This window comes from Xenopus laevis, chromosome 2S, assembly GCF_017654675.1.
Source record: "Xenopus laevis strain J_2021 chromosome 2S, Xenopus_laevis_v10.1, whole genome shotgun sequence".
NCBI classification, from domain to species: Eukaryota; Metazoa; Chordata; class Amphibia; order Anura; family Pipidae; genus Xenopus; species Xenopus laevis.
In genome coordinates this window covers 69,343,002-69,487,180 of record NC_054374.1, presented here as the reverse complement: position 1 = coordinate 69,487,180, position 144,179 = coordinate 69,343,002, and the positions used below count along the sequence as shown (strand labels likewise).

Here is a 144,179-nt window from a genome sequence, read left to right as displayed (position 1 = left end):
ATTAATTCACCCTTCTCTGTACTCATCTGCAGCCGCAAGACTCAGCACTGGAAGTACTTCACGAGGTCGGTGTTCCCTCTTAAAGACCTACAGGCTCCCATACCTCACCTGCTCTAACCTCCCTCTGTACCTAGTTGAGGGTGTGTTGGAAAAGGGGCTGTAAGGGTTGTCTTCCTCAACGCCAGTGGTTCCCTCCTGCTCGGTGAGTCTGACACCCTAATTTGCATATGCAAATTAGGATTTGGTTCGGCCCGGCACAAAGACTCGGCCGAATCCGAATCCTGCTGAAAAAGGCCGAATCCTGACTGAATCCCGAACCAAATCTTGGATTCGGTGCATCCCTAAGGCACTGTGTGGGGCCTTAGACAAATACAAGAGGTCCTCTGCACTCAGCCCATTATCAATATATTTAAGACAGAGACATTTTGTGCATACTGCTACTAAAAATGCGTTACCATTTAAACAAAACAGGGATTGTTTGTCCATATATTGCAATATATTTAAGCTGGCCAACTACATCAAAGTCATCCCATATCTGGCCAGTCCTACGCTCAATTTTCATCTGATTCATTAAGAATTCTATTGCTTCATTATACATTTTACAAAGGGACTAAGTTTTACCTGCAACTTACTTGCTACTTTCAAAGTAAAACTCCCAAACTTGGTTGCCCTTTTATTAGACACCAGTGGGATCCCACTGGTGTCTAATAAAAGGGCAGCCAAGTTTGCGAGTTTTACTTTGAAAGCAGCTAGTAAGTTGCAGGTAAAACTTAGTCCCTTTGTAAAATGTATAATGAAACATCGAAATAAACCACCAACTTGAAATATATATATATATATATATATATATATATATATATATATATATATATATATATATATATATATATATATATACACACACACACACACACACACACACACATATATATATATATATATATATATATATATATATATATATATATGTGTATATATATATATACATATATATATATATATATATATATATACACATATATATATATATATATATATATATTTATATATATATGATTGAAAACTTTCTGCCTAAAGAAATGCAGACATTTCTACCAGCATGCATATAGGTATTTAAAAATATACAATACATTTCTGCATATTTTTAAAGAATGCATACCATTTATAAACGAATAGTGAATGTTTCTTGCTGCTGCAGTATTTAACTTTGTCATTAGAGGGGACTTGAGCCATGACATTGTTTATATTAGCAAGTCCTGTTCAATAAACAGAAAACAAAAAAATCCTATTTGTGCATTGTTGTGAAACCCTCCATGCCTGAAAAAGCAGTAGAAATAATTAAAGGACAGAAATTGAAGATGCTAGCTTCTTTCTTTCGAAACACTTGTTATTTTCTCACATGATTGTATCAAACAGGATGATGTTTAGATTAGGTTATTGCTAATTTTTATGGCTATTTCTTATACTATATCTTATCAAATTAACGGGCGCAGTACCATGCGACCCATCTTGAGACTTTGAGGAATTGTCACGTCAGAGAGGGAGATGTAGTAGAAACTGTCAATATGGTGGACTCTTGTGTGGAAAGGAGACCAGAAGCATCAGATTAATGTATAAGGATGAGTAAAGTAAATATAATTAGCTATAAAATTATGTCTATGGTATGGTTTATAAACTTTTACTTTAAAGTGCTAACAGATTTCTTGAAAGTCTAAAACATTGCATATTTGCACATTATGATGTGATTGATGCAAAGAGGGTCATACTATTTATAATTAGGAGATATCAATAGCAACCTTTAAACAAGTGACCTACTTTCATCTCCAGCTGATTTACAGGAGAGATTTGCAGGGAGTAGTTGTGAGCTGGGTACCCAGAGATTGCATGTGGCCTACCCTCTGCTAAAATGTATAAAGCTATGAATATATATGGAATATGTGATGTATTTTTCTTTCAACCAGTTGTCTGGTGGGGCCAGGGGTGATTCTGGGGCTGCTGCTGCCCCCCCCCTCCGCCCTTAAAAATCAATGTCAGAGCGGGTCAAAGGGGGGTAGCATCACTTGTGCTCTCTGCACTAACGGTTAAACCCCAGAAATTTGGCTCTTAAAGGAGAACCAAACCCTTGCTAATAAAATCCCCCACCCTACATAGACCCCCTCCCTGCACCCCACCCCCCTCCCCGCCTAGGTGATACCTGGGCCATCTTCTTCTCTTCGGTAATCTTCGGGTCTTCTTCCGACGCTTTGGCAATTTCTGTAGCTTTATGTAAATGCGCAGTTGTCGCTCTCCAACTGCGCATGCGGCGTTACACTGCTCTATTCCCGAAGAGAAGAAGATGGCACCCATGAACTCCGATGCCCTGAATCTGCACGGAGGGGTAAGTTAAGAGTTAGGGACAATTACCAAAGGTACCACCTAGGCTGGGGGGGAGCAGGGAGGGGGGTCTATGTAGGGTAGGAGGGTAGGGGTTTTTATTAGCAAGGGTTTGGTTCTGCTTTAATGTTTAATGTTACAAAAGGTGGTTTTTTGCCATCCCTTATAACTGGCCGCTCACTGCCACCTGAGGCAAGTTTCTCACCTTGCCTCATGGCAGGAGCAACTCTGAGTGGGGCTACGGATGAGTAGCTAGCAGGTAGGAGCCTATGTGCTGTATAACACGGGTAAAGCGATACACGAGGCAAGAAACATGTTGTTGAGAAGAATGATTTATTAATGAAAGCAGTGCAACAGGCCAATACAAAAGTAATATATACTCAAGACCTTTAGCAGGCTAATGGTCAGGGGCATGCAGCAAATAAGAAGAATCTTGTAAACTGGCAGTAGGTCAGGACTGGTGGCAAACAGAGAGTGTCCGATAAACAGGCCATGGCCAGGGGTAGCCTGAAGATAGAGAGTGGTCAGAGAAACAGGCCGAGGTCAATACCAGGAAATCCAACACAAGTAAGGGGAACTGGAGAGAAAGAACAAGGGTACAGAACAGAAAACCGGCAGGAACACAGGCAGGGACATAACAGGACTGCAGAAACACAAGCTAGATCTGGCTGTAAGACTAAGGGGCACATTTACTAAGGGTCGAATTTCAAAGTGCTAAAACTTCGAAATTCGACCATCGAATTGAAAAAATTCGATAGTCAAAGTTTTTTTTTGTTTGAATTTAGCTGTTTTCGATCAAATTAAAATCGGTCAATCGATCGATCGAACAATTTTCAAAAAAAACTTCAACTTCTAGGAGGTCCCCATAGGCTAACATAGCAATTCGGCAGGTTTAAGGTGGCGAAGTGTCAAATTCAAAGTTTTTTAAAGAGACAGTACTTCGATTTTCGAATGTTCGAAGTTTTTTCAATTTGAATCGAATTTTGGCCTATTCCATGGTCAAAGTACCCAAAAATTACTTTGAAATTCAAAGTTTTTGAATTCGAAAATTTCACTTCGAATTCACTTTGACCCTTGCAGGTACAGTCTAATCAGTCCACAGTTTGCTTCCTAACACCAGTAGAGAGAATCTAAAAACATAATCTGTGTGAGATGCAATAGGCAGGGTTTTGTTAGCATAGTGCCTTTTATATCTTTGTAATATATAGTTAACCAGGGCCCTCGTAAATGTGTGGTTAAATGATTAATACTGGGGTTGATTTACTTCCATAGCTGCTCTGTTGCATGAGTGCAGTTAAGTACAGCAAACAATCACATCTTTGCTTTTATTTATTAACTTACATGGGCAGATTTATTATGTGGTATAAGAAATGGTGGAATCATTTGCCACACATCATCAGTGTGTAAAAATTGCATAATTTTTTTTACACAATGTTTCTTTGAGCAACTTCCGCCGAAACTTACTTACAAAGATCTGAAGCAGTGTAAAATAATGGCAGCAAATCTGGTATTCGCATGGGGTAAAATAACACACACCCTGTTAACTTTGTCATTTATTTGACACCGCTTTTTACACTGTTTTTCGAGTGAATTTTTTTTTTTTACACAGCATAATAAATAGGCCCCGTAGTATACCTATCAAAGCATATTGCTGATTGTTGCTTTTCAGCAGCTGCACTGGTGCAATTTTGTAGTAATCAGCCCCACTAACGCTAGTGGCATACATATAAAAGAAATAATAATAATAACATTCATTCTGCAGCTCTCTTCTCAATCATATATTTCTCGTTGTGGCAAAATCACCCTATGATACATATTCCATGGAGAATACTGTTTGTAACCTCTGTATAATTTCCATTTGAATATACCAGCAAACTATTTGGATGGAGTTTATATGTTATGCCAAGGCTATGTAGGTTTCCTGTGTTCTGGTAAACTGTTACAGTCTAAAAACACTTCCTTTAGGTTAATGGACCACCTGGGAACTGAAAGGTAAACTAGAGGGAATAATGGGATAGGGCCTCTAATTCGAATGAATGATGGTTTATTTCTACTTTTAGGCAATGGTTTGGGGAAGTGTTGCAGCTCAATAATGCCCCCCATGCACTAAACAAGGTTTGTACAGAATGGTTTTTCTAAGATTGTAGTGGTTGGGACTCCAACTGTAAGCCAGGCCTTATTTCCCAACATCAGCATCCAACCTAACTTAATGCTCTTGTGGCTGAATATCAATAATGGTAATGTTTCAAAATCTAGTGGAAAGCCATTCTAGAAGACTTAATGTGATAGAGCAGCAAAGGGAAGCCAGCTTCACATCAATACCCTTGGTTTGAGAATGAGATGTTGGACAAGCAGAGAAGCAGTAGAAGCACTAGTCCTGCTTAGTATGAAAATGTTAATTATCAACCCCATCCAAGGTGTAATGTGGCAAAAAATTTGTAGATTTCAGTATCGTGCATAACATGCAATTTATCCTCAAAATTACTGATTGTCTTTACCTTTCTCCTCCCACTTTACAAGATGCAAACTAGAGTAGTAAATCACTTGTAATATGAGAACCAGAAGCCCTAATATAACAAATAAGTTTAAATTTTTTTTGGGGAGGATGCTTGTCCTCTTATACATGTTAAATAGACTTCATACTTTTAAACATGGTATTCATTGAGAAATTATGTTTGTTGTATAGATTGATAAAATGTACATTCCTGTTTCAATCGTTCATGTTAAACTGCACATGTGGTACTAAAGTGAAATAGTTAAAAAAAAAAATTTGCATATAAATACTGTGGCCATAGGAGGGTTTGGATGACAACATTTGACTTGCAGTAAATAGTCCTATCATGTTACTTTAAATTTTCAGTGCTTAGTAGTAGCAATTAACATTTTATGCCATACTTCAAAATGTACACATTCCAATGAAAAGATAGTGGACACATTAGTATATGTATAAAATCATAGACTTTTCTTCAGCATTCTAGTTTACCTAGTTTCAGGGCTTTATTTACTAAAGTCCAATTTATTATTGTAAATTGCAAAAGTGCTCAGAATACCACTCTGAGTAAGTTTACATCAAACTTTTTTGAGCTTTGGTTCTGTGTATTGCAGTAGGGTCCCAGAGACCCTGGTGAATTAAATCTCCAAGCAACAGACAAAAGCTGGGGAATCATCATGAGAATATTAGTCCTAAATAGCTAGAAGCACGTGAGTTTAACATCCCTGCCTTGTAACATGATGAACTATATCATAACAATATAATACAACATAGGAGACTAGGCATTAAACCATTTAAAAGTTATACATTTGCATACATTTTTATTTTTGCAAAGTCAGCCATTCGTTTGAGAATTACATGTGACAAGTGAGCCAATCAGTGGCTCCATATTGTAATAAAATGTTATTTAATACTTCAGTGTTTCAGTATTTAAATTCTGCAGTATAGGTAGCTCAACCAATTAATTTATAACTCTGTATTTTAATCATGTATGTAGATTGGTGGATCAATTAATGGCCCAATGTTTGATTAATATGTAGATAATTGAACCATTGACTTGTATATGGAGAAATGAACCAACCAGTAGCTCTTGTTTGTGGACAGGTGAACCAATCAATGGCACAGTATTTTTACTGACTCACCTATCCTTAGGGAAAGATATCCTTGCAAATATATTAATTTTAAAAAGTGCATATAGTCTAGTGAATTAGACTTGTCATCTAATTTCAGGACTTTCTGATTCCAGGATTCAAGTTGCCAAATTCAGTAGTTGAGGATCTTGGTTCACAGGTGGAATGGCTGCTCCTGAGAAGGACACAGAGAGATTTATGGAATGTTTCAAGAATAATATCAAGCTGGTTTGGTGAAGAAAGAGATGACACTACCATTCTAAAAGAATATTCACATATTTAATTGAGTTTTTTGTTACACTAACACCCAGGCTTTAATATGGCCTCTAGCTTTATTAATTAATCAGAGTTTCCAAGGGTTCAAAGTAAAACAAAAGCAAATATTAACAAAGCTTAATATAATGCCTTTACATTTTTATCTTTAGACTGTTTAATTGCACCTATTTACTTTGTCAAAAGCCTTATATAATCTAAAGGCAAGTTCAAACCAAGACTTCCAGTCACTTATAATGTGTGTTCTCACAGCAAGGCTATATATGTTTCCTCTATTACTTCCTTTACTGTGATAACATCAGCAAAGTATATTACACGTTTTATACACTAGTAATGTTGTCTAGCTTTTCTTTGAATGGCAATGTGGCCTCTAAGTTGGTGTCAGTGGTATTTCTGGATAACTTACGGCTGCTTTTAATGTTCTGGATTCGCTCACTGAGATGTTTCCTGAACTTCTTTGTGAGGAAACAGTAGATGATAGGGTCCAGCATGCAGTTGGTGCTCATAAGGCACAGTGTTATTTGGTGCACATTGTTCATTGTTTTTCTGAACTCGCAATCTCTTTCATGCCACATTCTCAATACTGTTAGAGTCCAGGGTCCATCTACAATATGGTGAGGTACGAAACATATGACAAAGACAGCAAGTACAGTGACCACCATCCACAATGCTCTATGCTTCATGTCTGAACTTTTCCTCGACTTCACTGGCTGTGTAAGTAATGTTCTGGCAATCACCAGATTGCAGGTTAATATGATGAGAAACATAACAAAAAATGCCCCAACCAGAATAAAGTGGATAACAGCTACTGGTTCTCTGTTGTCAATACTGTATCCTTCAAAGCATCGGGTGAAATTTTGACCATTAATGTTCACTTCATTAGTGCCAGGAAAAATAAGAAAATATAATGAGCTGGCAAACAAAAGGATCCATACAGCAGCTGAGATACAAAGGCCTCTTATTCTTGCTGTGGACTGAGCAGTTTCTACTGGACGCGTTACAGCCTGGAATCGGTTATAGCTTATGACTCCAAGAAATGCCATGGAACAATATGTGTTGAGGAAAAAAAAACAGCCGGCCACATTGCAAAGGAAGGAAGGCATAAACCAGTCCCCTTCATAATGGTAATAGACAATCCATAGCGGAAGCGTTACTAAAAACAGCAAGTCTGCAATTGTCAAATTGATCATAAATATTTTAATTTCACTGAGATTCTTGGCAGCGTAAACTCTGACAAATATCCACAAGACATAACAGTTCGCAATGAAGCCGAAGATAAAAATGATGCTATAGGTCACCGTGAAGAGGGAGTATCTGAAAGGGGAATCCACCACATTGCAAGGATCTGTTTCACTTAGGAAAAGTGGAGGTGCCTGTGAAGACATTTCCACAAATACCAGCACATAAAATACTGCAATGTACAGTATTATGTTCTCCTTTGCACTAGAATGAAAAATAAGAAGAGTTTAGTTAAAGATGGTGTTGCAACCACATCTTGCTGCAAGTATTAGTTATCTTATCAACATATATTAATAAAAATAATTATTTACCTATTTAGCACCGAAGGTTATTAAATTGATGATATGTCAGGAACAACCTTTAACAATTATGTGTGGACTAAATATATCCCAAAAAGGGTGTGAGATTACAGATAAAAGGACCATCCACTCCATGAACACACCAGTTACAAAACTTGTAAATCATTACATAATGAAAGTCAGTGGTATTGCTGCACAGGCATAATAACCATTTATGCATATTTCAATATAAAACAGTGTAGCGCTATAGTAAATTGTGTGTATTGTACACCACTATTGAGCTCCACTCCCAATAAATGTGCCCCGGATGAGACCTATAATCTTAGGGAGTAAGCCCTCGCAACTGTGTGGAGGCAAGGGTGTAGTGTAACTGTAACCTGGTGCGATAGCACAATGATGGGCGCCAGTAGTTCTTTAACAGTTGAACAAAGAACAGTATTTATTGAACAATAGCACATAGATCATTTAGCACATTGATCCACAATGGAGTATAGAACATACACAGCCAGGGTCGGACTGGCGCAGTCGGGGCCCACCGGGTTGTGAACATCGGGGGCCCCGTGCGCATGCGCAAAAACTAGTGCGCATGCGTGAACGTCAGGCCCAATGCGCGCATGCCTGAACGTCAGGCCCAACGCGCGCATGCGCAACAGCGCCGATCAACTTTAATTGCCGTTCGTGGGCCAATCTAGGACCGGGACTGGGCCGGCGGGGGCCCACCGGGTTTTTTCCCGGTTTCCCGCCGGCCCAGTCCGACACTGTACACAGCAGCATAAAGGAAGCATATACTCACAGCACGTATAGGCTGAATTCCCACAGGCTAGGGAATATACAGCAGAGAGTAGGTTGACAGCATGTGATGGGTATTGCCCAGTTTTCAGGATATCTTCCAGTGGCAGACTAGGGGAACTCCTGACATCCCTATCTCAACACTTGGGGGCAAATTCACTAAGGCGCGAAGTGCCGAACGCTAGCGTTAATTCGCTAGCATTTGGCATTTTCGCTACTGCGCAAATTCACTAACGAACGCTGGCATAGTTTCGCTAGAGTTACTTCGCAACCTTACGCCAGGCGAATCTTCGCTAGCGACGAAACTACGCAAATTCACTAACTTGCGCAGTGTACTGAACGCTACCTTTTACGCTAGACTTCCTTCGCCACCTCAGACCTGGCAAAGCGCAATAGAGTAGATAGGGATTGTTTAAAAAAAAGTCAATTTTTTTTCTAAGTCCCAAAAAACGCTGGCGTGTTTTCTACATGATGGCTGATAGGCTGAAAAAGATCGAAAAAATTTTGGGGCTCCCCTTCCTCCCCCCTACATTTCCTGACTCATGGCAACTTACCTAGACAGTGGGCACATGTGTAGGGCAAAATAAAATTTTTATTTGCTGATTTGAAGGTTTTCTAGGGATTTGTAGTGCAGATACACGTTCCTCCATTGAAATTTGAATTTTGCGCCGTATGCAAATTAGCCTTCGCTTTATATAGCGAATCATCGCTAGCGCAACTTCGCAACCTTACGCTACCCCTGTGCGCAACTTCGGATTTTAGTGAATTTGCGGAGCCCTGGTGAAACTACGCCTGGCGAAGTGTGGCGAAGTGCGGCGAAGTTGCACTTAGTGAATTTGCCCCTTGGTTCCTTACTCTGGGTCAGTAATACCCTGGGATCTTAATCCCTCTAATCTCCTCGGCGGAGCCTTGAGCTGCTCAACTAAATAACCTCTCTATCACTCCTAGAGCGATCTATAAAACGAGTATAGCTGTCTAATTACTAGGGCCAAGGCACCTAGGGTCAGCACTACCCATTCCCTTCCAGCCTGCTTGGTTGGGCTAAAGCAATGGACCCAGAGCACATGGTTCCTAAACCTTTTATACTCTGGCACAGTGCCATCTGGTGTACACTGTGTGAACTACAGGGGTTACATAAGCACAAGGTCCCCATAAGGACCCACTGAGGTGTCCATATTACTAGGGATGTGCCTGTCTGTAAAGTGTAAGGGTGTCTAAGATTTTCACATCCCTACAACAGCAATACAGATTTTTATACAGCTTTGTTACTAGTTAGATTGCTTCAACTAAACCAGTGAAAAAAGACCAGCCATTAAATACCTTTTGTGCTCATAAGCCACATTAAATCAAAGAAGTCTTGGAAAGCCACACCTGAGAGGCTATATAGTGGGTATGATTGGCCCCATGTGAACTGCCAGCCTACAGCAGTCACTGTATGACTGCAAACTTGTGTCTTTGACTTACCACCAAGAATTTAGAGAACCTATTTTGAGGTTATTGGAAGTAATATGTAAGGGGGTGAGGAGTAATATGCTGTTCTTAAGCCACTGGTTGGGGATCACTGCCTAAGACAAAGATGCTGTATACTGGTAGTTTAGCCTTAGAATACATGGAGGGTGCCAAACTGTTTGTGCCTCTTTGTGGAGGCATATTGCCAAGAAACATTTCTGGTTAATTCTTTTAGAGAAGTATATTTCTTAGTAGGAAAATGATTCTATCTAATTCCTTCCTGTCAACAACAATTAGCGCTTTATATACTGTGTATATATATTTATAACTATTTATAAGCCTAATGTTAGTCATGACACAGACCTATATGTAAAGATATATATATATATATGTCTTCTTCTTTGTAATTGGTGATCAACAATGTAATTATACAATAATAGATACAGCTGCTGCTACTACAGAAGTGCCTCACTAATACGGCACGTAACATGGCAGCTCCCAGCTAAGTGAAGCAGTGGGATTCTGCTAAAGTGTTACTATGACAGCATAAACTCAAATGCCACCAGAGTATCCCAGTGACTGAGAGAGTTGTGGCCTAACAGACTATGGGGCAGATTTACTAAAGGGCAAAGTGGCTAATGCTAGTGACTTTTCGACAGCGTTGCCACCCACAGGGACATTCGCCGGCGAATGGGACCATCACTAGAATTCATTCGCACTCTATCGCCAGACGACATTTTGCTCTGGTGAATGATCGTTACTCTGCAAATTCACTAAAGTGCAGATTTTACTGAACGTAACGTTACCTCTTTCGCCAGAGTTGACTTCGCTACCTCAGACCAGGCGAAGTGCTAAAAAGAAGCTACATCTTCCTCAATCTTCTGTCACTTACATCATATCCTGTGTGCCGAAAATGCATTAAAGTTCAAAAAACGCTGGCGACTTTTCCCTTTTTTAAGCGTGATTGCAAAAGTCCTAACAAACTTTTTTTGGGTAACCGTATTTTTCCAGACATTTCATAATATATGGAACATTAATTTTACAGTGGGCTCATGTGTAGGGCATTATATTAATTCTCTTGTCTTTATTAAGGTTCCCTGGACAGTTGAAATAAAAAGTGGTAACTTCAAGCATTTGCACCAACATTTAAAATAAAGACCTCCATACAACTTTAAATTACCCGCCGTATGCAAATTAACCTTCACACAAGATCACTAGTGAATTTTCGCTAGTCACAAATGAACGATAACGCATCTTCGCTATGAAATGCTCGCACTGCCGAAGTAATGCTAGCAAAAAGTAGCCCGAGTTCAGAGCCCAGGGCACAACTTCACATATTAGTGAATTAGCGTAGTGGTAGCGAATTTGCACCTGGAAAAGTGGTGCGATGTGTGCGTAGAGGTCGCTGGCGACAATCGCCCTTTAGTAAATCTGCCCCTATGCTGGTCACAGATCACTCTAGATACAGAATAGGAAGACAGTTGGGTGAGCGCTAAACAATAAAACATTGCTCTGTATATGACAAAGTTGTTTGCAGGTAACCATTGACATTCAGCAACTTAAGTCACTCCAGACCAAGTCAGCAGTCTGTTGGCCCTGTGTAGACCAAATAAAATTGTCTTTGAACTGGGCTTGTTTGAGCACCATGCAGGTTCATTGCTGAGAACCCTTTTTGACCATGTATGCAACTAGCAGGCTTTGGTTGCCATGTGCATCCTTTATGGTGTGATCTTGTATAATCACAATGGAATTGGTACATGTGCCACAAATATTAGGCTGCTTTTTGGCATTTAACTTTGTAATCACAGCATTAATTTAATGCTACTCTCTAGGGGCTAGTATAGTATCAAAGTGAGGTACACACAGGTATTTTACAACTAAAGCTGGCCATACATGTCCCAATACAATCTTCATGACTTTTCTATCCTCATCAATATCCACAATTCTCTACACATCTCTTTGTACAATGGATATGAGTTGGTTCCTTAATCAGGGAGGTTTGAAAATGTCATTTACCAGTGAGCCAGGTCTGCAAACCTTAGCTAGAGAGTGATATTTACTTGTCTATAATCTTGCTGTTCAATAGAAAGATAGCCAAAACATGTTTGGCCACTGTATGGCCCTTGGCCCTCTGCCTATTATACCTATGGGTCGGACATATGGGTAGGCAGATGTCTGGGGCCCCATCCAGAGGAGGAAGCCATTTCCACTAATGTAGAACCAGGGATGGGGCGTAGCAATGAGCAGGGGGCTGGTGGCAAATGAGGGCGCAGCAACAAATAAGCAGGCAAGGTGTTGGCAGCGAACAAATAGTGGCAAGAAAAGAGCAGGCAGGGTGTTCATTGGTGGCAAGGGAAGAGGATGAGCCTTGGATGTACGTACCAAGCTGTTCAATGCATGGCTGCTCTAAGTAAATGTTATTCTTTGGCAGAGGTTTAAGTTAGGATAAAATTTGTGGCAATTTAGACATGCTTTAAAATAATTTTAAATATTTGTGCTAACACATATATATATACACTTGTTAAGAGCTGTAAAATATAGGAGATAATGAGAAATATAAATGTTATTATATATAAAGTATAATGCCAAAAAATAGCAAAATGTGTAATACAAGTCTGAAGCAAGACATGTTTAAAGCAAGGTTTTGGCCAATAAATTGCTGTCAGCTATCTCTGTCGGAGGAAAATTGTAGAGCTTTCATATGCATTAGCATTAATAGCATTAAGTCATCACAACTCCACTTTAGGATTATGAATTACATTACTCTGTAGTAGCTAATCAAATGTTACCTGTTGAAAGTAACAAAATACACTAGCTCTCATTTGATAATTACCCATTTTGTGCAACCATCTACTGGGACTTATTTATTAAAGTTGACAAATTTGCACCAGGCTAATAATCCCTAGCAACTAGTCAGTGATTAGCTTTGTTCAGTCAGTTGCGGAAAGAATAATAAAGATTAATGTAAATGTTATCAGTTACTGGCGTCTGTTAACAAATGAGCCCTGTTATACAATATACAATATTATTTTTTGTGATATCGCCCATGCTTTTCTGTGTTCCAGTCTCTGCCTAGTTTTTTTTCATCCCTCATTAAATATCCCCTTTTATAGAATATGACCAAATTCACAGGTTTGACTGAGATAATGAAAAAGAACTTGCTGAGTCCCGGATCCATACTAGGAGATGGATGCAGGCTTACCTTGTGTTTGCTTATCAATCTGTTTTCCAAGTTCAGGGATTCCTAGAAGCAGACAGTGTTTGTACCAGATCTATTCTCTGCTGCTATTTGCATGCTCTTGATCTCTCAGACAAAAACCAAAAGGGTGTGTGATGGGCAAGGGGCAGTGTACAGGAAACCTGCAACTTCCTAGGGGAAAGGTTGCAAACCGAGAAGTGAATAAAGAGAAGAGATGTTTCGCAAGCTCGTACTTTCATCACATCGAGAGCTTTAAAAATCAGCATTCTTAACACGATCGCGCATATATTCACCAGTAGCTATTCCTATTGCAGACAGTGATTTACTGTAAATTATCTGTTGTGTCTGTAACTAATAAGAATCATGTCTTCTTTTATAATGTTTTGTCCATTACTTGAACCTCTATCCACAAAAGACCTGAATTAAATATGAACGGTATGTTACTATTTTTCAAAACATATTAAGAAAGATTTCTACACTTCAAGTCACTTAGGAGGGAGAAAGCAAAGAGACTTGCTTATCTTAAATAGTTACAATTGTATCTTTGCTTATTTTAAATTATTACAAATGTATCTAAGCGTAGGGGCTGATTATTATGGGCTCTCTGCCAAAATGCCCCTTATTCAATTAAGTTTCAAGTTTTCAATTAAGTTTTGTCCATTACATGAACCTCTATCCACAAAAGACCTGAATTAAATTTGAACGCTATGTTACTAATTTTCAAAACATATTAAGAAAGATTTCTACACTTCAAGTCACTTAGGAGGGAGAAAGCAAAGAGTTAATATTGCAGTGGCCTTAAAGTGAAAAGGGGTGTAAACAGAGCTTAGGAGGACAGGTAGAACAAGAACATAAAATTGGTAGAATAAATATGGAACAGCCTTTCAGTAATGTGAAGGTGACTAACATGAGTTAAAAAAAAGTTTGCAGAGGCACCAGCCCAGATTTTCTGATCCAGGTCTGTCTTTAGTGTATTTAAATTGCGGGGGTTGAAAATTGAGAAATTACAGACAATGGCATACCTCCCAATGGAACAGTCCTGAGTTTCTGGATTTTTATTAATTAGTCCAGTTTATCTTTAATCTCCTGCACTGACACCAGAAAAAGATACAACATTTCTGAAACTTAATTAAATAAGGGGCATTTTGGCAGAGAGCCCATAATAATCAGCCCCTACGCTTAGATACATTTGTAATCATTTAAAATAAGCAAAGATACAATTGTAACTATTTAAGATAAGCAAGTCTCTTTGGAGAACTGAGACTCACAGCTTAAGTCCCCACTGGCTCCCCTCCATTGGACCCCCTCCCTGCCTCCCCTCTGCACAGTCTTACCCCAGAATTCTGTCCCCACTTGAAATAGTGACCACACATGCAGAGTGAGCGCAGCGCAGCTCACAAGTGGCATCTTCTTCTCCTTGGTAATATTTGTGAATTGATCGGCGTAATGGCACATGCACATTTGGAGCAAGCTTCCGGTTTGCGACAACTGCACATTCGTTGAAAGAGACAGAAATTGCCGAAGGGGAGAAAGAACGAAGTGGGGACTTAACATCGCAGGGGGTTTAGTTCTCCTTTAAGGGTGGTGGTACAGGGCTATTCAGGGAGATTAGTCGTCCAGCGACAAATCTCCTCTTCTTCGTCAACGAATCTCCCTGAAATGCCTTCCCGCTGGCTAGAATGTGAATCACCAGCGGGATGGTGCTCGGATTGGAAGTTTCAACTTTGGGCGACTTCGGGAAAACAAAGCGATCCGAGCACCATCCTGACGTGATTCACATTCTAGCCAGCAGGAAGGCATTTCAGGGAGATTAGTCGACGAAGAAGAGGAGATTTGTCGCTGGTTGACTAATCTCCCCGAATAGCCACATGTGCCACCACACTTAAGGGCAATTTCACCTTCATTAGCAAAACTGTTATAACACATAAAAAGTGTTCAACCTTTCATAACCTGCCAAATTTTGTAATAAAAAAAAGAAAAAAAGGCAATTCTCTGTGCAGATCTTTTTGTCAATCTTTTAATTTTTCAAATGTTGAGAGGTATGCAATGGGTGAATGGGCTTGAGTTGATATGTCTGTATATAAATGTATGATATAAAAAAAAAACCTTTTAAGAGCAAAAAAAGACATTGGAATACATCATTTCTGCTAAGTCAATGTTTTTTAGCTTTACCTTTTTAGTGTAAAGTAGACAGTGATATTCTGAAAAAATTAGCAATTAGTCCTCATTTTTTGTGTGTGTTTTTAATTATTTTGCCTTTCATTCAGCAATTCGCCTGCTTGTAAATTTCAGCAGCTATCTGGTTACTAGGGCCCTCTCTACCCTACCAGTCATTGTTTTGAATGACAAAAAGAAGATAAATAGGTGTGTGTTTCTATAAAATGCTAAGTAATAAAAAGTAACAATAACAATAAAGTTGTAGCCCCATAGAGCAATAGTTTGTTGGCTGCTGGGTTTAGCCACCTCTATTTGAAAGCTGGAAAGAGATAGAAAAAGTTAAATTATTTGAAAAACTATTAAAAAAATAAAAGGCAATAAGCATTTGAAAAGTTGCTATATAAGGACATTTTATAGCATACTAAAAGATAATAAAGTTGAACTACACCTTTCAATATCAATTTATGATTTCTTTCTTACACAAATTGGTGCATAATAATAATAACAACATTAAGGGGGTTATTTACTAGATATCTAAATGTTCTTGTTATTTTAGTAAAACAAACTTCGACCAAACTCCCATCCACAATTTTACCTTATTTATCATTAAAATAATTCGAAAAATTTGGTGCGAGGGTAGACTCTATAAACCCAAAAGCTCCGACTTTTTTGGATTATCACCTGAAAACCATGAATTATTCGGATTATCATACGAAACCCAGTGCAGATAATGATATCTTCCAATTGTGAAAGGGTCACCTGCCATTGACTTCTATATGACCTCGCAGATTTAAGAAGGAGTATTTTTTTATTTGGACTTTTAGCAGCCTTGGGGTATAACAAATCTTGAAAAAGGCAGGCAAGTATAAAAAGTGGAAAGAATCTCCTGCAATAACATTATGTTTGTATGTTTTGCTCTGGGTTTAAGGTTTACCGGGTATATACTGTATACAAAGTATATCCATAGTAACATTGTTTAACTTGCTTATTGAGATCAATAGGAGGGAAATGTCAATTTCATAATTTCAACCTTTCTGAATAATAGATTCCATACCTAGATAGTGGTTTTTGCTCAACTTTTTTATGATTTTTGTTTTAGTGTTTTGAATAATGATTAGCTGCCTTCCATATTTTTTTTTTAAATAAATGTTTATGTGGCTACTGTAAGGCAACTCCATCCTCCTGTAGGTTTCCTTTCTTTTCTTACAAAATGCATTATGTACTGTATATGACTGTATTGTGGCAATCCAACTCCGTTGTCTTCCAGAGTAAGCACCAGAATAGCCCAAGCTGTATTTTTGTGCCTCGGAATAAAATATTAATATATATATATATATATATTTTTTTTTTTTTTTGTTGAAATGTATTTATATAATTCTACTTGCGTATGCAGCACTGTACAGCAGAACAATAAACAGGGGTCATTACAACAATAAATATAAATAATTACAAAGTACAGTTGCATTAAAGATTAGAAGATAAGTTTTAAAGATACAATAGGAGGGAGGTCCCTGCCCTTTAGAGCTTCTAATCCAAATAGGAGGGTAACTTAAAGACCACACAGGAGGATATTAAGTGCTGCAGGTTACAGTGGTTGACACTGCATTATAAGTGCCAGAACTGGGTCAAGTATTAGGAGAGTGCTTCAAGAATTAGCCTGCCTTTGAGTTTAGGTCTGAAGAGACTGAAGGAGGACTTCAGCAATATCGGGAGGAATTCAGCGGTGGCATTCCAAATGTATGGAGCAGTACGGCAGAAAGGTTTAAGGTGGGAAACAGCAGTGGTTGTGGGAGTTACAAAAAAGCAGTTGCTCTGTGAGGAGCAGAGGAGTAGACCAGGAATATATGGGGCAAATTGACTAACCTCCGTAATTTGCCAGCGACGGCTTCGCTCACATAGCAACACTTCGCCAGGCATAGATTCGCCAGGACTACGCTAATTCACTAAAATCCGAAGTTGCGCTAGCGTTACTACGCCAAGCGAAGCAAAGTTGCGTTAACGTTGGCTAATTTGCATACGGCGGGACATACACAAGCCCAGGGAACCTTAATAAATTAAAATAGAGGTGCTATATTGCCCTAAACATGAGCCCACTGTATAGTTTATGTGCCACATGGTAAGAAATGTAGGTGGGAGCCCGGGTACCCAAAAAATATTTTACAGACTTTTGCAGCCTATCACCCTGAAAAAACAAAAAGATAACAGCGTTTTTTGGGACTTAGAAAATGTTTCAGCTAAAAATTTAAGAAGCACTATACATTCCATTGCACTTCGCCTGGTCTGAGATGGCGGAACAGGTAAGTTTCAGTAAAATGCTCATCTAAGTGAATTTGCAAAGTAACGCTCTTTCGCCTGGCGTAAGAGTGCGAAGTAGCGATAGAGTCTATCTCCTTCACTAGCGAAGTTACACCAGCTTCGGTGAAGTAACTAAATGATGTCACGCTGTCGAATTTTTGCTAACTAGTCGCCCTTTAGTAAATTTGCCCCATAGAGACACAAGAGATGTAGTGAGATGCAGAGGAATGGAGGGGCTTGAAGGTCATCTCATGGGAAGAAGCAGGGCTGGAACTAGGGGTAGGCAGGGTAGGCACAAGCCTAGGGCGCAAAGCAGGAGGGTGCTCCTGGCACGCACTTTCTTAGCCTCTGGCCGGCGCTCGCTTCCTTGTTGTGCATGCACACACTCCTTATTCTTGTGCATGTCCTTTTCACGCATGCATGGTTTTCCATGCGTGTGTTTTTGCGCATGCGCGTCTCTTTGCCCCCGTGTTTTCATGTGGCCTAGGACTGGCACCCGCGCTGGTAATAAATAACACACGAAATAAAATCAATGACCAATTTCAGAAGGAATCTAATGCAAGTCTCTTGTGTGTGGCTGCATTCTTCTGATGAATCATAGTAGTAATGATGTTGCTTCCAGAGACAATTTGAGTGTACAAACTAACAAGACAATTTTTTAGACATCCTCTTTATGGAGGTTATAATTATAATAAATTAACATAGATAGATAGCAGAGCAAGGGGAAGTAAGTAGGGAACAAATAATAACTCAAAATAAATGAAAATAGGCAGAAGAATAAGCAGTGTGTGGGGAGGGGACAAGACCATTTTAGGTTGCTAATCCAGATACTTTGGCCATATACTCTATTGGCCCACAATGACCCTTGTGTTTGGTTGCACTGATCATAAACTGAGATATTTATTGCATGATTATAACACCCAAGCGATAAACAAAGATTGTGTCACACTTTTTCTCCTAAAGGAAACAATTTTCTCAAAACAGCCGTTATCTCCTATCATGGTTGTAAATGCAACATTATGCCCAAGAACCAGTTTCACTTTTATTTTTATATGCTAGTATATTGTTGAATCTTGGAGGCACAGTTACAGAAAAAACCAGAAAATCCAGTATGTTACACGTTGGATTGCCTCTTACGTCAGTAGCTGGTTGCATGTGGCATGAGAACTGCAGTAACAAATAGCTCAGTACGGCACTGGATCTGGGATTTTCCACTGGTTGTTCCTCTTTGTCATTAAAACACAAGCTGGCAAAAAGGCTTTCATGTATATGCAGTACTGTATAGTCAGTATTGTTTAATTCATAAAAAATGTGAAGTACTTACAGACATATCCCACTCTGTCCTTCTGCTGCTACAAACAAACTGTAGATGACAAGAGCTCAAGGTCTGACATTTGTAGTCTAGTCTATGGCTGGTCATAAATCCGAATTCAGGCCAATAACTTTTGTGCTATCATGACTCATATAACAGCATACAAATGGACTGACACCCAAATTAAAGAGTCTCCAAGGCCAAATACAGCTATAAAAATGCATTTTCTAACATCTGCAAACGATTGCCTTATTTCATGATTTGAAGTTCGTTGCATCTTACTGACTGGTTTATCATCTCTCTTTATTGCTAGGTAAAATATTTCCCAAGGTTTTAGATTTTTTGACAACAGAAATTAAACCCTTTTTTTTTTCATACGTCACAATATTGTCTTTTTTGCAATTTTGCAATAAAAGTATTTACCAAATTCTTTTACATTACCCATTTGATCCTCCATGTTCCTCTGCGAGGGGGTGGCCATACTTGTTCAGTAGTATTCCGTCAGTATGAGCATGATGAAGGCTTCTGGAGCATGCTAAGGGCCTATGCGCAGACACAATGTAAGTCTCAATTATGTGCCGGGCCCCTCTAGCAATTTTTTTGCAGGGGGGCCTTGTGTCATGAGGGTGTGCCACTGAACAGTCAGGTTTATGAACTACAAGTTACAATTACTTACAAAAGCAGCAAAAAAACATCAACATGACCATATAGTATAATAATAATTTGAGGAGTAGGATTTTTTTTACTCAGTATCACTTTAAGGTGCCAGTGGACCCAGGGCAAAGATCTTACTGGGGGATCTTCTGAGGCTGCCCAACAACTTTGTGGCAATACTAGTCTTAAAGGGAAAGTCAACCTCCAAATAAAAATGTGCCTAATAAAAGATAACATGATTTAAACTGATTTCCAGTTTACATTTATTATACCTTAAAGTTATTTGTAAAAACAGTTGCTATTGAAAGCAGCATTTGCTTAACTCCTGGTTGATACTTTTTAAACAACATTGCAAAAGTCTAAGTTCCCCAGCAAAGACAGGAGGACTGTTAATAAGCTGCCTGGTCTTACATTGTTTCAAAAGTCTGAGCTACTGGGGCAGAGACTAGAAAGGAACAAACACCGCTTTAAATAGGAATACATATACAAATAACTTAAATACCATAGAAAATGTGTAATGTATATTGCAAAGTTGCTTAGAATTACGTTTTATTTTACTAGGCAAATGGGTTGATATTGTCTTTAACTGCCAAGAATGTAGGTGCTACCTACGTCAGGAGTGCCCATAATGCAAGGTCTACTTTTAGTGATGTGGTCCTGTTATGATCTACATCCGCATTGTTAGCATTCTGTTCCATGGAAAGTATTACTTAAATATTGATTTATGAGAAACTTTATACTGTTATAGTTAAACTTCTATCTCTTATGTAGGGTTGGCACCTGCCCGGTATTTTACTGGCCTGGCTGGTAAAAATTATGGCTGATCCCAATGTTATTAATAGGGAAAAAAGATATATAAATATAAATAGATATATACAAAAAATATATAAAAAAAATATATACTGTAGGTATATATACTGTAGGAAGGCCGGTATTCTTTTCCAGAAAAGGTGGCTACCCTAAATGTAAAATATCTGGAATAAAAAGCACGAAACAGGAGGGTGATTTAGACAAGCTGTTTGTTGAAAGAGTCTTAGGATCTACTGATCACCAACTAAAGGTCTACTGATAGATCCCCATCTACCTTTTGGGCACCCCTGACTTACGTGTTTTGCATTAAAGGGCTTCCTCACTGCTCTAGCAGCTTTTGCTATCTTTTAGGTAAACTAAAAGACCCCCAGGAAAGGCCTTAAAGGAGAAGGAAAGCTCCATCACAGTTTATTGGCAACAGATTAGCCACAATAGTGCAAGCTAGAATGCTATATTTATTCTGCAGAATGCTTTACCATACCTGAGTAAACAGCTGTAGACACTGTCTCGGTTTGTTTAGGATAGGAGCTGCCATATAAACTTGATGTGACATCACTTCCTGCTTGAGTCTCTCCCTGCTTACTTACAGCTCTGAGCTCAGATTACAGCAGGGATGGGAGTAGGGAGGGGGAGAGGAGCAAACTGAGCATGCTCAAGCCCTGCCCTGGAGGTTTATGCTGAAAACAGGAAGTCTGATACAGAAGCCCATGTGTACACAATAGATGGAAATAAATGCTGTGTTTCTTTTGTCAGAGGACTCAGAGCAGCATTACTTTGAGGGTTTACTGGTGTATTTATATAGACCTTTCTGATAAAGCTAACTTAGTTTTAGCCTTTCCTTCTCCTTTAAAGCGAAAAATATGGTCTGACAATAAAAGTATCAAATTGGCCGAATCAGCTGGCAGTGAAAGGGTTAAGTAGATGAACATAAAGCAGGCAATAGAGAAATGACAAGTGAGGTGCACAAAGTCCAATTTAGGATGCAATTTTGCAAGTTTCTCCCCCAATAATTTCAGTGTAATTGTGGCTGCCATGCAGATTGGCAGCCAGAATTGCACCAGATGAGTTAAACAAATTGTGTGATTTATATGGTGGAGGCAAACTGCAACCAGCATTATCAAAGTGAGGTAAATTTCTGGCAAATGGCCTTAAATTCACATTTCCCATGATTGAAATGGCAGCACCAGATGCAAAAAGTGAACTAACATTTTATGAATGACACAGTGGCCCCTGCTATTACATGACATAGTGTAAACCAAAGCATTCCACAGCAAGTTGGGGCTCATTTATAAACTTCTACATTAAATCATAAATTTGCAACTGGGCAGAAACCAATGACAACCAATCAGATCTTTGGTTTCATGTTCACACTGCAGTTGTCTGAAAAAAAGCCAGTCACTGGTTGGTTACTTTGCACTTTTACACTAGGGCCAGATGACTGTGGATCTCAGCCTGTGTTTCTCTGCGTATCCGCTCCCCTGCTGCGTCTCTGCTGGAAGCATTGTTTCTGCTCAGCTGCAGGCAGATACTGTGGATTTCGGCGGCAAAAAAAGACCCTTTGCATTTTACTCCAAAATCTGCCTGCAGTTCAGAAGACAAGGGAAGTTGCCCAGCACTCCATGTTGCACAAGCATTGCCCAGGCAATGACCTTGGGTGGGTGTCTTTTAAAGAAGGTGATTTATATCATTTAAAGCTCAGCACATCTCCAGTATAATAGTCATGGAGGATTTTGTGAAACAAAATAGTAATCCCAGGAGAGGCAGCACAGAGTCATGATGTCTTTGTTGAAATGTATTGCACTTGGTGTCACCAATAAAAGAATCCTATGCTTGTAAAATGTCAGGAGGATTTGGAAAAAAATAAAGCTTGTATTTGAATATGAACAGTGCAAAAAGGACATTTAGCCAGAGAGCCCCTTGGCCCAGTTTCATTATATCTTCTATAAAGTTGTGGAATCTGCTGTGATGCTTGTCACAATGTTACTTGTACCATAGCCTTCAACTGCCCCTTGACTTCTGCACTGGCACAGCCAGGCACCCTGCTGCAGCACATCTTCTCCAGGGCCCATATGGTCTGTGCTGTTCTCCTCAACTTCTGCAGCAGCAAGAAGCTATTGTGAAGACACAATCTCATCTAGAAAGACTTTGACTAAGTCAAATATTCGGAAAGCAACAGAGAGGCAATTCAATTAAATGTGGGACATTTAAGCAACAACCTTGGACCGCGAAAAAGCGGGACAGTGGAGAAGTATGTTATAGATGAAGACCATTATTCAAATTACCCAGGGCTGCCATCACTGACCACCTGGGCCTCTGGATGGAGGGCACGGCTAAGCTATCAAGATGTAGCTACATTACTTAGAGCCAATGTGATTTAATCAGCTTTATTGCCTGGCCTTAGAGGGGAAATATACCTCCTATTTTGTCATGAGCTTATTCAGCTGGCTTTGTGTAGAAAAAGCACATAAATACCGTCTGAATGTCCAAAAACACAGACATACCAAATTCCACATCATATTATGTCTGTGTGTTTGCCAGTTCCCCACCCCTCTAGACTATTACTATAATGCAACTCCACCCATATCGTATCCCATTTAAAATGATGAATTTTGGGGCTTGAAGCCCCCCTCATTTCTAGAGAATCTGCGCACCAGTCATTATGGAAAGCAGAGAGATGTCAAATTCAAGAATTCATGACATTACAAGGGAACAAGTTGAGGTAGGTGTTATATACACTCAGCATAAGGGAGCTTGGTAGTTATCATGGGTCCTTTTCAATATGTGGAATCAGGTATGTTTTTGTAATAAAATAAATGCATTCCTATTCATATCTGGAAGTTCAGATCCTGTTTATGCACTTTTTTTTGTCCAACTGAATAAGCTCCTGTTAAAAAGGGGGTTATATTTTCTCTTTTAAGCAGCATTTTAAATAAAAAGCAAGGGCACTTCCAAAGATCTCTAAATCAAAAGATGTTTAAGAGCAAACTGGCAATACATTTCCCAACAAGTATTAATCTTGCTATAATTATTAAGCTATACATCTCTTAAGTATTGAGATTGGCTTGGGATAGGATCATAAAAAGCTACAGTGATGTAATAAGTTTTTTTAGAGGAATGAGTATCTCCCTCTAGACTACGTGACCAATTAATCAAATGTTTCCACTGGAGCTCGAATATTGGTTTAAACGTTGCTAAAATATACTATATTTTTTTGGTTTTCTAAGTCTGAATTGAGTGTCGTCATGCTAAACGTTGCCACATACAGATAAAATATCCACCAACAAATAAGGGAAGTTGGATGGAAACCTTGTGCAATGTTACTATATTGCTAGGCATAAAAACAACTGTAGCAATGTATGCATTCTGTTTCTCACACTTTCAGCTATGACATTCACAGAATCCATTTCTGTTTATTAGTGGACCTGCTTGGGACCGTTATTTACCCATGGCAACACAAATTAGCATCCACACTAGTAAATTGTGAGCAAGTTGCTTTCTTTTCTGGCATCAGTGTGATTTTTCTCATTCCCATCTGCTTTCAGCACTGATAATGCAAGTCAGATGAACGTGTAGACATAACACAGGAACAGCCCTGGTAGTAACATTTCAAGGCAGGTGTTAATTCACATGTTCCCTGTACTATGTACCTTATGCAGCACCACCTGCTGATTTCCAACTAGTGTTGCCACCTGGCCGATATTTTACCGTCCTGACCGGTAAAAATGATGGCTGATCCCTGAGAAGGTTTGTTAGTGGACTTGTAGGACCACTGAAAGCACTGCTTGGAGTTGTAGCTATGGCAGGAAGACGCGGAAGCATTTTCCGTCTTATGTTTTGTTCGTCAAAAAGGACGAAATAAAGGGTGTCGCTTTTGGTTCAGCCTCTTGGGTCTGTTCTGGGGTAGCAGAGTGCTCCTGCCCCCTGTAGATTTTTTCCGATTCAGCTCCAAAGAGTTGCTTGCCAACAAATGGTAAGCTGACCAGGGATCTTTTGGATGTGAGATCAACCAGGTCTTGAGCAAAAGGAAGAAGAGTGCCGCTATGGATTGGGCAGAAACCCTGGCTACTAGTTTAGCTGCATGTAGGGCTGTGCCGCAAAGATGGTCTACCCTTATAATTTAAATCTTCCATCCAAACCAGTTTAGTTGCATTTCTCTTAATGCGACACTAGAAAACTTGGTGGCATTACAACAAACCCAAAAAAATTCCAGATACCAGTTAATTTGTCATATGTATTTGTCAACAACTTTGCAATTAGCCAAGACATTTCTCCTTAGTGGCACTGGTAAATTCCCCTTTTGTGAATGTTACCAGCCTCATTTATAAACAGTGGGCAAATTTGCAGCTGGCTGGCATAAGCACATATTGGCTGGTTGCTATAAGATACTGCTCATGTGCATATCTGGCCAGAATTTATAAACAAGATTTAGGATTTTTGGCGCCATGTGCCAGATCTTTACTTGGAATCACAGCTAAGACACCACTATCTGAAAATGTACACAAGGGCATCAAAATGGCTGACAATAAAGGACCATAACATGTATCTAAAGAGTACTCTTTGCAAGGGACAAAGCTTTTCAATCTAAAATCTTTTTCCTGATCATTACTTGGTTTTTGGCTGAACAATCCATTTGAACAGGCTTCTACATAGACCAGATTTTGGACTTCTAAATATTTCCTTTAATGTCACACTTCTAATATACAATGGCTAGTTGACATCGAATGATAGTGGTACAAAACATTAAATTACAAGCATTTCCCCGCCAAAAAAAAAGCATTAAAAGGAACAGCTCAACTGTACAAAAGGGGAGTAGGTTTAAGTGTCCCTGCCACCAGCAGATATCATGAAATACTGGCATCAGATAGGGTACTTAAATAAAAGGTTATATAAGCAATTCATAGAAACAAAAGGAGGGATTATTCTGTGTGTGCGGGGTGGGACAGGGAGAGTCACTCTCTTTGCTCCATCTTCACTTTTGGTGGTTTTAAAAAGGTCCTTGCCTTCTTTTCTTTTTTTCCTTTTTTGTGCGATTGGAAGCTTCGCCAGCTATCCACTCGCCCATCTCGACTTTCCTAAGAGAGGAAATACAAAATGTAAATAAGACCACAAAGTGGGCATATCTGACGTCATTTTATCCAACTACCTGCTGCACCCCTCTTCAGCATTCATAGGATGCTTTACCCTAACAAAAAGGTGGGCAAAATCAATTTGTTGCCCTATAAAGTTTCAAAAGCCTCTATACCTGCATACATGGACTCAATATTTTAGTAAATCACATTGCCAAGTCTCTATTTTCATCTCTACCCAGTATCTATTTGCCTTTACTATTAAGGGCTTGTCGACAGGCAACATTCATAGATCTGACTGTAGCAACAGGCGCCCCATAGTCAGAAATGGTCCTACAATAGGTTTCTCAGCTTTCTTTTCCTCAAGTGCTTTCAAAACTGTAGACCTGTGATTTCCAATCTGTTCCTTTAACATGGTAGTTGTCTTATACAGTATACAGTATTTTAAAGTGCTTGCATGTGTGGGGATGTCAGAGACTTTTATTTCATCTGTACCCAAACAAACACACAACATAAGTTGTGGAGACTCATGAAATTTGTCTTAAACTATGCAAAGTATTGTGTGAGGTTTGCTTGATCTGAAGCTGCTTAATACATACCTCAAAGTTTTTCTGCCACTCTCTTTCCCTTTTGGCTTTTTCTTGAGTTTCTATTTCCTCTTCTCTCTGCCTCTTTCTGTGGAAAAAATTAAAGACAATTAATACAGAGAAATTATAAAAAAAATATTTAAAAGGAACTAATTGCGTATAGCATAAAGACATACCTAATCCCATCCCCTCACGGATAATATTTAATTAGTGGAGAGATGTGAGAAAATATCGCCCTCATGCCCAGCATATGTTAAGTAGTATCACAATACGATGTGATAGAGGGAATCACTGCCCACACAACCTCAATTAGAGGGGGAGGGCAGAGGAAGTTATCTAGAAAGTGTCTTCATGAGAACTGATGAATCAACTAATATGCTAGTCATGAAGGGAAGTCACATCACCTCTTTACTTCCTGCAGTTCTGGTTGTTTGGGCTGTTAAATAAAATAAATGTAGCAATGCAAGGTGGTTATGCATGTTCAATGTGATTCAAAATGCTTTCAGCCTATGCATGCAGGATTTGCAGGGTCATCTTAACAGCAAAACTCCTTTGTGCATTCTTTCATTTAAACTCAAATATGGATCACATACTTGAGACAAATGGATATTAACTATACACCTATGCATCAAGGACTAAACCTGAAAAATAAAACTATCCCGCATAATATAAAGAAATGAGACAATGAGTAAATGGTTATTGATGTGTAGAATATATTTTCTCTTCTATTTGAGAAAGAAAACCACACACAGACCTTTCATGCATATCTTTTGCTTCTCTCTCTTTACGTTTGATTTCCAGCTCTGCAAAGAGCTTCATCGTCTGTTTGTACACAGCCTGTTTGAACTGTAGTAAAAAAAAAACAATACATAAAAAAAATCAATAACCCTAACAGTGCTACAAATATTTAATAATCTTACAGGCTATGACACACAGAGACTGTACATAGCATGCTGTAGCAGTGGCAATAAGTATCCCAGTATATTGCCGGTGCATGTTTAGCCGAGAATATTTGGGTTTAAATGAGAAGGAAAGCTACAGAGGCATTTTATTGGCAATAGATTAGCTGCAATAGTGCAAGCTAGAATGCTATATTTATTCTGTCGAATGTTTTACCATACCTGAGTAAAAAGCTTTAGAAACTCTGTTTTGTTTAGGATAGCAGCTGCAGTATTAATGTGGTGTGACATCACTTCCTGCCTGAGTCTCTCCCTGCTCTGGGCTCAGATTACAGTAGAGAAGGGAGGGGGGGGGGAAGAGGAGCAAACTGAGCATGCTATTGCCCAGGGCAATGAGGTTTAAGCTGAAGGCAGGAAGTCTGATTCAGAAGCCCATGTGTACACAATAGAAGGATAGAAATGCTGTTTTTCTTTTGACAGGGGACTCAGAGCAGCATTACTTTGGGGGTTTACTGGTATATTTAGATGGACCTTTCTGATAAGGCTCACTTAATTTTAACCTTTCCTTCTCCTTTAACCTATCTGATGTGCTCAAAGCAAACACAAAGATAGCATACTTGAGGTTCCTCACCCATTAAAAAAAACAACCATGCCAATTGTTTTGCTGACAATAGAGTTGTTTAAAGGTCTCAACAACTGGACTATCACAAAGCAGGATGTGTGGAAATGTCAACTGTTTAAGCATAAGAATGCCCAAATGCCCAAACCAAGGTTCATACAGAATGGAATAGCAAGGGCAAGGTGGAAAAATTTGACTGGCCAGCATAGAACCTTGACTGAAACCAGCTAAACACTTGTGGAATGAAGTGAAAAGCAGAACAAGAGGCAGGTCTGATCCCCCAATCAGTGCCCAACTCTATGTAAAGGGAAGCAAATCCCACCAACAATGTTACAAGAACTAGAGGAAATATTTTCCTGAACAGTAGAGGAAGGATTAATTTATTACTGAAACACCCTTTGAATTAAATGTTTATCTGGATTCTGTTAATAACAATGTGCAATGGTAAGCTGCAAGAATAAAATCAATATAAAAACAATGTCCTTTGAATCAATCCACACACCATCATTTGTTCTTACTAAAGATGTAATTCAAATCCACACATAAATAACAATACACATTACCACAAGGGTTTGGAGAGAATTGCACATATGTCCAAAGCTTATTATTCATGCTTTTTACAGTACAATTCTAATTGAATACTTGATGCAACTAACTATGAAACACATTTTTATGGCTTTTCAGTGGTTTAAGGAGTAGCACTTGGTCCTGTTAGGTTTAAAAGGAAAACTATACCCCCAAAATTAATACTAAAGCAACAGATAACAGTTAATAACAAATTAAGTGGGGGGCATGGCCAGCATGAGCTTGTGAGAGGACATGCGTCCCATTGCTCCTGCAAAGATCCTGAACTTATCCTGTTTTAAAGTGCACCTTAAGGTACAAAACTGGACGTGGGGCTAGTACCAGACAAAGGTGACCTTAATTTGCCATTATGAGGGAGGAGAAATGCTGCACTTAAATGATATCATGAAACAACATCATGCAATGCTGGTTGACAAAATAGATGGTCTTAAAACTGAGTTTGCCACGCGGAAGCAGGACAATTCTAAACAGAGAGCGTACCAGTGAGGCAGAACGCAGAATTGGGGACTTGGAGGACGTCTGTGGGCCGCTGGAAAAAAGCGCCACAGAGGCTGCTAAGCGCATACAGGCCCTAGAGATCAAGACAGACGACCTTGAAAAAAATCGCCTGCGCCGCAACAACATACAGCTGGTGGGAGTGCCGGAGGGAGCTGAGGGTACTGCGACGGAGGCTTTGTGGAACAGTTTCTGCTAACACACTTCGGGGAGAAAGCCTTCTCCAACATGTTCCTAGTAGAACGTGCGCATCGGGTTCCAACTCGACCATTACCTCCAGGCGCAGGAGCCAGACTGGTGATAGAGCGCCTGCTAAACTACCGAGAGGCGTTTAGAGAGGCACGCACCAAAGAGCTCCGCATACAAAAAGCTCCGCATACAAAAAGCTACTGTCTCATTATAACCAGATTTTTCGATGGAGGTGAGGAAACAATGACTGGAGTTTCTGGAGGTGAAGAGAAGGCTGCGACAGCTGAATATCCAATATGCTATGCTTTTTCCGGCCAAACTTTGTGTGGTCCACGCTGGGAAATCTTTTTTTTTTCCCTCTCTGCATTAAGCAGCGGACTTGTTGAAGTCCACTCCATCTACTCAACAACGTGATGCTGAACCTATTCAGACGGGGAAGGCCTGAATCTGGACGGTATTAGGACGGTTATGCAGGTTACCCCCTCTTCTGTTAGAGGTTCTTGTTTTCTATATCTGATTTGGCCTCCTTCTGGCTTAGTTGATATCATTAAATATTGCATCGGATGGGCACTTGTATCCAGGAGTGACTTCGCTTTGGGACATGGATAAGGTATAAGTGACTAACTGAGACTAACTGTCCACATTTGAGCCATTGGCTTCCCCACAGTGTATTAGTTAGGATTACCCCCCCCCCTTTTTTTTTTTTAGGTTTTTTGATGGTTAGGGATCCATATAAGCTGAACCCAGGTTGGGGTCATGGGTTGAAAGCAGGCTGGGGGGAAATGTTTTTTAGGTTGGTGAGAGAGTACTTATTACATATGCAAAAATTGGGGATAATGCGGCAGAGGCCCGGCACATTCACAGTCGGACACTGTCTGAAGGTACTAGGTGATATCCTGCACGGCCATGGTTAGGAGCCACTTACCATGCCTGCTACTCAAGCTATGCTAAAGGTGTCTCTATATTGGTCAGAAGGGGACTTGCGTTCCAACCTGTTAAAATCAAAACTGACCCACGGGGCAAGTTTGTATATGTGCATGCTAGAATTGATGAGAGGGAATTTTTGATTGTTGGGGTATTTAATCCTCCTCTGTTAACAATGGCCATGCTGACTGAGTGTCTTTCCCCAATATCTTTGTTCCCTTGTTTGCCAATAATCTGCATGGGAGACTTAAACTCCATTCAGGACGTACACCTGGATAAATTTACCCCCAATGCCCTGATGGTTATTAAGCTGTCTCATAGGCTCCAACAATGCCCGGCAGCTCTGGGAATGGTAGATGCATGCAGGGCTAGGTACCCTGCCCTAAAACAATACACGTTACTCGGCAACCCACTGGTCAATGCCTAGGATAGACTTAGCCCTAATTTCCACAGATTTGCTGTGGACGATACAGAATGTACACATTATGCCTCGTGGGATATCAGACCACTCGCCAATTTCTCTCACGGTATCCACATCAGATCGTGGCAATAGACAATGGAGGATGCAACCCTACTGGTTGAGGCTCCTAGATGCGTCTGAGGGACTTCACCAAGCAATTAATGAATATTGGGTACTTAATGAGCATACGGCAACAGATTCTCCAGTTTACATTAGTTAGTGCTGGGGTAGCAAGGCGGTACTTTTAGAACATGTACAGAACTTTGCCTGCCCCCTTCCACTGATAAGAACACTTTTTAGGGTGTGGGAAGTGGCACTGAAACGTATTCAATATTAGGGGAATTCCCCAAACACTCCACTGTGGGAAAACGAGGGAACCCCTCATTTCCAGAATGCGGATTTGCAGTAATTTTGGCAACCACAGGGGATACAGGTTATTGAAGATCTATATGTGGATGGTGTTTTTAAAACTCCCGGGCAGTTTGAAGCTGATTTTGATGCGGCGATTGCAGCCTGGTTACAATATTACCAACTTAAAGACGCCGCTAATGCTCAATGATCATTATCCTAGGTCGTCATATCTAAATCCCCACTAGAAAATATGTTGGAATATCTCACTAGTTTCTGTAGAAGTCACCCCTTATCATGGCTTTACTCTGTGTTACTGAAAAATAAGAAAGGTGTAACAGGAAATTTCAGAGGAAGGTGGGAACCAGCTATAAATGACCTGAAGGATGAGGAATGGGAGGAGACTTTGGAGGCTCCCAGATTGGTGTCCTTTAACGTAAGAAGCAGATTCTCCCAAACTCTTAGTCTACGTCAAGCATACATCACACCGGTGCGTATGCACAGGGCAAATATTAGGCCAAATGATTGTTGTCCCAAATGTCACCTGCCGAATGCCGATTTCTTTTACTTGATGTGGAGCTGCACAGTAGTGGCTTCATTTTGGGCAGAAGTGTGTGAAGAACTTACCCATATTACTGAGATAAGAATCCCTGTGAACCCAAAAGTGTGCCTGCTAGGTATTCTTGCATATCTCACTAAGTCGCATTATGTGTTAACTTCCCTGAGGGAATCGCTATTTCTGGCACGAAAATGCATAGCACTTAAGTGGTTATCGGGTGACCCTACCACTGTACAGATGTGGAAAAACCTTTTACAGGAACATATTACCCTGGCACGATTAGTGTATATACAAAGAAATACACCAAATAAGTTTGAGCTAGTGTGGACGGGATGTGCGGAAGCTTTACAACCAGGGCCTGATTCCATCTGAGAAGTTGAATAATTATGACCTGTCAATGTGTAATGTTTTGATGTATGAAGTGCAATAAAGGCATATGTACCTATCAATGTGTACGGAAGTGTATATGTTAAGATTTGAATGACAATCGTGATCTGCATCTCCACCAATCTTATATTTTTTTTGGTATTTTGTTTGGAAAAAAGCAATAAAAATGATTATAAAAAAAAAAATATATTAAGTGACATTAAAGAATCTCACTAAACTGGTCTATATATTTAAGTAAATCTTGCCCTTTAACATCTCTTGCCTTGAACCACCATTTTGTGATGGTCTCTGTGCTGCCTCAGAGATCACTTGACCAGAAATACTACAACTCTAACTGTAACAGGAAGAAGTGTGGAAGCAAAAGACAGAACTCTGTCTGTTAATTGGCTCATGTGACCTAACAAGTATGGTTTGTTTGTGTGCAACGTGGATCCTATGATCCCAGGGGGAGGCCCTTATTTTTTTTAAAATGGCAATTTTTTTTTTTTTTTACAGGTAATTCTTTATTTATTTTATAAACAATAAAAATTGTTATTACATTCATGTGTCATTAGATTTATTTTACATTGCAGTTTGTTTGTTTGTTTATTCCTTACTTACAGGATGTTCTAACAACCAAAGTATTTATTTGCAAGGGGGCACCTTCATTCTCGTTTCATGTCACTGTTCGATTGAGTTAAAATGACAGTTTTCTATTTACGATTACCCAATGGCACCTATTACTAAAAAAGTATATTATTATGCAAATGGTTTATTTACATGAAGCAGGGTTTTACACATGAGCTGTTTTATGCAATATCTTTTTATAGAGACCTACATTGTTTGGGGGTATAGTTTTCCTTTAATGAGCAGCATCCAGCTTTGCCAGAATTTGGAAAGATGTGGATCATTTCATTCATCACTTTTGTCACCCATTTATTATTACCAATAATTCGAAAAATTCATGTATTATATTTAAAGGGCATTATGTAATAAAAGGCACTTAGTTTGCCCAGGAACAGTAACCCATAGCAACCAATCAGCAGGTCGAATTTAGCAGTCATCTGGTTAAAAGCAATAAAAGTTGCTAAAATTTTCTATATTTTTATATGAATGTGACCTAAAACATCAAATTTTTAAACAAGGAGCGTTACATTTGGAGAAAGAAAAACACTACATTCCAGCATAAGCACCTTATCTCTTCTGTGAAACATGGTGGTAGGAGTGTTTTGGTTTGGGCCTGTTTTGCTGCATCTGAGCCTGGACAGCTTGCCATCATGATGGAACAATGAATTCTGAACTATACGACCATCTGTTCACGAACTGAATCTCAAGAGACAGTGGGTCATGCAGCAAGACACAAGTCGTTCTACCAAAGAAGGTTAAAGAAAAATAAAGTGAATGTTCTGGAATGGCCAAGTCAAAGCCCTAACCTCAATCTAATTGAAATGTTGAGGAAAAGCTAAAGCAAATGGTTCATGTGAGGACACCCACCAACATCTCAGAGCTGAAGCTATTCTGTATGGAGGAATGGGCTAAAATTTCTCATACATGACCAAATACAATTTCTGTTTCATTTGTTTAACTAGGTTTTCTTCATCTTCTTTTAGGATTTGTTTAAAAATCATGTTGAAAAAATGTTTTAGGTCACATTCATCTAAAAATATAGAACATTTTAAAGGGCTCACAAACTTTTAAGCACCACTGTATAGGGGATTGTTTTTAATGTTCAAATTATGGTTTTTGGGAAGATTAGTCGCCCAGCGATAAACATCCTGTTCTTCGGGCGACTAATACCCCTGAAATGCCTTTCCGCCGACAAGAATGTAAATCGCAGGCGGGATGGCACTCTGAACGCTTCGGCTTTCTGAAGTCGCCCAAAGCTTTCTTGTGAGGAAACGATGGGCGACTTCAGAAAACAAATCGATCTGAGTGCCCTCTCGCAGCAATTCACATTCTAGTAGATGGGAAGGCATTTCAGGAAGATTAGTCACCCGAAGAAGAGGATATTTGTCGCTGGGCGACTAACCCCCCCGAATTGGACCATGTGCCACCACCCTAAAAGTCGGGAGTTTGGGGAGTAGTAAATAAAAACTAAGGTAAGTGGAAGATAACGTAGCAGAGCAACAGGGATCTTTCCTATGCCTGATAAAGGAAAATAAAAGACTGCATGAAGACAGGACTAAGTAACTTAATGGCTGTGTTCAGTTCCTTTATGGCCTAGGGCAACATAGATTTGGTAGTAAACAAGCAACCTGACGTTTGAGCTTTGATACAGAAGTGAAAATAAGAGCAAAAGTGTAGAGAACAGAGGTTTTTTTAACCCCCTGAATTTGAAACAAAAGGGAAATTCCTATATTGCATTTAATATTGCCAACTAGGAATTCCCCTTTTGTTTAGCATTCAAAGAGTTAAAATGCACAGGAAGACATGGCAGAAAGAGAAAGAAATCGTATGGGAGGTGGCAATAAAACAGTAAAAAGGACTAAAAGGCAAATTTGTTTTTATTTCTAAGCAACCCACCAATATACATTAAAGGAAAACAATCCCCCAAAATGAATACTTAAGCAATAAATAGTTTATATCAAATAAACTGGCATATTAAAGAATCTTACCAAACTGTAATATATATTTAAGTAAATATTGCCCTTTTACATCTCTTGCCTTGAACCACCATTTCGTGATGGTCTGTGTGCTGCCTCAGAGATCACCTGACCAGAAATACTACAACTCTAACAGGAAGAAGTGTTGAAGCAAAAGATAGAACTGTTAATTGGCTCATGTGACATAAAATGTATGGTTTGTTTGTGTGCACCATGAACACTAAGAAGCAGGGTTTTACATATGAGTTGTTTTATGCAATATATTTTTAGAGACCTACATTGTCCGGGGGGGTATAATTTTCCTTTAATCATGTTTAGTGATAAAAAATTATTTGTAAATGTGTCACATGTAGCTCTCTTAATGGCTGGTCCAAACTATATGCACCATTGAAATACTGCAGTATTTAGCAGCCCTCTAATCAGGACTCAAACTCCCAAAATGCATTGCACATTCTTTTATAAAAGATATATATATAAGAAATTTATGCAGCAGTTAATGTTTCAGAGCAGTATTTACCTGATCCACAAATGCACAGCAGATTCTAAATTATCATTCAGGGAATGGAATGTCAATTTCAAGCCTTTGGTAGCTTGCAGAACTAGAAACTGTATGGCTGGCAACTGCCCTATGTGCCATAAAAGTTGTTCAATTCCCCGGCTCCCAAAAAAAAAAAACGACATTACTTTTTCTACACAATTTTGATGACACGTTTTTTTCTTTAAAAATATGAGTTGGAAGTAAACTGTGTGGCCTGGCTGGCAGAGACTAGTTGATCTCTAAACTATGAGTAACAGGGTGTTAACTTTGCAGTGGTCCAGAGTCTAGGAGAGGCTCCGGGGTAGTCAGGAAGACTACAATTTCATCTGTGAGAGAGACTCTTCTTTAATTCTCATGCCATATGAAGAGAAGCACATTGTCAATGCATTTTGAGAGATTAATAAAAGGCAAAGTCTTATTTATTGAGCACTTGTGTCCCTGTCTCTTTTCTTGCATATAAATTAGCTTGCTGTTAAAGTGATACGGACACTAAAAAACTACTTTTAAAAAAATGTACATTAAAAGTTACATATACGGTAGGTCATGTTGATCTATTTTTGCTGAGAGGTTTGTTTTTGAAAGCAATTGTTAAAACAAAGTTTATAAAACTGACTGTTTTACCAACCTGACTGTCCCATCTCAGCCACATCAGTTAATGTTTCTAATGCTAACAGACTCCTGCTGCACAAATATGGCAGCCCCCTCATACAGGAACATGGGGCATCAGACAGGTAATGTAAAAGCATTGTGCAAATACTTTATGGCAAAGTTATAAGTTGCTTTCAAAGGCAATATTATGATAGATGTAAAAGAAAAAAAAAAAAAAAAAGTTTAATTTCTGGTGTCCGTATTTACTACTAGCTTACCACTTCAGGGTCATCTTCTTCAACTGTTAATGATTTTCCTTCCTTTTTCAACTGCTTCTTTTTTTCTTTTACCTAAACATTAAATAATGACATTAGCATTTAACACATAGGATACACAACACTCAAAAGTCTCCTGGGAGTTTAACCTTTGGCTTTCAACTGCAGTGCATCCAAAGCTAACAACTCATTGCAGATACTGCATGGGTTCTGAACTGTTCAGTCAAATAAACTGGCTCCTATTTCCATTGAACAAAAAAGGAGATTTTGTGTACTCACCGTTAAATCTCTTTCTCTCCAGTAGCTTGGGGGACACAGGAGACAGTGGGGTATAGCTAATGCCACTAGGAGGCAGGACACAACAGAATAAGAAATGTGACTCCTCCTCCGCTGGCTATACCCTCAGCAGTAGGCGGAGCCGGAATCAGTTTGTACCAAAGTAGTACTAAGTAGAAAAAATTAACCAATAACTAGTAACCTTAACGTACTGGCCAGGGGCAGTAACATGACTGACGGTTAGAAAGGGCCTCCATCCGGGAGGGAAGTCCTGTGTCCCCCAAGCTACTGGAGAGAAAGAGATTTAACGGTGAGTACACAAAATCTCCTTTTCTCCTCGTCAGCTTGGGGGACACAGGAGACAGTGGGGACGTACCAAAGCTGTCCCCCATCCTCAGGGCGGGAAGGATAGGCCCTATGAGGAAGTAGCCACGGCGGCTTGGAGAACTCTCCTGCCGAAGCGTGCGTCAGATGCCGCAAAAGTATCAAAGTGATAAAATTTTGTGAATGAGTGGATGGAAGTCCACGTGGCCGCCTTGCATAGCTGATCAGCTGATGCCTGGTTTCTGAAGGCCCAAGACGTGCTCACCCCTCTAGTGGAGTGAGCCTTGACTCTGACAGGAGGAACTTGGCCTTTTGCAGTGTAGGCTCTTTGAATAGTTTGCTTAATCCATCTGGAGATAGTAGACTTGGCTGCTGGCAAACCCCTGCGAGGACCCGAAGGGAGTACGAACAGTGCGTCTGACTTACGGAAATCCTGAACTCGGTGTAGATAAAATTTGAGGGCCCTGACTGGGTCGAGAGTGTGCAGTGCAGCTTCTTTTGAATTGGAGGGTGAAGGGCAGAAGGTTGGTATGGTGATCTCTTGATTCAAATGGAAATCCGAAACCACCTTTGGCAGGAAAGAAGGCACGGTGCGGAGGACCGCTCTGTCGTGGTGAAAGATGAGCAAGGGTGACTTGCATGAAAGTGCAGTGAGTTCCGAAACACGCCTGGCCGAGGCTATCGCCAGGAGAAAAACAGTCTTCCAGGTAAGCCAGTGTAGGGGAATAGAGGCCATTGGTTCAAAGGGTGGCTTTTGTAGCGCCGTTAGCACCAGCGTGAGATCCCACGGGGGCGCTGGTGGACGAACTGGGGGCGCCAGGTGAGCCACTCCCTGGAGGAAGGTCTTGACGTCCGGTAGGAATGCTAGTCTCCTTTGGAAGAGAACGGAGAGAGCTGAAATCTGGGACTTTAGAGAGCCTAGAGAGAGACCCAAGGCCAGTCCTTCCTGGAGGAACTCGAGCAGATCCGGTACGGAGAAAACTGGAAAAACCCTCTTGTGACTTCGGCACCAGTCGCGGTATGTGGACCAGACTCTGTGGTAAGTTTTGGCAGAAACTGGTTTTCTTGCTGCCCGCATGGTGCGTATGACTGCGTCCGAGAAACCCTTTTTCTTTAGGATGTTGGTCTCAAGAGCCACGCAGTCAATTTCAGAAGGCCCGGATTGGGATGCCGTATTGGCCCTTGTAGAAGCAGATCCGGCCGAAGAGGAAGAGTCCAGGGTTCCGCTATGGACAGATTGAGATGGTCTGAGTACCAGGTGCGCCGGGGCCACCACGGAGCAATGAGGATTAAGGTGGTGTGCTCCCTTTGTAGTTTTCTGATCGTTCTGGGGATCAGAGGCAGCGGAGGGAAGGCGTAGGCTAGGCCGAAGTTCCAGGGAGCTGTGAGGGCGTCTGCCTCTAGAGCTAGTGGGTCTCGGTAGCGGGCGAGGAATGCTGGCACCTTTCGATTCTGCCGTGTCGCCATGAGATCGACCTCTGGAGTGCCCCATTGGTCGGTTATCTCTGAGAAGATTTCCTCGTTTAACGACCATTCCCCTGGGTCTAACGTTTGACGACTGAGGAAATCCGCCTCCCAGTTTAGGAGGCCTGGAATGTAGATCGCTGACAGTTGGGCCTGGTGATTCTCTGCCCACTGAAGTATGAGGCTGGCTTCGGCCTGGGCCCTTCGGCTTCTTGTGCCGCCCTGATGATTGATGTAGGCCACAGCCGTGGCGTTGTCTGACTGGATCTTTACCGCTTGGCCCGACAGGTCGTGTTGCCAGTGAATCAGACCCAACCGAATGGCTCTGATTTCCAACAGGTTGATAGGTAGGATCCGTTCCACCTGGGACCACCTGCCCTGTGCGGAGCGACCTTCTAGCACTGCACCCCATCCGAACAGACTTGCGTCCATTGTGAGCAGACGCCATCGGGGTTCCCCGAGATGTCTTCCCGAGGATAAGTGTTGAGGATTTAACCACCAAAGGAGAGATGACTGGGTTTTCCGCGAGAGACGGATCTCCTGTAGGAGAGACTTCCTCTTCCAGGCAGTCAGGATGTTTCACTGCAGTTCCCGGAGGTGGTGTTGGGCAAAGGGGACGGCTTCTATGGTGGAGACCATGACCCCTAGAACTTTCATGCAATGTCTGGCTGAGTGGGTCGGTTTGACCAGTAGCGAATTCACCAGGGCCAGGACTCTCACAATTTTGTCTTGTGGAAGGGAGACCCGGTTGGTCCTCGTATTGAATTGCATTCCCAGAAAGATCATGGATTGACTGGGAATCAAGGACGACTTCTCCCGGTTGATGCACCATCCCAGTTCTTGAAGCTTGGAGATTGAGATCTGCAGGCAGTGTTGTGCTGCTGAGAAGGAAGGTGCTTTGATCAACAGGTCGTCGAGGTAGGGGGTAATGGAAATTCCCTCGTTTCGGATCAGGGCTGTGGCCGCCGCCATGATCTTCGTGAAGACTCGGGGGGCTGAGGTCAGACCGAAGGGGAGAGCTGTGAATTGGAAGTGGAGATTTTGGAAGGCAAAGCGTAAGTATTTCTGATGGGGAGGGAAAATCGGGACGTGCAGGTAGGCGTCCTTGATATCGAGGGACGTCAGGAATTGGCCCTCGGCCATGGCTGCTATGATGGACCTGAGGGACTCCATCTTGAATCTTCGAGGTCGAATGAACTTGTTGAGGCCCTTTAGGTCTAGAATGGGTCGTACGGACCCGTCTTTCTTGGGGACGAGAAATAGGTTTGAATAGTAACCTTTGAATCTTTCCCCCATGGGAACAGGAGTGATCACTTCTGTGTGAAGGAGGTTTGAAATCACCAGACGAAAGGCCTTCTGCTTGTCCTTTTCCCGAGGGAGTCTTGACATAAAGAATCTTAGAGGGGGCCGAGAGGAAAATTCGAGATGGTAGCCGTGCGACACTACCTCGTGTATCCAGGAATCCTGAGTAATGGAGAGCCAGGTATCCGCAAAGTGTTGAAGTCTTCCGCCTAGGGGTACCTGGTGAGACGGGGGAGAGACCCCGTCATGCAGAGGATGATTTGTCCACAGGTCTGGAAGATGGTTTGCGGCTCTGCCAGGTGGATCTAGGTTTGCCCCCGAATCGTCCTCTATTGGAAACAGTGTGTCGTGGGGGAGATGACCTATTGCCCTTGGTTTGGGAGGGACGAAAGGACCGTCCTCTGCGAAAAGCCAAGCGGGCCTTCGGTTGAGGAAGAAGCATGCTTTTTCCCCCAGTCGCTTGGCTGATGATCTTGTCAAGATCGGGGCCGAATAGAAGCTTCCCTTTGAATGGAAGAGAGGTTAGAGACTTCTTTGAAGAGAGGTCAGCTGTCCACAATTTTAACCAGAGACATCTGCGTGCTGCAACGGACAGGGCAGAGGTTCTGCCGATGATTTGTGCTGCGTCGAGGGAAGCTTCACAGATGTAATCGTTTGCCTCCTTTATCTGGGATGCCCATTGCGCTAGTTGGTGGCGTGGGGCTCCTGATGAGATTCCTTGAAGCAGAGTGTCAGACCAAGTCTGAATGGCCCTACTAACCCAGGCTGTGGCTAGCACTGGGCGGAGGGAAGTACCGGAGGCTGAAAATTGAGAGCGAAGCAGACCCTCCAGTTTTTTGTCCATATGATCTTTAAAGGAAGAGGAATCGGGAACTGGTAGGGCTGTATTTTTGGATAGACGTGACACAGGAGCATCCACTGATGGCGGAGAGGACCACTTGTCAGTTGAATCTGATGGAAAGGGATACAGTTTGAGGAACCTGCGGTTTGGCTGGAACCGCCTCTCAGGTTTGTCCCATTCCTGTTGAATAATCTGGTCAAGTTGGGAATGAGCTGGGAAAGTAGGCGAGTTTCTGCTGTTTCTTTTAAATAGAGCCTTGGTAGTTTTGGGGTTCTCTTCGGTCTCCTGTAGATGGAGCGTTTCAATGACAGAAGCTATTAGGGAATCAACTGCTTCGGAAGAGAATTTTGGAGATTCGTCTTCTGGGTGTTCAGAGGTGTGAGACAGCTCACCGTCAGAAAGAGAAAATTCCTCGTCAGGTTCTGGTGGAGGTGAGGAGAAAACTGGGGAATTGCTTCCGCTTTCCACATCAGAGGGAGAAGGGGCTCTGCGCTTTGGGACCCTTTGTCTAGGATTGTCCAAGCGGGAAAGGAGCTTGTCCAGGGAGAGGGCCAATTTTGGAATCCCTGTGGCTAGATGAGAGGCCCAATCTGGAATGGCCTGGGGCCCTGAGGCTGATGCCTCTGACTGGATTGAAGGGGAGGCCCTTTGGGAAGCCTGGTCCACCTGGGGGGGAGCAGGGCTTGGGGAATCAGAGACCTGTGCAGCAGGTTTACATTTGGTACATAAGGGTTCCTTGTGACCCCCTGGCAGCTTTTTGCGGCATTTGGCGCAGGCCAAATATCTAACAGAGGCCGTGGATCCCCTGGAGAAAAGGCCCTCACTAGCGCCCTCAGACATGTTGCCCCAGCGTGTAGTAAATTTTAATAAGATAAAAATACTTGCTGTGGGTGCCCCTGCTGTTGGATAGTCAGGGAGAGGAGCCAGGGAGTAGCGCTGGTGTCAGGTACGCAGTGAGGAAATAACCCACTGAAGCCTGTGTCCCCCGTGCAGCAGAGTAGCCTGAGAGTGAATGCGCACCGAAGCGCTTGTCTCAGTGCGGGGAATGAAAGACCGGAAGATCCGGTGACGTCACGGCCAGTGAGGCGCGCTCGAAATGGCGCGAGAAAAGTGCGCGAAAACGGAGCAGAGAGGGAGGTGCTGCTGAAAGGCAGACGCAGCGGCTCTGCGCACGCTGCCTGCCTACAGTAATGGCCGGAGTCTACAGTAACAGGCACGTTCTGCCGAGAAGTAGGGGAGCGTGACTGTGGTGTGGAAGAGAGTGCAGTAGGGTTTCAAATGGAAATACCCAGTGTAAGCCAGTGCCCTCTATATGTCAAAACCACCGGAGCCTATGCAGCATGAGCCTTGTGGGGGCTGCTGATGGCAGATGGAACACCCTAGGGAGGGGGGTGTTGGGGGAGGGAGGGTAGTACTCACCTACCCCAGGGCACAGATCTCTTCCTTGTCACCTGGCCAGCCGACAGTCCTTCTGTAGGAAGAAGAAGTCAATTAGGCTGGATGGTCAGAGCTGCAGTTAGCCTTAGTGACCCCAGGGACAGAATCCACGTTGGGAGAAGTCATAAGGACACACAGCTCAGTGCAGGTGACTTAGACTCTCCAGTGTTCAGAAGTTGTTGAATGAGAGTAGAGAGAGATAGTCCTAACCTCCTTAGGACACAACAAAAACTGATTCCGGCTCCGCCTACTGCTGAGGGTATAGCCAGCGGAGGAGGAGTCACATTTCTTATTCTGTTGTGTCCTGCCTCCTAGTGGCATTAGCTATACCCCACTGTCTCCTGTGTCCCCCAAGCTGACGAGGAGAAAATTGTATTACATTGTCATACTGCCAGTCTCCACAACTCATGGAGAAATTATTCAGCGATTTTATCTGCAGTAGTGAAAACAGATGACACCTGTCAGAACATTATACTTACAATATGTTCAACATATTCCTGTCCAGCTTGGATGACATCAATAGCCCTCTTTTTCTGCTCTGGTTCCAGGAGACCTTTATAGGCTTTGTCTACAGCTAGAAAAAGAAGATAATAAGTTACCAAATAGAATGTATTGCTTTAAAAAATGAAGGGTGGTTATTTTCACGTATTATTTGAAAAAAAAAAAAAAAAGCATTTACAGGGTATAAGGGGAAGAATCAAAGCAAAATATCAACAGACTTGGAAGAAAGTCAATACAAAAATGATGAAAAAGAAGGCAAATATGTCAAATATTACACCTGGAGATGGAGTTTAAAAAAGAAGTGTACCTTCAAAAGCTTTCTGGGCTCTTTCTGGATCATCTTGATTTTTATCCGGATGAACAAGAATCGATAACTAAATGCAAATGAATTTACAAAAATAGTTAGATATTAAACAGTGGAACAAAAACTTGACTGATAACACAAAAGCTTAAACGATCTTAAAAAGCTACAGCTACAAAAATAAGACCATCTTAGTAGGCATACTTTGGCAATACTTTATTTTTTTAATGCACGTCACCAATACAGGGGCAACAATAACTTCCAGCATGTGATACACTTCATTAAAACACCTTTCTCCCTATAAAGTGCCAATAAAACCAGAAAATTAATACGAATTCTATTCTAGTCGAATTTTGAATTTATGGAATTCGATATTCGACCCTTGATAAATGTGCCTTTTAATGTGCACTAATTTAATGAAATTCCATTATTTAAAAAGAATATAATGGTTTACCTAGACACAGCACAGCTAACGAACTAAACGCCTAGAGTAACTTCACTGCAAAATCTCTCCCCTCAATCACCAGGCCTGGTTTTGTGGCGAGGCATAGGGCGGTGAAATATTAGGGGCGCCATGCCGCCCAGCTACTTTCTGAAAAGCAGTGGGGATGCGTAGCTTGCCCAGTGGTCCGGAGCATGCTCGCTCACTCAAGGGGGGGGGGCGGGAAAATCCAGCCCTGTCAATCACCTTTAAAATAATTGTAAACTATGCACTATGATTCAAAATCTGCCAGTAAACTGTTAAAGGACATTTAAACATCAATAAATGTAATGCTTACTGTGACACCACCTACCATCTACAGTTAAATACATGAACTTTTAAGCTGGCATACACGGGTTGTCAAATGCTGCCACACAGCATATTATTGACCTGTTTATGGGACCTACCCAACTTATATCTGCCTGAAAAAAATGGAAAACCTTTTCTATTTAAGAAAAATCCGCTAAATTGTATAGGTCGGTTAATAAATCTGTGTCAAAAATAGTTTTCATAATTTGCTTTACAGGTGTTTACAGGTGCGAGTTCCTCAACCAAACCTTTTCTTTCATTGCAAACAACAAATGCTAGGAGTAGCCGACTGATTTTTTCATCTAAACGTCCAATTCATCAATTTAGAATGCACCACTGACGGAGGAAAAAAAATGTGAAAATGAGGAAGCACACCAATAAACTTTAGAACATTCATTGATAGAAGAAAAACTGTGAGAAATAATTAGCATTTATCACAGCTTATGTACATTTATATTAATGACACTTTCCATTTTAGACAGAGCGTAGCATAAAAAATGTAATAATGTAAAGGGTTAAGTTATACCAAATCCAAGTCTATTTGGTGTTCAGCGTGATTTTGTGCAGACTTGCAAATAAATATAATTGATTTTTTGGCAATTAGTGGCCTTTGTATCCCCAAATTTCACCACACTGCAAGAACAACATATTTAAGGAAAAATGTATGACAACACTGGCAACTGCCAGTTGAAGAGTTGTGATGGGTGACAGAGGACTACTGGAACACTGTTTCAATGGTCATGAAAGAAAAGCCATGACTTTAAAATACTGTAATTTTGTAATGAAGGAATATTAGAAAACGGCTTAAATTTTGTCACATTTTTAGGAAATACAGCAGAACCTCAACAGTGAGTTCTGTTACCTGGCGAAATCTCTTCTTGACTTCCTCATCTGTTGCTTCTGGATCAATTTGCAGGACCTACAAGATCAAAATACAATTGATAGCAGGTATATAGCAACATACACATGTTACATTGCAGCACGAATAGAAATGAGCAATTGAATAGGGTGGATTAGGTGTGGGATTCTCCATATATTCACCACAATAACATATGGGTAAAGGCCCTGGATAATGGAATCAGGGCTCTCAATTCAAGCCTTTGTGGGCTCCCATAGCTCAAATTGTATCATTAGCCAATGACTACCTATGCATTATATGTCATCCATTGTTGCCACTAAACTATTATAGAATACACACTGGGCGCCATCCTTAGAATAAATCTTTGAACAGTAGAAAGCACTCATGATAATAAGCCTTAATTGCTTCTTATTCGTATCAATGTGTTTCGATCCACAGGGGATCCTAACAACAATCCCCTGTGGATCAAAACACAAAGATACGAGTATGACGGTAAAATAAATTTTTTCTATACACTGTTGCGGTGTGTGCTCTTTACTGTTGAAATTGGTATATTTTTCGACACATTCATTGAATTATTAATTTCCTCAAAATGCTGAGAAGAAAACTTGTGTCAACTATAAACTACAGGAAAAGTTTCTCATATAGGAAGAAATATAGACCCATTCATAGGACCAAAAAAATGCAAGGCAAAAGCCATCTGCAGCTTGTCAGATATTGATTGCTGGGCATAAAATCCCATAGAACAAGCACTGCATCAGGCTGTAGATGTGGTTCACCACTAAAAGTTCTGCAAGGGCTGCCCACAACATCCAGATGTTGAGCTAGGGCCCAAATTATCTAATATTTATCTACACTAAATATCTGTTTCCTTTAACAATTCCTAAATTTTTTTCTTAATTTTAAACAGAATTTCTGATAGAAATGCATATTCTGACAACGAAATTTAAAAGGAACCAGCTGATTACATCAAACTGCGGCAATAATAAATGGTCAGGTTAAAAAAAACAAAATGAGGCGGAGACCAGAGAAAGTGAGTGTTTCTGAATCATGTTTATATATGGTTTCTTTTTTGCATGATAGAGTTGTAACTTGCATTTGTGGATGCAGTGATTAACTGTGCTCACAGACAATAGTTTTCAGAAGTATTCCTGAGACTATGCAGTGATTTCCACTACAAAAGTAAGTCATATTTAATACAGTATATCTAAAGGGCCAAATATCACAGCTTTCTCATACTGGTTTTGGGCATTGCTCCTTGCGTACAATGAGTATTCCTGATTCTCCGAAGCAGGAAAAATGGGTATCTTTTAAGGAAAAAATATTTCTCAGTTCCTACATTTGATATGTTGTATTTGTACTATTTGCAATTAAATATATGCTTTAAATGATTTGCAAATAATCCCATTCTCTTTTGAGAATAATCTGTGCAGAATACAGTACCTGCAACAAAATTTGTGGTGTAATAAAGAAAGCTTTAACAACATCATTAACATGTAAAAAAAATATAAACATGCTAAATACCATTAATAGAGGACAAATGTGCCCAAATCAAACATTTTTCACACAACCCTAGAAATACTATACTTTACCGTACCATGCCCTTTACAGACACAGCCATTATGTGCAGCAGAATTTAATCCTTAGTGGCTGAACAACAAGGGAAAATAATTACTTGTATTATTTTACTTGTGACATTCCTGAAATTAATCAAAGCTTTACCTCGAAAGGGTTTAAGTTAAAGTAGGACGATCCAGGTCTAATCAGTCTTTCGATTTGCTGCTTTGGGGTTAAGACAGAATCACGTTTTTCAATTTGCTTAACCTGTGAAAGAATTGGGAATAATTGTGTTATTGCTAAAAAAAAAAAAAGTTCTGCCACTTGCTGAGTAAAGTGCAAAATACACAAAGCAAAATCAATACCCTTTACATTAAAGCCTATAATGATTGGGTGCCTCATCCGAGGAGACTTCCCCTGATGAAGCACCCAATGGTGCGAAACGCGTCATGAGGGAGTGACTGACATGAGGTATGCAGACCTTGACATGGTGCTCACCCATAAACAGTATATGGCCATGATATATTATTTATAAGCCAAAAATGATGAGTGTGCACTTAAAGGAGAAGAAAAGCCGTATCCCGCTTGGGGTGCCAAAAATTAGGCACCCACAAGGGAATGTATTTACTTACCTGAAACCCCGGTCTTTCTTCAAATTTCCCGGGGCAGACACATGACCAGTAGAATTAAATAGACGGCTTTTTCGTTAAAGTTCAGCCTTTGGCTCTTATGCACAGCCGCGAGAAGGATCACTCTGTGGTGTTCGCTGAAATAACCCAAGGCCGTTGCAGTTTTCTGCTGAGAGCATCAACCCAGGGTTTCAGGTAAGTAAATACATTCACTTGGGGGTGCTTAACATTTGGCACCCCCAAGTGGCATATGACTTTCCTTCTCCGTGTTTAGAATGCAACAAACTATAACTGGGCTATCGCTTGTAGAATTTTCCCCCGTATTCTTGATTTTTACTAGGAGTCAGTCATGATTTTTATTGCTAACACGGGTGTTGAAATTGGTTTTAAGTTCAGACTGCCTGCAACAATTAAAGGGGATGTTTAGTTTTAGAACATTTTGTGTTAATAAATTGTGTTTACTTTAACACGATTTTAATTTTGGGCCAGGGACCTAAATCCAACTGTATACTGAAACTCCTTGCATTTGCATATTTATTATCACTTATAACTGTTGCCTTGTTTGAGTTTATATCTTGCAAAGCATTGAATACGTTTGTGGTGCTATACAAATGAATGCAATACATGTACCTATTCAGGACACTGAATGGATCATTAGCTCTGACACATAATTCATTAGCTCTGACACATGGCTGTACAAGACCCTGCTTTTAGTAGAATGAGATCCACCAGGCATTCTGTAGAATCTAGTAAATACCAGAGAGGTTGTTGTACAAGTCCACAGTTCCTATTTATTGGGCTTGTAGGGGTGGGGGTGCAGTTCAGGCCTCTGTGTACTTAAAATACTAGAGCCTATTTTGACTCTCAGTTTAGAGCTGATAACATTGCTTACAGTACTGGGTAAGTACAGTCATTGAGCACATTTTCCTAAAGGTTCATCCGCACGTCCCTGATATGACTAGCTGAGGCCAATTGGATTAATAACAAGCAAAAGCAGCAGAAAGGGAAGGGCACTATCACTTGATGTTATGAATTGTTTTTAAAATAGACATTTTGTGAATTGCATTTCACAGCTTGTACCCACTTCCCTGCTTGTGGTTGAACCTAGGTCAGTGACTATTCAAACATAAAGCGCAACTCTGCACTAACTATGGCGTCTGTGGATATGCACCTGCTTGAACAAATGAATGAAGTCCAGCAGAATAATTATAACAGACATAATTGACAGCCAGCAAGATCCTTCACTAAGCTTCGCACAGTAGCCACTAAAACTGTCAGTGCAGCAGTGCCCTTACTTTATGGCTTGTGTAAATGTGGCCATACACGTGCAGATTAAAGCTGACGATATCTGTCCTTTAGACCGATTCGGCATCTTATCTGCCCATGTGTGGGGGCTCCCGATGGGTCCTCCCGATCGATATAAGACCAAAAATTGGGCAGATGTCGATCGGGCAAGTTTGAATTTTCGTACGATCGAGGACCGCACCGGCTAGTTTATGCGGCCTGCGACCTGTCGGAGCCCATTCGTAGTATTGTAATTCGATTGTTCGGCCCCAGGGCTGAACGTTCGGATTCATCCGATATTGCCCAGCCGTTAGTGGACATATTGGGTAAAGATCCACTTGTTTGGTGACTTTGCCAGATGAGTGGATCTTAGTGTATGGCCACCTTAACAGAAGCAATTCACTGCACTCAGCAAACATGACGCTGCTAAATAGTTTTGCTAAGAAGGAAATTCCTGTTTTTTTTTTTCTTCGTCTGGATCAGATAGCAGTTAGGCAGGTTATATATAGACTTAAAGGAGAAGGAAACCCCCTGGGCGCGAAAATCCCCCCCCCTGTGTTGCCCCTCCTCCACCCTGGCCTACCTGTACCCCCGTGCAAATGCCCCCAACTTGTTACTCACCCCTCTGCGCAGGTCCAGTCCACGGAGTTCACAGGCGCCATCTTCTCCCAAGCGGTCTTCTTCCTGCTTTGACCGGCGTTTTTGGCGCATGCGCAGTAGGAGCAATTGACCGGAACGGATCTACGGCGCATGCACCAAAAGTCCCGACTTTGAGTCTTTTGGCGCATGCGCAGTAGACCCGTACCGGTAAAATGCTCCTACTGCGCATCACCAAAAACGCCGGTCAAAGCAGGAAGAAGACCGCTTGGGAGAAGATGGCGCCTGTGAACTCCGTGGACTGGACCTGCGCAGAGGGGTGAGTAACAAGTTGGGGGCATTTGCCCGGCGGGACAGGTAGGCCAGGGGGGAGGAGGGAGGCAACACAGGGGAGGGTTTTTGCGCCGAGGTAATTTCCTTCTCCTTTAAAAGGTTGAACTTGATGGACGTGTCTTCAGCCTAACGTACTATGTAAGAATAGCTCCAATAGGGGCGCAGGGAATAGTAGCTAAATCAGAAACGTCTGCGTTTAGGAAGATACACAAAGCCTCCTAACCCGGTCTCCCAATGATAGATTGCCCTGTAGCAATCCTAGTCTCTGTAAGCCAGTCAGGAGCTTATAACAACCAACACGCAGCGTTGCATTAATAGTCTTCCTCTGTAAACACCGTACCTCTGTGTAATACGTCGAGAAAGCATCATCCACTGAACCGGACGGACCGCCAGACCCGGGAGCCGCCATCTTGCCGCCAAGCACAGACGAACGTCCAGGCACCATGTGACCTGACGCTAGGTGGAAGGGTCGATCTCAGACTGTTACGTAGTGACTAGCGATACGTGCGCGTAACTCATGCTGTAATCACGTGATTCGTTTTGTCACAAAGCGCAATAGAGGCGAGAGTAGACTGGTTGTACTAAAACAGCATACAGCCTAAAACATTTCCTCTAAAGAGACACTGGCGGGCAAACTGTATTAGGCTGGTGTATTAACCATGTTTTACCCAAATAAGATGTTAATAAATACAAGGCAATTTCCTGTGGGCGCTAAGAGCCCTGTGTGTAGGGTTGCTACCTTTTCCTGAAAAAAATTCCGGCCTTCCTATATATTTATCTTATTAATAACATTGGGATCAACCATTATTTTTACTGGTCAGGCCAGTAAAATACTGGCCGGGTTGCAACCTGTGTATCCTCACTCCAGCGTAGGGTTGCCACCATTTCTGGAAAAAAATACCGGCCTTACTATAAATATATATATCTTTTTTTCCTATTAATAACATTGGGATCAGCCATCATTTTAAATACCGGCTAGGTGGCAACCCTACTCCAGCGCTTTTGTAGGATGGCATTGGATCAACAAAACGCATCTGACAAGTTGATGTTGCATGGGTCACAATATAATGGGACAGACAGAAAAATCTGATGCATAAACTAAATGTAAAAATTTCCATTCGACACAATATGACCGTCGGATGTGAACGTTGCATAATGCATCTTCATCCGACAAAATAAAAATGGTGTTGGAGAGACTTTTTCCCCCTCATTGAAATATATTAACTGTCGATGTAAACGCAAGAAGACAAGGCTCCATCCGACTTGACCTGATCCGACTTTATAGTCTGGCCTAGGGGAATCAGATTTCGTAGCATCCTACAAAATCTCATGCTGTTTTGTCATGTTCCATGGAGGATCAGATAAAATTTGACCAACAAAGTCTGATGAAAAGCTTGTGAAGTTTTACCCATAAAGGTAAGCGACAAGGGTAACTACAGTAACATGACAAAAGGCCAGCAAGAACACTTGCACCCAGCAATCCTGTATGCAGGAATGGATGGACTAGAAATATGACAGTTGTGGAAATATACCACATTAATAAAGCATAATGTACAGCACGATAACAAGGGTCTGGAAGATTAGAGGACAAGTCATTTAGGGCTGCTATCAGAAATCACTGCCCCGCAAATTTTCTATGCCCTCCTTTGCCACCCATCCTCCCCCATTTATCAGTACAAGGGCCACACAGACACAAGCACTTAAGCAGTAAATAAAATACTTTAGGCCAAAGGGTTATTAAGCCTGCCACCACATCAAGGTAGGCTTTAAGCAGGTACCTACCTAATTGCAGTTAGTTTTAGAATTTTTCTGCATTCCATTGCAGTTGGACAACCCTCCAAGAATACCCAGTAGGCAAGGCAGAGAACACAGTCTTTGACAATGAAAAACACTAAGTGGATGGGGTCTATAAATATCACTGGGGCTGAGTTGGCAACCACAACATCTAGATCCAGTCTATGTTAGACTGATTCCTAAGAGTTTTCAGTCTGACAGTAATTAGTCTGTAGTTTACCATGACTAAAGTCTACTCTGGGTCTGCTCAGTTATGCATCCGTGCCATGGTGTTTACTGGTCTGGGACAAAAGGGGCTACCAGAGTTGTTGAACCTTTGTTAAATACAATGATAGCATACTTCCCAACTGTCTTGTTTTTTGCAGGACAGTCCCGATTTGGACAGCTCAGTCCACAGTCCTGGGTTTGTTACTGAAATGTCCCGACTTTCTCTTTGATCTTCTGCACTGAACAAACAGAAAAAGATGCAAAGTTTCTAACTTAATTGGCTTTTGGCAGAGCCCAGAACAGATACTTATGTAACAGTTTAGGATAAGCAGGTCTCTTGGGAGAACTTAGACTCACAGCTTAAAGGGCAAATCACCTTCATTAGCAAAAATGTAATAACACATAAAAACCACAGAATTGTGTTCAAACTTTCATAACCTGTCAAATTTAGTAAAATGGACATGGTAATTAGGGGGTGGGGCCACAAAATGGGCACAGCCAAAAATATTATAAGATTTGCAAACCTTTATAGATACTTTAGAAGCAATTTAAACTAATAACTTTTTTCAAAACGGAATTAAATATGAGGTACGGTAATCCTCATTAGTGATGCGTGGGCTGGCCTCGCTGCACCATTTGCCTTACACTACTGACTTCTGGTTTTACAAGCTTGTGCCTGTCCCACTCCTTTTGGGACATCATTGTTGGGGCAGCGGGCACGAGTCAGGTTTTTTCTCAACCCGCACATAACTAATCCTCATGATGGCCCAGAGCAGGGGTAGGGAACCTGCGGCTCTAGAGCCTCATGCGGCTCTTCATCCTGCTTGCTGCGGCTCAGTCTTGCGGCTTTGCCTGTCAGGTCGTATTTACAGCCCTCGCACCTGCTGGTGGCTTGTTGAGTGTACGACCGTGGTAAGCACACTCAAGAAGCCGCCAGCAGGTGCAAGGGCTGTATAGACGTCCCAGGAGTGGCAAGACTGAGCCACAGCAAGATGATCACATTAAACAGATGAGAACACTAGCATTTAATAGGGCTATTCAGTGTTTAATTTATTTCAAAGTAGCCCTGCATATACACAATGCACTTCTGTTTGTTGTATTCTGTTGTTGTAACAGTTAAAAAATAAAAGTTTAAAAAAGTTTATAAGCTGTGTTATGTTTTGCGGCTCCAGACTGTTTTTCTTTAGTGGGAGAGGGGCAAAATGGCTCTTTTGATAGTTAAGTTTGCTGACCCCTGGCCCAGAGTTTCATTAAAGCCAGTAAATGTATCAGTTAAATGTAGCAAACTGTAAAAGTTCAGAATCTGCACCTGGATTACTGAGCTGCCAGACAGAACACCAGATACAGAAACAAACTAATTTTTAAAAAAGGGTAAAAATTAAAAGATAAAAAGCAATTTTAAAAAAAAGCTTTTATTTCTGGCGAACAATCTGAAAATTGACTGAAAATGACTGAAAATTGTTTGGAAGTTGAACAATCCCTTTAACAGTGTTTTAACCGAGTTTGTTAACTGGCAGAAACAGAGAGTGCTCCATCTAATGGGACCAAACTACAAATAAAGGACACATCTTGGAAATCAACATTCTGTTTCCAAAGTGTGTAAAGTATTTGGCACCCAAATCAACATAGATTAATAAAAAAATAAATGAAATGGCTATGGTATTTCATATGCAATTCCATGCCACCTGCATCACCTCCACCCCTTACACTTCCTTAAAGTTCGTGAGTTTTATGGGTTGTTTTTTTTAATTAAATTACACTGTGTACATTGCAAATAATTCATAGTACCATTTAAAATGTTATTCTTTAACCAATTAATTTTTTTTAACTTGTAATATTGGCAAGTATGCAGCCAATTCAGGTCACTGTGCCTGATCCTGTGCTTTCAGAAAGAGCCAGCACATCACTTTGGAACAGCTTTCAGACAAGCTATTGTTTCTCCTGCTCAATGTAACTGATGGGTCTTGGTTAAACTTGGGTGTTTTACTATTGAGTACTATTCTCAGATCAATCATATGGGTGCATTTTAAAGGTGTAGTTCACCTTTCAGTTAACTCTTCGCATGCTATAGAATGGCCAATTCTAAGAAACTTTTCAATTGCCCTTCATTTATATTTTACAGTTTTTGAATGATTTGCCTTCATCTTCTGAATCTTTCTAGCTTTGAAATGGGGGTCACTGACCCCATCTAAAAAACAAATGCTCTGTAAGGCTACACCTGTATTGGTATTGCTACTTTTTATTACTCATCTTTCTATTCAGGCCTCTCCTATTAATATTCCAGTCTCTTATTCAAATTAATGCATGGTTGCTAGGGTCATTTGGACACTAGCAACCTGGATGGCTGAAACTGCAAACTGGAGAGCTGCTGAATAAAAAGCTAAGTAAAAAAACACAAATAAAAACCAATTGCAAATTGCCTCAGAATATCACTCTACATCATACTCAGTTAATTTAATGCATGTGACCTGGATTTGTTACCTTCCCATTGTTCTGTTGAAAGGCTGCTGAGGGAAGGGGTGGTAGTAAGGAGGTGGGTGCTATCACTCCAGCTTTTAGCAAAGACTGACTGAAGTTTAAGTTACATGGCTAAGGTCACAGGGGAAATGAAGAACATGTGTAGCCCCATGTCAAGTTCATATATTTTTTTTTTTTTTTAAATTGCTTTTTTGAAAATGCAGTATCCGGCTTTATTAACGGAACATATAGTTACAAACATGTTTCCCGTGACAGAATCCCCATCAGAGCAGTCTGATTTAGGTCTACCCTGTCATGCTGTGAGAAATTTTCGTCAAAATGATACATTTGATTGCGCCTTAGTGTGTTAGCGGCTAGAAGAAATACACAGCATATCCAGAGATCATCTGCTTCAAACTGTTTTAAAACACTAAAGAGCCCTTCAATTGACCTTTTGGTTGAGGTGGCTGCTATTTCTTAAATACCACCCCCTACATCAAGTTTGATTACATCCCACCTTTTTGATTGTTCAAAGCAGTGGCGAGGAAAAGGTATTTTGTGTACATTAAAGTACTTCATAGTGATTTTACTGTTAATGATTTAGTGCAAGAAAAAAAAAAACTTTCAACATTGTTTCATTAAAACAAAAGAGCAAGTATAGCCCTGTTCATATTGCCTTTTTAAAGACTTAAACGTACTCATTATATACAGGGATTTATAAATTCGCCCAGTACAAAACTGTAATCAAATTCACAGCTAGGTTATAGTGGCTGCCTTAGCACAAAAATACGTCTCTGTGTGTGCGGAATACCTTTTAGGTGAGGTAAGTAATGGAACAAGATGAATTAACCAGTTAATCTGTCAAAAATTAGCCAGGGCTAGCACTGAAATTTAAGATACACAGAATCCAAAAATGTTTTTAGAAAAGTTGAAATTCTGATACAGGTATAGGATCCCTTTTCCGGAAACCCAATATCCAGAGAACTCCAAATTATGGAAATGCAGTCTCCCATAGACTCCATTTTATCCAAATAATCCAAATTTTTAAAAATGATTTCTTTTTTCTCTGTAATAATAAAACAGTAGCTTGTACTTGATCCCAACTAAGATATAATTAATCCTTATTGGAAGCAAAACCAGCCTATTGGGTTTATTTAATGTTTACATGAATTTCTAGTAGACATAAGGCATGAAGACCCAAATTACAGAAAGATCTGTTATCTGGAACACCCCAGGTCCCGAGCATTCTGGATAACAGGTCCCATACCTGCATAATGGTGGTAGAATACAAAGTATTTCAAGGTCATGACGACAGAGTTGTACTAAATGTATATGTGACCAAACACTTGGTACAGTCTGTTTCCGTGTACATGTGACATTTTTCAGTAGGAGGACAAAATTAAAAGAGCCAGAGAGATTCCAAAGATCTGTAATTTTCAAAATAAAGATCACACATCGTTTATAGACATTCTACACAAAGTACAAAAAATAATTGCTAAATCAGAAGCATCCACAGGGCCAATAACACCCCTTTCCCATTGCCTACCACCTACTCCTTCAGGCAACAGAAAAGGGGAATCTTAATTATACACATACGGTTAGACAAGTGTGCTTGGAAAAATTTCATTTGTAATATACACATGAGAGGAGGATCTGATGTCTGTTGTAAATATACACCGTTTAACTATTACATTTGTATATTCAAACAAGAAAGAATTAAGTGGACAATATGTTACAGCAACTTACAAGTGAGACAAAATGCAAAACAAAAACATTATTGTATGTACAATAAGGAGTAACTAACAGTATGTCCAACTTTATAAGGGGGCTGTTTCATTTCACAGATAATCAGAAGATAATTTGCAAATGGCAGATTTAAAAGATTACTGTGATCATTTGGAGCAAATTCATAATTTATCTTTTTTTTTTTTTTTTTAAAGAGAAATAAAACAAGATTCAAATGGAAACTAAAAATAGGGGACCAAAAAATAACGCAGTTTTGTTTTGTCCAGCTGAAATTACAATTTACAATTTACAACATCACAACTAATATATCTGTAGAAGAATTCTGGAAATGCACAGTTTGGCCTAACTTTTTTTAAATTTTTTTTTGCCTTTTCTCTTACCAAAAAGGGAAGGGGGGGGGAGGTTATGTCGATTTTCAAACTCACATTTACATTACTGAGGTTTTACAAATGTACAATTTTACAGTCAAAAGGGTTTATGTCCACTAACTGCAGGATACATCTGTATTTTAAACATCAAAAAAACTAAAAGAAAAAATTACTACAAAGTTTTATATATATGCAAATATCTATATCAAGTATACACTACATATTTATACAAAGCGAAAAATGGGGATTAGAATTTTAAGTGGACATGCTAAAGTAAGTCTCTCAAAATCAAAAAAAAATATTCATAAAAAGGGCAGGTGAATGAATACCTGTCTCATTACAGCAAAGATTCTGCACAATACAACAGAACTTGCTGGGGGGAAAAAACAAAAAAAGATGTCTCTCTAAAGGACAGACATATCAAGAACTCTGGTTGAAGAAAACTTTAAAAATAAACAAAAGGAAGGGAATAATGGTTTTTGGCATAAAAAAAAGTTTTGTTAACTTTTTGGAGTTGGTAGCAAGCAAATTTATTCACATAGGCTCTGAACACATACTTGTGCATTCAGTGAAGGGCAGGACATGTACAAAGTATGTACAAGTTATTCTATACAGAAATACAGAGGGGGTTAAGCCAATCTTAAAAAAATATGTTGGGTGTAATAAAATTAAAGACATTTACAAAGTTGGTTGAAAATTAGAATTGCGTGATGCTTCTCCCCTCCTGGTGTTGTGCAGAGATTGGGAGATACATTTGATGGAGATCTCTAAATGATTCCATTTGAGGGTCCACACATTGGACCCAGATCCATTCCATTTTTCATGTAGTACTTTTCCAACTTGGCCAGGATGTGCTTGCCATATGTGTATTTACGAAGAGTGGCAATATGTGGTCTGATCTACAAAAAAAACAAAAAAAAAACCAGAAAAATTAAAATGTAATATTAAAGGAAATACACTTATTCAAAGCTGCTGTACAGTTCCAGCCTCCCTTCAAGTAGTCTGCACTGGTGGCACACTTAAAGTGGTTATACACAGGCAGATTAAAGCAGCCGATATCAGTCCTCTAGACAGATTCTCGATCTTATCTGCTAGTGTATGGGGGCTTCTGATGGGTCTCCCCAATTGTAATCTGGCCAAGATATTGATAGGGGAGGTTAGATTTTTCTGCAGATCGAGGACCACATTTGAGGTTGCGGCCGTCACCCTGTTGGCACCAAGTCTCTTTCTTGTAATCCAATTGTTTGGTCCTAGGGCCAAAGCTCAGATTAACCTGATATTGCCCTGCCATTGGTGGGCATATCGGGGAGAAATCCACTAGTTTGGATCAAACGAGCAGATTTTATCGTGTATGGCCCATTACAGCCTTTGGTTCTTTGTCCCCAAACCCAGAATGTACAATGCAACTGTTCGCTGTACAGTTTTATGATATAAAGGAAAAAATTCCACAATTTTATATTAAAGGAATTGTTCAGTGTAAAGATAAAAAATTTTCTTCAATATAGCTAGTTAGGCAAAAATGTTATCTGTAAAGGCTGGAGTGACTGGATGTGTAACTTAATAGCCAGAATACTACTTCCTGCTTTGCAGTTCCCTTGGTTTCCACCGATTGGTACCAGGCAGTAACCAATCAGTGACTAGAGGGGGGAGTCACATGGGTCAAACTGTTGCTTTTGAATCTGAGCTGCATGCTGAGGATTAATTGCAAACTCACTGAACAGCTATGTCCCATGTGGCTGCCTTTTATGTCGCTGAAAAACTCAAGAGTTAGAGAGCTGAAAAGCAGGAAGTTCTGTTCTGTTTGACATCCAGTCATGCCAGCCTTTATACATTACATTTTTGGCTAACTAACTATATTAGAAACATTTTTTATTTTGCACATACTACTATCTATTTACCCAGTTTTAATTTTTACACGGAACTCTTCCTTTAAGGCTTACCTTGTGCATAACAATCTTGCGCTGAGCTGGTTCTGCTACATCGATCATTTTCTGTACAACATAGTTAGCATACTGGTCCTTCATCATGGTGTATAAGGCACTATGAGGCCCATCATTCATTGTGCACACCTCGTCTATCAGCATGGCCCTTTCCGTACGAGATGCATGTGTCACACACTTTTCAACTACATTACTGAAAAGATTAAAAAAAATATATAGCATAAGGTCCAAAACAGGCACGGATGTCTGTAACGCAGTAGATTTACAATACACACAACAGATTTTTGTCCAACACTAAAATAACAATTATTATTTATAAAAATTAGTTATGATTTAAGTATCCCATGAGCCATAAGTACAGGAACGTTTAACCTGCTGCCTTTTGTTGCTAAACTTAGTCCTAGCAGCTAGACTTAAAAAAAAAAAACATTAAAAATGTATTCATAAATCATAAAGGAGCACAAGCAAAAAAAAAAAAAAAAAAAACTATGTGTGGTAGCAATGGAAAATGTGCTCATGCAATCCTGAAAAGTTAGAACCACCTTTCTGTTTGCATATTTCCTAATACATATGCTACATCTACTTTCTATGAGTTATTCTAAGAAGTTATTCTATCCCTATAACCTAATATTTATTTACACCATGCGAGTGGAGGCGATAACTAGCCAAGTATAAGATTTAAGTATCTAATTTCCTGTGAGCTATTTGTCATTCACCTATGGGCCACAATGTATTACGCTTATACAGAAAAAGAACAGTATTTGACTGAAAAACCTCAAGTGCAATATGTTACCCTAGGCAACTAGAAAAGGGGCAATATCTTGACTCAAAAGCATAAAGTTAATTCCGGTGTGCTAGAAACTAGAAGTACTTCCTATAAGGCATATTAAAATAAATGACAAGTGTTGGTGGCTCACTGTTTTTGTCACATCATCTTTGGCACTTGCTTGTTTGCATGTTTACATATTTCTTCAAACTATGTATTATAGGGGGTCACACCCAAAATAGTTTTTACATAATGAAAGTAAACATTATTCTGAGCAATTTTCAAATATAAAACATTCAGTTGTTTTGTGGTTATTTGTAAACATAACTGCTACTGAATGAAATATCTGCCTGTGTACATTCTCTGCACTACTAGTTCTGACTCACCCCTAATTGAAAAACAATTGCAAATTCGAAGCTATACACACCTTCAACGTGTAAAGCAGGGGTCCCCAACCCAACCCATGAGTCACATTCAAATATAAAAAGAGTTGGGTAACAACACAAGCATGAAAAAAGTTCCTGGAGATGTCAAAGAAGGGATGTGACTGGCCATTTGATAGTCCCTATGTGCACTGGCAGTCTACAGGAGGCTCTTTTTGGAATTAAATTACACCTGGCTTTTATCCAACCAAAACTTGCCTCCAAGTATTGAATTCAATAGTAAGCAGCTGTTTTGAGGCCCCTGGGAGCAACATCCAAGGGGTTGGGGAGCAACATGTTGCTAGTCGCTACCTCTGATCCAATCTGTACATGATGACAGTTTCTCCATTATGAATGGATGCCAACATCAATTTAAGCATGAGCTACAACTTTCCAATGTATTTCCATTCTGTACACACACAATTAAAAAAATTTTTTATTTTAAATTACACTAATAAAATACCTGGCAAATTTGTGCTGACTCAGGACTAGAACGTTTCCACGAATCTCCGCAACGATTTTACTTTTGTCCTCCGGCCGACCATGCTCCAAAACATGCTGAATAACGTAGTTACCATACTGATCCTGAGAGAACAATCACATATATTTGGAATTGTCTTTAAATATTTTACAGAGTAGAGGTAATTGTAATGATTGTGCTAATTTAATAATAGATAATAATAAGCCTAAATGCAGAGAACTAAGTTCAAATGAGGAACAAGCATATACATGGACCAATCGGCTTTTGACCTACAACTCACAGCATGTCTCCGAGCGCCACATGTGTAACATCTCTTTTGCAGACAAGCTGTTAAACTTTGTCACAAGAGTGTCATGAAAAAAGCTGCAGTTTAGGCAAGTTGGATCACGTAACGTTAGCTGTAATCTGTTGCCAAATTATCCATATTTGCCAAATTAGAATTAAAAAAAAAAACAAAAAAAATAATTTCATGAGAAATTAATACAGTAGAACCTCAATTTTACGTTTCTCAAGGGACAATGGAAACGGTAACTATGGGAAATATATTAAGGACACACAAATGTGCAGGAATTTTTTTTATTTTGAAACAGAATTACCAAGTTATTACACATGCTTTCAACACAGTTTTATTTATTTCCCTTGCTCCCTCCTTTTCCAAGATGGTTGTATCTTATCTTTGTTACTTTTAACAATATTTTGCCCCCAATCCCTAACTACTCCTTTAGCACTTATCACTGCAGACTGCTTCTGCCCCCTCCAGCACAGCTGATGCTTTTGTCCTGGCTGTCCCCTTTCTACTCCAGCAAACATAACCTCACCAGATTGCTTCTAAAGGTGGCCATAGACGTTACATTTACGTTCTGTCTTGGAAAATATCTTTCCAAGAAAGATCGTTCGTTTTAATACACACGTGTAATGCAGAATGGTCATATATACAGGTAGAAACAATAGAATTCTACCTGTATCAGACGATTCAGTACTAACAATGGCTGATGTTTGGGTGCCTTTAAAGGCAGCCGATCAAAATTTTCCATCCAGCCTGATTGACGAGCCGACTATATACAAGTCTTCTGCCGATATTGGTCGGTTCTTTTCCTACAACACATGCACGAATATCTTACAAAATTTTTTTTGTATGATATTATCTGTGCACCTATGGCCACCTTAACATGCGTGTCCTGTCTGCCCCCATCCTTGGTTTTAAGCATAGCAGCTGCTTCCCTTTGCAGCTCAGTCTAAATTAGGAAATCGAGACAAGACATTGAAAATAATGACATGGCAACCAAACAATCACCACGTCACCGGTCCTGCCCCCACCATCATCCACCCCACCCTACTGCCCGGTTTCCAGCCCCAGAAAAGGTGGCAACCCTAGCCTGGACTGAGTCTAGTGCCCTAGTCCCTTGCTCCTCCTTCCTTACTCCCTTAATCATCAAAAATTGCTTTAAAAAAGCCTCAACACTAAATGTAAAAGGGTTTTCTGCTGGGGAAAAAAAAGGGGCGATTGGCAAGGGACAAGGGTGATAAAGCGATGTAAAATCAGGGAAAACAAAACATAAAACCCGGGAAAAATCCTATTGAAATGCATTAGAATATGAAGGGCCGCAGGAAAAAAATCTAAGTCTTGAAAGAAAAAAAAAATAAGGGTACATAAAATGGGAGTTCAACTGCAATTCACAATGTCACTTTAGCTCTCTTGAAACAGATTTTGAGGAATTCCCAAAATCCATACAGTGGTTTATGGTTGCACTGACAAATTAAAAGTTTGAAAAAACAAGTTACTCTAGTACCTGAACAAGTTGCTCCGTGTGCTGGTGTAATTCTTCTAAAATAGGCAGTGTCTGCTCAGGAAGGCAATGCTCCAAAATGCGCTGGATCACTCGACAGCCATACGGATGCGTAGACAGTGCAAATACCTGTGCAGAAAGCATTCAGTCAACATCCACATTTACGTGGTAGTAAATAATATGGGATTCCTCAACTGGAAAACCAATATTCAGAATGATCAGAATTATTGGAAGGCCATTTCCTAGAGTCCATTTTAGGCAAACAATTACTTTTTAAATCATTTTCTTTTTCTTCCTTGTACTAGATAGTAACGATTTTAGCAACCATCCATACAGGTGGTAGAAAATCCTATATGGTTTAATTAATAATTATATATGGCAGTGTTTTTTTAGTAGATTTCAGGTATGGTGATCCAAATTATGAGAAAACGCTTTATCCAGTAAACGCCCCAAGCAGAAAAAGTCCCAAGCATTCTGTTTAATAGATCCAATACCTGTATAACTTTTTCCTTTTCTCACACATCTTTCTGCTGTGTTCCTATATTTCCCTTTTCTTTTGATCTTTACACCCAACATCAGGTTCCTTTTACTTTGTATGACAAACTAATAATTCATTTCTCTTGTTTATCACTAAGCCTGAGAGTTCTTCTCAATAACATCAACGTTTTACACCCATTCTTCTCAAGTTAGAATGTACCTGGCTCTTGAAGGCATCAATAATGAATTGAAGGGACTGCGGCTGTACACACTCTATGCATTTTTGAACCACGTGATTCCCATTCTGGTCCTTTACACACTTCAAGACATGACCATCCAACTCTCTGACCATTTCATTCTGCCAAAAAGAATGCAAGAGTTGGAAGAGAAAGACAAAAAAACTTGATATTTTTTGTTACGAGGCAGCTAGAATTGATACAAACTAATATAACAGGAAATACTAATATAATACAAATCTCGCCAATTAGGGTTTTGAGGTACTGGAATACCACTATTCACAATTTAAAAACATGCACAGCTTGTTTTTCTACTTTAGTCTCTAGTGTACCACAGAAGAATGAATGGTCCACTTACAATAACCTGCTGATCAGGTGGAATAAACTCCAATGCCTTTTGTATCACCCGACATCCGTACATTTGCAATGCCAGTGAAAGTACGTGCCCACGAATCCGTTCAGCAAGTGCAAGCTTCTGCTCTAGGCTGCCAAACTACAAAAAAAGAAATATCTGATTAGAGAATCCTGAGTTTGTTTTGGTAGACCATATATGTACCCCACAGTATCAAATATATGTATTCAGTTGGGCACAGTTTAAGTCTGTCAGCTGTAAGCTTCTCCTTTAACTACTACTTGCTAAACAAATGTTAATGTCTCCTTGCTGCTGTCCCTCCATTAGGTTCTATGTAGAAGAATGCAAGGAGCTACAGGAAAACAGGATTTTTTTGTTACTCACCGTTAAATCTGTTTCTCTGTGGTCGATAGGGGGACACAGGGACTATGGGGTTAAGCTCCACCCTCCAGGAGGCAGGACACTTATGTTAATGAAAAAAGGGGGCGTGCCAGATACTGTGGCTTAACCCCACACTGTAGTGAAACCAATCAGTTGGTACCAAAGACCGACAATAAGACAGAAGTCATAGAAAAAAATGCAAAACTGGTAACTCAGGGAGAATTCCCATAGACCAACAGGGTTAACTCGCAGGGATGGGAAGCCCTGTGTCCCCCTATCGACCACAGAGAAACAGATTTAACGGTGAGTAACAAAAAAATCCTGTTTTCTCTGTTGTCTCAAGGGGGACACAGGGACTATGGGGACATAACAAAGCAGTCCCAAAAGTAGGGTGGGAGCGAGGAGAGACACGTCATTGCACCACAGCGTGCAGCACCGTACGGCCGAAGGCGGCCTCTGCAGATGAAAACGTGTCAAGTTTGTAGAATCGAGTGAATGTGTGAACAGAGGACCAAGTGTCCGCTCTACAGATCTGGTCGAGGGAGGCCGCGTTGCGCCAGGCGGCTCCCACTGACCTCGTGGAATGGGCTCTGATGCCATCCGGCGGAGACTTGCCCTTGGCTATGTAGGCCTGTCGTATGGTCTCTTTCAGCCAACGTGCGATGGACGTCTTGGACGCAGCCAAGCCCCGTCGGGCTCCAGAAGGTATGACAAAAAGGTTCTGCGAAGGACGAAAAACCTTGGTTCTCTCCAGATACCAGCGAAGTGCTCTGACAACGTCCAGACTGTGAAGCCTGCGCTCTTTATCGTTCTTGGGATCGGGGCATAAGGAAGGCACCACAATTTCCTGGTTGATGTGAAAGGATGATACCACCTTCGGAAGAAAGGAGGGCAGTGTGCGTAGGACAGCCTTATCCTTGTGGAATATGAGGAATGAAGGATCGCAGGACAGGGCACCGATCTCAGAGACTCTCCTAGCCGAAGATATGGCAACGAGAAACACCACCTTCCAGGTAAGCCATTGTTCTGAAATCGTAGCCAAGGGCTCAAAGGGAGGATCCAGAAGAGCAGCAAGAACGATGTTGAGGTCCCAACCCGGGACTGGTGAACGGAATGGAGGACTGATGTGTGACACACCTTGAAGGAAGGTACGAACTGAATCATCCAGGGCCAATCTGTTTTGAAGAAGAACGGACAAGGCTGACACCTGAACCCAGAGGGAGCTGAGTTTAAGACCGAGCTGGAGACCACGTTGAAGAAAGGACAGCACTCTTGGAATGCTGCACTCCATGAAGGAAGCGGAATCTGGAATGGGAATTGCGGAGTCTCTGCACCAGTCCCAATAGGTACGCCACACTCTGTGGTAAGCTCGGGAAGAGGTGGGTTTGCGAGATTTCAACATAGTTGTAATGACATCTTCCGCTATTCCCTTTCGTCTCCATATGGTTGCCTCAACAGCCATCCCGTCAAAGCGAAGAGGCCCGGGTTGTGGTGAACTATGGGGCCCTTACATAGAAGATCGCTCCTGAGGGTTAACCGGATGGGATCTGCTATCGACATTTCTTGAAGATCCGAAAACCACGTTCTTCTGGGCCAGAAGGGGGCTATCACGATGACCGTGAGGACGGACTGCCTGATCTTCAGAACCCGTGGCAGCATGGGAAGCGGAGGAAAGATGTATGCCAGGTCGAACTGCCAACACTGTGTCATGGCGTCCACTCCCGTTGCGAGAGGGTCCCGCGAGCGGGCGAAGAAGGTGTTGACCTTTCTGTTGGATCTGGACGCCATCAGGTCAATTTGAGGGAGACCCCAATGATGGACGAGTTCGGCAAAGGATTCCGGATGAAGTTCCCATTCCCCTGGATCTAGGGTATTTCGGCTGAGGAAGTCTGCTGTGATGTTGTTTACGCCCGGGATGTGAATAGCGGAGAGTCTGACTGAGTGAGACTCCGCCCAGTTCAAGATCTGTTGAACTTCCGCTAGGGCCGCTTTGCTGCGGGTCCCTCCTTGCCTGTTGATGTATGCGACAGTGGTTGAATTGTCGCTCTGAACACGTATCGCCTGTGCCTGGAAGAGAGGGGACCAGTGACGAAGAGCCAGTTTCACCGCTCGCAACTCTAGGATGTTGATCGGCAGTTTGGACTCCGCGGGAGACCATAGACCTTGTGCAGATAGAGAATTGAATGTTGCCCCCCAACCTTGTAGGCTGGCATCCGTCGTAAGAACTATCCAATCGGGTGTCGCCCAGGATTGACCCCGGGAAAGATTGGTCGGATTGAGCCACCACAGAAGAGAGGTCCTGGTGGATGGTAGGAGTGCTATCTTCTGCAGCAAGGTTCCCCCCCGCCATGCTGATAGGATGTTGGCCTGAAGGGGGCGTAGATGCAGTTGAGCGAATGGAACCGCCTCGATGGTCGACACCATTGAGCCGAGTACTTTCATGGCCAGATGAACGGTGGGTCTCTGAGTCTGTAGCAGGTTGGAGACTAGAGTTCTTATCTTCTCCCCCTTGTCTGGCGGGAGGAGTACACGTTGAGACAGGGTGTCGAATTCGAGACCGAGGAATGTCATCTGGTGACTGGGAAGGAGGTTGGATTTCTTCCAATTGATCGTCCAACCGAATTCTTGTAGAAGAGCTATCGCCTTCTGAAGATCCCTCACGCTCTTCTCCACAGTTCTGGATTTCAGAAGTAGATCGTCCAGGTAAGGCGTGATTCCCTGAATCCTCAGTGTTGCAGCGGTCACCGCCATGAGCTTGGTGAACACTCTGGGGGCTGATGAGAGGCCGAAGGGGAGGGCAACGAACTGATAATGCCGATTCTGGAAGGCAAATCTCAGAAATTGATGGTGAGGAGGCCAGATGGGGACATGGAGATAGGCGTCTTTGATGTCTAGTGACATAAGAAACTGTCCCGACTCCATCCCTCGGATGACTGAGCGGAGCGTTTCCATCTTGAACCGTACCGATCGAAGATATTTGTTGGGAAATTTGAGATCTAGTACTGGTCTGAAGGAGCCATCCTTCTTGGGCACTAGGAACAGATTTGAGTAAAAACCTGAGAAGGCTTCCGGCTGAGGGACTGGAATGATCACCCCATCCTGTTCCATCTTGTCGATGCAGTCCAGAAAGGCTTGGGCCTTTGTGGTATTTGTTGGTAGCCTTGACATGAGAAATTTTCTGGGAGGACGGGAGGAAAAATCGAGGTGGTAACCTTCTGTGATAATCTCGTTGACCCAGGCGTCCGAGTATCGGTTCCAGACCTCCCGGAACCGTAGTAGTCTGCCTCCTATGGACTGCTGCGGTTCCGGAGGGGATGCCCCGTCAACCTGAAACTGGCTTGTCTGTTGTAGGTTTGCTGTGGAATTTGTTGTTCTTCCACGCTGGTCGTCCCTTGTCTGTAGGTTTGGAACGAAAATTAGACTGTTGGGGCGGGCTGTAGCGCCTTGAAGACCGGCTGGTTTGGCCTCGAAAAAACTTTCTCTGTCGAAATGTGGAAGAGGATCGAGACTTGGACTGGGGTAGGAACGTGCTCTTACCCCCAGTTGCTTGGGAAATAATCTTTTCCAGCTCCTCACCAAAAAGCCGTAGGCCCTTGAAGGGTAGCGAAGTCAAGGACTTTTTAGAACTGAGGTCAGCCGTCCAATTCTTTAACCATAGGGTACGCCTAGCCGCTACGGACAGTGCTGAAGTGCGTGCAGTGATCTGAGCTGTGTCGAGCGTAGTCTCCGTAAGGTAGGCAGAGGCCTCCACTATGGATTGTACTGATGAAAGTAGATCTGTTCGAGGGACACCCTCCTGAATATCTGTAAAGAAGGGATTCGGCCCAGGCCTGAATGGCCCTTGCTACCCAGGCAGAGGCCAGGACGGGACGCAAGGTAGAATCAGCAGATGAGTACACCGCTTTGAGAAAACCTTCTAGACGTCGATCAGAAGAGTCCTTGAATGCTGCGGCATCTGTAACTGGTAGTGTAGTAGATTTAGACAGTCTGGAGACAGGAGCATCTACTGTAGGAGGCATTGACCACTTGTCCACCAATTCCTTAGGAAAGGGATAGGACTTGGAAAATTTACGAGTGGCTTGAAACTTTCTTTCAGGGTAATTCCACTCCTCTTGTATAATATCCAGCAGTTGTTCATGTGAAGGAAAACAGAGAGAAGATTTGTGTTTTCTCTTAAATAGGCTGGAGGATTGAGACCGTGGATCTTGTGACTGAGAGATCTTTAAAACTTCTGTGACGCCCTTAATGATATGTTCTATGTCATGTTGTACGTCATGACCTTTAGCCTCATCTTCAAGTAGTTCTTCGTCATCAGATGATACATCGGAGAGGGGTAGTTCGCCTTCTGAATGAGAGGAATCCCCCCCCATGCAGAGAACCATCAGATGGAGAAAAGGCCCCCGAGTGGGCCCTTGATAGTTCAAGTCTCTTGCGTTTTCCGCTGGAACGCTGATCTAGCTTGGCCAGGGCCCAGCCCAAGTTATCTGCAATAGAGGGGAGATTTTGAAGAGATGCCAGAGATTGTGAAAGTTGGAGGGCCCATAGTGGAGCAGGGGGCTCTGAGGAGGGGCCGGCCATGTTGTCTTGTGGAGTGTCTTCTCCAGAAGGAGGGCTAGACATAGCAGTTGTGGAAGTAGTGGTACCTCCTGGTACAGGCACAGCGGGGGCTCCCTTGGCACAAGATCTGCAGAGGGGCTCACCTTGACCCCCTGGAATCTTTAATTGGCAATGTTTGCAGGCAAAATAGGTAATTTGGGCTGCAGTTGCTGGTGCTCTCCCCCCCCCCCCGCCCTAGGGAATAGTCCCCCTGACTTACCTTCTGCCATAGCAGGGACTATGGTACCAGCTGAAGGGTTTGTTATTGCTACAGTATGTTGTGCAATAAGCGACTGCTAGTGCCTTTGAAAGACTGAGAAAGGACTTATAAGAGTGCCGGTGCGCTGCGAGTAATAGAGCCGCACATAGAGCGTGGAGGAAAACGCGCGAAAAACAGCGGCGTTGGAATGAGGCTTGGAACACAAGGGACCGCCTCCCCCTATTCACGCAGCCGGATGCGTTCCACAGGTGGCGCGCAGAATGGCGCCGGCAACCGACTATTCCCCTGCTCTGACGAAGGAAGGCAAGTAGCGCCTAATTCCTCTAAGGAACACAGGGGAAGCGAGTGAGGAAGGGAGAGACTCTAAGAGGCCATCTCCACAACTTGCAGCGCAGCAGTCAGGGCATAATGGAGAGGAGTAACACACCTTGAGCAGCCCTGAGGGGGGAGAGCAACTGTGTAGGAATAGATGAAAAGAGAATCTACTCACATGTAGCCGCACTGCAGGCCCTCTGCTCTCCCTCCACGGAGCGCAGGCATGCCTATGCGAGTCGTGTTTAGCCAGAAGGCCATGGACTGACTCCAGTGGGCATCCCACGAAGGGGGTTTTACTCAAGCCATACAGGTAGCCCTGAATGTGGTATGAACCCCAATTTCTCTTAAAAGCTTGGAGCTGTAGTTGTCCATCCTCCTTGGAAGCAGGACACTTAAAAACTGGTTGGTTTCACTACAGTGTGGGGTTAAGCCACAGAATCTGGCACGCCCCCTTTTTTCATTAACATAAGTGTCCAGCCTCCTGGAGGGTGGATCTTAACCCCATAGTCCCTGTGTCCCCCTTGAGACAACAGAGAAAACTTGATTTGCATGTTAAAATATTTAGCCATTTCATCTGTTATTAATGCCCTGATGTGTTGTACCATCAAGCAAAGCTTTACATAATAACGGACTAAGGAAAAATGGGGACATTTGCCAACCTCAAAAAATTTCTGTATGACATAATTCCCAAATACATCCACCATAAGCTGGTAAGCTGCTTGAAGGATCTCGTTGAACACCAGTTGCCTTTCTGCAGGTGTAGCTCGCTCCAGCTTCAACTGAATAAACCTGCAGGAGACAAATATATTTTTAGCACTTATGCTGTTCTTTGCCTCTACAGGATTTAAGACCATTCCAACCAACACTCAAAGCTTCTACAACTCTTTGAAGAAGATGACACAACTTAGTTGTATACATCCATTAGCAAAAATTGAAAGTCTCAAAGATATTCACACCTAAAACTTGATGACTGCTAATGTAGTTGCAACATGAGCAGCTACTGAAGAAGGTTTCACCAATCCCCCATGCTGGCAGCTATCTCCTTTGTTATGAAAATCTCAGCACAAGTGCAGATGGCAGTGGCTTCAGGTGCTTTGCTAAGCGCTCATGGTTTTTAACAGTTAAAGTGATTTCCAGCGAACAACAGAATTTAAAATGTCCTATTTTATTTAAATAAGTCCTATTGTTAGTTATAAAAGTATTATAAATGTACAATTATTTATATGTTCTAACTTTATAGAAGGGGATATACACACATGTATATGGCTAGGTGCTGTCCCAAAGTATTAAGTAAATTATAGACTATAGGACTTATTGTATAGCAAAAATAAATGTATTGGTCCCACTTAAAATGACCTACAAACAATCAAATATGATGACATATTAACAAATTTAGAGAGTGTAACTGCTTGCTTAATATTGTTTTTTTATTGTTGTTTATTATGTTTACATTTCCCAAACTACCAGCACATCATCAGAACTGGAAATAGTGCACTGCTGCTGTCACAGGGAGCCTCAGTACTTTACTCAATAAGATATAATTAGTCTTTATTGGAGGCAAAACAACCCTATAGGGTTAAATTAATGCTCAAATTATATTTTATAGACAAGGTATGGCGACCCAAATTATAGAAAGACCATTCTGGATAACATGTCCAAAACATGTATTCCACTAAGATATGCCCGGCAGAGCAAGCCTGGCTTGATCTACCCATAACTGCAGAAGAGGTAGAAAATGCTATCCAATCCCTTCCGTCGAATAAACCCCTGGCCTGGGCGGGCTTCCCCCAGACTAATACAAAACACTAGGCCCACTAATAACCCCACCGCTCCTAGATCCTTTCCAGGCAGCCTGGGATTCCGAATCACTGCCACCATTCTTTGCTGAAGCACTTATAGTGGTCATTCCAAAGGCAGGATGAGATCCAACCCTATGCAGCTCATACCTCCCTATATCCCTTATCAACACTGATGCCAAAATACTGGCAAAAATTCTGGCCACAAGGTTAACCCGAGCAGTGAAGGATATAATACATACGGACCAATCCAGCTTTATAGCAGGCAGAGTAACAGACTTTAACCTTTGCCGTCTCTTTACTAACCTTCAACGTTCGCATACGAACAGGGAATCTAGGATGGTGGCCACGCTTGATTCTGAGAAGGCCTTTGACTGGGTAGAATGGGACTACCTTTTGCAAGTGCTACACAGGTTTGTCCAGTGGGTGAAGCTACTGTACAAATCCCCAATAGGTAAGGGTCAATAACTATGTTTCTCCCCCCTTTCAACTTTGTAGGGGGACCAGGCAGGGATGCCCCCTGTCCCCAATCCTCTTTGCACTAGCAATTGAACCCTTGGTCATTATGATAAGAGATAGCCCAACTATCAAGGGCTACAATAGGCTAGTATCACAGATATCACAGAGAAGGTGTCCTTCTTTGCCGACGACATACTTGTATACCTAGCAGACCCTCTAGAGTCCCTTTCCAGTCTACTTGCCACTGTTTAGGACTTTTGCAAGTACTCTGGACTCCGGATTAACTGGGACAAATTGCAACTGTTCAGCATTGACCCCCTGCCTACCACTACACTACCCCCAGAGACAATTAAAGTGGGTGTCATCATTTCAAGTACCTGGGGACAGGAGTGCACCCAGACCCCCAACAATTTCTGAAATTAAACTTAGACCCGATACTTGACCCTATGTCTCATACCCTCGAGAGTTGGGCCAAACTACCACTCACACTTTGGGGATGGGCAAGCATCAATTAAAATGATCTGCCTCCCCAAATTTCTTTACATATTCCAACAACACCCCATTCACCATACACCGACTAGTCTTTAAAAAAAAAAAATAGTGCCATAATCCAATCTAAAGGGTCCCCCTCCTCATCTCCTGGTTAAGACTAACAGCAGCCATTGAATAAAAGGGGGTTTAGCCCTCCCACATTTCTACTTCTACTACTTCTCAAATCTTATTACCTACACTGGTGTCTCTAGCCCAACCCCTACAATCCTAGTACTTCAAGCATCTATTCTCCACTCGATAGAGGGCATGAGAGCATACCCCTCCAGGCATCACGTGGACATGATCACCCTGCCTGACACCCTATTGACCCCACACAAAGCATGGTCTGCATTGAAGATCGTGCACCACCAGCTCACCTCACCCCACCTCCCACTCTGGGCTAATTCACTCCTACAAAATCTCCACAAACTCCAAGACTTTGTATATTGGCCAAGACTGGGCTTTAAAAAAACTCTCCGATTTAATATCTGGGTCTCACTTCCTCACGCACCAAGAAAGAGTCTCACTTCCTCATGCACTACAAGAAAGAGTCCCTAATCAACAGGTACAATTTTATAGGTACCTCAAACTTTGACATGCATTCCATGCCCAGTTTCAAACTCCTTCCCCCACAGTGGCCACAGTGGGGCTGGAAGACTCTCTCCATTCCCCACCCCCCACTAAACTGCTATCCAAGCTCTACAGAGGAATCCTGGAGTCAATAAAGCCGCCCTTTGACCAAGCCTACCGCCTATGAGCACAGGCCATTCCTGGTCTTGAATATGAACAGTGGAAGGAGGCTACGGATAATGCCTACAACTTCCTAATATCAATAAAAGACATGCTAATACAATACAAATTCCTTCACCAAAACATGTATTCCAAGAATCAATCATCTAGCCTTGGTTTGGACCAATGGTAAGATTAAGAATGGTACAGCTTTTCAATGTCTAAAATATGAACAGCATATACATATTACAACATCCATTGACAAAACACCTCTTCTCAAACATATTAGGGCTCATTAAGTAAGGGGCACCAGCTTACGCCTGGCAGTACGCCATACTAGAGTGGTAGGTAGCTCATGCATTTCCCCAGCTTTCCCCTATCTTGAATGCAATTGATGACATACAAGGCAAGATAAAGATGTGCAAACAAAGAATTGTTGCCAAGCCCTGTGAAGTATATACAGCATAATACAAATAAAGACTAAGCAAATGAAGACTGGATAACATGATGCAGCTCCTAAACTCAGAGAAAGTGTCTAAAAACCTAACATTATAAAAAACAAGAGGATAAAGATAGACTGATTTATCCATTCCATAAAATTATGTGTTGTTTAAAGAGACTAATTAACTACACTAAACAAAAGGCAGCAAATAATACAATACAAGAGGCTGCCAAGAGACAAGTTAAATACCTTGATCCATGCTGGTCCTGGGAAAACTCCATGATGTGGCCAGCGATTTCTCGTAACTGCAAATTTGGGTAGCGGTTGTTCCGGAAATCTTCAAGTAGTCTGCTTCTACCAGAGGGCATGACATCTGACATACCATAGCGCAAGCGGGAGGATGGGAAGAGTGTGCTACTTGGGCTGAATAAGCTAGATGCACTGCTGGCACTTCGGTACTTTGCTTCCGCTCCTGGTGCAGCAGAAATATATCGCCCACTACCATTCGTTAAACCTCCTATAGTAAAAAAGGTTTGTTAACACTATCAAAGATACTGGAAACATATAGCACCCAAAAGGGTATCAAAACAAAGTTTTTAACGTTTTCAAAAATGTCACAGGCTCTGCTGCAAACGTAGGTGCCGATTTACTAACTTCGAGTGAAGGATTCGAAGGTAAAAAACTTCGAATTTCGAAGTTTTTTTTGGGCTACTTAGACCATCGAATGGGCTACTTCAACTATGACTACGAATCGAAGGATTCGAACTAAAAATTGTTAGACTATTCGACCATTCGATAGTCGAAGTATTGTCTCTTTAAAAAAAACTTCGACCCCCTAGTTCACCATCTAAAAGCTACCGAAGTCAATGTTAGCCTATGGGGAAGGTCCCCATAGGCTTGGCTAACTTTTTTTGATCGAAGGATATTCCTTCAATCGTTGGATTAAAATCCTTCGATTCGAAGGATTTTATCGTTCGATCGAAGGAATTATCGTTCGATCGAAGGAATTATCCTTCGACCGAACTATCTGCGCTAAATCCTTCGACTTCGATGGATTTTAATTCCTAGTCGAATATCGAGGGTTAATTAACCCTCGATATTCGACCCTTCGTGAATTGGCCCCGTAATGTTATGTTTTTGATTTAAAAAAACACATTATAGCCAATAAAAAAAAACAAACAAAATCGGTTGTAAATTACAGAGAATAAAAATAAATACAGAACATGAGAAAGACTAACTGGGTTGGATCTTATTGTGAACTTATTAAGCAAACACCCATCTCCCTATAATGCAACATCATTATTTATATTATAAGCTTCATGAATAATGAACTCACAGTGCTTAACATTTCTTAACATTCCACATGTAAATAAGAAAGCTTTTAAAACAATCAATAAGATTACCATTTGGCTGTTTATATATTTAGTTTATAGTCTCGTCCCACTCACCATACCATACACTCAGCAAAGGAGTTACAATATCACATAATGGGGCTTTATGTTATCACTGAACAACTTGGGCTGTACAAAGTTATTACTACACCATAAAATGTTGCCCCCCTATTTCTCTATCAGCTTTTTGTATCTAAATTATTGTTGAGTTCTGAAGCAAACACACCAGTTATACCAGTGCAGTACAACACTACATTATTGTCATTACTTTAAAAGACCAAATTTTTTAATGTTTTACTTTTTAATGTCAAGTGTGAAGACACACACACCAAGTAGTAAATGCTACTTGTCACTGCTACAAAATAGACAAGTGATAATTGGCTTTAGTATGATGCTATGTTTTTAGCAGAGGCTAGTCTCCGTATTGTCTAGGCAAGGTATTTTGTAGCCACAAAAAATAGCCGCTATTAGTAGCTCTGTGAGCCTTCACCCTAAAACTGCAGTTTTGATTCAGAAACACAACTATAGTTTAGTCAGTGATCCCCAACCAGTAGCTCGTGAGCAACAAGTTGCTCTCCAACCCCTTGGATCTTGCTCCATAGGGGCCTCAAAGCAGGTGCTTACTTTTTAATTCCAGGCTTGGAGGCAAGTTTTGGTTGCATAAAAATCAGGTGCACTGCCAAAGAGCCTCAATGTAAATTGACAATCCACATATAGGCTACCAAATGTCCAATCACAGCACTTATATGGCAGCGCAAGAACATTTTTTAAGCTTGTGTTGCTCCCCAACTCCTTTTACTCCTGAATGTGAATGTTACTCACGGGTTCAAAAGGTTGGGGATCCCTGGTTTAGATGTGAAGCAGCCATTTAAGCACAGGATATATGACATAAGTTTTGAAGAATTCCATTATATATTGCAGAGCTTATCAATTACCTGCTGTGTTTCCTGTGCTATTACTTCAAAACGCTTTCTTTTTTGGTGTTACTGTTCCTTTAACTTTTACAGCTTATTTTGAAGTCTGTTTATTGTATGTTCAAAATGATGTTGCTGACTCCATTCACAGTAGTTTACTATTTTTGTAGATAGTGTATATAATATAATGTCTTTTACTTACCAAGGTTGAGGCTGGTGGAGGACCCATGAGAAGACAGGGATGGAGGAGGTGTTTGGGAGTGACTGGGACCCTGACTGGGAAGTGGCATTCCCACAGGACCTGGAGAAGATGAAAAGCCCAGTCCATTGTAGAAGCTGTGACCTATGGGTGTCAGGCTGCTAGAAGTTCTCTTATAGATATCACTGCTGCCAGTCAAAGAGTCACGACGAGAACCACTGTTCGTGTTAGAATTCGCAACTATAGAAAGAAAAAAAAGACTCAAATTGCAGCATAATTTCACAAAAAAAGGGCAAGGAACTCCATCTCTTGATATACCATTCTATGCCATTAGCCAAGTCAGACTCACAAGGAATAGATTTACTATTATAAAGTCATGTTATAGATCCCAGTTTTTTTTAAACTAAATGGAACTTATGAGCAAAATGTAAATTCAAAAACCCCTATACCTAGAGGTTTATAGGATGCATGCTAACTGCCTCTGCTTCAATGGGGGGAGGGGGGGTGTTTATATAACAGAATGGCTGTTTTTATTTAAAAAAAAAATGCACTTGCTGGGAGAGAAAGAGAATTTAGGAGAAGTTGCCATTTCTGGATTTACATTGACCAGAATGTCAGAGATTGATACTCCATAACCAGTGTGCTGAACGATGCCATATGGAGGAGGTTAGGACGTGCTTCTGTATCACGTTTACGTTGGTTATTCTGACAATTGGAAAAGCTCGACCCCTACACTGAGTAGGTGGTTACGGTCTTGCATCTTCCAGGATGAGGTTGTCTTTGGGGTCTAATGTGTGATTCCAGCATGACCTTCAAGTCTCTCTAACCTCTTCATTCCACACAGGAGGAGAGTTAATTGGCCGAAAGACATGGAGAAATCTAAGAATCGCACTGCGTAAGTATGCTTGGGTCACTCCCTCCCCCTGGTTCTCTTCCTGTGACCCAGGCTTCCGGGACTAAGGAGCAGAACTATAGTGGAGTCCCGGGTGATCGCCTTATTTCACTTGGAGTGGTGCAGCTACCATCGCAACTCACAACAGATGCATTGCGTCTGACAGCCTGGGGGCGTAAGCGGGGGCACGCTTCTACGGCAAGTTTTAAACTTTGGTGCCAAAACAGTCCTTTCTGCGCCTCTGCGGATTACGGGACAGGTCTCCTCTGTGTATACGGGAATAGCTGCGGTCACTACCTGGCAGGCACACCAAACTAGAGCTGTGTCTGCTCCTCCTACTGTCTGTTTCCCCCACTACAGGTTTTGGGCTCAGTGCTGTGACAGCACAAAAGACCTAGAAGGCAACTTGCCTCACCATGTCTGAGGGGTCCAGCGATGGCCCTGTCGCCAAAGGACCCTCATCAGCATCCATAAAATTTTCAACTTGTGCCAAATGCCGGAAACATTTGCCAATGGGGCACAAAGACCCCATGTGCTCTTTATGTAAGCCCACAGCTATAGGCTTGGAACTCTCAGGACCTGCTCCTCCTAAGGTGCACCAGGCCCCCCAGGTGGGCACAGTGACACCCCCCCCACACAGACACCTCAACCCCTGACGCACAAGAATCCCAATTAGCAACAGCGATTCCAAAGCTGCCTCAATTGTTGGATATACTCCCGTCTTGCCTTGACAACCCAAAGGTCAAGGCACACAAGCGGAGGGCCCCATCTGCCTCAGAGGAGGAGAGTGACTGTGGCTCCAGAAATCTATCCCCGCCTCCCCCAGACACCATCCTCTCAGAAGGCAAACTGTCACTCAGTGATTAGGAGGGGAGGAGGAGTCCCTCACACATTGCTCAGGGGCGATATACTCGCTGGTCCTCTAGGTCCTAGACACACTTCATCTTCAGGAGTCGGAGGCCTCTTTTGCATCATCTAACACGCTCTTCAAGAGATACAGCAAAGCATCTCCAGTTTTTCCCTTTCATTCACAACTCGACCACATAATCCAACAGGAGTGGGACAAGCCCAAGAGGCGTCTCCAAGCTAACTGTAGGTTCCTGAAACTTTACCCATTCCCAAAAGACGCTCTGGAAAGGTGGTTCTTGCCAGCCTCAGTGGACGCGCCATTATCCCGGCTCTCGAAGAACCCTGCTTGCCAGTTCCAGATGCCACTTCATTAAAGGATGCCATGGACAAGAAACTCAAAGGTTTACTGCGTTCCATATTCACAGCCTCAAGCACCTCCCTTCGGTCTGGGTTAGCAGAGCTATCCAATCCTGGTAGTCTCTGCTTGATGCAATTCAGTCTGGGGCAACTGTCACGAATTGTCACAGTGGGCTTCACAGATAAAGGACGCAAACGACTACATCTGTGAGGCACTCCTGGAACCTTAGTAAAATCTCTATTGGAGAAGCCGGCACACAAGGCCAGGTTCTGTATGAAAGTACTAGGGGTCATGGTCTCCACAATCGAAGCAGTGCCTTTGCTCTGTACCACCTCAGGGAGCTACAGTGGAACATTCTATAAGTCTGGAAACGGTAGTCGCTCCTCCAGATGATTCGGCTCTCCAACAAGACACGGGCATCTCTCCTCTGGTGGCTCAGCAACCTCTCCACAGGCAGACCACTCGAAAACCCCCTTTGGCGTCTCTTAACCTCTGAAATTTCTCCAGGATGGGCTGTCCATGGGTCTCTCAAGTCACAGATTTCCACCTTGTTGGCCTTATTCCAAAAACGCCTTGCTCTCCTACCCAATGTAAGGACCTTCCTGCAAGGAGTAGCTCACCTAACTTCTCTGATTCAAGCTCTTGTCCCCACATGGGATCTCACCATGGTTTTGCAAGCACTCCAAGAACCACCATTAGAGCCCATGGCCTCCATTTCTCTGCAGTTACTCACATTGAAGTCCATTTTTCTGCTGGTCATTTCATCTGCGAGAAGAGTGTACAAACGCGGTGCCTTATCATGCAAGATTGCCTTTTTCCATACAGACAGGGTGGTACTTTATACCGTACCATCCATCCTTCCTAAGGTGGTCTCTGCCTTTCACATAAACCAGATGTCACCATCCCAACCTTCTGTCCCTCACGATCCAGCACTAAGGAGGTGGCACTGCATTCACTGGACCCCACAGGGCTCTCAAGTTTTACCTCCACAGGATGCATGACATACGTAAGTCAGATGCCCTGTTCGTGCTACCCATGGGGCCCCACCAAGGCAAACTGGCCTCCAAAGCCACCACATTGAGCTGGATCAAACAGAACATTCAACGAGCATATACCTCACGGGGCCAAGCTACCCCAGGGGGGTGAGCAATTCCTGGGCATTTCTAAACCAAGCCTCAGCGGAACAGCTGTGCAAGGTAGCTACATGGACCTTAATCCACTCCATTGTAAAATTCTATCATGGTGGTCTCTTCCACGTTGGCCTATCCTCCTCACCTTATTCCACGGGACAGCTTTGGTAGGTCCCCACTGTTCGTGTACCCCAAGCAGACAATGGAGAAAAGGGGATTTTGTGTGCTAACCGTTAAATCTTTTGCTCTTCAGTCGCTTGGGGGACACAGGACTTACCTCCCTGGATAGGGGCTGTCTCTGCCAGTCAGACGTGGTTTGGTAACTTTTCCTATGCAATTGTTAATGTAAAGTTACGATCAAAATTATCAGATTCCTTTGGTACAAACTGATCTGGGCTCCACCAGCTCGGGGGTATAGCAAGTGGGGGAGGAGCCTGTTCTATTCTTTCTATTGTTGTGTCATGCCTCCTAGGGGTTCCAGCTATACCCCACTGTTCCTGTGTCCCCCAAGTGACTGAACAGAAAGAGACAACGGTGAGTACACGTAATTATTTCTGGATTTTGTTCTTCAAAGTTACATTTTGATAATTTGTGTGTTATCTGGTGTGAGGGTTGGGCATGTCTGTTTAGCAGACACAGATCAATAATAATTCATTTGTATTCCTTACACTACTACAAACTTTACGGGTCATTTTCTTGTTTATGGTTACTATTTAGATGTGTTACCCCTAGCACCATCACTCTCCACAGGTTTGTGCATTTCAGCAAAATAGAAAATTATTACAATAAAAAAAGTATTTATTCAAGAATGCAATTGTTATATTGTTAAAATAGGTTATATAAATCAGTATTAATTTGCCCTTTCATAAAGTAAAAAGTCACTGCCACAAAACAGAGTTTTAAACTTTGTGGTTGTTTCCATGTTTTATTTTTTTAATCTACATTGGCACAATCTTACCTGCAGTCCCAAATCCACCAAGAGCTGAACTCAGTGTGGCTCCTAAAGACCCGCTGCTGCCGAATCCCAAAGAACTGTTTCCAGGCTGACCAGAGCTCTGTGAGAACAAGGAGCTGCTCTGTGAATTACTGTTCATTGAGCTGTTGCCATAGAAGGAGCTGGATGCAAGATTCTGGTTGCCTTGAGGCTGAGGCTGGCCTTGTGGCTGCTGAGAGTTTAACTGCCGAAATGGTCCATTAGCAGTACCTGCTGGACCATTTGCAGAGGCAGCAGCTGCTGCAACGGCTAGAAAATAAAAAAATAAAATCTTAATCTCTTTTGAAATCAGTCAGCAAAATTAATTTGGCGCATTTCCTGTTTGTTTATTTATTTTTAAATATTAAGTGAAAATTCAACAAAAATGTACCTGCTTGTGCTGCTGATTGGCTGATGATAACAGATGCTGGTGCTACTAGACGAACAGGTCCACCCAAACCATTCCTGGCTCCAGTATTCACAACTAGGGCACCTGTCTGATCATAGTAAGCAGCAGGTGCAAGCATAGGGTATCCTGAAATAATGACAATAGAAGCTGATTATATATCAATACAATGGAGCTTTTCTTTACAAGAGTATGTAGGCATGTTTGTGAGAGGTGTTTGTTAAATCGAGCGAAAACTTGCAATGCGTAAATTAGTAATAAATACATTTCGTAGCCTCCACACATGAGCATTTATAGTATGATGAAAGTCTCCATCAACCATATTATATGGGTTTGTACAGTGTACCCACCTGGCATTCCTGCAGCTAGTCCTTGTCCAAAGGCAAGTGCAGAATTCACCGCAGCTGCTGCCACCAGCTGATCAGTTTGTTGCCCCTGCTGATTTTGGTTGGGTGTCAACGGTCTCTGGTTGCCTCCTGCACGTAGCACCTATGATGAAGAATACAAAGGCAACAGATGATATGATCAGAAATTAAACCAACGAAAAATATGTGAGAGGCTTAAAGGAGAAGGAAAGCTACGGAGGCATTTTATTGGCAATAGATTAGCTGCAATAGTGCAAGCTAGAATGCTATATTTATTCTGTAGAATGTTTTACCATACCCGAGTAAAAAGCTCTAGAAACTCTAAATGTTTGTTTAGGATAGGAGCTGCAGTATTAATGTGGTGTGACATCACTTCCTGTCTGAGTCTCTCCCTGCTCTGGGCTCAGATTACAGCAGAGAATGGAGGGGGGGGAGGGGAAGAGGAGCAAACTGAGCATGCTCTTGCCCAGGGCAATGAGGTTTAAGCAGGTTTAAGGCAGGAAGTCTGATACAGAAGCCCATGAGTACACAATAGAAGGAAAGAAATGCAGTATTTCTTTTGACAGGGGACTCAGAGCAGCACTACTTTGAGGTTACTGGTATATTTAGGTGGACCTTTCTAATGAGGCTTACTTAGTTTTAACCTTTCCTTCTCCTTTAAGGATATTGTACCCATTAGTATAGGGCCATACCTACAGCTACCTTGCAAACCAATACAGGTGAAATAGCAAAGTTACTACTGAATAATGAAAAACTTTAAAACATAGCCTTTAATAAACATCATTAAAACCAAAGTATGCAGGGCCATGCCCTCAGCACCACAAAATCAAACAAGTGTGCAGACCCACTGCCTTAACATATAGACAGTGCAGGACAATTGCCTTAAAAAACACAAAAAATTAAAAGCTGCAACAGGTGGTAAACGGTGGATTGAAAAACGCCGTAAAGTCAGGCGATCTTTTAAAGTTTAAGGAGGCCTAGTTACAGCCATTCAACCCTCCCCTCAATTCTTCCCATTCCCTGGAGGATAATTCTGCCTACCTACGTTGGGAGCTTCTCCCCCCCACCGTCCACCTATGCTGCACTAGGTGGACGGTGGGGGAGAAGCTGTAGGTATGGCCCTATACTAATGGGTACAATATCCTTAAAGGGGAAAGAAACCTAGTTGGCGCAAACCCCCACCCCCCTCCCGTTTGTTGCCCACCCTCCCTCCTCCCCCCTGGCCTACCCGTCCCGCTGGGCAAATGCCCCTAACTTGTTACTTACCCTTCTGCGCAGGTCCAGTCCAGGGTGTTCACCGACGACATCTTCTTCCACGCGATCTTCTTCCTGCTGTGAACGGCATTTTGGCGCATGCGCAGTATGATCATTTCGCCGGTACGGATCTACTGCGCATGCGCCAAAAGTCACGCGCATGCGCAGTAGATCGTACCGGCGAAATGATCCTACTGCGCATGCGCCGTTCACAGCAGGAAGAAGATGTCGTCGGTGAACTCCCTGGACTGGACCTGCGCAGAAGGGTAAGTAACAAGTTAGGGGCATTTGCCCAGCGGGACAGGTAGGCCAGGGGAGAGGGGGGGTGGGGGGTTTGCGCTGACTAGGTTTCCTTCCCCTTTAAGCCTCTCACATATTTTTCGAAATATTTCAAACCTGCGGGTGTATTTAGTTTTCTTTGAACTATTAGGCTCATCTTTTTCTCCTTCTGATTCAGAAATTAAACCAGCAAAGTTAATATTGGGGCTAGAAAAGGGGAGAAGAATTGAAACCACTGAATAAAAGAAAATCTCAAGAGTTTAACTCTTTTTACCCCTTTACTATAAAACAGAGGTTATCTACTGTGTGGCATATTTAACGGAATAAACACTGACATACTTCAATCATCATTTTTTTACTGCAGCAGCTGGGCCTGTTGGCATTACTTTTGCGGCGCTATAGACTACCTATGCTAAGGGGGCAGATTTACAAACACTTTGATTAAAATGCATTAGGGAACTCTCTGCTCAGTGTGGATAGCCACAGGGAGAAGAACGGATTTCTCTTACATAACTTATTATGTTGTGACGTTAGGTTGCTCCTTATATTAAAGAGATACTGTCATGATTTTTATGATGTAGTTTGTATTTCTAAATTATACAGTTTACAGTGCAAATAATTCACTCTACAAAATGTAATTCCTGAACCATCAAGCATATTTTTTTGTTGTTGTATTATTGGTGTGTAGGCAGCCATCTTGGGTAATTTTGCCTGGGCATGTGCTTTCAGAAAGAGCCAGCAGTTTAGGATGGAACTGCTTTCTGGCAGGCTGTTGTTTCTCCTACTCAATGTAATTGGGGAGGAAAGGGAGGGGGTGATATCACTCCAACTTGCAGTAGAGCAGTAGAGAACTAAATGCAACCTAGATTCTGTTTCCTTGATAAAAGACATGACTAGCAGTAAAATCTAGTTCTCGTGTTTCAGGGCAATACTATACTCCAGAACCCTTAAGACAAAAGCACACAGGGCGAAGGGTCATGCAATTTCCAGCTCAACTGGAGCACAAAATACTGGGAATTTAATTGAAATGGGTGTTAATCACAAAAAATAAAGGGGGGGGGTAGCCCCCTTAAGAAATAGAAGGGGAGAAAGAGGAGAAGGAATTTTCTAATTTGTTCCAAATACCTCACACTTTCTAAATTTTATGCCTAGCCTGTTATGGATTTGTGGCATTAGTGCTCCCACTAAACAGTTTGTCTGCAGGAGTAAAGGCATTATTATATCAGTTAAAAAAATTAAATGCTTTAATTCACTATTAATTTGAATTTTTTTACTTACTATTTATAAATGTAATGAGGACTTTTATGCAGTTTTATGTCCAATAAAAAAATATTAGCTCCAATATTATAACCCAGTAGGCTCACCTGTTGTTGGCCCTGTTGACTCTGTGGATTGTTCTGCTGTGAAGCAGAGTTGCTTGCCGCAGCAGCAGCTGCTGCTTGCTGCTGAAAGAGGTTGGCTGGATACACCCCCCAAGGCGTCACTCCATAGTACTGGTGGGGTACAACAGCTGGACCTATGAATAATAAGGGAGATGACCATCTTCTGCTTCTGATCAAGTTCAAGCAGCAATATGATCAGGCTAATTTATTACATTTCAAAACAATGCTTTATAGCCTTACATAAGGATCAGCAGAATTGACCATATGTTACCATATGACCCACAGGCTTAAGCCAGCAATTCCAACCATCAGGCCATGTATGCCCACATTTACATGATGAAGTCCCTTAGATGATATATTACGAATTAAGACAAAGGGGGATTTAGCTAATTTGCACAAGTTCAGTTTCCAGCAGCAACCAATCAGGACTTTGCTTTAATTTTTCAACTGGTAATAGACTTTCACTTTTGAAAACATACATACATCCAAAGTAAGAGCATCAGCTATTAAAAATCCACAAGGCGCATTACACAAACACACATACAAAAACCACGTAAAACACACACAGCACAGGAATAGCCAGTAGGCTTAACACAAAAGATTAAACATAAACATAGAAGATTATTTACCGAGTGTTGCAGCCGCTGCCAGCCCTGCTGCGTAGGGGTCCGTTCCAGGAGGTGCTGCACTTATGATGTAGGGATTTGGAACAAAGGCAGCGGGAGCTAAACCTGCTGAAAACATACCTGTCAGTGAAAGCAGACTTCAGTACTAGGGTAACGCAAAGCACAGTACCTTGTAATAGCTAAAGTATCAATATTAGGTCACTCTGTTGACAGGATTAGTGAAGGTTTTTTTTATGGACACTAAACTTGGACACTTAAAAAAAAAAAAAAAACAACAAAGACTTTCATATAAGTATTGCAACAACTCTGCACATTTCTGAGTCGCACATCGCTGTGTGCATACCCATCTTCAGTATTGTCAAATACAGGTACAGCATTTAAAACAAAGGTCTCAAACAGATAAAAGATTCAGGAAGTTTTACCTATGTGTTGCTGATGCGCGGCTGCAAGTGCATACTGTTGCTGTTGTGCAGCGGTCAGCTGCTGAACGGTTAGAGCATTTGGTCTTTGGAATAGCTATAAGAGGAAGAGCTTGATCAATTTTTTGTTGCAAAGACATTTTGTTTGTTTTTTTATAACCAAAACGGGCACAATAAGATTACCTGCTGCTGCGAGTTGTAGTCAAATAGACCCACAGCGGCAGCTCCTGAATCCACCGGTACTTGGTTGCCCTGGTAGTCAAACTGCAGTGGTTCCATGCCAACATGCTCCATGGGATCTAACTGAACACTCTGAGACTCAATACCACCGAAATCCTCTACTGGCTTGGCCCCATTGTTATTAGTCAATTGGACAAGCCCTTCTGAGCCATTCTGGATGGACCCAAGAAGGTCTACTTCACTTGCTGAGGCTTGACAGTTTCCAGGTGTGCGGCTAAGGGTGGTGATACAAGTGGGATTTTTTTTTTTTTTTTTTTTTTTTAGAATGGTCAACAATTGATTAGATTTTATTTATTTAATGTATTTGATTATTTTACCTGAAATCCTTTACATCTCCATCAATTCCATTTTGGACTGGTAAGCCATTGCATTTATCCATGCTGTCTGCTTCCTCTTTTAGATCTCCCAATTTGTCCCCCTCATAGACACCTTTATTTTTTTTGTCCACCTTCTCATTTTCATCTCCCTCTGTATCTCGTGGACCCTGAAAATGAAGCCATTCGAAAAGTCTACTTTTCTTGTCTAATAAATACAACTAAACATTACATTTGACACAAAGTTTTAACTTTCCACCCCTCTTATTTTTCCCAGGAGCAGCCCAGTAAACACTCTTTCCCCTGCACTGAGAAATCCCTGCCGGTGTGGGCAACCTTGTTGAGACAAATTAATGTGCACATAAGGATCAACTGGCCCTCCATGTTTGTGAGTCTTATATTAGTAGTATTTACAGTGACAAACATTGTTCATTTTGTGGAATAACCACCTATAACTTTTGATAAGTAACGGTGTATTGGCTATTTTGTTAAAAGTAGAAGTATCTGTATATCTAGTAGGCATTTCCTTTAAGTTCTGACTGCAGGCACCTTATCATATGACTCATGAAAGCAAAGATATGTACACAAATACTTAAAGGAATTGTTCAGTGTAAAAATAAATACTAGGTAAATAGACTGGCTGTGCAAAATAGAAATTGTTTCTAATATAGTTAGCTAAAAATATAATGTATAAAGGCTGGAGTGACTGGATGTCTAACATAATAGCCAGAACACTACTTCCTGCTTTGCAGCTTTCTTGGTTTCCACTTATTGGTTACCAGGCATTAACTAACAAGTGATTTGAAGGGGGGGGCACAAAGGTCATAACTGTTTGGTTTTGAATTGAATCTGTATGCTGAGGATCAATTGCAAACTCACTGAACAGTTATGTCCCATGCGGCACCCCATGAAGTTGCTAACTAACTCAAGAGTTAGAGAGCTGAAAAGCAGGAAGTAGTGTGCTGGCTATTATGTTAGCCAAAAATGAAACATATACAGACTGGAGTGATTGGTTATCTAACTAACTATATTAGAAACATTTTTTGTTTTGCACAGCCTATTTACCCAGTTTTTATTTTTACACTGAACTGTTCCTTTAAATAAATTAGGCTCTTAGTGCAGAATAACTTAAGCCAATAAAGTCTATGAAAACCTCTCTTATGGTATATATTCCATTTAATCAAAGAGCTCAAAAAATCTAATATCCCTTTTTGCCTGGCTAGAAGGCTTCCAAAGCTACCTGCATCTGGCAGCTACATTTTTAAACATTTAATGGTGATACATTACAACCACTTCCATTTGTTAACACTGCAGGACTGTTTACACACAAACAATGTGTGGTACTTACAAATGCTCCTTTTCGCAGACATGAGTCTCCAGGTGAGGAGCTGAGCACATATTCCACCATGCTGACGCCCAAGCCACCACTCTCAGATCGAGGGCTTAGAACAGAGTTCACCTCACTGCTGACATGAAATCCTTGGCCAGGCCTCCGTTGAACCATAATGGGTTGGGAGACTGAATGATCTGTGACAAATCGAAACAAAAATGGTGAACTATGTTTTCAAGCTTTACCTAACTGACCAGCTGGAATTTACCTGCAGGATGAATTATTTCTGTGCTGACTACTTTATTCCACTTCAGGAAAACTATTATACAACATATCACACATTCGTGGTACAGATGCTTTAAATGTTTAAAGTTAGTAAATCTCATGATATAATATATATATATATATTACAAATTATGCATAAATTGATTGGGTATGTTTACTTACCTGAAGCCCCCCACGTGCTCTCGCGCCACTGGTCCCCAAGAAAAATGCCTTTTGGTCCATCCTTGTTTGAATCATCAGTCTCCCAGAATTTTTTGCCAGTCAACAGTTGCTAGGAGGACAAATATGTGGTCAGCATTCACGCATAAATAATTGTGGGCGACAAATCTCCCATTGGCCACTGCCCTAAAACAGAATATGGTACACTGCCTAACATTCAACAGAGTGGATATCATGGTTTCCTGGATGTGTCACAGAAAACATGTGCCCAGTATTTTATTCAACCTAAAGCTAAACTGGAGTATGAATGTTTCCCAAGGGCACAACATCATTTATACTGAAAGGTAACATTTCAAAATGAAAGCTGCAATATCTGATTCCAAGGGGTTGTTAAATTAACTAAATTATTTTTATTTATGTTTTTTAAGTTATTTGCACTTTCAGCAAATTGGTTGGTAGGGTCCAAGTTACCCTAGCAACCATGCACTGTTTTAAATAAGAGACTGGAATATGAATTGAAGAGGTCTGAATAGAAATGAGTAAAAAAAAAAAAGCATTTGTTTTTTAGATGGGATCAGTGACCCCCATTTGAAAGCTGGAAAGAGTCAGATGATGATGGCAAATAATTAAACTATAAAAGTGACAAAATGAAGGCCAATTGAAGAGTTGCTTAGAATTATCCATTATTTCCTTAAATGAGAAGGATCTTGGGGTTTTTGTAGATAAATTGTCTAATTCTGGGCAGTGTCATTCTGTGGCTACTAAAGCAAATAAAATTCTCTCTTGCATAAAAAAGGGCATCAACTCAGGGATGAAAACATAATTATGCCTCTTTATAGGTCCCTGGTGAGGCCTCATCTGGAGTATGCAGTTCAGTTTTGGACTCCAGTCCTTAAGAGGGATATAAATGAGCTGGAGAGACGTGCAACTAAACTGGTTAGAGGGATGAAAGACAAATTATGAGGGTAGACTGTCAAGGTTGGGGTTGTTTTCTCTGGGAAAAAGGCACTTGCGAAGGGACATGATTACACTTTACAAATACATTAGAGGACATTATAGACAAATAGCAGGGGACCCTTTTACCCATAAAGTGGATCACCGTACCAGAGGCCACCCCTTCAGACTAGAGGAAAAGAACTATCATTTGAAGCAGCGTAGGGGGTTCTTCACAGTCAGGACAGTGAGGTTGTGGAATGCACCGCCGGGTGATGTTGGGATGGCTGATTCAGTTAATGCCTTTAAGAGTGGCTTGGATGATTTTTTGGACAGACATAATATCAAAGGCTATTGTGATACTAAACTCTATAGTTAGTATAGATATGGGTATATATAATCTATGTGAAGGTATGGAGGGGTGTGTGTATGGATGCTGGGTTTTCATTTGGAGGGGTTGAACTTGGACTTTTTCTTTTTTCAACACGATTTAACTATGGACTATAACATACTAAAAGTTAAAGTAAAGGCGAACCACTCCTTTAAGCCCAATAAATAAGTTGTTTTAGCTATACATTGTGCCTTTTGTTTTAATTTTAAATATCTTCAGTTTTTATTTATTGCAGTAAACAGCATTAGTCCCAACCCCTACACTCCTTCAAAACAACTACAGGAAGAGAAAACGTAGCAAATTAAATTACTACTGTATAATGAATTGCTCCTTAGCTGTAAGGCATAAGCAGCAATTTGGGGAAGGGAGTGCTTATGAACACAGAACTCAATCTCTCACAAAAAGGAAACAACTGCCTGAACTGTAAAATCCTGACACTGGACGTCCGATAGACCCCTTAGCCTGAGGTGAGAATGAAGAGCAGATACTAGGAGTAAATTCTATCAATGAGCCAATTAATTGCTTGCCCTGATGATATTTTTAATCCTACACAATAAAATATCTGCCGATTTTCAGCCTCAGGGAGGACCGAAGATCGGCCTCATTCATGGGGATATAATGTATGACCAGCTTAACTTTAGGAGATATAACACCCCTCATACATTCATATAAACAAGGCCCCCCACGGGTAAAGGTTTCCAAAACCAAAAAATACCCCAACGTAACTAATCAGTAAATATAACTCAAGTCATCAGAAGATAGACTTCATAGGCTAATAATACAAACAGGTCAGATGTGCAAAGGTGTTTGTTTATGGAAAATTTTAATCTGAAATTCACTGGTTAATCAAACATCCTCCAAAACTGCCCACTGTTTTTAGCCCATGGGGAAAAAGAATTCAGATTTCTTCTATTACAGAGTTTGAAACTCTAACCATAGTTAAAATTATTGCAGTTTGAAAAATCAACAGCTTTTGCTCTTTGAACATTTTAGTATTTACATCAATTTAAAGAAATAAAGATGAAATCCCACTATAAATAAGTAGAAACCTAATGTATATGGAAGTATACAGGTATGGTACCCATTTCCAGAATGTTTGGGACCTGGGGTTTTCCACATAACTGATCTTTCTGTAATTTAGATCTTCATGCCTTAAGTCTACTAGAAAGTCATGTAAACATTAAATAAACCCAACAGGCTAGTTTTACTTCATATAGGGATTCATTATATCTCCATTGGGATCAAGTACAAATTAAAAAATTTGGGATATTTGATTATAATGTAGTCTATGGGAGACAACCTTTCCTTAATTCAGAGCTTTCTGGATAATCAGTTTACAGATAACCAATCCCATACCTGTTTACCATATCCCATACCTATTGCTTTTCAGCTAATCAAATATAACTTTTAGGGTAGCCTTCCACAAGCTTCTCACAATATGTTGCTAGAATTCTGTGCATCCCTTCTGACATTATACAAAATATGGAACCCTCTTAAAAAATCCTATTTTATCAGGACATAGAAAAAGGGGCCTAACAGGTTTTGTGCCTCATAGGGCACTTACTCATAGGCTCCCACACAGCCATGTTTGTAGGCCTTCTTTCAGACATACTCAAAATTTTTTAGTGGGATTAAGTTCTTGGCTGTTTTATGGCCCCTCTATTATTTCACATGTTGTTTTTAAGCCATTTTGGAGGTATGCTTTGGATCATAGTCATGCTGATAGACAAAGTTATAATCACATGTCTTAAAGAAAAATTGTTTTCCCCAAACAATGTAGGTGTATATAAAAAATATATTGCATAAAGCAGCTCATATGTAAAACCCTGCTTCATGTAAATACATTTTCATAATAATATACTTTTTAGTAGTATGTGCCATTGGGTAATCCTAAATAGAAAACTGCCATTTTATGAAATAAGGCACACCCCTGTGGTTCTACGATTCACGGTGCACATAAACAAACCGTGCATGTTAGGTCACATGAGCCAATAAACAAAGCTCTGTCTTTATATAAACCAGTCGTCTTTATTATCACTGCCTTTGTTTATTCAACATGTGTTACGTGATCGGTTTTGCCTAATCTGTTAACAATGCTTTTCTATAATTTCCAGAGGGGAAAAAGAAATGAACAGATAGAGGAAGGGAGGGAAAGGGGAAAAAGTGAGTGGGGGGAGGTCAGAGAGTGAGTGCAGAGGAGCCAAATCTGTGAGTCAATTTGTTTCTGTCTGGGCTGTCTCAAATTCCGCCCAGGGGAGCCATAACAGTCCATTTTGATATCCTTTGCCCTGCGAATATGCTCTAATGGTCTCCATATTTCTTATCCATTTCACTTTAGTGAGAAGGGCCTGTTGATTTGGTAAGGAGGTGCTCTTCCACTTGGCCGCCCTTAGTGTTTTTGCCGCCGTGAGTATATGTGTCGCTAGTTTATTTGAGTCATCGGTTTTAAGTGTTTTAAGAGGCAGACCTAGAAGAAATGATAAGGGCTCGGGCTCGATGGGATGTTTGAAAATAGCCGTCAAGGTCTGGGCTACCAATCTCCAGAATGCTTTGACTATTTCGCAGGTGGTAAAATGTGCAAAGGTGTTTGTTTACGGACAATTTCATCTGAAATTCACTGGTTAATTCCTCTCTTCTTACTCTCAACAGCAGCCAAAACATTGCGGGGAGAGGGTGTTTCTCGATAGGTGGGCCAGCTTTGAGGGGGTATAATAACATCTAAATATCAATGTAGAGGTCTTCTCCAGTATTATGGTGTACACTGATATTTTACTGGCCTTAATCCTGTCTCCTGTATATCCTCTTCCCATTTGGTCATATACATTTGTGCTAGAGTGGTGTTGTCCTCAGCGAGCCTATTGTACATTATTGATATCAGGTGAGTAGTTTGATCCGAGGAGTTGCACAACAGTTCGAATTGTGTGGGGGCTGCTGGCAGTGTATTGCCTTGCAAAAAGGTCTGAGATATAAAATGGCGTATTTGTGAGTAACGGAAGAACTGGCAATTTGGTATCTGGAGACTGTCTTTGAGATCTTGAAAGGCACGTATCTCTCGCCCTTTGACTAAGTTTGTACATAGATAAGCTTTATTGTCAGTCCAGGGAAGAAAGTTTCGTATTTCTATCCCTGGTGGAAATTTTTTATTTCCCAGAAATGTGCAAAATATTGAGTTGCGTGAGGATAGATGTAGTTTTTCTCTGTATTTATCCCAAATTTGAATAGAGTGCATTGTTGTAGGGGGGGAGATAAGTCAGGTATGTCCTGTGCCAATGGGGTCAGGCCAGCATTTTCGATATCCAACCACGGCATGGAGGATTTTTATATTTTGGTACGTTTATACAGATGCTTGTGGAACCTTCAACTTTTCCAAAAATGTTTCCATAGTTTCAAGACCAAACAGGAAGTGTCTCTAAGTTATACCTTATATACAGCCCAGGTGCACTACCAAGCTAATAATTATATCTGGGCAATAACAGCTTCTACAAGCAATCACATTGTAAAATCTATACCCCCAAAATGAATAATTAAGCAACAGATGATTTGATATTAACCAAGTGGCATATTAACAAATCTTAACGAATCTCACCAATTACCAAGCTGGTATATACATTTAACCCTTTCATTGCCGGCCAATTTGGTACTTTTATTGCCAGATCATTTTTTAAACATTTTGTACTTTGTAAAGGCCTTTCCTGGGGGGTATTTTAGCTTAATAGATATGTTTAGGAAAACGTATCTATTTATTAAATTTTTTTTTTCCAGGACAACCTAAGCTTTCAAAATATGCTAGAATATGCCAGCACGCAGTATCTATGTGCTTCGCAGTTAAAGGGTTAAGTAAATACTGCCCTTTTACATTTCTTGCCTTGACCCATCATTTCATGATGGCCTCTGTGCTGCATCACCTGATCAGAAATAGTACAGCTCTAACTGTAACAGGAAGAAGTGTTGAAGTAAAACACAGAACTCTGTCTGTTAATTGGCTCATGTGACCTAACATGTATGGTTTTGTTTGTGTGCACTGTGAATCCTAGGATCCCAGGGGGCGGCTCTTGTTTTTTAAAATGGAAATTTTCTATTTAGGATTGGCCAATGGCACATACATCTAAAAAAGTATATTATGAAAATGGTTTATATACATGAAGCAGGGTTTTACATATGAGCTGTTTTATGCACTATATTTTTATAGAGACCTACATTGTTTGGAGGGTATAGTTTTCATTTAAAGAGTCAACTTGGTGTATGTGAACTTTTGACAAAGTGGACATCAGATATGATAAATAAGGTAAAATAAATTGGTCTCTAAATTATTACTCTGCAATTACCTCATATAAATAAAGTAAATAACCAATTTGACTTAACACAGGCAATGTCTAGTAACAAGAGTGAAGGTGTAACATTGATCAAGAACACCTTTAGCATGGGTGTATGTAAACTTTAGGACCAAACTGTACTGTGGAAAATAAACAGCTGTATACACAACTATAGTTCATTAGCTATCTCAGTCAGAAGCACTGTATGAGATGATCAAGGCCCAAAACGAATACCGATACTAAAAATAAGTCATGTTGATAATTTTTTATTGTAACTGCAGGTAGTAAAGCTATTTTTTTTGCTGTTTCTGATCACAATATCAACGAATATGCAACACCTATGAAACAATGTTCTCAAACTACGGAGAATGCCAACAATGCCTCAACAGTAAGAGAATGCCATGCCAAAATAAAAGCTAATTTCTCAATTACATTTTCAGACTTATCTCAGCTAAAGCAATAAGTATCACAATATCCAGTTATATTTATAATAGAAACCACAGAGAAGGAATGTTCTATGTGCACAGTCATGTTGGCATACTGCATTCTACACAGACCTTGCTTGTAGATATTTCAGAGCAACATTTGCTTCTTTGAAGTTGCCAACAGATTATTGGCTCTACAAATGCACTTAAAATGTTTACTCCACATCTATTAGCAATAGTTGATTTTATTTTGAATGAAACTTCAAAATTTTGACTTGGATCAGTTTTCTGGCTATTGCAAAAACATCACTAATTTTACGCAAGTAAGTGTTTTTACCAGAGTTTCCCTGAGATGAAGAACTGAACTGTATTTATTAGGCTGCACTCATTGTGGCACAGAAGGGAAACATCAAGTTGTGTCCCGTCTTCACCATGAATTCTACAGTAAATGATATTGAAAAGGAGGGGTGCCTAATAAACATTTGAAAAAACAATCGGCACTATTTGTTTCCATATTTACTCACTTCTCCCATTGCTCTTCCTTCCAGTGCAAGCGCTTGAAAATCATGATTAAGCTCATCCATTGAGCGGACCTAATTTTAAGAATAAATAATTATTAGGTAACTGCATTCCCGTCTAGTTGCTGGATAGTGAATGCAATAAAAGGCATTAACAAAGTAGACTAATACTATAATTTTCAGAAACTACCCTATGTGGATATTATAGGCCCTAGGTTCCACAATTGCACAGGAATTCAGACCTTTCTGCTAGAGATTTCTTTCAGAAGGGGCAAAAACTCTTCTCTATACTGCAGGGTCAATAGGATTAAGTGACAATAAATGTAATCTCAGATTAATTGCATGCAATATTGGGTATAAAAGATATAATTTTACTGGAAGCCAGATTAATAATAGGTGTATTTTAAAATCAAATCCAAGTATTATAACCTTGATCAAAAAATTAATAAAATGCACTTTCAACATTCATGTAGCCATATCAGCAGTTTCACATACCTGATGCTCTGCGTGGATATTATCCCCAGTGGGCCAGCGATGCTTGCTATTATTGTAGCCTCCTCCTCCACTGCCGCCACCACCTAGCTGCTCCCCATGCTGCCTTTGGAAGAAATAATCCACCATGGCATCATCCTGTGAGCGTCCAGCCACTCCCATAGAGCCCCCCACAGGGCTGGCATGGGGACCTGTTGCCAGGGCAGAATGAGTGGGGGGCTGCGGTGGCTGCTGCTGGCCCACCGGTCCAGATGTAAGGACCACGGGCATATTGTGGTTAAGGGTTCCTTCTGGGTACTGTTTGAGGTGGGGGCTGAAGGAGTCCTGCCAGAGAACGGTTTTCCTCTTCAAGACACATGCAACGCTCATTCCACCAACACCTTAAAAAAAACAAAAAAAAATTTATATAAAGTCAACTACAGAAATAATTTAACAAAAAAAGCAACAATTAAAGTATAATTATATTGTAAACTACCCTTTAATATTAGTTTTTCATGCACTACAAAGGCAGGGGCATAACATTAATCTGTCACAAAAGTACAGATATAGAATTGATAATCTGGAATGTGTTTGGACATGGGCTTTTCTGGATTTTTCTGGAATTTGGATCACCATACCATAAAACTGCTAATCATTTCAACAATAAACCCAATATGATTGCTTTGCCACCAATATGGACTGATCTTTGGCGCAATCAAATACAAGGTACAGTTTTATTATTAGAGATAAAAATGTAATTATTTAAAAAAAAAAAAAAAAAATTCTGCTAGGGGGAGAAAATTCCCATAATTTAGATCTTTCTGGACAACTGGTTTCCATATAATGGACCCCACACTTGTACTACATAAAGAATACCAGCATGTCAAACAGGCAAATTCGGTGATTATTATTTGTAGAGAGGTGAGGCATCTTTTTTATCCAGCCCACAGAACGCCACAAATGTCAGTGGCAGGGATAGGACTTAATGGAAAGAGCACAGAAGCTGTGGAAGGCAAGTATATTAGGGGCAACAATCTAGTACAAGAATTAAGACGATTTAAAAACGGTGATGTCAATATTATGTAATACTACTCTAGTCGGACGTGTACTTTGCAAACAAATAAAAAAAATTCTAGAGGATCCCAAGCATTAGATGTAAGCTCCTCATAGATGCGACGATTCTTCTTGCCGAACGACCGATTTTAGGGAAGTCCGACCAATCCTTCGAAATTATCGTGCGGTTAGTGGGATTCGAACGATCGTACATCTTACGATTTTTCAGCCGACATCTGTCAGGAAATTGATCGGCCAGGTCAAAAAATCTTTGTCGGTCCCAGTGCAATCTATCTATGTTTGCAGGGCCAAGCAGGCAGCTCCCCTTTGTTTTCCTGGCAAATTGGGCTTTTTAGTTGATGGTAAATTCGTATGATCGTACGATCGTTCTGAGAAGATCGTGGTCTCACGATCAGGATCTGATCTTTTAAAAATCTCAACATCTATGGTCAGCTTAATAATGCACACAATTTTCTGCACTGGTGTAAAAATGGGACAGCACAGAATCTGCCTGGCAGGACCCACAGAGTGGATTTCAGAGAAGAAACACTAAAGTATGTATTCTCTGTGTGAGAGTGGACAGGCAGATCCTGTGCTTCTCCGTACACACATATAGTGGGGTCAGAATATAGCAGATCAGATGTTTTGATTTTCAGATTGAATACCTTATTGTATTACAAGGTGATAACCTCAAATAACTAGCGCACACAACTGCCTGACAAGTGTTTACAGTAGCACTTTTTTGAAAACTGGCTGTAGCTTGATTATTTGTGGTTTGGTACCACAATTGGTCTAAAGATTAAAATGATCAAACCACCATGTGTGCCACTATTCTTAAATAAACATGCCTCAAAAAAAAAAAAAAAATCTAACTTGTATAAATTTTTCTCTAGGCTGTTGCTAAGTTATACGTCTCTTCTTGGAAACAGTCATTGAAGAAAGCTAAATAGTAACTACAAACAGTATTAATAAGGTTATAGTGTTCTGCATGCATGTTGTTCTACAGTAATCCAAAGCTCTGATAAATCTGTAGCTGACGTACATTGGCTAAAGTGGCTTTGGACTCAAAGGAGGGCACATACTTAAATGGCACCTACTGACAATACTAAAATCTAAGTTTATTTTTGATGCCTTTTGGGCATTTGGTTGTTTTTTTGCAGTCCTGATCTTTTGACCATTATAAACCAATGAGGCAAGTGAATGTCATTATTTAACCTTGATTATAAAGGATAACTTAACAAAACACAGCTTTGCGTGTATTTTAATGCAAAAACGATTTTCCCCAATACTAGGCACGGCACACTGGTCAGCATTTCTGCCTTACGACGTTTAAGTCCAGGATACTGTTTGCATGGAGTCTTCGTCTACATTATACTGCACATAAAAAGTACTGGCAAACAGGACATGACATGCATTATAGGGACAAAGAATAGCTTATAAAGTTAAGGAGAAAAAAATGATTTGTAGGGCAGAAGCGCAGAAATTGTGTGTAGCTGAATATTTCCATTTTTTGCCATTAGCGAGAATACTATAGATAGAACTCCCTACCCCCAGAATAGAAATGTGTTATTTTAAGATCACTTTAATGTCTACAGCACAATTATCATAATTTAATAATCATCCCTGTATATAGGTTAAATGACAGGAAACACTCATTTTCCGCTACATGAATTGTGAAGACCCCTAAGCTTAGCATCTCAACAGTGGTCCAAAGTCCACTGAGCATGTGCATGCCACAGACACTCCTAACAAAATCCAAGATGGGAAACTCCTGTGACAACTTTGAAGGTCTCGACCATTCTGACTATAGAGATGCTGAAACTTTAGTATTAAAAAAATATACAGCATTTCTAGCCATATTCATTTTTAGGTTTAGTTCTCATTTAAGGCTAGTGTCACACCTGGCCTTCCAGCAAGTCTTTAGCATGCACGAACAAGCACCTACTTTTGCGTTTTCAAAAGAAATATATACACACTGCTGTGTAGTCATGGCCCAGCCATTCAAGCTGGAGAAAAGGCACAGTATATACAGCAGATAACAGATAAGCTTTGTAGTTTACAATGGGATTCTTCAGAACTTCTGTTATCTACTGTGTGTCCTATGCTTGAATGGCTACACATTGGCTACACAGCAGCTTGTTTATATAAACTATAGTAGAGTTTCTGAAGCAAACACACCAGTTGTAACAGTGCAGGGCAACAGTACATTATATAGTCATTCCTTTGAAACACCTTTTTTGTTGTTACTTTTCCTTTAAAGTGATACCGACACTAAAAAATTTATTTTCAAAATATGAAGCTACATTACAAGTTACATATAGGTCATGTAGATCGTTTTTCGCTGATAGTTCTGCTTTTGTAAGTAATTGTCATTTAAAGTTCCTAAACCTGAGCGTTTTGCCAACCTGACTGTCCCTTCTTAGCCTGTCAGTTTTTAATTTTGTACTGCTGCACAAATATGGCAGCCCCCTCATAGAGAAACAGGGTAGTAAGACGTAATGTAAAAGCATCAGGCAAAAACTTTTATGGCAAAATTATAAATAGCAATCAAAGAATGTTATAATAGGTAAAAAAGGTTATTTTCTGATGTCAGTATCTCGAAGATGGACAAATCAGCAGCAGAATGCTGGAGAAAATGGCATGCATGGGACTAGCCTAAACATCACAATGAAACGTGTCCTTGTGTGCAGAGATTGCACCTATTAGTGGATATCAAAGAGGGGGGCAAGGCACCCTTTGTGGCTTTAGCCCAGGAGTCTTCAACCTTCAAATGTAAAAAGGGTTGGGGAGCCACACAAGTATGAGTAAAGCTCCTTTGAGTTGTCAAATAAGTGTTATCTGCCTATTTGGTAGCCCCTATGGACTTAGAAGTAAAGTATTGTTTTTATGCAACTAAAACTTGTCTATAAGCCAGGAAATTAAAAATATAAAATGGTTGAAGAGCAACATGTTGCTCATAAGCCACTGGCTAGGGACCACTAGCCTAAAGACTTACAAGCTGTTTGAAATGATGACATCCACATGTATGCGGACACCATGCCTGGCAGCAGATTGATGTTTTATTTACTGGTGGAGAAAACCCCCTTTGTGACATTAGCCTAAACAATTACAAACTGCTTAACAGAAATTGGTGGTGGTAAATTATAAACTTAAAGAAACAGTTCAGTGTAAAAATAAAAACTGGATAAATAGCTAAGCTGTGCAAAATTAAAGTTTCTAATATGGTTAGTTAGGCAAAAATTTAATGTATAAAGGCTGAAGTGACTTGAAGAGGGACCACATGGGACATAACTGTTCAGTGAGTTTGCAATTGATCCTCAGCATTAAGCTCATTTTCAAAAGCAACAGTTATGTGCCCCCCCTCAAGTCACTTATTGGTTACTGCTTGGTCACCAGGGTAACCAGTCAGTGGAAACCAAGAGAGCTGAAAAGCAGGAAGTAGTGTTCTGGCTGTTAGGTTAGACATCCAGTCACTCCAGCATTTATACATTAGATTTTTGCCTAACTATATTAGAAACATTTTTTATTATGCACAGCCTATCCATTTAACCAGTTTTTATTTTTATACTGAAAAATTCCTTTAAGCCTAAAGAGATCAGATATGGTTACAATTTGGGAGATTTTTTTTATATGTAAGACTACCCAAAATGGCATTTTTCTTTAATTCTTAGCAACTTTGAAATGTACATTACAATTTATATTGAATTATATTATACAATTAATTGCAAAATGAATATATATATTTGCTGTAAAACGTAGCTTCTTTTTGGTTTACATTCTCTCCATTGCTGGCACTGACTCCTGAAACAATGTTGCAGTCCAGCTCAACGGACAGAGACCTGACTATAATTAAACTGTTGCTTAGAATATTTTTTTTTTCATTATTCAAGAAAAAGAAAAGGCAGAAAAGTTTTTGGGTAAGATTACTCATCTCTGTATTATATTTCACTCCACAAAGGTAACAATGCCTTGGAATAGACTGGTTTTATAATTATATAGCATGACCTGATAAAGCTGATAGATATTAATTTTTGCCTCCAAGGCAAATGTAAAATATTTAACCTTCAAAAAAGCTTACTGAGCCAGAGAAGCTGCATGAAGGAAAGCATTTGAAAATGGAGCAATAGTCCATAGTACTGAGTGACTGTTCTCAAGTACTGTATTTCACTTTTTATGGCTACTATAATTTTGCTATCTGACAAATGAAATACTGGAGAAGTTCCATAGATAAGCAGCATCTTGTGCAAGATTCACAATTGTGAAAGCCTTCCATTTCTAGTTGAACTTGTAACAAAAGAATTGGCAGTTTCATGGCTAAGTGGCTTTAGCTTCTGTAATGGCAGTTTTTGTATGAATTAAGTATACAGTATGTATATTTGATTACATACTCCTATACTGAACAGACAGTACTTTCTAATAGTTACTAGTGGATTCCCACCACCCAATATACCTTTGGGATAAGGAACATATTGATAGATAACATTATATAAGCCCTTTACTACCACTTTCACTACAATGTATTTTTATTCAATTACATGTTTTTTTCTAAAGAACTATCCTGGTAATGAATTTAGACATCTGGAAGTGGCAGTCATCTTACAGAAGGCACCGGAAGATGGATGCCGTGAAGTCCGCTGCCAGAATCATGTGACGAGGGGTAAGTATAAAGTGCGGGGCATTTCCCCGGGGGGGGGGGCAGGAGGGTCTACGTGGGGTGGGGGGGTACGTTTGTTTTTTTTACAGGGTTTCCTTCTCCTTTAATGAAGGTGGGGTTGTATAGGCAGTAGCCTAGCATTCAGTACACACAGAAGCAAAGTCTCTTTTATCTTAGTGCTGTTTCAATGATGTCTGGAGCCTTTGGAGCATTACCATCTTCTAAGGCAAAGATTTTTTTTTAGGTTTTCAAGTGTGCTTCACCTGGTGACAGAATTTAAGATACATTGGATTAAAAAGATATACATGAATAAAATAGGAAAAGAAAAGGGGCAGAGCTTCACACTGGACCAGGAAATAGCTACAATTATGGATTGGCTATGTCCCTAAAATAATGTGACAGACAAGTGGTAATAAATACAGTTCAACAACATGGTATTTTATTGGTGTGCGCTTAAGAGAGCTGGACCCTGACTATTCCAAGCACATATATATTCATATGCCATCAAAAAACAAAGTAAATAGTCCCTAGTACTAGCTTGCAAAGTCCTAGGAACTATTCAAGTACTGAACTGTATAATACGAAAGTCTTCTGACAGAGAGCACACGAGTCCCTTTAATCAAAAAAGTTATTATCCAGCTTCAATGGCTAGCGTGTGTGTATATATTGAACATATACACAACTGATTTCTAGCCAAAGTTTTTTTTGTTTTTTTTTTTAAAAATATATAGATATATAATAATAATAAATATCCTTGTCCATGAGAGCTGACCTTATCTCTGTATTGCACTGTACTATTCTGCTAATAATGGCTTGCATGCAAAATAATGTTGGTCCCCTTCCATCAACCAAACAGCATGTAATCTTAACCGGATGGTCATCCAGTTTCTACAGATACTATCTTAAGAAGTATGTGGTGAATTCAGAGATGGCTTACCAATAAGTGTGATGGCAAATGAGGTTAAATCTTTGTTACTGTGGGAAACAAATCCCACAAAATATGACATGCCATAGGATAATATCAAGACTACCACAAATCAAAACCTACCACAAATCAAAATTACTTATGGTGATCTGACAATTGCAAGGAAAAAAAATGTTAATCTTAATTTTATCCAATGGTATGTCATTTGGGAGATATGTCGCACAAGGTAGGTAAGATTTCATTGTGGGTGACAAATCTCCCCATGTGCCATCACCCTAAGGATTCACCCTAAGGATACTCATCCAACAGCCCCACTTCAGACCAATCAGTGTCTTAAATCAATGTACAGCATGGCTGCAAATCTGATGCTCCATATAAAGCTGGCCATAGTAAAGATTTCGTTATGAAATGACCAAGCTTATACTGAAACAACCATTTAAGTGTACAATTTGCCCATCAATGCTAACGACCATTTCAATCAATATCATCTTGTTGAAGCTGTGGGTAGTTTCTTGGCCCTGCTAACAATTGGACAATGGATAAATTTCACTGGGAACGATGAAAAATTTCTAACCTGATCGATTTTATGACCAATGTTGGATGAAAAATCGTTTGATGCACACTCTGGTGCCCAATACAGTCACAATAATTTGACAGATTTGTCAGATCTCACTAAAATTGGTCGTTAGGAAGAATAAAAAATCTTAATGTCTATGGCCACCTTAACTTTTGCTTCTAAAGTAACATGTTAATATTCTGTACTCATTATATTAGTATTATGGTTTTGATATTTTTCATTTTTGCTTAAGCCATTTACAAATTGTAACTTCATGCTATGTGACCACATTCTTCAAACACATAGGCTGAAGAGACAGAGGTATCAGAGTATTGGCATAACTCTGACCAGATAGATAACGGTTCATCTTTAAAAAAAACTAAGCTTGGATGAAGTTATGAGCAATTAACACAGGCTTTTAGTAACCTAACACCTAGAGCAGAAGTAAAACTGGAGCCAATTATGCAGCATTAACAAAAGTTATCTGGTATAGAGATTACAGTAAAAAAAAATTCTGCCAAGAGCACAAGAATATCATCATCATCATTTATTTATATAGCGCTGTCAAGATACGCAGTGCTTATATCATGCCACAAGTTTTAAACTACAGGTATAGGATCCCTTATCCGGAAACCCGATATCCAGAAAGCTCCGAATTACGGAATGGCTCCCATCGACTCCATTTTATCCAAACAATCCAAATTTTTAAAAATGATTTCCTTTTTCTCCGTAATAATAAAACAGTAGTTTGTACTTGATCCAAACTAAGATATAATTAATCCTTATTGGAAGCAAGCCTATTGGGTTTATTTAATGTTTACATGATTTTCTAGTAGACTTAAGGCATGAAGACCCAAATTGCGGAAAGATCCATTATCCGGAAAACCCCAGGTCCCGAGCATTCTGGAGAACAGGTCCCATACATGTACAGGCAAAACTGCCCTGTGTTGTATGTACACTGACAATGGCCTGCCAGTATTCACACATGGTGGATTTCCACAACAGAATCACACCCATGCACTTGTGGACAGGACACCATGCTTGTCAGAGCACATACAACTCAAGGCAGACAGAAGATTAGCCTTTTATCCACTGGTGTAGAAAACAGTGTGTACACAGGACAATTAGGGTTGCCACCTTTAAAAAAAAATATAAAAATACCGGCCAGTGGTGGGGGCGGGCCGTGATGCAAAGGGGGCGGAGCCGGCGGTCAGCCCCGTAAAAAGGGGCGGAGCCACAGAGTAGCACCGCAAAAGGGCCGAGGCCACATCGCAGAAGCCAAAGGAAATGTAAGTTTTTACTGGAGGACAAGGGCTTTTGTAAAGGGTATTACAAATTACCGGCAGCTGCATTGCCGGTAAATATGTAATACCGGCCCCGGCAGGTGTTTTACCAGCTAGGCCGGTAAAATACCAGCCGGATGGCAACCCTAAGGACAATTTGGATGCTTTTTAAAAGATGGATGTCTAAAAAAGCATACAAATGCTTGGCTGGGCAAGTATAACCTGAGAAGTGCTTTTACATGAGTTAGTTGGCCAACTGCTACATTAGTCTACTTGAGGATCAGAATTTTTGAACAAAGCAAGCCAAAGAAAATCTTAGCCATTATCGACAAACTCGATTAACACATTTCAGCATTTGTGGTTCAAAATCGTGCACTTATACACAGAGGAAGGGACCGTGTGGCTCCAGAAACGTTTGAATCTATTCCGCACATTAAAGATTTGGAGGTACTCTAAATACACCAATTGAATTGGCATTGCGTCTTCATCTTTTTCTTCTATGATTTAGGATATCACGCCGGGTCACGTGACTGGGAGACACGTCGAGCCTACAGTTCACAAGCTATTAGAGTGTATTAGAACTATTTATTCATTGTGGCTCAAAATCCAGTGGCCATTGATGGTGTCAAGCTATTTGTGATACATGATTTGGTTACATTTAAAAGCAAATGCAACACAGGGCACAAAGGTTCCTGGATCTGGTCAAGTGTCATTAATTTTAATTAAAACCACCTGTAAATCTAAAGTGAAGTTTAGTCTATAATACTACAGTTTTTAAAAATAAAAAAATAAAAAAACTGACAAATTTCTCTAAAAATCTAAGGCCCAAGACAGCAGAGAGGCAGCATAACCGTACTACTTAAAGAAAAAAAAATCTGTTAGAATGTTCAGATGTAATCCTTCTCTACACTACGGAACAACACCCACAATCCTAATATTGTGCTAAAGTGGGATTTTTCTGACATAAAATTTCTATTACAACATGCAGCTGATAGGTGTGGATGGAAAAAACTGTAGAAGACATCCCTGTACAAAATAAACAATAATGTCTACTATGGAACATGCCCAAGTTGCATGCATGTACTAAGCAATGATGTAAAAAAGTACTGGGGTACCCAAACATTTTCTTAGGCCCCAAAACACATTGGAGATTATCATCTTTACCAAAATATACTGAATTGACATCAGTTAAGACATCTAGATTCTTGAGTCCCACAGGAGCACTGGGCCTAGTCGATCTATTGTTAAAGGGGAACTCCACAAAAACATAAATTGAGCTTTTTGAAAAGTAAACATAATAATTTCAAGCAACTTTGCAATATACATTAAAAAATATGCAGACTTTTCATGATTTTTAAATGGTTTCTGAAGTTCCCCAAGTCTAGCCCCCTGCTCTTCTGCTGATCTTTCTGACTACTTTGCTGAGCTGGCTGACTACTGTTACTTTGTATCAACATCCACCAGTCCTTAGACGGCATCCTCCAAACACCACAATTCCCTGCAGCACCATAGAACAATGCATTGTGGGTTATTTATGTCCTGCATGCTGTCTGTAAACTGTGGAGAAGTTGTTACAATTTGTAACATCAGTGTTTAGTCCCTCCTTTCCTGACAGGATTTCAAATGATTCAGAAAGAGAAGAACTTATAACCAGCTGGATTGCAGCATAGAAAATGGCATTTATTCATACTTTTTGAAGAAACGGGTAACTGATGGGTATATTAGGGGTTTCTCTGTTATGTGGGCCTCTTTATCAAATTTTGGTTTGGAAGCCAGAGTTCCCCTTTAAAAAACAACTGAAAGTGTTCTAAAGCAGTGGCCCCCAACCATTTTTGCCCCAGGGACCGGTGTAAAGGCAGAATTTCTTGCAAGGAACAGGGGGGAGTCAACTGAATGTAAAATTCTGTGCGTCTGAGCCAAATACAGACTCGGTGGCCCAGTTTGAGTATGTCCACGGACCGGCAGTGGGGTGCGGCCCCCTGTTCTAAAGTATTGACAATATAATGTACGGTTGCCCTGCACTGTTAAAACTTGTGTGTTTGCTTCAGAAACTCTACTATAGTTTATATAAATATGATGCTGTGTAGCTATGGGGGGGGGGCAGTCATTCAAGCATAGGATACACAGTAGATAAATTCTGAAGAATCCCATTGTATACTACAGAGCTCATCTGTTATCTGCCGTGTGTCCTGTGCCTTTTTCCCATGGCTGCACAGCAGCTAGTTTATATAGTGAATAAAGTATCCCCTCTTGTAAATTATAAGGATATTATAAGTTACCGAGGAGTTTCATGATCATATAAAAATACGAGGCCAAAGGTAACCGAGGTAACTTCTAATATCCTCATATTTTGCAACAGGGGGTACTTTATTATAATAGACAAGTTTCAGTGAGTCATGTAACAGAAATTACATCACTACTCATCGTTTATAAGGATACAATTTACAAGATAGTCATGGCTTTTGTGTATTATACAAACTATAAATGTGTTTCTAAATGAAACCAGTTTTACAAGAAAAGGGCAACAGTACATGATATTTTCATTACTTTGATACTTTCTTTTTTGACGTTACTATTCCTTCAGTAACACCCAAAAATGTTAAGTGTTTTAAAGTAATGAAAATATCATGTACTGTTGCCCTGCACTGGTAAAACTGATGTTTGCTTCAGAAACACTACTATAGTTCATATAAACAACCTGCTGTGGAGCAATGGCGGAAATTGAAAAACGGCTATATGGCACAGGTTAACTAATGGATAACAGATAACACCATTAGACAGAGCTTATTTGCTATCTGCTGTGTAACTTGAGCTTTTTCTCATTTGAATGGCTGCCCCCACAGCAGCTTATTTATATAAACAATAGTAGTGATTCTTAAGCAAACACAGCAGTTTTACCAGTGCAGGGCAACACTGCATTATATTTTCATTACTTTAAAACACTTGTTTTGAGGTTACTGTTCCTTTAACCCACTGAACATCAGTCAAAGCATAAACAAATATCACATGTTAATAAGCACAAGTTAACTACCAATATTGCAGAGGCTGCTGGCACCCCTACATATTATGAAGTCACATCTTACTCCTCGGTTTATTAAGACAGTGGTTACTGGAGGCCACATCATTTGTGGAGTACAGTGACTACTGGTAACCCTTAAAGGGGAAGGAAACCTAGTTGGCGCAAAAACCCTCCCCCCCTCCCATGTGTTGCCCACCCTCCCTCCTCCCCCCTGGGCAAGTGCCCCTAACTTGTTACTTACCCTTCTGCGCAGGTCCAGTCCAGGGAGTTCACAGACGACATCTTCTTCCACGCAATCTTCTTCCTGCGTTGAACGGCGTTTTGGCGTAGGAGCATTTCACTGGTACGGATCTACTGCGCAAGCGCCAAAAGTCACAAAGTACTTTTGGCGCATGCGCAGTAGATCGTACTGACGAAATGCTCCTACTGCGCATTCGCCGTTCAATGCAGGAAGAAGATAGCGTGGAAGAAGATGTTGTCTGTGATCTCCCTGGACTGGACCTGCGCAGAAGGGTAAGTAACAAGTTAGGGGCATTTGCCCAGAGGGACGGGTAGGCCAGGGGGGAGGAGGGAGGGTGGCCAACACACGGGAGGGGGGGAGGGTTTTTGCGCCAACTAGGTTTCCTTCCCCTTTAAGTCATTTATCCAGAGATTACAAAGGAAAACCCTCACCAAAATATGTGGAATTTGTTTTGACAGCTGCAGTAGGTTGCCAGCATCCAATGGTCATCAGACCTAAATAAAAGCCAGAGCAGGCAATGTAAAAAATGGCATCATTAAAGGGGGATAATGCCGTTTATTTAAGATGTATGACCACAGTTCCACCATCAACTGTACAATGTGAATAACGGCTAAAAGTCAGAAAACCATTGTTCTAGATATACTCATATTTCTGCCCCTTAACATAGTTTCATCAAAACTTCAGATGAAGGTTAGGACAAATACAGAAGGCCTAAAGCAGTTCATTTGAAGATATTCCACTTTCTATATTAAGTGGGCTACATAAAACAAAATGTATGAATTTGCAGACTTAAGGGGTATTCCCATATCCTGAACAATAAGGATAAAATAACCTATCAAAGCAGATTTGAAAATGTTTTTGACCACGCTGTTGCTTCACTTGCTTCCCCCAAAGAGTGATGCAGCCAAACTATTAAGTGCTAAGTCAGTAATGACCAGCCAGAAACAGACTGACAGCCAACATGGCATGTTTATGAAATGATTATGCCAACCTCAAACTCTATGGGCCTGCATTCCCGCAACGTCCAGAAATCCTCAGGTATGACAAAACTGCAGAAAAAGGGATTGGTTAAACTGAGGAAAAAATGTCTAACATGATTTCCCCATACCGGCCCAAATGAGGTCTAAAGAATATGGGGGCCACACTATTTTGCTCTCCATTGTATTTATAACTAGTATACCTAATGCTTGCCCCTGAAGGATATGCACAAGTCAAAATAAACAAGGGACTAGCAATTTAAGGTCATCTGGCAATTTAATACAATAAAAACTGGATCCGAAGCATACTTTATGCATGTTAGAACACACTAATACTACTGTATTCAGACTGAACTACACGCTGATTTTAAAACATGCTGCCAGGAACAATAGTGTGTACAATGTAATGACACGAAGGTAACATTATTAGTCCAACACATTTTGCCAGATATATTTGATATATGGATGTGTTTGAAATGTATAAGGAAGTGCACAGATATAAATGCATAGAACATACATACACCTAAAACCTAAACCTAAAACAGACATATGCAACCTACAGCCCTCCAGTTCTTTCTGAATTAACAACGTCAACTGCAGGATAGTCATCCCTAGGTGCATTCTAATGCTCAAAACATCTAACTAAGGTAAAGGGATCAGAAGGGCTACCCATTCTCAGTCTCTCTGCATTATGTGTTTAGACACACATAGATACATGCACTCAGAGTACATACATACATACATACACATGACAGGGAACACAACACAATACAATACAGCAGCACACTTACTTCTTTAGTGAAATATACTTTCACATTCTATACTAAGCAGCATTGTGATACAAAAGAAACAGAACGTGTAGAAAAATAGAGCTGTATTTAGTAGACACCAGGGGCTTATGTATGACAGGATTCAGACGAGTATGTCACATCCAGAATATAAACAAAGGATTGGGACATCGCTTATCCTACCTCACAAAACCTTTCCGCCCTGAGACACTAGAACCAGACACAAACATATGGGGATAATAGATATACATGGAGAGAAGTGCCGGTGCCAGTTGTAGGCCCTCAGGGCGAGCAGGAACTATACTATGAGCCCGTGGCCTTAGAAGCCCTCTTGAACAGGGCTGAAAAGGGGTGGGGGGCAATGGTTTGAGCCCCGAAACAAAGTAAGCCGCTCACTTAGGCCTACGTGTCACATTTAGGGGTTTCATTTGCTCTAATTCGCGCCCCCTCCTCCTATTCCCGTAACAATAGAGGCCTCAAAACATGGGCAGGGGGAGGACCCAGCGCCGGAGACCGGCCCCTTTTCTAGCACCCTTCTCCCTCCTACCGGGGCCGTGGGCCCCTAAAATATAGGCGGCATATAAGAGCTCTGAGTCTCACGTATCCTTCGATGCTAGTTTCAAGAGTATACTCACGGGCGGAGCGGGAGGATGGAGTCGGATTGTGTCAGTGTTTCTCTCTTCCCCCGAAGCCGTCTCCCTACCTCTGCTTCTCACTCCGACAACATGGCGGCGCACTAGGGGGACTGGGAGCCGGCGCGATGCATCATGGGAGGAGGGAAGGGAGGGCTACGTTACCGTAGCAACCTCGGGGACTGCTGGGAAACCAGGCCAGAGCAAAGGAGATACGCGTGCATCATACTGTTTCTGTATGTTACTGAGTGGAACGTAGAACTAAATAGCGACGTGTATTTTCTCTGCGTTCCTCTTATATAAGGCTGGATAAAAGCACTAAACTGAAAGCACAGCATAGACAGTTGTGCCTGAATATTATTTTTACTTTCGTCTGGATTCTGATAAAAAAAAAAAAAAGAAGATAATGGGCATTAATTGTTAAGTCTATGTTAAGAATTCTTCAACTCCAGTACAAAACTTAATATGGTGTTGAAGGGAAGATTGGATCATTAGGGGGCACATTTATCAAAGGTCTGAGTGAATTAGAGGGAATCTTCGGAATTCAAAGTAATTTTTTGGATACTTCGACCATCGAATAAGATACTACGACTTCGAATTCGATTCAAAGTAAAATAGTTCGAATATTCATCATTCGATAATCATCGAAGTACTGTCTCTTTAAAAAAAGCTTTGATTTCAATACCTGCCGAAGTGCTATGTTAGCCTATGAGGACCTTCTAGATCAGTGCTGTCCAACTTCTATGGTCCCGAGGGCCGGAATTTTTCTAATCTACATGGTGAAGGGCCGATAATGGAAGCCAGTGTTAGTCACTCCCTGTTTTTAGACCACACCCACTTCAAACCACACCCATGTTACCGCAAGACCATGTCCATATTAATAGCACACCAAAAAACCCAAATGGTTGGTGCTCACTGCAGGGATCAGGGCCGGAACTAGGGGTAGGCGGCTGTCTAGGGTGCCATCATTGAGGGGCGCACTTTTAAGGGGATTTTTTTTGGTTTTTTCATTTTTTTCAAGCATTTATTTAATAATTTATTTCAGTAATCATGGTCACCCAGTTGGGTGGAATCCATCTTTTTCACCTTCTCCCTCTTGCCGGCAAGTAATAGCTCCTTCTGTGCGGTGCGACGTGCGTATATGTGTCAATGATGTCACTGATGTGTTGGGTGGCAGAGAGCTGGTGGCCTGCTTGGTGTGGCGCGCTCTCGCTGCTCTCAGCCTTGCACAGTTGCACTGAACTGAAGACATTCTTTCTATTACTGTAAAGTGTGAAGCTTCCTGCTGGCACATCAGGTACAGATTGGGGCTGGGGGCCATATGTTTGCTGTTGCTGCTGGGCTGGGCACTGGCACAGGTACATAAATACTTGGAGGCAATATGATGTCATCGGATTTATTTTTGGCTGCTGCTGGCACAAGTAAAGATTGGGGCAATATGATGCAGGAGGGCTGTATGATGGATGGCTGCTGGCACAGGTATGGGGGTTGTATTATGGATGACTACTGGGCTTGCTGGTACAGGTACAAGGGCAGTAATATACTAGTTAAGTCATATAAGGCATACCCTTAAATCCAAATGCCTCCTCCTCCCCTGTGTCTAAAACAGTACCCCAGCATATGATTAAACACCTTAGGGGCCACTAAAAATAATTTTCAAATGCTAACAAACCCCCAGAACAAATACCTAAGTATGACACACACAGGGAGCATAGGGAAGGTAGAACAGAGCAGGAGACAGGAATCAGGACCAGTCTAAAATGTACTACATACAGTGACACAGTGCTGGTGCCCCATTAGCATTTTGTATAAAGTGTGAACAGGTGAACAATGTGGCAGTTTCAGTCTGGGTCTCAGGTGTGAACAGTACAGGGCTTTTGGATGTGAACAATAGAGGTGTCACAAGTGTGAACAAAACAGGGGGATCACTGGTGTGAACAAAACGGGATTATAGTGTGAATTTGAGGTATAAACAATGCAGGGATCAGTCAATCTCTGTAGTGATACCTTTTAAATTTTACACATGGTAAACAGACACAGCAGGCAGACTTTTATGTGGAGGGCCAAATAAGGGGGGTCGCGGGCCGGCCGCCAGTTGGACAGCCCTGTTCTAGAGCATAGAGATGTTTTTGGAAGTCAAAGTAAAATCATTCGATCGATCGATGAAATCCTTCGAATCGTTCGATTCCAAGAATTTAATTGTTCGATTGATGAATTTTACTTTGACCGCAGGATACCCAAATTCGATGAAAAAAACTTCGACTTCGATATTCGAAGTCAAACTATTCCAATTCGATGGAAGAATTTCGAAGTATTTTTAACTTCGAAATTCGACCCTTGATAAATCTGCCCCTAGATGTTGTGTAGTATAAAGGTGAAGATTTTTCTTTGCCGAACGACCAATTTTAGTGAAATTCGACCCATCTGTCAAATTATCACAAAGTTAGCAGGGCCAAGCAGGCAGCTATCCTCAGTTTTCCTGGCAATATCGCCTGAAATGGTCTTTTTAGTTGATGGACACATCGTACATTTAAACAATCGTTTTGAGATAACCGTGGTCTCACAATAACGAAAAGATCTTTTAAAAATCTTTACATCTATGGCCAGCTTAAAGGTGGCCCTAGACACACAGATAATATCGTACAAAACAAATTTTCGTATGATACTCGGTGCGGTATGGTGGGAAAAGAGCCGACTGATATCGACAGAAAACTTGAATATCGGTCAGCTCGTCGATCGGCCTGGACAGAAAATTTTAATCGGGTGCCTTTGATTAACCAAGCATCGGCCATTATTAAATATTCATTTATCCCCCATAATTTAAAATAGGCTAATAGAAGTGACTCTGAAATTCTGTGAAATATAAAAATGCAACCCCACAGCATCAGGGGTGATACAGCACCTAGTGTTGCTCCCCTTTCTCCCCTGCGCTTACTTTTTTAGCACTGGAGCTAGGGTTGCCACCTTTTCTGGAAAAAAAATACTGGCCTATATATTTATTTAATTTTTTTTCCGATTAATAACATTGGGATCAACCATAATTTTTACTGGCCAGGCTGGTAAAATACTGGCCAGGCTGGTAAAATACTGGCCAGGTGACAACCCTAACTGGAGCGGGTCTAGAGGTGGCTGCATTGCAAGGGTTGAAAGCACAACTCTAACTGGAATACCAACTCTTAAAGCAATACTGACACGTTCCTATAAAAATCATAGGAATGTGTCAGTATCAAGCTGCACCCGGAATAGTTTACCTCAAAGCCGCTCCAGCCCCGCAAACCTGTGTGTCAGCGACCCGCTGACACTATTAACGGATCTTCTGTATTGCTTCAGTGATGCCGGGTTGGGGCGGAGCAATCCTTCCATAGACTGAATTTGTGTTTTCATTCGTAATAATCCTATGGAAGGATCGTGCCGCCCCCAGTCCAGCATCACTGAAACGGTACAGAAGATCGTTTAGCAGTAAACAATTCCGGGTGCAGTATTTACTTGATACTGACACGTTTCTTAGATTTTTATAGGAACGTGTCAGTATCGCTTTAAAGTAACCAAGTGGCTTTATCAGGCCTGGATTTGTAATGAGGCCACAAAGGCCCGGGCCTATAGTAGCAGCATGCCGCCCAGCTGCATGCTAAGTAGCACTGGGGATGTGTGCATGCACTCGTGGTGGGTGGTTGCATGCGCAAAGGTGGGCGGGCAGGCATTTGGACCGTGCAGCCTAGAGATGCCCGTGAAGGAAATCCAAGCCTGGGCTTTATGCAGGGTTGCCACACGGGCGGTATTTTACCGGCCTAGCCGGTAAAACACCCGCCAAGGCCGGGCCGGTATTACAAATTTACCGGCAATGTAGCTGCCGGTAAATTTGTAATATCCCTAACTAAAGCCCTTGGCCCACCCCAATCTGTGAAAAATGTACCTTTTCTTCGCCACCCGGCCAATTGCACGTCGTGACTCCGCCCCCTTTGACATCACGCCCCACCCACTTTGACGTCATATCCCGCCTCGTTTTACGACACCAACAGCACCAGCCAGTGCAAATTTTTATTTTATTGAAAGGTGGCAACCCTATATGCAACTCTCTAGTAACGTGAGGGGTGCTGCCACCTGAGGCACGTTTCTCAACTCTAAATCAAGACAAGAAAGGAATCCTGTAAATTAAAAACTCTTCATAAAAACATTTAATCAAACAATATTAAAAATACATCCCGCAGTACCATCAGGTCATTTATGTAATATAATGTTTTGAATAGATTGTTAGATAGTATTTTTATGGAACAGAGGCACGTGCCTAGGGCGCAAATATAAAGTGATGCCAAGCACGTACCTCTTCTACTGCCTTCCCCTAGTTCAGGTCCTTGTGTCGCCCACCTAAGCATCTCTTAAATCCTTTGCACGCACCAGTGATAGTCAGAATGAAAATGTGCTCTTCTGCGCATGTGTGCACACATTCACAAGAAAATTTGCCAGCGTGACATCATTTCGTTTCTTCGCCGATTTACTAATGGTCGCTGGCGTAACTTCGCTAGCGAAGGAGATAGACTCTTTGCACTCTTACGCCAGGCAAAGTTTCGTTCTGGCGAAAGAGCGTTACTTCGCAAATTCACTAAGATGCGGATTTTACTGAACGTAACCTCTTGCACCAGAGTTGCCTTTGCCACCTCAGGCCACGCAAAGTGCAATAGAGTAGATAGGGCTTATATGGCACATGAACTATACTGGGATCATGTGTAGGGCAATATAACAACTCTATTTTATTTTATTAAGGTTTCTCAGGCTTGTGTAGTGTAATGTATTGGCTGCAACATATACATCCATTCAACTTTAACTTCCCGCTGAATGAGAATTAGCCAACGCTAGCGCAACTTCTAACATAATATCCAGAACACTACTTCCTGCACTTACTCAGAGTTAGGGAGCTGCAAAGCAGGAAGTTGGGTTCTGTTTTGTTAGACATCTGGTCATTCCACCCTTTATAGATTACATATTTGTCTAACTTATAAGAAACATTTTCTATTTTACACAGCCTTTTTAACTCCATTTTTATTTTTACACTGAACTGTTCCTTTAATAAAGGTTCATGTTCTGGGATTCATCATCAGCCTAAACATCTTTTTGTTGTTTCTTTCCCAGGCATAGTGTTAGATGTGAGACTTCTGTTCAAAAGTTGTGTGCTTTTGTTTTCTCCTCAGAAAGGACCACTGAAGTGGATCAGGTTTGGGAGCTCACATTCTGCAGTTTTTGAACTGAGTGAACTTGAATCCAGAAGACCATAACCATTACTCCAATTATAAAGAACTGAAGGTAGTCACATTTACCTTAATCAGTTTTAAATTATTCAGACAAAACAACGGTTGTGAAATATGTCTCAAAACAGCAATGAGACATCTCAGTTTAATGACAGTGACTGAGAAGATCTTTTTATGAGCAGAACTAAACTGAAGGGCAGTGAGAGAGTGAACATCTTGACAGACTGCTTAATCAGAGCTCAACTGCATATGGGGCAATGTGAACTGAATATCAGATTTTAAGGCGACTGGTAGTTTTGATGCCAACAAGGATTAATACCAATGTACCAAGATATTCTAATCTTCTTGCCATGGTGGCCCAGAACGCTCTGCTTCCCTCAGTTTTTTCCGATGGTGATAGGGAAACCATTCAGATTACTAATACACCTACATCAGCTCAGACAGAGCTTCATTTATCATACCAATCCAGAGGCCTTGAAATTAACTGCTTGGAAGGGAGTGTGTAGCAGTCCAACAAAGGATAGTTTTGAGTTCTGTACGATTAAAAATTTCCTGTTTTTATATTGATTTAATGGTTTTATCTGTGGGTTTGTGGTATAGTTCTAGTATTATCTGAGGGTTTTATTGGCTCACAGAAATATTGCATAGAGTGACATTTTGCTGTAGCGCTTTACACCCAGAAGATGTCTAGTGCATGTCCACAATGCGTGTTCTAGAGTCTGTCCTATTGCGTGCATTTCATACACTCAGTGGAGTTACTCAGGCCTATTTTGTAGGCAAGTTTAGGTAAAACATACAACCTGTGCTTGCTAGCGTTGCCTATTTTGCATATGGCGGGAAATGATAAAGTTAGATGGACGTATATGTTGCAGCAAATACATTACGTTACACAGGTCCAGGGAACCTTAATAAATAAAATAGAGTTGTTATAATGCCCTACACATGAGCCCACTGTATAGTTTATGTTTCATATGTTAGAAATTGAGGGGGGAAAATGGAGTGCGGTTACCCACAAAATTTTTACGGACCTTTGCAGGCTATCACTCTGAAATAAGGAAAAGACGCCAGCGTTTTTTGGGACTTAGAAAATTTTTGCACAAAAAATTTGTTACTACACATCAAAAAATAAACACCAAGACAAATAAAACTTTAAAATTGCAAAGACTTTATTAAGAAATAACTTACCGAAACTCCACTTCCTGTCCTGTTCAGAAAGGGCGACCATCCATTGTGCGGCGCTGGATTTCTCCTCCCTGGCTACTGACAGCATCACATCAAACTCTATGGAGCAGTTGGAATTCTTCTGGCACAGTTGTTCCCTGTCGATATCTCTCCGTTATCTTCCCGCACGGTGAGCAGAGAGTCTGTCTTGTACCAGACAGACTCACAAATAACCCACCACTCTCCGAATCACTCTCGAAGCCTTCGGGGGATCTCATGTATGTGCAGTGCCGCCCCCCAACTTGCACACAGAGCCGGCTACACAGAGAGGAGCGGCAAGAACTTCAGGAAACATCCCGGCTTTGAGTGAAAGAGAAGCCAGTGCCGACTGCTTGGAGCGGACCCTTCTTCCGCGAGACTTTTTACATTGCTGCACTGGACGTGACCCGGGAGCTTCATGGGGGCTCCGATTACCCAAGTGACACTAGATTCTATTTATGAAGCAGCACGCTACAGTTGCCCAGCACCGCCGCCACGAAGATCATGGCTAGTATCATGGCAATCTCGATCTTGGCCAGCAAGCGTACGGGTCCCCCGTCTGGTTCCCTTGAACCCCGCTGCTCCATAGCGATCTAGCCACTTCCACTCTTGTTTTATATGAAACAAAATCTGCAGCCGCTGCTGCCGGTACCAATGCGCTGCCTTCCTTCAGGTGTGGAGGAGCCACAAATCTACTTGTGCTCGGGGGCTGACACTCTTATGTGAGTTTCTAGCCGTGATCTTCGTGGCGGCAGTGCTGGGCAACTGTAGCGTGCTGCTTCATAAATAGAATCTAGTGTCACTTGGGTAAGCGAAGCCCCCATGAAGCTCCCGGGTTGCGTCTAGTGCAGCAATGTAAAAAGTCTCGTGGAACAAGGGTCCGCTCCAAGCAGTCGGCACTGGCTTCTCTTTCACTCAGAGCCGTTTCCTGAAGTTCTTGCCGCTCCTCTCTGTGTAGCCAGCTCTGTGTGCAAGTTGGGGGGCGGCACTGCACATACAAGAGATACCCCGAAGGCTTCGAGAGTGATTCGGAAAAATTTTTTTTTTGCCTATGACAGTATCCCTTGAATGACATGTTAATGTAATGCAACTAAAGGAAAATAATAAGAATACTATTTATTGTTTTAGCCTGGGCTAAAGGGTGTAGACACAAAGAGTTACTTGTAGCAGCTACTTGTCACTGTTACAAAAATAGACAAAGTTTAAAATTTACTGATAACTGTCTCTATGGGATAGATTCACTAAAGGGCGAAGTGGCCGTCGCTAGCGATAAACCGCCAATAGTGTCATCGCCAATTCACTAACAGGCGTATAGTACAATTCGCTAGCGAACAAAACCGTCACTAACATTCGTTCGCACCTTATCGGCAGGCGACTTTTCACTCTGGCAAATGGTCTTTACTCAACAAATTCACGAAGATGCGAATTTTAATGAACGTTACCCCTTTCAGCAGAGTTTACTTCACCACCTCAGACCAGGCGAACTGATAAAACAAAGTTACATCCTCCTCAATCTTATGTCAGTGACATCATATCCTGTATGCCGGAAATGCTGGCGACTTTTCTTTTTTTAAAGCGGGATTGCCTTCAAAAGTCCGAACTATTAAAGAAGTTTGTGTTAACATTTTTTTTCCAACCATTTGAGGGGCATGGCACATTTGTTTTAGGGTGGGCTTATGTCTAAGGCATTCGAGGATCTCTATTATTATGGTTCCTTGGACACTAGAATTAAAAAGTGTCCACTTTAAGCATTTGCACCAACATTACTAATAAAGACGTCCATACGGCTTTTAGGTACCCGTCCTATTCAAATTGAGTGTAAGAGTGCTAGTGAAGTTTCACTAGGCAGAATTGAACGCTAGCAAAAATTCGCTATGGAATGCTTGCACAGCGATGCAGCTCTAGCGAAAAATCACCAGCATTCAGCTGCTGAGACACAACTTTAGTGAATTAGTGTAGTGGTAATGAATTTGCATTTGGCGACGTGGCGTGAAGTGTGGCGAAGCGGTCGCTGGTGAAAATTTGCCTTTAGTGAATTTGCCACATAATGTGTGTTATAGAAGCGGCAATTCTCAGCATTGTCTATGGCAGGGTATTTTCTGACATTTTATAGTAACAAGTAGCTGCTACTCTGTGTGTCTTCACCCTTAAGTACCTATCTTTTTTCTATTATGGTTTATCAGTTCACTTTTTGTTGCATATGACAGTTCCAGTTAAGCTCTTCACCAGCCCAATGCAGCTCTTCAGGACTCATTGCTGTGCTAGACAAAGGAGTACCAAAGAAACTGCTATCGAAACTACAATATCAGACACAATACAATATCAATACCAGTGCTTTTGTAAAGCATACTAAAATCTATATACTTTGGCTAAATTTACATATTACTCACTGATAGAAATAGGGTTGCCACCCGGGCGGTAAAACACCTGCCTAGGCCGGTAAATTTGTAATACCCTTAAAAAGACCCCCTCAGCCTGCCCCCAATACCCTGGAAATGTAACTTTTGTTCTCCTTCTTCAAATCTCCGTGACGCGGCCCGCCCGCTTTTACATCATGGCCACACCCCTTTTGATATAACAATCTGCCTCTTTTTGTTCCCACCAGCCGGTAAAAAATTTAGGAAAAGGTGGCAACCCTAGACAGAAAAGACACTAAAATATGTCTTGGATCAGTGTCTTTTTAAGTTTGGTGTTTGGCCACCCCATCGCCTATCTTGAAAAAAACACACAGAGAAAGAATCCAACACTGTTTAATTCAAATATACAAAAGTGAACATCATTTGAGGTACAACGTTAAAAAAAAAAAATTCTCCTACACACTTCAGACTAAAGCAGAACATATTCATCCATACCATCAGGGAAAAGAATAAGATGCCTACTTGGGGGTACATATTGTAGACAAATCCTGCTACTGCTATATACCATTAGCCTTGCTTATCCCGTAATAAATGAAATGGCTATGATGCATTGTTAAGATTAAACGTAAAAGTAGTACAATGTTTAAAACCAACAAGTTTTGTAGTTATACCACTAAATGTTGACTCTTCCCTGTTACTGTCATACTACTTTTACACACTGGCTGTTTATGTTTTTACCCATGTGTTATGTGTTTTGTTTTGAGGGGTAGGTTTGAGGACACCTAATGGCATGAGCCAACTGATTCCTTGTTTAACTACATGGTTATTCTTATGAGCAATCAGATCTGTGTTTTAGCAGTCACATACCATCGTGTTTTATCTAAGGTAACAAGGACTGGGACTAAGGATTGGCACAAGATGCAGCTCCCTATGATGCAACGGGGGGGGGACGCAATTAAAAGAAAAAACAGAATTACTGCATGGGTCTCTTGTAGACCCAGGCCTAGATGAACTAGTGCCCAGTCCAGCAATTGCCCCTTGATTGATGGACAACACAAACCTCCTACAGCTTGCTTACCTGGACACTAACCCCCCACCAATCAGCTTTACCACCAGCCAACCAAGTTATGCGCTCTTCCTCACTTCTAACCTAATAGGTTTGTTGAAAACAGTTTATGGGAGATTTATAGAGAGAGAGAGAGAGAGCGAAGCCCCTGTTTCTACTTTATTAACCCAATTTTTTTATTTTTTGAAATTTTTGTGTTGGTAGCTAACACTAAACACACACTTGAGCATTTTTGGATCAAAATTGTGTACCACTAGTGATTTGTGGCAGGATTACAGTTGACCTCCAAAGCTTACAAACAAACCATATTCATGAAATGGAGAAAAGCTTTTTTTTGAATATGGTATTTTACATACGTTTAACACCAAATTTAATTCTCACTCCAGTTTTAATTTACTCCACTTCTGCGAATTCCCCCAGGTAGGCAATGATATCTTCTCCTAATGCATTCAGACCCTGTGTATAAACAACACAGGTACAATAAAGGTAGAGGCAGCACCAGTTCTCCATTACAAACGACACAATGACATGCACACGCTGGTACTGCCCTTGCAATAACAGTGCAAGCTTTCCTCATACACACCCTTGACACAAAAACATGTTTGCTCAACATGGGCAGCCCAAGTGTCCTCTGAACACTCGACTGCATCATTAACATCTTTACACAACATTCGTCGTGCCAGTTTGTTTCTTTGCACAACATTAAAATTTCATACCTAATAGATCCTAAACAGGTGTGAATTTGTAAACGTAATATTTTCTATTGCTCCGCTAAAAAAAAAACCTCTATACAAACAGCTTGTTATATATTAAATAAAGTATTGACCTGAAACATCATTGGTGCAACAGTGACACTAAGTGGCCATATGAAGCACAGTAGGCATCATTACATTATGAATTAAGTGCAGTGTATGCAGTGTTTCATAATTAAGACAAAAGCCACTTGTTATAAAAATAATAATGCCACAAAATTCTTTACTAGCAGTAAACTTTAGATTCCCCTTGACCTACTTCCATAGCTCCATTCAGGTTTACTGCTACCTTGCTAGATTATTTGATATTCTCTTCAATCAACGGCAAAGTATAAAAATGATACTAGACTTTCAGTGCTAAGCGACACGTTAATGACTAACATGCATTTAGTGCTCCCTCCCATTTAAAAGACATTTTATGGTGGGACTATGTGTAACTCTCAGACTGCAGGGCTCAGATACCAAGGAGACTGCAACCTATGTGTGTAGATCTTTATAACTTGCACCCACATTTCATTCTGCTGTTACCCCTGGGCACTCATCTGTAGCTGTTTTTATAAAGGTTGTTTTGAAAGACATATTTTGGACTATGTTGATTAGTCACATGTTTCTCACAGACACTCCTTTTAAAATGGTTAGTGTTCATCATGCATCTCAATAAATTTCGGGGCAGATTTATCAAGGGTCGAATTTCCAAGTTGAAAATACTTTGAAATTTGACCATCGAATTGAATTACTTCGAATATCGAAGTTGAAGTTTTTTTTTCCATCGAATTTGGCCATTTGCGGTCGAAGTAAAATCGTTTAGAACGAGTTGAAGGATTTCAGCGATCGATCGAACAAACGATTTTTCGTCTACTTCAAAAAACTTCTTTAACTGCTCTAGAATGTCCCCATAGGCTAACATAGCACTTCGGCAGGTTTTATTTGGTGAAGTATTGAAGTCAAAGTTTTTTTTAAAGAGACAGTACTTCGATTATCGAATGGTCGAATATTCAAACGATTTTACTTCGAGACAAAGTCGTAGTATCCTATTCGATGGTTGAAGTATACAAAAAATTACTTCGAATTTGAATTTTTTTACTTGAAAAATTCCCTCGAATTCATTTCGACCCTTGATAAATCTGCCCCTTAGTGTTTGGGGTGTTTTATTTGCTTTTGTTGTGCGGTGAGCTTTCATTCATTCCACTGTTCAGCAACGTAAGTATGCATGATGAAACAGAATTCTTATAAAAAGGCAATCTATAGTCTGCAAGAAGGAAATCAATATGTAATTCTTATCATCGAGAACAATAGTTTCATATTTAAGTATTTTAATTTCAGTGCTGGTATGATTCATCTCAGAATAAAAAATATCTGAATCGTTACTTTCTGTTCAAAATTTGCAGTAAAAAACATTTTGCTGTATCGATGCATGTTCATGTATTGATAAATCTGTCAGTTCAGTAAAACACTTTCCTGACTGCTAGGAAAATCTTCCCGAGAGTCAGAAAAATGTTAAATCTGCCCCGAAATGTTGGCGGCTATACTGTCTACTAACCAAAGAAGAAGCCAAAGGAAATGAGTAGGTGCATTTCCAGAGCATAGTTCAGTGACTTGTCCATGCAAGCAGACATGTGTATTTATTTCCTGTTGGTTCCCTCTGCATCAGTATACTGTACTTTTATGGATCCTTCTACCAGTAAAAGAATTGGAAGTTTCTCTTTTTGTAGTCATTTAAAAAAACAAACTATTTAAAATAATGAATGTTTAATACAAAGTGCCTTGTTTCGAGGTATCCTGACAAGCAGCACAGTTTCTTTTAGACTTAATATGCCCTGCAGAATTCAGCATGTCATATATGAACCATGCAGTTTGTTCCCTTTGTGTGGAATTCTCATGTGGCAGAAAATGTCTTGTCTTGTCAATTATATTCGGCTTTTGTTAAAAAAATTTGACTTGATCATTGGCATTGTCAGTAAAACATGACCTTAAAGTTAACAGCATTCCACCCTTATTATTTTAATGGAGATATTTCATGTGGTAAAATCTTTCAATGTGGTAATCCTTCATTAAATAACTGTTGCAATATTTCACTGATGAAGTGAGGGACGAATATAAAAATAATGATAACTAATAAGTTATTTATTATCAACATTTAGGGCAGATTTACTAAGGTTCAAATTAGAATTTATAGGGGTTATAAGTCCAAATTTATCTCAATATCCGCTATGTTTTTTTCACACTTATTTATTACATTTTCCTGAAAATTCATTTGCGGGGGGAAAAAACTGATTTTCGAGATTTCTTTCGGATTTTTCATCCGATTTTCACGATTTTTCACCAGACAACTCAGATTTTTGCCGAAAACTCCAAAGAATTAGCTGTATTGCATGAAACCCAGCGCACATCAAAAAAATCACTCAGACTTCTCCCATTGACTTATATGCAGCCTCGACAAGTCTGAGATGCCGGATCGAATTCGAATGTGAGATTTATCACAGTCAGACCTTTAAAAAATTTGAATTTGACTATTCTCCACCATAAGCCTGCTGAGTTCATGTAGAAGTCAATAGCAGAGGTCCCTTAAACTATTTAAATATGTTAATAGTAGCGATTAGCCAGATTTTTGCCAAGTTTTGTTGCAAAAATTACGCCCCATAGACTCCAATGGGAGAAAAATGCTATAAAAATGCTATAAGATATATTGGATCTAACAGTCAATGATTATCTAACACCCAACTCCTAACACCCAACACCCAACATGAAGAGAGAATGAAGATAAACAGATGCTGAGAGAGGAATAGTGAACATAAATTTGATTATTTCAGTAATGGTAGAGAATTTTTAATTGATTGTATTTAGACAGTTTCTTATTTCAGTATAATGAAGCTTATATTTAATTTTCATTTTCGTGAACGAGTCTGTTGCTCTATATATCCCATAAACAGATAGCATTACGTAAAATTATGTGCAGGATTGTGCTGAAAATCATCAGACTCACAACATATTTTTCACAAGGGTAGAAGGCAATAGTGAAAGGCAACATGTCCTACTGACAAACTAATCAACCCAATGCTGTTATATATGGCATTAACCTGTGATAAACAAGATATTTTGAGCTCTGTGTCACACTAGAGTTTGTTTATTCACACTGGACAGTATTAACATATAGCAACCAATCAGCAATTAGCTTTTATCATTATTCTGCAGGTAGGATACTAAAAGCAGGTAGCCGATTGGCTGCTAAAGATTATGACAATGAAAACATTTTGCCCAGTGTTAATAAATAAATCATCAAAAAATATTTGCCCAACCCATGATTTATTCACAGACATACATATAAAAGTAACTACAGGTAATTGACCAGAAGGCCATGAGTGCAAAGAATCACCTTTTTCCCTAATTTATGGAATACATGGCATGCAATAAGTTTCTCTAGGCCATGGTACTATTATCTATGTTTAGTTGTTATTACAGTGTGTTTGGTCTATTTCTCAAAGATGAACAGAGAGGTTAATGATATTGTTACAATCATCCACCGTTATAAAAATTAAATGCAGCTATGCAGGCATATTATCAAGTGGTGTCCTAGAGCCAATTAACTGTATCTTTGTGACCCTAGCTCATGCAAATCAACTATAACCATAGCATTAAGTTAAGCGGCTGGATAAAGCAGGCGCTATGGTGACAAACATTGACTGGTTGCTAGAAACGTATCACATAAGCTATAGAGTCTGACTGACAAGCCTATTATAAACCAGCTAAATTCATTGCCAGTTTCTGTTAATCAGAAAATGCCACCTTCAGCTTAGGTATCATGAGCCTAGGTGATACCTATTGGCGAACCCTGTGAAAAGCCATCCCTGGAAAACTTAGGAAACCTGGAAACAAATTTTCCTTTTTTACTGATTCTGCTTCTTTTGTGACACAAAAGTGCACTAGTGATCACTTGTCTTGAGTGCAGGATACGTAAACAGAGGGTGCATATCCCTAGAAGTGCTAATGATATTGCCATTGGGAAGATACACCACATTTGTATCTGCTTTGACAGGATTGAAATCCACCCATCACTCTGCATACATGGTGGATTTCAGCCAGACAGCACTCAAATGCTCATGGCCCAACTATAAATGAGGCCAGGTTGGCATAGAAAATACTGGGTATGATAATAGCCTAAAAAAGAATAATTGCCCCACGGTAACCATTCCCGTTCTGTATCTCTAAATACAGATATAGGAAATAGGATATTGCTAAAATGAAATACAGCAGTCACAGAAATGCCAAGCCTGTAGCTGTTGTTGAACTACCCTCAAAACCACTGGCTGACAATACTAACAATCATTGGGTCACTGCAGTTACACGTATACACACATGCAGGTGCATATCTTGAATCAGTAAGAACATATACCCCAAGAACTCAATATAGAATTAAATTCCAGTGCAGTTGTAAGCAGGTCTCAAGAAGTTCTAGTATTAAGACACTTACAAATGTATTGTAAACCATACTTCTGAAACTTCAACAACAGGACAAATCTTGAAACCAGCAAAGGAAGAGTACTAATAAAGCTCTTTGTATTCATAGCACGAGTGGTGCAAAGAACACATGGTGATGCGGGACCTGGGGTTTTCCAGATAATGGATCTTTCCATAATTTGGGTTTTCATACCATATAAGTCTGCTAGAAAATCATGCAAACATTAAATAAATCCAATAGGCTGGTTTGGTCTCTAATAAGGATAAATTATATCTTAGTTTGGATCAAGTATAAGCTAATGTTTTATTACTAGAGAGAAAAAGGAAATCATTTTTAAACATTTAGATTATTTGAATAAAATGGAGTTTATGGGAGGCCGACATTCTGTAATTTCGAGCTATCTGGATAACAGGTTTCCTGATAACGAATCCCATACCTGTGCCAACATGCCAGATAAAAGCATGGAAACTTTGATATACGCACATGTGAATGTCAGAAAATGCTTAATCAGGAAGGAATATGCATTTCAGCAGCTATTTGTCTTTATTACAGTAACATTTTATTTATGTATCTATAACAGGGGTTTAACTGTTGCTGAGCAACATTTTCAATCATCAGTGACAGCTAAGATATTCAGGAGATGCTGGGAGTTATAGTACAATGGATCTTATAATGACTATAATTACTAGTTAGCCATTTACTACATTATTTTATCTGAGGTGTGAGATGGCCACCACAGGGGTTTCATATCTCACTGCAAAGTCCCAAAAAAGTGCTTTTTTCTAAGAAAAGGATTATATTGATTTTGGAAAGTATGTTCCCAGTTAATAGATATGCTAGATTTCATTATACATTGGCATTACTGTACTGAGTACAATGGAAAACACAGTGCAGACAAGGGACTCTGTGGTTCAGATTCAGCATGTGCTGGACCAAAATTCAAAAACATTATGCTTACAAGCAACAAACCAAAATAAAGCCCGGGTATAAAGTTGCATGTTTGCAAATCTCATTGGCCCTGGCTTTACTCACAATCACAAATGCCAGAAAAAGGTGCTAAGCTCATCTGTGACAGTGATCCGACATCTGGTAAATGCATTTGCAAGGACCTATGGGTATTAGGGGTAGCAATTACGTGTATCTGGGCTGCTGGACGTAATGAGGCTTTTTTTTGTGGACAGGTCCATATCTGCTTGAATATTTTCCAAGAACAAGTAATAATAGTAACTTTCTTTAAAACTCAGTGTACAACTGTAAGAAGATGCTTCCAAATATCAGTACAACTGCCTTTTTGTTTTAAGGCTTTTGACCACTTATCAGAAACAATGACAGAAAAGAAAATTCCGTATCAAAACCAAAGGCTCAGAGTAAACAGCAGTGCGGGTGTCTTTCCTTCAAAGGGTCCACTGTATAGTTAGGCTTAGCAGAGACTTTTAACCAGGCCTGTGAAAAGAAAAATAATTGTATTATTAAATGCATTTCTCATTATTGAGCTGTGTAAGGCTTATGCACATATTTGGATTTAAGGCTAAAAACAGATTTCATTGATTAATATGAGATGCACAGGGCTTTAACCTTATCACTTGGCCCTATATCAAATCCACATACAGCAGAGAGGTCTGCAAATGACTGCTGCAGACTAGCATTCACACAGCAAATATTTCATCATTCAAGAATCATGTAATTTCATAGATGCTAAGACTGGTATTAGAGTGATAAAGTGGCAATCAAAGGAGGATTAAACATTCCAAAGCTGACAAAGCTGAATCTGCAATTCCTATAGATTCCAAAAGATGGTGGCAAAGCCCATGAAAAGCTTGTGTATAGGTTTTCCCCAACTCTAACCCCCCCCCACACACACATGGATATCTGGCTGAATTATCTATTGGTCAGGTTTAAAACCACAAGGGCCAATCAATCAAATCAGCATAATATAGCCCAGCACATAGGAGCCATATCAGGTGACCTCGCCAAATGAGCAGATCTTCAGGGGTATAATCAGCTTTAAGGTGGCCATACACGCACAATATTATCATACAAAACATATTTTCGTAAGCTATTCGGTAAGTGTACGGTGGGAGATGATCCAACTGATATCGGCAGAAGGCTTGCTTATTGGTCGGCTTGTTGAAGGCACCCGGACATCGCCCACTGTTTAGTGCTGAATCGTCAGATACAGGTAGAATTCTATTGTTTTTACCTGTACATAACTCTGTTAATTGGCTCATGTGACCTAACCTGGATGGTTTGTTTGGTTTGTTTGTATGCACCGTAAATCCTAGGATCATAAGGGGTGGCCCTTATTTTTTAAAATGGCAATTTTCTATTTATGATTACTCAATGGCACATAATACTAAAAAAGTATATTATTAAGAAAACGGTTTATTTACACGAAGCAGGGTTTTACATATGAGCTGTTTTATTCAGTATATTTTTATAGAGACCTACATTGTTCTGGAGGTATAGTTTTCCTTTAATGCTATTGCAGCATATTTTATTTTTAATATTTTTTTTTTTATATGAAATTCACCAAACTGCATTATTAGAGGCTTCACACAATTCATTTAAAAAGTACTGTAATCCTAGTGGAATAGGATGGAGTCCCTATAAAGGCCTAGGTTCAGTGGTGGGCCTGACTAGACAAAACAGTCCAGATTAGTAGACCTTCAAAGGGTTTAAGTGGATCAAGGACATTCTTGGGCATATGACATATCCCCAGACAGATAAGGGCAATATTATACACTTTGTAACACTCTGCTTATTTGTAGCAAACTAAAAATGTATTCCACTGCTTCCTAGAGGAAAGCTTGTACTACAGTATTAATCTATAGCTACAAAATTGGCCATATGGCAAAGCCCTAAGACTTATACCACCAGTGTAGAGTCAAAAGGTGCTGCCGCCCAAAGGCTAGGATATGTTTTTCTACAAATTCTTCCCTCCTCCCAGTAGCCGTCCCACTCACTTGTGTCCAAACTCACTGACCACCACCCTGCTGTGCTCACTCACTCTGCCTTGTATCAAACCATCGATTGATGGGGAATGAGGAGGTTAGGAAGTGACAGCAAGGTAGGTGAGCAAGTAGGCAGGGTTGGCAATATTAATTGGCCTATCTCTGATTTTTACACTAATCACTTCTTCTACTGACTATGTGCTGCTTTAGGTGAGTTAATGGGCACAAGAGATAGACAGATTAAGTCACTCACTTGTACAGTGGCTGCAGCTGGAGGTGTGATGTCTTCATAGGAGCCTGATATCCATAGGAATCATAAGAACCAATGAAATCAACTGCAAAACACAAACAAATTTGTTTTAGACTTTCTGGGTCCTAGTACTTCATTTATAGTCCAACATGTTTTCAGTGTCCCCCATTTCTAATAACAAAGTTACCAATATAGTAAGACAGCAACTGACTCAGGTTATTTACTAAAATCCGAAAATATTCTCACTATTTTCTTAAAACCACTTCGAATAAACTCCTATGCACTCCTATGCACATTTCTACCATATTTAGCAATAAATTAACTTGAAAAAATCTGGTGCGGGAAAAGACTGAATCATACAATTTTTTTGGATTTCACGTCCGTAAACTCAGATTTTTTTCGGATTGTTGCCAGAAAACTACAATTTATTTGGATTATTGAACCAAACCCAGCACAGATCATGCCATCTGCCATTGACTTCTACATGACCTTGGCAGGTTTGAGATGAGGTCCACCATTTGGTTGTAATAGGGTAATCATATAGTCACAGATGAGAAAAGATTGCTATGCCATACAATGAGCCCACAGCTAGTTATATGGGTCCCCTACGGGGCCCTATCCAAGAGCTTGCTAATGATTGTTCTGTTCTGTTTTTTCCTGGAAAATGGAACTGTGAAAAAATAACATGTTTGCCATTAGTGTTTGTGTGAAAAGTTTGGTAGCACATATGAAAAATTTGCCTTGTTATCAATCAATTAATAACCAATAAAATTAATATCTAATCACTTGTGCTGTGTTGTTATTTCATTCATGAATCTTTCTTAAAGAAAGTGCTCAGTGCTTATAAACAATGACATTTTAACCCCAATAAACAATCAATTTACTGGCATTAAAGACTCAATTAAATCTACGTTTATAATTGGCGAAGAAATTTAATTGAGTCGTTAATACCAGTAAATAGTTTGTTTATTGGGCTTAACATTTCATTATTTATAAGCACTGAGCAATTTCTTTAACAAATGTCGAAAACGGCAAAAAATGGCGAAAAATTTGTTGCAAAAAAAATAATTGTCACAAGTCAAAATTGTCGCACACATCAAAATTGTCACAAGTCAAAATTATTTGGACAACCATCGACTTTAATTCATTTGGACAAAATAGTCGCATATATAACAATTGTCACAATTGCCGTTTCACAATTTTTTTTTGCTGTTTTGCAAATTTTTTCCGCCAAGCGAAACGGGACAGATTCGCCCATGACTACTCAATTACTGAATTGCTGGTTGTGATGTGGAGCACAAGGCAGTTATATCACAGCTACATGTGAAGTAGTATAACTCTTTGATATTATAAATAAGCCCTTCATTTTTGAACGTAAATTAATGGTGTCATCTGTCCCCTAAGACTTCGGGACATGTTTACTAACAATTTCTATTTTTTTTACTAATCTCTTTATTAAGTATAAAAACCACAAAAAACTGTTTAATGGTGGTTTGGAAAACCTCTAAAACCATTTAAATTTGACCTATAACAAATAGGCATTCAAGTATATAGTCAAACTTGATAAAGATAAATGAGAAGGTGGCACCATGAACAAATATGCTGTAATATATATGTTTCACATTTCCTCACTGATATTTAGCCTGGTCACACTGTTGACACTTTGAGGCACATTTATTAAAGGTCAAATTTCTAATTCATGTGAGTTTTTTAAAACTCTATTAAATTTGAACATACTCTAAATTCGACTGGGGGGTTATTTATAAAAAAAAATGGACTATTCCCGACATGAAAACTCAAATCGATTCCAAATCAAATTTGACTAAACTCAATTTGAGTTTTCTCCGAAAAAACTTGAATGTCAGGAAGGCTACTAACATGTCCAAATTGGTCCCTGGACCTCTCCCATTGACTTATAAATGAACTCGGCAGGTTTTAGTTGGCGAATAGTCTAATTTCAGTTCTTAAAGGGCCAAAGTGATAAATCTCTAGATTCGAATTAAAACTAGAATCGAGTTTGGACAATTCACAATTTGAATTTGAGAGTTTTGACCATAAAAAGATTTGAAAATTCGAATTACACTTTTCAATTCGGCATTTAATAAATCTGCCCCTTTATTTCCTGCAGAAATGTATCTCTAGGATTACATTTTTCTCATGTAATTTTTCATATCCTATTGACAAATACAAGAGGCCCTTTGCCCTCAACCCATTAGGTGAGCACAACTTTCCCTTGTTTGTTATTTTTCATATACTATCAACTTTTCAACATTATTTAAATAGAAAAGGCTAAAGATCATTGCAAATATTTAGAAAAAGAAACATGTAAAAGTTGGTGTTCTAGAAAGGATCAGAGAAGAAGATACTCACAGCTGTCTTCTTCATCCATAAAAACTTTGCTGACATAGCAAGCATAGACAAAACCAAAGAGCTGAGAAAGAATAAAAAGGGTTACAGAAAGAGAAAGAAGCAAGTCTGTCTGGTTGGCAAAACAGTCAGGTTAAGGAACTTCAAGTAGCAATTACTTACAAAATCAGAACTATCAGCAAAAATCAACATGACCTATAGGTAACTTTTAATGTAGATTAATATTTTGTGTCAGTATCACTTTAAGCGATATCACTTTAAGTAGAAGTAGTGTCAGTATCACATTAAGGACATAAATGTTCATTGACAGTGTCGGACTGGGACACCTGGGGCCCACCCAAAAACCTTAGACCAGGGGCCCACTCTCAGTACTATTATAATTCCTCTCCTCACACAACCTCTATACTGCTAGTCTTTTCTTTACATACTATAATCTATTATTCAATGTATTTAGTCTCTTTGTTCTCATAGAAATAGGGAATGGCCATGAAATATGCCAAATGTTTAGCAGCATGAGGGCCCACTGACACCTGGGCCCACCGGGAGTTTTCCTGGTATCCCTGTGGGCCAGTCTGACACTGCTCATTGAGTTTGCAACTGGCCCAGTTTTGACCCATGTGCCCCCTCTCAAGTCTCTGATTGGTTACTGCTTGGGAACCAATCAGTGGAAACCAAGAGAGCTGCAAAGCAGGAAGTAGTGTTCAGGCAATTATGTTAGATATTAGATTGTTTTGCACTTTTTACCTAGTTTATCTTTACACTGAACAATTCCTATAAGGGTATATCTCTCATAATATAGAGACTATAATATATAAGTGTATATAACATCTTCCACCAGCAAGCTAGGGAAAAGGTGATCTCTAATAAGTACGCTTTTCACCATATTCCCCATGCCTAGCATATTCCCCATGCCTAGCAGGTAAAAAAGTTTTCATATGTATCTTCCATTGTCTTAAAGGAGAAGGAAAGGCTTTGTGCACTTGGGGGTGCCATATGTTAGGCAACCCCAAGTGATTGTATTTACTTACCTGAAACCCTGGGCCGGTGCTCTTATCAGCAGAAAACTGCACGGCCCGGTGTTATACCAGCGAGCACCACGGAGAGATCGTCTTCCATCTTCTTCTTTCTTCGCGCGGCTGCGCATGCACAGTACAACGAATAGCCGAACTTTAACTAAAAAGTCGGGCATGCGTTTGCCCTGGGAAATTTGAAGAAAGAAGAAGCCAGAAGAGGATTGCTCCATGGTGCTCGCTGGTATAACCCCTGGGCCAGTGCAGTTTTCTGCTGATAGGAGCACTGGCTCAGGGTTTCAGGTAAGTCAATACAATCACCTGGGGGTCAATCAATAGGACAGATATAACAGTGCCCCAGTACACTGTTATTGATTTTCATCACTTATTGCCTGCTATGCTCATTTTTTTAAAGCATAGAATATGGTTTAATCAACTATTGTGCATAAAACAAAAGGTCAATGGCTATTTACACATAGGAAGAGATGTTTACATTACTTTTACTGTGGTACTGTGCAGCAGGTCATAAGGTTCTGAAAGTTGCTGAAATGTTTATTTATTAAATATCACTTTTTGTGAGTCATTTTGTAAAGCCCTACTTGAAATGTCAACCTTAGTCAAATTCTTTAAAAGTGTTGTTTCTCAACTCACCGCCAGGAAGATTTGCAGAGCACTACTTAAAGCTTCTATGTATGGATAGTCCAAGAGACAGCCAGTCACTGTCACCATGTGGTGATCTGCCAGTGGTAGAGGAGGGCCACGCACAGGGGTCACCAAGCAGCCTGGCCCATTCTCCATCCACCAAGACCGATGCATGGAGGTATTAAAGTTCATAATCAGGTCCCTATGCTGAAAGATGCCAGGAACAAGAATTACATTTTCAATATGTGACCATTAGCAAGCACTACATAATGCATATGAATTTTGTGACGTGTACCACATATGTTCTCCCTGGTCCTAGTAGTTCCCTAGTCCTCGATGGTTAGAATCAGTATTAGTAGAGGTGGTGATACCGACTCAAACAGATATAAGCAGTTATGGGCCAACAATTAAGCAAAAAGAACCCAACATCTACATGTTATATACCATCATAACTCAATGTTCTCCCTCAATGCAGGATAAATCCCAGCTGTATTTATATGCTTCATCTTTAAAAAAAAAAAGCTTTTGAATTAAAAGCTCCAACAGAAAAGTTTTCAATAGTACAGCCAAGTTTTGTGACTTGAGCTGTTTGTGAGTTACACTTGACATTAGTTTGGTTGTAAATAAACTGTTCTTACCTGTGAGAAATGCCCCACTTCCAGATAGAAACATATAATAAATGCATTCCAGGCCACCCATAATGCCAGCCATATGGAATACTGCAAAAAAAATCACAGAAAAACTGTAGTTAGTATAGGCACAATTGTATATGGTAATACCATTATATCAGTACTAGAATGAAGGACATAAATGTATGAGTATATACTGTAAATAAGTATATATATATATATATATATATATATATATATATATATATATATATATACATATATATACTGTACCTTCTAATAAATAATCAAGGGCACATCTACAAACACAATGCAGTGTGTAAAGTAAATTTCCTAGCCACTCCATGTCAGCATTACTGTGTTATTTGCCCTGCCCCCTAATAGACAAGTCCCTCCCAAAACAAAATAAAAACCTCACAGCTTCCTTACCCCTCGTCTTTTTTTTTCTTTTTGTCCTGTTTTCCTTATGGACAGCAGGGGCAGCTGGCAAAAGTTTCATATCCAATGCTTGAAAAGGTTGGGGAAAGTATTCTGAGGGTTATTCATTCAGGTGAGACTGTTGTATGAAGCTCCCTCAGTAATGGGTACAAACTCCCATGTGAAGGCGATCCCTGGTTGATGTATTTTTAGATCGTCACAGAGATCAGCAGAGTATGCGTTTTTTTTCTTCGGGTCAGACGCTAGGTTCCAAAATTACGCAGGCGCAATGACACAGGCACGATGATGCAGGCGCAATGACGCCGGGCTTCATTCAGCGTTAGAAAACACGCAATGAAGTGTTGGCGCCGTCGGTTGGATCCAAGTGAAGCAGTCCCAGCAGATCAGAGGGGTTGGCGTGTTTCTTTTTCGAGGCCCTTAGCAGACAGATTCTTCAGTCCGGTATTACTTTTTTTGTTTTTTTTGTAAATGCCTGTGTTGCCCTGGAAGGGAAGTGGCTTTGCAGGTTATTTTTTTTCAGGGAAAGATTCTGAGTTCAATGCCTGCAGATAAAAGTAATTGTATTGTTTTTCTCATTACTAGAGAAAGTTGATCCTGTTCTGTTTCTGTATGCTCTGCAGCCTTATTCCTGCCAGTTGTCCTTTTGCTTGGTATGTAGTTTTTCAGTTTTCTGAGAAAACGTTTTTGCGTCTTTTTGCTGTATATGCGTTTGATTCTCTCTATCTCTCCTTCTCTATTTTTTCTTTTTTCTTCTTCTGTTCAGCTTGCCCTGTAAGTATGGCAGATGTACAAAGTAAGAAGAGAACATCTACATCTTCCCTATAGTCGTGTACAGGTTGCTTTGAATCTCCAATTCCAGGAAAGAAGTTCTGTAGATCTTGCTTCCGGCTTCTATGGGAGAATACCAGTCCCTGTACAGAAATACCACTTAGGCCGGAGGCTTCAGTTTCAAGAGAAGTGGATCTCTCTTTTTCATCTTTAGAGGATAAAAATTTGTTGGAGACAAACATTTCAGACATTATGTCGGAGGAGGAAGAGTCATCAGCTTTCGATCTCTCTCCAATAATACATTTGGTGAAAAAGACAATGCTTCCGATAGATGATTCTTCAGTGCTTAAAGATCCTATGGATAGGAGGATTGAGTATGAATTGCGGAAAGCATATCAAGTAGAGGGAGCTTCCTGAAAGCCAGCAGTAGTGCTGGTATGTGTGGCTAAGACAGTGTCCCTCTGGATTGATAGTTTAGACAAGGCTGTTACGGAGGGATCTGATAACGTGGAGATAAGCACGAGTCTGGCGGAGTTAAAAATGGCGGTGGCTTTCATGTCAGAGGCAGCGGTAAATCTCATATGCCTAGCTTCCATATAATAGCGGTTTCTGTTTCAGCGAGGCGAGATCTTTGGCTTAGAGCATGGGGAGCAGATACGGCCTCAAAAATGAGTCTCTGCAATCTTCCTTATGTAGGCGGAAGTCTAATTGGTCCAAAATTTGAGGAAGTAATTTCCAAAGCCACAGGAGGAAAAAGCTGTTTTCTTCCACAACAGAGGAAAAAACAAAAACAGCCGTTTAGAGGTTTTCTTTTACGAGGCTCAGGTAGAGCAAGAGCAGACTTCGGTAGCTCTAGATATTTTGTCAAGGATGCAACCAGACAATCGTGGAGAGGAGGTCAGTCCTCTTCTGTCAGAGGAGGAAGGTTTAAGCAATCTCTCTCTACAAAGAGACCTTCCTGACAATTATCTGATCAAGAAAATGGGAGTAGGTGCCAGCCTTGCAAATTTTCTTCATGGTTGGTAGGCTGCCGATAGTGGATCTGTGGCCGCTTCCTTTGAGGAAAGATTTGTTGGGACAGGGGCCACTGTTTCACCCGGATCCTCTCTCCCTTCATTTGATGGCATGGAGGTTGAGTGCAGAAAATATTTGGACCTAGGATTTTCCGAATCAGTGGTGACTACGTTGCTAAATGCAAGAAAGCATACTACATCTGCCAGTTATTACAAAATCGGGGAAAGGTTTCTGCTATGGCAAAAACAAAAGGCAACTCAGATTTTGCCACCTCCTCTGTCCCAGATTCTTGGTTTCCTGAAAGATGGGTTAACAAAAGGGCTACAGTTCAGAACTCTAAAAGTTCATGTGGCAGCCTTGTCGGCTATGACAGAAATTTAGTGGGCAAATGATCCGTTAGTAAAATGTTTCTTTACAGCAGCATTAAAAATTTGTCCTCCAAAGAGGAATTTTTCACCTCCCTGGGATCTTCCGTTGGTCCTCAAGGCCCTATGCGATTCTCCGTTTGAGCCTTTGAAAGAGGCATCATTATGGATGGTGACATTAAAAACTGTATTTCTGTTGTGTCAGCAGCTAGAGTAAGTCTGCTTCAAGCTTTTTCAATTAAAGATCAAGATATTTCTTTTTGGCCAGACAAGGTCATATTAAGACCTCATGATGCATTTATTCCCAAAGTGGCTTCGCTTTTTCATTTAACACGAGATACAGTTTTACCTGTTCTTCAAAAGAATTCCGGTGATTTGGATATATCTCAAAAATTGGATCCAGTAAAAGTGTTAAAACACTATTTAACAGTGACACAGCCTTTAAAAAAGACTGATAGACTGTTTGTGGTTCCAGCAGGTTCCCCCCAAAGGAGAGTCACCGCCAAAATCTACGATTGCTAGGTGGATTGTAATCTTAATCCAGAAGGCATATAATTCACAGTGTAAGCAAGCACCAGTAGGGCTTAAGGCTCATTCAACAAAGGCTGTAGCAGCTTCCTGGGTGGAGGAAGGGGATGTCCCAGAGTCAACAATTTGTGATACAGCAGCTTGGGCCTCTATCCAGACTTTCTTCAGATTCTACCGTTTAAATGTTAATGAGGCTTCCCAGCCTACTTTTGCATCTGCAGTGTTGTGGTCTCTTTCTGTTGATTTAAGTATTTTTGTTCCCTCCCTGTTGTCTTATTCCTTTGGTATATCCCATATTAATGCTGACATGAGTGGCCAGGAAAAAAGGACATTTAGTATCATATTTACCGAAAATTTATTTTCCTGGCCACTCTTCATGTCAGCAGACCCACCCTTCTGAACTAAATTATTAGACGAGGGGGTAAGGAAGCTGTGAGGTTTTTATTTTGTTTTGGGAGGGACTTGTCTATTAGGGGGCAGGGCAAATAACACAGTAATGCTGACATGAAGAGTGGCCAGGAAAATAAATATTCGGTAAGTATGATAGGTGTTTTTTTACCCACAAAATATAATTTCCCCTATAATTTGTTTTGCATTCACGAATCATACACAATTGTGTCCAAAGTTTGGGGATGTGCATAATTTCCAACACTTGGCATTATAAGTACATTTGTGCATGTTTCACTGGGCAAAAGTATGCTGCTGCTCTGACCTATACACACACTCGGGAAACCTTGGAATAACTTCCCTACCTGCTTTAAAGTGGCTGTAGCTCCACAGTTAGTTAAGCGTACTTCAGTATTATTCAGAATAGGTAGCAAGACAGACACACTGGTGCAGAGCACAACGTGAAGGGACAGGAAGGAACATTAAGGGGGTAACTACAGAGGAGGGGTCACGCCCCGAAACGTTGCATCCGCAATAAACGAGCAAGGTTTTACCTGCTGAAATTACCCATGTTGTGCCGGTGTGTCCTGTTTCTGGTAACTACAGAGGAAGCAGACCCTGCAGCTGCAGGGGGGGCCCAGGAGGTATAGGGGGCCCCATGAGGCCCTAATTAATGAGCATTTTAAATATATATTGGTAATACAGTACAACCTCTTGGGAGCCCTAAATTTAATTTGCTCTGGGGCCTAGTAACATCTGTTGGGGGCCCTAAAATGTATTTGCTGTGGGGCCCAGTAACATCTAGTTAAGCCACTGCTCACATACCTTTAATGAATGAAATCAAAGTATGCAACGATTGCTGTAGGTTAACTCACCAGTATAAGATACCTGGATCTGTAATGAAGAGTTCCCAGTATTCCCAGAATCACCACCATAATATGAAGGAAGTTTGCTAATATGGGAGCCCATTGATAACCAAGGAAGTCAAAGATTTGTCTCTGCAAGGCAGCAGCCTGAAATTAAAAAAATATATTTATTTTACATAGGCTATTGTAACCAAAAACAAACGTTGTGTTCTTTGCATTCTACAGTTAGCATCTAGTAGAGACTTAATGATCTGGTTGGTATGTATATATATTTTTATTTACATAGTGATACTTATGTACACAGCACTATACAGCAAAAGAGGAAAAATTAAAAAAAAAAAAACATACAGTTCTATAAATACCTCTTTCTGACTTCCCTCCCATCACAGACAGTGGGGCAAATTCACTAAGATTCGTAGTTGCGCCAGGCGTAACTTCGCCGCACTTCGCCAGGCGTAGTTTCGCCAGCGCTCCGCAAATTCACTAAAATCCAAAGTTGCGCTCACCATAATAGTCCAGATGGTTAGCCAAAGCGACCAAATCTGGGCATGTATGCCCATCTTAACCCCACTAATGCATCTTGGGTTAGAAACATTATTTTATAGATCCCTCTGAACACCTAAAATCAACTCTACAAGGTCAGTCTCCACATCTTGAATTTAGAGATAACCTGTTTGTGTACCAAAGACTTTCATACATTTATGAAATACTACTGACTTAACCTTGTAGCCAAGCAAGATGCAACCTTTAGCAACCAGGTTTTAGAAGTGGAGATTGAATATAAGGTTACCAGATAAGGTAACCACAAGTTAGCATGTTATACTTTGTTGCTGCTGTTGCTGCAAAAGTAGCTCTTCCACAGCGTAATTGTTAGATGGATGAAATAAAAAACGGAGAAAATTCTGAAGCCAATCACTGTAGACATGGACTGTGTGTGGGGGCAATTTTCCTTGGGTAATTAGCTCTTGAAAGAGGGACAAATCGGAGCCCTAATCTGAGAGGCATAGTTCCATGCTTACGAATTTGGCTAATAGACAAGACGCAAAGAAAAGCAGAAATGCATAAATAGTTGAAGTTTCCATTTTCTTTAGCCAGGCAGCACAAAATTTCTCTCCAAAATAAATTATGCGCATTTGCCATTTTCCTTATCCCTTTGTATTAACACTGCATGTGGGCAGAGGCAGATTTTCATTAAGGTTTGGAGAGGCTAAGCCTCCTCACACCTGTGAGTTTAGCTGACACCTACCTGAATAGTTCAATGGAACCATTGTGATTGGATATTGGTGAGCGTTTCCTTAAGTTATAGGCCTCGTATTCTTAGCTGCCTATCAAATAAATATGCCATTCCTCCTTACTGGAGTGCTCATTTGTATCACAGCTTAGACTGCAGCATACTGTACATGCCTTTAATGTATTTCCCCATTCTTCTGGGTCAGCTAGCTGATAGCTGTTAGGCTACTTTCACTTTTTTTAATCTCATCTACTATTATATTGTATTACTTTGAAACTGCGGTAAAAAAGCAGCCACTGTTTTTTGCAAGGGGACCAAAATATATCGGCATTATACTTTCTGCACGTAATATGTCTCATAAATGACACAGTTATGATATACCTTGAGTTTTCTGTGAAAGTAGGCTGATAAACATATTTTAATGTTAAACAAGCCAATCATTATCTATGATTTCCAGTAACGTGGATGAACTGAAACTTTTCTATAATTTAGATAATAAGAGAATGCTACGAATATTATTTTCAAAATTGTCTGTGCATCATCCATGGCAAGTGGAAAACGACTTTGTACTTAACCATACACATGTGGGTCCATCAGTTAGTAGCTCTTAAGTGAACCCAATTATCGACACATTTCAAATTGTAGTGCATTTTTAGGCAAAAATCCTCTGTGTGCTCAGACAGGTGAATTACAACTTTTGCTAATGCTTATAATATGGGACTGGATCATTTGTTTCTCCGCCAGTGGAAAATCACTGGTGAAGAAACTGTTGAAGTAACATTAGACTTAGCCTACCTATACCCTCCGACTATGCACGTGGGGGAGGAGGGCAGGGGGTAATACCAGGGGGAGGTCCAGAACATCAAGTCTTCACTAGGTGCTACCTTATGGCAAATGAAAGTGGCATAATTAGAAAAAACGACTCAGTTACAGCAAGCACTGCTATATCCCTCATAAATAGCATTACTGATAACATAAAATATTTACGGGTCACACTCACAGCACCTAAAAGAATTCTATTGATTTATTGACCTTTCGTTTGCAGAGAACTACACCTCTGTGTCTGTTACCAGCATACACTCACAATTACCCTATAGGCAGCAGTGGTGAAGATTAATTTAAAATGTTTCTATATGAATAATGCTTTTAAGGGCTCATGAAAAAAAGAGGGCATTGCATTTTTTTAGACCTACGTTTTCCTGTAAACCTGTGCTGCTTTTGTTAGCTGTAAACTGACTCCCTAGAGACATTAGGTTACAATATTTTATTATGCCCCAGAAAAGAATGATAGCAAGGAATAAAGTTATATTTTTTCATGTTCACTGTTTCCTCTGGTTCGGCAGTTTGTTTGTTTTTTTTTGCTGATGTCATAATTTCTTTATCTTCCGATATCATGGAACTGGCTGAGTTAAAAGGAAAAATTATAACAGGGTTGAAGTTGCCCTCTACACACCAACAAGATGAAAGCTTTCTAATATAAAATAAAACTGTCATTGCTGTGCAGTATCTATATGATTAAAGTGTACATAAAATACCAATTTATGGTTTTAAGGTCAATTGAACTGAATCTACTCTTATTCGTCTGTTTAAATTTATGGTTTTACTGGACTTTTAAATAAAACTGGGCTGCTGGTCTTGAGAAGCAGCCCAGTACCCATATGCTATATAATTACTAAAGCCACAAGTTAATTTGTGGCTTTGGTTCTTGTTTAAATACATAGAACATTTTTGGCCAAACTCCTGGTGTGTCTCTTATGCCCAGTTTTATCTTTGATCATCTGCCAAGTCCCACCCTATTTGTGGTTTGAGATGCGGGACAGTCTTTCAAAAATAGATTCCAAATACTGGTAGCTATGACCAGGATGTGCAGTACACTCACACCCAATTTAAAATATAACAAAACTTTACATGCATGATTAAATATTGAAAGGGTAATTTAAACCTTTGGGCGTCAAAATTTCACCCATTGGTGCTCATTTAACAGCACATGTGTCTTCTAGGGTTTGCTGCCTTCTGCACGGAGTGCTGGATTAAAAATCTAGCATCTGGAGATGCAGCACAGCTCTGATGTGGGTTGCCAATTATTTGCAAATTATGCATAAGTTAGGAACAGGTATGGGGTGGCTAGGGGAGCAGGAGGGGAGGACACTTTGTGCCTCCCCCCTTTCCTTTAGAATCAAGCACATCCTAATGCAGGCCACACTGGATTGTTTGCTGTTTGCCAAAGTTCCACAAAGTGGGCAAAGAGCAAAAAAAAACTTTGCACATTGTGTGGGGCATTATGAATGAACCCTAAAGACTTTGGGGGTGATTTAGGAAAATTCCAACTGAGGAATTCAAATGGATTCTCAGCATTTAAACTTTTATCACAGATAATAACATTTACTGCATTAACTGACTGTTAGGTTCCCAAATACAGTACAGTGCCATTCTGCAGTGATCCTACTGTCATCCTTACCCCAGCCAGAACCCTGGGTGTCATTGTGGTTTTTTAAAAATGTCCCAGACACAAGTGCTAGAACACTAAAGGTACGAAGTGCAGAGAACAGAATTGGAAGTCATAAGGAAGCCACCTTAGCACATTCATCCTCTAGAGCTCTTGTGCATCTACTGTATGTGATATGTGTTGTTGGATGATGTAATCCTTTCGTTGTTTAGTTTGGTTCAACTTCATCTACTGTATGTGCTACCATGCCATTCTGTAGTACAAAGACCTTTGCCCACAGACACCTGCCGCAGGGTTAAATGTAGAGTACAAAAACACCTGGCAGCTTGCACCTTGTATCACTTTGTTAATAGCCCCTAATGAGTAAGTGTTTGAGTCCATAAGCTTTTACCAGCACAGTTTGTACTCCTAAACATTTTTTTTTACCAAACAGCAAGCATTTTGCTTCTGTATTTTTGGGTAATAAAGAACACTGCTCCTTACATCTGCCCTTAAGTACAAGTAAAGTCAGGTGGGGTTCAGCATGCATGAGAAATTATAACGGGAAAGTACTACAAAGAGTTAAAAGAGAAATATACTTATTTTATAATTTTTTCTTCTATTTACCTCAGCTGTTCACACAATACAGGCATGCTAGGGTCATCAGAGGAAATCTACATAAACATGGGGAGAACATACAATGAGCATTGTGTCAATGTATCCCAGCACTGAGTGGCGGAATTACTAAATGTGCCTTCTTAGCTGGTTTATATTTAGGCCCGGATTTGTGGCAGGCCTAGGGTGGAAAAATTTCAGGGGCCGCATGACACCCAGCCGCATTATGGGGAGCACTGGGAAACCGCAGCTCCCCAGCGTGTGCTCGCGGGGGAGAGGGGTTGTGTGCGAAAGGTGGAGGGCGCTAGGACATGGTCTGGGCCTGTTTATGTTCTTTTATTTATGTACTGTCCACTCTCACCGGTAAAGAGCAGTTTGATTGTATACTTCCATCATGGGAAAGAGCAATGAAAGGTCAGAATCACATGAGATTGTGGTTATGGACAACACTAGTATTAATATATGCTGTAATTCTGAGGCTGAGAAGAAATCTTAAGTCAAGCCTAGAGCACAAACTATTGTTAAGTTCAAATTGTCTCTAACATGACAATACAGTACAGGAATGAAACCGGTTATCCAGAATTTGCAGGACCTGGGGTTGTCCAAATAATGGATCTTTCCTTAATTGAGATCTTCATACCTTAAGTCTACTAGAAAATGTCAACACTACATAAACCCAGGCTTTGGTTTTACTTCAAATAAAGATTAATTATACATTATTAGTTTGGATCAAGTACAAGGTACTGTTTTATTACAGAGAAAAAGGAAATCATTTTTAATAATTTGGATTATTTGAATAAAATGGAGTCTATGGGGGATGGCCTTTCTGTAATTTGGAGCTTTCCAGGTTTCTGGACAACGGATCCCATACCTGTACAATCCAGCATTACACCACTGCAACTTTCCATTTACATGTATCAGTGGCATCTGCCCTATTGCTTGAGAGTATTTCAGTGTTAATCAGCAACAGAAACCTTCAATTATATGCTGTTACCATTTCACTAAGTTTTAACATCATAATGGTGTATCATGTGACTGAAACCTTGACCATTACAAATGATTTTCATTACTGCACACGTACCATGCCTTAGCCTTTTTGCATATATATAAAGAATTAATGGTGAGTGCTCATACATAATGAAGTCAAGATGATGTTAATGGGACGGGGGTAATTAAAAAGCTTTTAACCACATCAAATTTTCCTTTGAATTATTGAATGAAAAACAGTTCAAAAATATAAAATGAAAAATAGCAATAGATAGATGATATATATATAGATGGATAATAGATAGATAGGTAGAATGATGGAAAAACATTAGTTGTGGCCCCATATGCGATCATATGAAAAATTCATATGAAACATTCCAGAAATCAAAATTTTGATTGGGAATGTAATGTATGCAGTAGAGTGCCTCTGTGAATGCCCAACTCCATTCTCTTGTTAGGTTCTTTCTAATGACAAACAGGCATTTTGACAGCTGCTGTGATCACCTTGTTGCTTGGGTCTGTGAGCCTAGCAACAAAAAAGCAAATGGACACTGATGCTGACATTTCATTTTTCTTATTCATTACAATCTATCTCCTATGGTCTTGCATTTATTTTTTTTTGGTTACTGCAGCTCTGTGGATTTTGGAGTTGTCTTAAAATTGTTTTGGGGTGACTGATGATTGAAACTGGACAATTATGTAGGAGGAAATATGAAATAATTAACACTTTTAATAGTAATAGTGTAATAAAGTCCTACAATAAAATGTAATTTAAATCTGGTGAAGCTTAGGGATGGGCGATTTTTTCGCCATGTTTCGCCACGGAAATGACGCCCATAGACTTGTATGGCATCGCAAGTCAAAAAAATGACACATTTTTGGCGAAACGAAATGGGTCAAATTTGCCCAAGCCTAGAAGCTCACATTTAACTACATTTTTTTATTCTTATTGTACAGAGCAGGGGTCCCCAACCTTTTTTTTACTCCTGAGCCACATTCATGTACACAGAGTTGGGGAGCAACACAACCATAAAGCATGTTCCTGTGGTTACAAATAGGGTTGTGATTGGCTGTTTGTTATGTTAACTAGCAGGCTACAGGAGGCTCTCCTTGGTAGCACACTTGTTATTTATGCAACCAAAACCTTCAAGCCAGGAATTCAAAAATAGGCACCTGCTTTGTGGCCAATAGGAGAAACATTCAAGGGGTTGGTGAGCAACATGTTGCTCTCGAGCCACTGATTGGGGATCACAGGTATAGGGCAACATCTAACAATCCTGCACCTTTTACATCAGATCCCCCCATGCAACCACAAACGTGTATGCAGTTTGCTACAGTTTTGCCCCATTCCTCCTGCTTTTCTAACACATCGAGCATATGCAGAATGGCATGCTAAGGTGCAGGGTACCAGTACCTACATGCATTAAGTACTGTACGTAGTACTGCAATATATATGTGGAAAGAAGCCTTAGCAGGAACCTAAAAAGAGAATTTGTAGATTGCCAGCCTTTGTTTTCAGCACTTTCATAAGCGACACAGGTCAAGGTCGCAGCTGAAAACAATGCTGACAATTATTGCATTCATTTTTCAAGCATTGAGTGATGTGGTCCCTGAGGGGGCTTGGGACTAGAATGCCTAGTCTCTGCACTTGGAGCACATCAGAAACAGGCACACATGGTGAGGAAGAGTGATGTTACTGCTAGGCATAGTGTGTGCTTGTTCTGGTTGACTCCTGATTCATAGAGCAGGCAGCATGGCTATTGGTCACTTGGCTTGAAGACGAGCCTTGAGTACTATGGGTGCAGGGCAAGGTGCAAAACATAAAATGGGCAAAATTCATTTGTTTTGTACTTTTTGCTCTGCACTTCTCTATATTACTGTAGATCTTGGTAAAAAAATAAAGCCCAGAAACCTGCATTCCCCGCAGGAATACAGTGCTGCCTGTGTTTGCCAACAGTATATTCATGAGGAGTGGGTAGAAGAAGGCAAGTAGGCACCCCCAGCAGGTGCAGGCCGCAATGGAGCCTCATAATTAATGCATGCCCTATAGCCTTGTTACACTAGTGTGGCACTCTGGACCTAGGTGCACAGAGTAGCAAGACCCTGGACTGAAGCACTTTCAGAATGAGCACTGAGGGGCTTTTGCTCCCTTTAGTGCTATAGCGTCTGTGGTTGTAATAAAAGGCCCCTTATACCTTTAAAACTCAGAAAAAATCTAAAAATATGTATATTACAAACTAAAATATTATAATATGTTATAGTCATTATTCAATGTATTTGCATTTTAGTAGGGATGCACCGAATCCAAGATTCGGTTTGGGATTCGGCCAGGATTCAGCCAAATCCTTGTGCCTGGCCGAACCGATACCGAATTTGCATATGTAAATTAGGGGCGGGTAGGGAAATCACGTGACTTTTCATCACAAAAGAAGAATTTTTTCCACTTTTTCCTTTCCTACCCCTAATTTTCATACGCAAATTAGGATTCGGATTCGGTATTCTTTCACCAAGGATTCCGGGATTCGGCCGAATCCCAAATAGTGGATTCGGTGCATCCCTACATTTTAGCATGCAAAAAAGATTTAAACTTAAAAAAAAAAAAAAAAAAAAAACTAATTGTTTTCCATGTAACCCCCAAGATTACATACATGGCCAGATGATTGAGCATTATGGTCAAAACTGCCCAATCTGCTTGACTGAATCATTCCATGTATGGGCAGCTTTAGAATTCTGAGATGATAATGTCCCTTGATCTGGACCCTCTTGGTTTTACAGGATCTCAAAGTGACTTAGAATGACTTTTATAGCCACATAGTTTGGAGTATAGGAATATATCATGCCCTATGTGTTTGGTATCAAACAATCTATAACACAGTGTTTAGCACTGTTATATAGCAGCATGAGCTTGCAGTAATATGAGTGCAGTAATATGAAGCAAGCATCAATTCAAGGTTAGTAAATTACCATAGAAGTTATGCTGCATCCTGCTGCTTACAAAAACAAAGTTTGCAGCCACTACATTTAACTGCAGCCTCAGTAGAAATATATTACAAAGTTTTGTATTTGTGTAATCATTACCATTATAGCTAGATAACTTTGTAGTGAGTAGTTGTTTCTGACTTATAAAACCCCTGCTATAAAATGTGACACATATGGTTAAACTAGTTTTACCTATGACTGACCCTAATCTGTGCTGAACCCCACACTAGAGTGTAGCCAGGTAGAAGAGGTTATATATAGCATATGTTCCAGAAATAGCAATATCATCGAGATGGAAATCCACACCAATAAAATGTATGTTTCCTGTTATAGGGTAGTTGCCAATGGGATTTAAAAATCCTATTTGTTTAAGTTACTGACTCAGCACCCATTTGGGCCCAAGTAATCATTCTCAGTTTCTTGAATATGATGGTTATAATTAGATTTACAGTATATAATGTAATACAATATCCCTAGGAAATGAATCATTCACATAAATGAATCAAATTTAAAGCAACTCTTTAAACTTGTTAACTAAACAAGTTAAGACCCTTGATATGTTTTATTTTTATTCATCTACCGTAATTAAAGGTTTAATTTAGTTTCATCTCATAATATACTGTGCTAATTTACTCTTAATATGTTAAAAAAATCAAGACACAATATGATGCAATATGAATTCCAAAAGCTCTCCTGTTATTAACTGATTAATTTATATGGCAGTAATGAACAGTTTATATAAATGATTATATATCTGACTTTTCTAAAGGATAATAGGCACCCACATTCCAGAAAGTTGAAACGCTTAAAAGGCAACAATTAACATTCAATTAACAATAATATATAATGAATATAGTTCAGTCATTTATCAATGCACTCACATAATCAAAATACAAATATAGATAAATGCATAAACTGCCGTTTTACAGTATAACCTCCCATTCATACATACATGGCAATGTAAATATTTATCTCCATTGCTCATTTTGCTCTTACTGTATAAACCTAATGCATGATACTGAGGTACAGGGTTCAAGTCCATATATCCACAAAGTAATCACACTGCAATGCTAATTATAAAAGGTGCAGTCATGTCATACATGCAGCTCAGTGTTTATTGATGCAAGAGCTTACAATCTACACCCCAAAATTGATCATATCATTTATATAGGCATCCTAATGATTGTGGACAGACATACTGTACATATCAGTGATGATGTGTCCACCCTTTAATATCCTAGCAGTACAATAAAATTGATTATTATTGTTTGCTTTATACTCACCAGCTGTAGGCAACAGATCCCAACCAAGGTACATCGCCCACTGCATCTGCCCATGATGGATAGATTGGATTCTGTAAACACCGATTGCTGGTGGAGACTGATCCCAGTCAGAGGATGAAATCCCCGAAATGTTAGCTCTTCAGCCTAGCATTGTGTGCATCCTTCCTCCATGAAGGAAAAAAAGCCTTGTGCTTTATAGGATCATAGCTGGGAATGCCACCCTACAAATCTGCATTCTGTATAAGAGAGGAGGAGCATACAACCTTGTGTGCTCTTTGTGTTGCTCTATTGTGTGTTTTGTGTACGGGGAGGGGAGGCTTGGAGAGGAGTGGCAGGGAGAAGGGACATGCCACACACCCACCATACATGGACCCCCTCCCTCTCCTTGTGTAGTAGGGAGCATGCTATTCTTTGCTTCCTGCTCAGTGTAACGGGGGAGAGGACTGTCTGTATGCTACAATCCAACCTCCCTCCCCTTCCCTCCATGAACACTTGAGGGTATATGGAGCAGCTGCTAAATCTCTATTGTTACTCTGCAAAAGAAAGACAGTGCTGCTGGGTTGGGGATCTGGTCACTGCATCTGTATATAAACCCATTCCTGTCTGCACTATTCCATGGCTACAGGGCATACCATCATATTTAAAAAAGATGTATTATCACAAGCTGTGTTCATTATTTTAATTGGGATGGGGGTGAAGTAGAGGGATGTGGAAAATAATGTGCCACAAATTTTTAAGCCTGTATCACAAAATATTCTTCTGAAAAAATATTCCTACCATCATTAGGCTTTTACCTAGAAGCCCATGGGCACTAGCAAATTTACACAGGGTGAACCCTTTTTTTTTCTAAACAATGACCCAGACACCAGTCATTACCAGCTTCCTTGCATTATACCAATAATCACTGCATGTCAATTGTGCATACATCCCCCTAATTATTGCTATCATGTGCAGAAAAGTGATATTTTATCTTTCTGTGGGGCCCTACCAGATCCTGGAGGGGATTGAACCCTACACTTGTTGTAGTCAAGCCCTGGGTTATTAAAAAAATCAGCTGAAAGCAGCGGTGCAGCAAACTCAGTGGCTGCTGAAAGACCCAGATCACCCCCTGAAAGTTATAGGAGTACCAGTGTTGTAACTTAAATTTACTCAAAGCAACATATTTACTCCCACCCCCAATACCTTGAGGATGGCGACTTGTTCTGTCTAATTAAATTGCACTTGTGCAAAATACACGGAATGCAATAAGTGTGTCTTATTGTATGTTATCACACTTACACATATTACATTTTCATGTGATATAGGCATGGGATTAAATTGATGTACACAACAAAAATGTAATGTTCTGTCACAGTAGTTGGGTGAATTGTGCACAGGCCACTTACTAAGACCCTCTGCAAAATTACCCAATATGAATCTTTTTTAAAGTAAAATAACTGCACTACTCTGTGTCAAGATGCCTGGACATTGTCTTTATTATTTCGGTCCTATACATATATAATTTATGCTTTTAGTCTCATGGCAGAAAGCAATATTCTTATTGCCTTCGTAGGCTCTTGGCTATCTGCCTGTATTCTATGCTTTTGTTTCATGGTAGCAAACAATAGTGTTAGTGAAGAAAATTGCCTTAGTAGGCTTTTTTACTCAAGTGCTGCTGTAAAGAAAGTTGCTCCTGGCATCCTATTGTAGGAAATTTATAAAAAAAACTGCAAGACAATACCGTTGCCATGCAAACAAATGAATTTCCTCTTCTAACTGCCATATACAAATGCCCACATACAGGTAAAACATATGTAGATTAGACCTACCCGCACTACTTTTTATTTTTAGTGTGATTTCCTTGCAGCCCCATAGAATG

General features: G+C 40.5%; 4 protein-coding genes across 9 annotated transcripts; all 4 read right to left on the bottom strand.

Annotated features, from left to right (window-relative positions):
* Positions 1–5,654: 5,654 nt before the first annotated feature.
* ptafr.S (platelet activating factor receptor S homeolog) lies at positions 5,655–13,503 on the bottom strand. 2 transcript variants are annotated; one of them, XM_018249472.2, is made up of 3 exons: positions 13,246–13,498; positions 6,674–7,710; positions 5,655–6,169 (listed from the first exon to the last, which is right to left on the bottom strand). In XM_018249472.2, the coding sequence occupies exons 2-3, from the start codon at positions 7,650–7,652 to the stop codon at positions 6,114–6,116; spliced, it is 1,035 nt and encodes a 344-aa protein (XP_018104961.1). In that variant the 5' UTR covers positions 7,653–7,710; positions 13,246–13,498; the 3' UTR covers positions 5,655–6,113. The 2 variants fall into 2 exon arrangements, with proteins under 2 accessions (XP_018104961.1, XP_018104960.1); XM_018249471.2 differs by lacking the exon at positions 5,655–6,169 and having other exon boundaries at positions 6,178–7,710; positions 13,246–13,503.
* Positions 13,504–24,684: 11,181 nt separating this feature from the next.
* On the bottom strand, positions 24,685–48,514 carry dnajc8.S (DnaJ heat shock protein family (Hsp40) member C8 S homeolog). Its single transcript, NM_001093799.1, is given in 9 exon segments — positions 24,685–25,542; positions 26,136–26,211; positions 26,878–26,969; positions 35,575–35,646; positions 41,695–41,789; positions 42,024–42,090; positions 43,670–43,726; positions 45,389–45,490; positions 48,407–48,514. Coding segments are annotated over 9 exon segments (753 nt in total). The 5' UTR covers positions 48,476–48,514; the 3' UTR covers positions 24,685–25,419.
* Positions 48,515–53,937: 5,423 nt separating this feature from the next.
* Positions 53,938–105,701, bottom strand: pum1.S (pumilio RNA binding family member 1 S homeolog). Of its 4 annotated transcripts, none has more exons than XM_041583006.1 (22): positions 105,516–105,701; positions 91,409–91,785; positions 90,920–90,988; positions 84,337–84,445; positions 83,908–84,086; positions 82,563–82,729; positions 82,189–82,459; positions 82,009–82,102; positions 81,590–81,694; positions 80,943–81,094; positions 78,031–78,169; positions 77,666–77,809; positions 77,260–77,544; positions 73,076–73,312; positions 70,818–71,085; positions 67,271–67,400; positions 61,106–61,240; positions 60,732–60,869; positions 60,038–60,163; positions 58,230–58,351; positions 56,579–56,771; positions 53,938–55,537 (listed from the first exon to the last, which is right to left on the bottom strand). In XM_041583006.1, the coding sequence occupies exons 2-22, from the start codon at positions 91,772–91,774 to the stop codon at positions 55,406–55,408; spliced, it is 3,561 nt and encodes a 1,186-aa protein (XP_041438940.1). In that variant the 5' UTR covers positions 91,775–91,785; positions 105,516–105,701; the 3' UTR covers positions 53,938–55,405.
* A 15,204-nt stretch (positions 105,702–120,905) lies between these two features.
* nkain1.S (Sodium/potassium transporting ATPase interacting 1 S homeolog) lies at positions 120,906–142,725 on the bottom strand. 2 transcript variants are annotated; one of them, XM_041583930.1, is made up of 7 exons: positions 142,322–142,712; positions 132,811–132,948; positions 128,445–128,525; positions 127,816–128,013; positions 126,158–126,218; positions 123,791–123,872; positions 120,906–122,029 (listed from the first exon to the last, which is right to left on the bottom strand). In XM_041583930.1, the coding sequence occupies exons 1-7, from the start codon at positions 142,373–142,375 to the stop codon at positions 122,020–122,022; spliced, it is 624 nt and encodes a 207-aa protein (XP_041439864.1). In that variant the 5' UTR covers positions 142,376–142,712; the 3' UTR covers positions 120,906–122,019. The 2 variants fall into 2 exon arrangements, with proteins under 2 accessions (XP_041439864.1, XP_041439865.1); XM_041583931.1 differs by lacking the exon at positions 123,791–123,872 and having other exon boundaries at positions 142,322–142,725.
* Between the last annotated feature and the right edge of the window lie 1,454 nt (positions 142,726–144,179).

What these genes read in the sequence shown, in the direction of transcription:
- nkain1.S (XM_041583930.1), bottom strand. Translation starts at nt 142,375, where the DNA reads ATGGGCAGATGCAGTGGGCGATGTACCTTGGTTGGGATCTGTTGCCTA. An exon ending in AAGTGGGGCATTTCTCACAG is followed by an intron (nt 128,014 to 128,444) that starts GTAAGAACAGTT and finishes GGCATCTTTCAG; the next exon opens with CATAGGGACCTGATTATGAA. An exon ending in TATGGATGAAGAAGACAGCT is followed by an intron (nt 123,873 to 126,157) that starts GTGAGTATCTTC and finishes TGTGTTTTGCAG; the next exon opens with TTGATTTCATTGGTTCTTAT.
- pum1.S (XM_041583005.1), bottom strand. Translation starts at nt 91,774, where the DNA reads ATGAGCGTTGCATGTGTCTTGAAGAGGAAAACCGTTCTCTGGCAGGAC. An exon ending in GAGCACGTGGGGGGCTTCAG is followed by an intron (nt 84,087 to 84,336) that starts GTAAGTAAACAT and finishes GATTTGTCACAG; the next exon opens with ATCATTCAGTCTCCCAACCC. An exon ending in TTGATGCCTTCAAGAGCCAG is followed by an intron (nt 60,164 to 60,731) that starts GTACATTCTAAC and finishes CTTTCTGCACAG; the next exon opens with GTATTTGCACTGTCTACGCA.
- ptafr.S (XM_018249471.2), bottom strand. Translation starts at nt 7,652, where the DNA reads ATGTCTTCACAGGCACCTCCACTTTTCCTAAGTGAAACAGATCCTTGC.